This window comes from Papio anubis, chromosome 16, assembly GCF_008728515.1.
Source record: "Papio anubis isolate 15944 chromosome 16, Panubis1.0, whole genome shotgun sequence".
Classification (NCBI taxonomy): domain Eukaryota; kingdom Metazoa; phylum Chordata; class Mammalia; order Primates; family Cercopithecidae; genus Papio; species Papio anubis.
In genome coordinates, this window is record NC_044991.1 from 40,356,120 (window position 1) to 40,486,950 (window position 130,831).

The following is a 130,831-nucleotide window of genomic DNA, read 5'->3' on the forward strand; positions in this document are numbered from 1 at the left end:
CTGGGTCAGTGTGATTCAAAGTGAGCATTCTGAAAAGGAATATCCAAATGATAAGGCTGGGGCAGCTGGCCCAGCCTGTTTCTTGCAATGGTGGGAATCGTGAACCAGCCAACATTCTCTTTAGGTCAGGGTTTTAATAACAGGAGCCTTGGCTGCAAGGGACAGAAATCCAGTGTAAAATAAATTTAGCAGGCCGGGCGCCGTGGCTCAAGCCTGTAATCCCAGCACTTTGGGAGGCCGAGACGGGCTGGATCACAAGGTCGAGATCGAGACTATCCCTACAATACTGCTTAAACCCGCCCTACTAAAACATGCACTAGTTGGGCGAGGGGTGGGCGGCGCCTGTGGTCCCAGCTACTCAGGAGGCTGAGGCAGGAGGAATAGCTGGAACTCCGGGAGGCATGGAGCTTGCAGTGAGCTGAGATCTGGCACTGCACTCCAGCCCAAGGAGCCAGACCTGGCCCCCAAAAAAAAAAAAAAAAAAAAAAAAAAAAAAATAATCTAGTAGAAGTGAATGTAGCTGAAAAGCCTAGGGCGTTCCAGCTCTCAGGGTGGCACAGATCTGGTGCTTGGTGTGATGTCATCTCTCCTACTCCCTCCCATCTTTAGCCTAACTTCCCCCCAGTGACTTTTCTCCAGGTGGTACAAATGGAGCTGGATAGCCACCCACAGCCTGGACTCTGCCTCAAGTGCAGCTCACCAGCAGGGAGGTGGCTCTTCAGGCCAAGATTCAAGTAGATTTGGCCCTGGGACCCACCTCTGACCCACTACTGTGCCCTGGGAAATGTGCGGCTCTCTTACTCTAGGCCTAAGTCTCCCTCCCTCCCCTGAACTGGAGGGAGAGAGCCCAGGCTGGCCAAGCACCCCCTGGTCTGGGAGCAGTGGTGGGATTCTCCAGCAGAGGCAACCAGACGGCACAGAAGATAGGCTGGGATGCTGGGTGGCTGGTGCTGGGGCTAAGATAAGGCATGGCTAGGTCAAGGCCAGGTGGCCTGCTCTGTAATCCCAGCACCTTGGGGAGGCCGAGGCGTGGGCAGATCACAAGGTCGGGAGATTGAGACCATCCTGGCTACCACAGTGAAACCCCGCCTCTACTAAAATACAGGAATTAGCTGGCTAGGTGGCCTGTAGTCCCAGCTACTCAGAGGCTGGAGGCAGTGAGAATGGCATGAACCCGGGAGGTGGAGCTTGCAGTGAGCCGGTGATTGCACTCCACTGCACTCCAGCCTGGGTAACAAAGCGAGACTCTGGTCTCAAAAAAAAAAAAAAAAAAAAAAAAAAAGATAAGGCATGGCTGTAGCTGGGTGCAGTGGCTCACACCTTTTGCAATCCTAAGTGACCTCTGGGGAGGCCAAGGCATGGGAGGATCAGCTGAGGCCTGTGGAGTTTGAAACCAGGTCACCCTAGCCATGGTGAACCCCATCTCTACTAAAACTGGGCAAAAAAATTGGCTGGGTGTGGTGGTGGCATGTGCCTGTAGTCCCAGCTACTCAGGAGGCTGAGGCACGAGAATCGCTTGAACCCGGGAGGCAGAGGTTGCAGTGAGCTGAGATGGTGCCACTGCACTCCAGCCTGGCGACAGAGCAAGACTCCATCTCTAAAACAAAACAAAACAAAAAACCAGATCAGGCATGGCTGCTGTAACAAAGATTCCCAACACACCTACGGCTTAAAGAAGAGAGTGTTGTTTCTCATGTAGTTGTTCTGGGTTGGGAGGTCTCCATGCCATCATTTGAGGGCCCAGAGTTTTTCCTTGTGATTATCTGCCATGCCCTAAGATAATGCCATCATATGCGTGGTAGAAGCTGGGTTTCTGTGGGTCTCAGCTGATAGGAGAGTTGTCTTGAAGAAGCAAATCTTGAGTGTCGGGTGAAAGAACAAACAACGGATTGGGAAAACCTGCACTGAGGGTCTCACACAGGCTGGTGGGCAGAGACACCTGGGGGTGACTTGGCAGGGAGCTCAACAATTTGGGCTCTTCTTAAGGCCCTGGTCTCTCCTTTTTTAAATGTATTTTTAGTTCACCCAGAAGTCAATGCTGAGGCAAGGATTAAAGTTCAAGTGGATTGTTTAGGAAGCAATCCCAGAAAGTATCTGCAGGGGATTGGGGAGGTGTGACAGGAAGAAAAGTGCCCATGTGGGGAACAGAATCAAGGAAGTTACTGCTGTGGGTAACTGCGCTTAATCGCCCTGGGCCCTCTGGGAGGCAGTACAGCACACGTCTCCGAGTTATCCCACTGCAGATGCGTAGGACACTGTCCGCAACTTTCCATCCATCATTGGTTGAAGGCTGCTGACATTAGGGCCCTTCCAACTTGCCCTGTGCACTGGCCAAGCATGCTTCCTGTGCCAGGAAAATCTCCAGAGGTTAGCTGTAAGCAGCTTTCAGCAGATAGACCTAAAAGCTGGCAAAACCCAGCGATGAAATGAGGATTGTGTCTGGTACAGGTGTGGAAGGGTCACAGCCCCTACCTGAAGACACTGGCCTGGGTATGGCCCTTCCATTCCCATTCCATAAGGAGAATTTAGTCACATTAACTAGAGGGGTGGAGAAAAGCAGGCATCTCAGCCACAACACTTCTGTGCAGCAGAATGGGGATGGATTATGGTGGGCGACTGGATATTGGCAGTCAAAGCCAACTGACATCCACTCTAGCCTTTTTTGCTCCCAACTCTATTTACCTGTCCTGTTCTCAGCCAGTTGCTTGGAAATCCAGCCAAAGTGCCCAAAATCATGACTTAGGGTTCTCAGGCTGGCAGCCCTGGAGCCTTGGGTCTGAAGGTGCTGGGGATGGAGACCCATGGGCTATAACTTGTACCGAGTCCACCCAGCACTATCTGCTTTAGGTTGGTGTTAGGTCAGCACCGTGCGGATATACTGACGCTTGGGCTAGTCAGAAGTGCCTACTGGTCTTTCATTTTAGAGAAAGGGATCTGTTTTCAATCAATGTGATTTATTTTGTGAATGTCTTAAGTTGGGTCCTAGAAGCGGAGTCTGAGACGAGGATTCTGGGGTAAGTGATTTATTGAGGGAGGCTCTCAGGAGAAATCAAGAAGGAGGTGAGGGAAGTGAGGTACAGCAGAGGAAGGAACTCAGCACAGATACAGGGTCGGCTGACGTCCAGCCTCGGCCTGATTCCAGGCACCTCTGGAGTATGAATGGCACGACCGAAGTTGTCCCACCTTGAGGCAAGGGGGCCCGTCATCAGCTATGGGCTATCCCTGGTCAGGGAAGGCATAACCACTGGGCATTTCCAGCAACAGCAATTGTGGGCTGTTTAGTAGTCAGTGCTCTGAGCAGCTGCATGCTGGCTCTCTAAAGGTCTCCAAGCAGGGGAAGAGAGAAATCACAGGGACAGATTCTTAGGGGTGAAAAAGACTGAGGTCCACAGAATCTGGCTACATCCCTCTGGAACATTTGCATTTTGATAAAGGACTTGCTTTTGGAGCTAAGGAGTGAATCACTTATTGCAAATTATGTGGCATTTTCAGAAGAAATACAATAAATAAAAATGTACACAAAGGAAAGTCGTATCTGCAAATGAGTCCCTTATCTGCCAGGCCTCTACCTTTGTAATTAACCACTGTTATTAGCTCCTCCTGTAACTTTCCTGTTTCTTTAACCATATATAAGCAAACATGAATGTGTGTGTTCTTGCTGTCCACTGTTTCTTCTTCTTTTAGCATTTTAATTAGCAGATAGCATACTATACATACTGTTTGGCACCTTACATTTTTCTTTTTTCTTTTTTTTAAATTTTAAATTTTAATTGTTGTGGGTACATAGTAGGTATATATACATTTTTCTTTTAATAGTACATCTAGTAGTTCTTTCCAAAATAGTACAAAAAAGTGTTCTCATACAAAAAAATTAGCCAGGCATGGTGATGTGTACCTCTACTCCCAGCTACTCGGGAGGTTGAGGCAAGAGAATTGCTTGAACCTGGGAGGCAGAGTGCAGTGAGCCAAAATTGTGTGTCACTGCACTCCAGCCTGGGCGACAGAGTGGGACTCCATCTCAAAAAAAAAAAAAAAAGTGTTCCTATTCTTCTTTACAGCTATCTGGTATTGTATTATACGGATGTGCCATAATTTAGGCTATCAGTCTTCTATTGATAGGCAGTAACATTATTTCCAATGTTTTGCTACTATGGAGAAGGCTATAATGAGTAACTTTATATGTATGTCATTTCATATAGGAGCAAATATATCTGTGGGATAAATTCCCAGAAATGCAATGGTTAGAGCTAACAATTTCATACAATTAAGGGTCATTTGTAGTTCCTTCTTCTGTGAACTGCCTTCATGCCCCTTTTTCCACTGGGGTGTTGGTGTTTTTCTCTGCCTAACTTCTAGGAGTTTTTTCAAAACATATCAGGAAGTTTGGCCTATTATGATGTAAGCTGCCGGTTTTTATAATGTTGATGGATATGGCCCAATTACCCTACCTGGAGGTTGTACTGTTTGTGATGTGTGAGAGTACCCGTGACCTCACCACCCTGCCAGTGTTGTCTTGCCATGGTTTGGGATGTTTGCCAATCTGATATGGAAGAAATAGTTTTTTGGTGTAGTTTTATTTTATATTTTTGTTATATTTGAGAGAGAGTGAATGTTTTTTCATATGATTAATGGTCATTTGTACAGTCTACATGTGTGGGACTGGTTCCAGGACCCCTACAGATACCAAAATCCACAGATGCTCAAGTCCCTGATATAAAATGGTGTAGTATTGGCTGGTTACTATGGCTCACACCTGTAATTCCAGCCCTTTGGGAGGCCAAGGCGGGCAGATCACTTGAGCTCAGGAGTTCAAGACCAGCCTGGGCAACGTGGGAAAACCCTACCTCTACCAAAACGACAAAAAATTTTCCAGGCTGGTGGCACAGGCCTGTAGTCCCAGCTACTCAGGAGGCTGAGGTGGGAGGATCACTTGAGCCTGGGAGACAGAGGTTGCAGTGAGCCGAGATCGCTCCACTATACTCCAGCCTGGGTGACAGAGTAAGACCCCATCTCAAAAAAAAAAAAAAGGTGTAGTATTTGCATATAACCTACACACATCCTTCCATATATATGTGTGTGTATGTGTGTGTGTGTGTATCCATATATATATATGGATATATAACTTCTAGGAGTTTGGGGGATCTTTTCAAAATATATCAGGAAGTTTGGCCCATTATGATGTGAGTTGCTGGTTTTTATAATGTTGATAGATATGACCCAATTATATATATACACACACACACATATATATACACACACATACACATATATACACACACACATATACACACACACACACATATATACACACACACATACACACATATATGTGTGTGTTTTTAAAGATGAGGTCTCACTATGTGGCCCAGGCTTGTCTCAAACTCCTGAACTCAAGTGATCCTCTCACCCCAGCCTCCCAAAGTGCTAGGATTACAGGCATAAGCCACTACACCCAGCCCTTCCATGTACTTTAAATCATCTCTAGATTACTTATAATACCTAATACTATGTAAATGCTATATAAATAGTAGTTATGCTTTATTGTTTTTTATTTATATTATTTTTATTAGTTTTTTTTTCCTTTTTTTTTTTTATTTTTTGAGACAGGGTCTCGTTCTGTTGTCCAGGCTGGAGCGTAGTGCCACAATCTCAGCTCACTGCCGCCTTGACCTCCCAGGCTCAGGTGATCTTCCTACCTCAGCCTCCTGAGAAGTTGGGACTACAGGCATGTGCCATTACGCCCTGTTAATATTTTGTATAGACAGGGTCTCACTATGTTTCCCAGGCTGGTCTCAAGCAGTCCTCTGACCTCGGCTTCCCAAAGTGCTAGGGTTACAGGCATGAGCCACTGCTCCTGGCCCCAAATATTTTCAACCTGTGGTTGGTTGAATCCACAATGTAGAACTCTTGGATACACAGGGCTGACTTTATAGTCCCGTTTTCTGTGAACTGCCTGCCTGAATGCCCATTTTCCCACTGGGTTTCTGCCTAGCTTGATCTTTTTTCTCCTGCCTAATATCCAGAAGTTTTTTGTTTCTTTGGTTTTTTTGTTTTTGTTTTTGTTTTGAGACGGAGTCTCACTCTGTCGCCCAGGCTGGAGTGCAATGGCGTGGTCTTGGCTCACTGAAACCTCCGCCTCCCAGGTTCAAGCACTTCTCCTGCCTCAGCCTCCCAAGTAGTTGGGATTATAGGCACTCACCAGCACACCTGGCTAATTTTTGTATTTTTAGTAGAGACGGAGTTTCACCCTGTTAGCCAGGCTGGTCTCAAACTCCTGACCTCATGATCCGCCCTCCTTGGCCTCCCAAAGTACTGGGATTACAGGCGTGAGCCACCGCACCTGGCCTGATTTTGCTCATTCTGTTTTGTTGTTGTTGTTGTTTTTGTGACCAAGCAGAAGTTTTTGATTTTTATGTACTTTGAGTTGATCCATTTTTTCTTCCTTCCTTCCTTCCTTTCTTTTCTTTTCTTTTTTTTTTTCCAGTAGAGATGAGGTCTTGCTATGTTGCCCAGGTTGGTCTCGAACTCCTGAGCTGAAGCAGTCGATCTGCCTCGGCCTCCCAAAGTGCTGGGGTGACAGGTGTGAGCCACCGCACCCGGCCTATCTTTTTCTTTAATGGCTGGAGACTGAGTCGTAGCTAGAAAGGCTTTCCTACTCCAAGGCGACATCAGAATGCTACGGGGCTTTTTTCTAGGACTTGAATGGCTTCATTTTACCATGTATAAATCTTTGATCCGCTTGGACTATTTCCTGGTGTATAGTGGGAGGTATGGATCCAACTTTATCATTTTCCAGATGGCTGACAAGAGATATTTTTTAGCAGGGAGCTGGTCCAAAACACACCAGAGAACACTTTCTTCAGGAAAAGGTCACATGCCTCAGCAGAAGGTGTTGCGAATTATAGTAAGGAGCAGTTTTCTTTAATTAGCAGTTTGCTTTAATTCATTTGTTCAACAAATATTTTTCAAGTGCCCACTGTGTGCTAGGTACTTTTCTAGATACTGAGGCTAGAAAAAATAGACAAAAGTTTCTGCCTTCAAGGAACTCACGTTCTCTTGGTGGGGGGTGTGGGTAGACAATAGAGAAGCAAGTAAATACACATTATGTTAGACACTATAGAGAAAAATTAAATGAGGTGTTCTTGGTACTAGGGCTGTGCAACTAAATGGGCCCAAACTTATGGATTCTGTGGGTCAAAGATTTGGACAGGGCCTGGCATAGGGGCACAGGAGCAGCTTTCCCTGCCCCACCATGGCTGGGACCTCAGCTGAAAGACTCAAAGGCCGGGGCCTGGGCTTCATCTGAAGGCCCGTTCTCTCGTGCACCTGGTAGTTCATGCTGGTGGTTGGCTGGGGGCCTCAATTCCTCTCCACATGGACCTCTCCTTATGGTCTCCTCTCTGTGTGGGCTGGTTTGGGCTCCAAGGACATAGTAGGTTCCAAAGGAGAAGGTTCTAAGAGGAAGAGTCAGGTGGAGGCTGTGTCAGAGATCAAGAGCTGGCCTCAAAAGTCCTGCAGCATTGCTTCTGTCACAGTCTGCTTATTAGAAGCCAGTTATGAAAGGCTGGTCCATATTCATGGGGAGAGAAAGAAAACTCTCCTGGCCAGGTGTGGTGGCTCACGCCTGCAATCCCAGCACTTTGGGAGGCCGAGGCAGGTGGATGGCTTGAGGCCAGGATTCGAGACCAGCCTGGCCAACATGGTGAAACCCCATCTCTACTAAAAATACAAAACTTAGCTGGGTGTGGTGGCATATGCCTGTAATCGCAGCTACTCAGAAGGCTGAGGCATGAGAATTGCTTGAACTGGAAGGTGGAGGTTGCAGTGAGCTGAGATTGCACCACTGCACTCCAGCCTGGGCAACAGAGCGAGACCCTGTCTCAAGAAAAAAAGAAAAAAAGAAAACTGTCTTGATGGGAGGAGTGGTTCTAGAAGAGCTTGTGAGAACATAGGTAACTGTAGCCATTGTTAGAAAATTTAATTTACCACATAAGAGAAGGAGAGCTGGGATGAGGTGGAGGTGATGTTGATAGAGATTGGTGTCATTTTGTTTCAATTTTTTGATACAGGTCTTGGTCTGTTGCCCAGGCTGGAGTGCAGTGGTGCAAACATGGCTCACTGTAGCTTTGAACTTCTGGGCTCAGAGGATCCTCCTGCCCTAGCCTCCCGAGTGGCTAGAACTACAGCTATGCACCACATTGCCCAGTTAATTTGTATGTATTTTTGGAGAGATGGGGTCTTGATATATTGCCCAGACTGGTCTTGAATTCTTGGCCTCAGGCAATCCTCTTGCCACAGCCTCACAAAGTGCTGTGATTACAGTCATGGGCTGCCGCGCCCGGCTGATGTCATTTTTGTTGTTGTTAGAACAACTCGGGAAAATAAAATTCCTGTATATTGTTGGACAACATTGTTTCACACATACCTCAAATAGGCAAAAAATAAATAAATAAATAAATAAATAAACCGCAACTCTGTCGATGAAAAAGGAAAAAAAAGAAATCTTTTATCTTTGACCCTTTTAACCATCTCATACAAACCAACTACTTATAGTACAGCTAAGAACATACACAAAAACGTTACTGGAATGCTCGGAATAAGACTGTTTTTCTGTTGTCATTTTTGCTTTTCTTTTTTTTTTTTTTTTTTTTTTTTGAGACGGGGTCTCGCTCTGTCACCCAGGCTGGAGTGCAGTGGCCGGATCTCAGCTCACTACAAGCTCCGCCTCCCGGGTTTACGCCATTCTCCTGCCTCAGCCTCCCGAGTAGCTGGGACTACAGGCGCCCGCCACCTCGCCCGGCTAAGTTTTTGTATTTTTTAGTACAGACGGGGTTTCACCGTGTCAGCCAGGATGGTTTCGATCTCCTGACCTCGTGATCCGCCCGTCTCGGCCTCCCAAAGTGCTGGGATTACAGGTTTGAGCCACCGCGCCCGGCGTTTTTGCTTTTCTTACAAGGTTTTGTTTTTGTCCTTTGATGGTCACACCACAAGTGAAGTTAGAAGCAGGACAGAGAACGCTCTGAAGGCTGGTTTGGTCATCTGAGATCACTGAAAATGGTTGACCCTAACAATATGTACAAAAATATAAAATGTAAATTTAAAAATACAGACAAATTTCTTTTTTAGAGTATTTTTAAGGAAAAAAGTAGGGTCTTGGGAAGTTTTGGTTCTTTTTTCCTCCCCTGTTGCAAATTCTCATGGTTTGGGTTGGGTGGTGGAGAGCACATGTCATCTGCGGGTGGCACTGCCCACAGTGGACGGGTGGGCAGGCCTCAATACACAAAGGTGACCATATGTAGATTCTGAGACGGGAAGTGGAGGGTGAATAGCTTACCCTCCTAACGTTTCCTTTCTTGCTGTCTAGTCATCGTCATCGGTCTTCTGCTTTTTGGTATCGGCATCGTCATCCTCATCATCTTCACCTGCCCGCTTGCCCTAGCAGACTCAGCTTCCTCGTCTTCATCTCCATCCCCTTCCTCACCATCAATTTCTTCTTCCTCCTCCTTTTCCTCCCCACCTTCTTCCTTTTCTTCATCTACTTCATTGTCAGCCTCCCGGCTCCCTATTTTCCTCATTAGCATTCCCATTAGCAGGGGCCTCTCTTCCATTTTCCTCCTCTTCCCCAACTTCCTTCTTCTCCTTTAAGTTCTTGGTGGTGATTTCGGAGCTGGTGTCTATGGCTGTGTCTGACATGGTGGGGCACCCCGGTGATCCGATGTGGGGGCTTAAAAAGAAAGTGAGAGTTCAGGGACTCTGGCGATAAAGTGGCCGGAGTCCGCGGCTCCAAAGGTGGCTGCGGCAAGCAAGGAGCCAGACAAGGAACAATGTAAAAATGGCTTTTCAGAGCAGCCAGTGGGTGACGTCATTTTTTTATACGGGAGTCAGGGACATGTGACCAGAAAGGAGTGAAAGAGGAAGCCCTGTCGTTATGTGGGAAGCATTCCAGACCGAGGGAAGAGCAAAGGCAAAGGCCAGGCAGAAGTGGGAGTGTGCTTGACTTACCTGGAGAGTGTGAGGACTGGTGTAGCTTACGGGGAGTGGGAAGGGACGGGGAATGTGTGGATGAGATCAGAGCTGTTGCAGGGAACAGATTGCTGCTGTAGGCCATTTTGAAGACTTCAGCTTTTCCTCTGAACGGTCGAGTATTTTCAGCAGAGGAGTAACACGATCTCACTTATTTTTAACGGGCTTACTCTGGCTGCTGTGAAAACAGATTTGGGGGTAAGAGGCAAGTCTAGAAGTGGGGGATCAACTAGGAGGCCATTGCAAAGATAAAGGCAGAACACGATGAATGCTTGGACCAGGATGATAGTGGAGGAGGTGAGAAATGACCGGATGCTGGATGTGTCTGTTAAAATAGAGCTAACTGGATTTGCTCATGGATTGGGTGTGGGTTAATGGATAGACCGTACATCTTATTTGTCTGGGGAAGTTCAGGTTTATATAATGAATTATACAGTCACTCTAGTACTGAGAAAAAGAGAGGAGCCAAGAATGACTCCAGACCCTCCTGGTGGCTCACACCAGGAATCCCAGCACTTTGGGAGGCCAAGGCAGGAGGATTACTGGAGGCCAGGAATTTGAGACCAGCCTGGGCAATACAGCAAGACCCCATCTCTACAAAATAGTTTTAAAATTAGCCAGGCACCTGGCACTAACCTGTAGTCCCAGCTACTTGGGAGGCTGAGGCTGTAGGATCGCTTGAGCCCTGGAGTTCGAGTCTAGCCTGGGCAACATATGAGACCCTGTCTCCTGGAAAAAAATATAAAAGAAAAGAAATAGGCCGGGTGCGGTGGCTCAAGCCTGTAATCCCAGCACTTTGGGAGGCCGAGACGGGTGGATCATGAGGTCAGGAGATCGAAACCATCCTGGCTAACACGGTGAAACCCCATCTCTACTAAAAAATACAAAAAAAAACTAGCCGGGCGTGGTGGCGGGCACCTGTAGTCCCAGCTACTCAGGAGGCTGAGGCAGGAGAATGGCGTGGAGCCGGGAGGCAGAGCTTGCAGTGAGCTGAGATCCGGCCACTGCACTCCAGCCTGGGAGACAGAGTGAGACTCTGTCTCAAAAAAAAAAAGAAAAGAAATAAAAGTGTTGTAAGAATCGTTACAAATATCGCCTGTTGCCAGGTGGTTTGCTGGCACAGCTTGGAGAGCTGCTGAGGCCCACGGGCTGGCTTGTCCCTGCCGTGCAGCCCTAGATGGCTCTGCTTGGAAACATCGCCCCAAATGTGGTAGGCCACATTTGCATTTTGAGTTTTCTGTCCTCCCCTCACTGACAGCTGGCATTTGCCTTCTCGTCCCAGGCCTCTCCTCCTTTAATCCAGGGCTCACCAGGCTATGACTGCTTGATAACTGATTTATTGAGTATACCAGGATCATAGGTGAATGAGGGTCTGTCCTGTGACTGTCAGTCATGGTGTGGGCTACTTTGAAGGCTTTTTTTTCCTTCTTCATTTTCCCTGGATAATTGCTTACTTGAAGGCAACTTTTAGATAAGTTGAGTGGAACTATAAAAATTATTTTGTTGGCCAGGCACAGTGGCTCATGCCTGTAATCTCAGCACTTTGGGAGGCCGAGGCGGGTGGATCACGAGGTCAGGAGATCGAGACCATCCTGGCTAACACGGTGAAACCCTGTCCCTACTAAAAATACAAAAATTAGCTGGGCATGGTAGCGGGCTCCTGTAGTCCCAGCTACTCGGGAGGCTGAGGCAGGAGAATGGCGTGAATCTAGCAGGCGGAGGTTGCAGTGAGCCGAGATCACGCTACTGCACTCCAGCCTGGACGACAGAGCGAGACTCTGTCTCTTAAAAAATATATATATATAAAAAAATTATTTTGTTGTTGCATTAATTCAGTCATGCAGTTTTTGCTAGAGGCCCTATATAGTGTTAGCACCAGCTGGGGTTACAGAGATGGGCTGGTTAGTTCATTGGTACAACAAATACTATTTAATGGTTATGAGCCTATGGATGAAACAGACAGACTCCCTGTCTGTTTCAAGTTTACTTTCTAGAGTGAGAGGGTAAACAAGACAATAGGGACATCAGCAAAATATCAGGCATGCAGTGGTGCCGAGTGCCACAGAGAGACCATTAGGCAGAGAGGCAGCTGGAGGGTGCTGCAGTTGAAACAGGGCCATTCTGGGCAGCATGCAAACCTGGCGGTGGGCACGGGGCAGGGATCTGTCCCCAGCTTCAGAACCCACCAGTTGTGAATCAAGGCAGGTCCAGTGCTTCTCATCCCACTAGAAATAACTCCTGAATCCCTCTCCGTGGCCTGTGGCCGGGACAGTCTGGCCCCTGGCTGCCCCCTGGCCTCGTCGCTTATCTCTCCTCTCTGCTGTTTAGCTTCCGCCACAGTGGCCTGTTTCTTTCCCCGCTGCTCCCACAGCACAGCCCTGACTCAGGGGCCTTTGCATGTCCCCTTAGCGCTGCAGGGCCCACTCCTTCCTCTGTCCTGGTCTCTGCTCCACCGGTACACAGCCAGGCCTCCCAGCACCCCTCCCTTGTGTAGCCTCCTCCCACACGGGATCTCAGCCGGTACTTGCTTCAACTAACAGGATGTGGCAGGTGTGATGCCCTGACAATTCCAGGCCTAAGCCTTGACATAGCCTGGAAGCTTCTGCTTCTGAATTTCAGGAGCCCTGAGCTGTCATGTAAAGAAGTCTGGCTGCCTTGCTGGAAAGGTCACATGGAGAGACCATGTGAGAGGCCACATAGGCCTCATGGAGAGAGAAAGGTGTTGAGACCACCTGGAGAGGGAGCCCAGTTGACCAAACACTCCCACTGAGCCCAACACCCCAGCCATCCCTGCCAGGACACCAAACATGTGAGTGAGCCATCCTGGCCATTCCAGCCTGGCCAAGCACCAGTGGACTGTTGCTGCAGAGAAAATCTGCATAGAATAAAAGAACCCCCGAGCTGAGCCCAGTTAGTCCACAGAATCATGAGAGATAAGCAAATGATTGTTGTTTTGAATCACTTAGTCTTGAGGTGGCTTAGCATGCAGCAAGAGATGACCGGAACACCTTCCCTGGCCACCCAAACTCAAATTGCATTTTCTTTCCTCTGCTTTTCTTCTCCTCCTCCTCCTCCTCCTCCTCCTCCTTCTTCCTCTTCTTTTTTTTTGAGACAGGATCTGGCTCTGTTGCCTAGGCTGGAGTGCAATGGTACAATATTGGCTCACTGCAACCTCCACCTCCTAGGTTCAAACCGTTCTCCTGCCTTACTCTCCCAGATAGTTGGGACTACAGGCGTCCACCACCACACCCGGCTAATTTTTATAGTTTTAGTAGAGACAGGGTTTTGCCGTGTTGGCCAGGCTGGTCTCAAACTCCTGACCTCAGGTGATCCACCTGCCTTGGCCTCCCAAAGTGCTAGGATTACAGGTGTGAGCACCACACCTGGCCCCTGTGCTTTTCTTCACACTTAAAATCTCCTGACATTTGTACATGTATTTGTTTACTGTCCAGTTCTCCCACTGGTCTGTAATCTCGTTGAGGTGGGGAATTTTGTTGAATTTGCTCACTGCTTTCTTCCTGGAGCTCAAGACAGTGCCTAGATCAACACAGGCACTCAATAAATATTTGTAGAATGAATGTATAAATATCCATGGCAGGCGTGGTGGCTCACACCTATAATCTCAGCACTTTTGGAGGCCAAAGCGGGTGGATCATTTGAGCCCAGGAGTATGAGAACAGCCTGGGCAACATAGGGAGACCTTCTCTCTAAAATTAAAGAAAAAAAAAAAATAGGCCAGGCATGGTGGCTCACGCCTGTAATCCCAGCACTTTGGGAGACAGAGGCGGGCAGATCACAAGGTCATGAGTTCGAGACCATCCTGCCTAACATGGTGAAACCCCGTCTCTACTAAAAATACAAAAAAATTAGCCGGGCGTAGGGGCTGGCACCTGTAGTCCCAACTACTTGGGAGGCTGAGGCAGGAGAATGGTGTGAACCCGGGAGGCGGAGCTTGCAGTGAGCCGAGATTGCACCACTGCACTCCAGCCTTCCAGCCTGGGCAACAGAGCGAGACTCCATATCAAAAAAAAAAAAAAAAAGTTCGAGACCACCCTGGCCAACAAAGTGAAACCCCACTTCTACTAAAAATACAAAAGATTAGCTGGGCATGGTGGCGCACGCCTGTAATCCCAGCTGGTTTGGGGAGGCTGAGACAGGAGAATCGCTTGAACTGGGGAGGCAGAGGTTGCAGTGAGCTGAAATCAACCCATTGCACTCCAGCCTGGGTGACAGAGCGAGACTTCATCTCAAAAAAGAGAAAAAAAATTTTAAATAATAAATAAATATCCAGTCTTCTAAGATCCAAACAGTCCTGCTTTTAGAATGACCCCTTTTCTCTGAGAAAGCAAAACGGAACAAAACACCCAATCGCCAGCTCATAAGGGCACACGCTCTTCTGCGAGGTACATCCTGCAACTGGCCTCAGGCGTGAAAATCCACACATTTTTCTTGAACTGCACCATGGAAGATTGATTGGAAAACGAACTGATGAACATTTAAAAATAAACAACTTTAAACAAACTGAGTTCTATGTTTGGACAATCCCCTCTGTTCTGGGAGGAAGGGGTGAAGAGTGCCCAGGGTGGAGGGCCCTGCTCCAGCTGCCCCCGAGTCCCAGGGCCCCCTCCCTGCAGCCTTTGCCACCGACCAATTCCCCCTCGAGAGGCCTCCTGAGCTCTGGGAGTCCGGCCTTCTACGCAAAGGGGCAGATTTGTGTCGCCACCACCGTCCACACAGTTGCTATTTTGGTTCTCTCCCTTGTTCTGTCAGCCTGACATTTCCCCAGCCGATTCCAAGCCCAGTGTACCATTTTAGCTGACGTGGGTGAGCGTTTCGTGGGGACAGCAGATGGATGGAATGACAAATAGCAGGATGGTGGGGACAGCTGAGAAGTGCTTTTTCCTGTGTCGGATCTGTTGGCTGTGCACGTGCCCCGACGTAGTCTAGACACACTGTGGGGGCAGCGCGTGTGCCAGGGCCCAGCCGGCGCGCGGGCTCCCATTTCTTTCTTTGCTGCTAATCATGCCCATCCACACAGCCAATCAGCCAACTAGCCAGTTGTCTCGGTTTGAGCTCCACCAGAAGCAGACCCCAAGATAGTAGTTTCTTTGACCTAGGAAGCGTGAGACGGTAGAGGGGAAGTGAGACTGGAAGAGAAGGAGGAGTGGTTAAGAGCAGTCACTGCTGTGGACAGCCAGGGCTCAGTGCTGCTGGGTCCGGCCAGGTGACTGTGCAGAAACTGCCCCAGGGTTGTCCCGTGCTGGGCTAGTCATCCACTAACTGCTTAAGTGTTGCCCCAGGGTGTTAACTCCATGGAACTTTGGCCTGACCTGCACCCAGACAAAACCCACAGGCAGAAATTCTCAGGTTCTTAGTAAGAAGCCATCATCTGGAATAGCAAGTGCTGAAGGTATGGTCATTTGTAACACTGACCTGTGCGTCTGCCACATACCAGGCACTGAGTTAGACCAGCGGCAGAGGAAACATAAAATGGGAGGTTTAGGCCAGGCACCATGGCTCATGCATGTAATCCCAACACTTTGGAAGGCTGAGTTGAGTGGATCATTTGAGGTCAAAAGTTCGAGACCAGCCTGGGCAATATTGCAAGACCCCTGTCTCTACAAAAAATGTTAAAATCAGCCAGGCATAGTAGCACATGCCTACAGTCCCAGCTACATGGGAGGCTGAGGTGGGAGGATCACTAGCATTCAGGAGTTCGAGGCTGCAGTGAGCCATGTTGGCGCCATTGCACTCCAGCCTGGGCAACAGAGCAAGACACTGTCTCAAAAAAATAAAATAATAATAATAATGATTGCTGGGCGCGGTGGCTCAAGCCTGTAATCCCAGCACTTTGGGAGGCCGAGACAGGCGGATCATGAGGTCAGGAGATCGAGACCATCCTGGCGAACACGGTGAAACCCCGTCTCTACTAAAAAAGTACAAAAAATTAGCTGGGCGAGGTGGCGGGCGCCTGTAATCCCAGCTACTCGGGAGGCTGAGGCAGGAGAATGGCATAAACCCGGGAGGCGGAGCTTGCAGTGAGCTGAGATCCAGCCACTGCACTCCAGCCTGGGCGACAGAGCGAGACTCTGTCTCAAAAAAAAAAAATAATAATAATAATAATTATTATAATAAAAATGTTGGAGGCTTGCCCATTGTCTAGTAGGGAGATGGATATGAAAGCAGATATGGTGAATACCTTGGCAGAGGTCCGTGTCAAATGCAACAGGTGGCAGAACCACCACGGAGCATTCCTGGGAAGCTTCGCAGCGCAGGGAACATGAGCTGGGTCTTGCAAGCCAGACTTGAGTTCAGGGTTACGTAAGTGTGGTTCACAGTTCACAGTCTCTCCACACATATGGTGGCTGCCTTCCATGATGGGACAGCTGGGACTCCCTGTCAGTTAGAAGTTCTTGGAATTCCTAACCAGGGAGCTGTTTCTTGAGCATTCAGCAAAGGAACCTACCAAAGGAAGGGGCAGAGGTCTCTCCATCAATTGCATATCCTGGGGTGACACCTGAGCTGCCATGCAGGGAGTGAGGCCTGCCTGGTCATCCTGGTGACAAGCTGGAGGTCCTGGAGCTGGAAGGCAGTTGGAGAGGCCACCAGTCCTCTCATCTCTTGGCTGGCTCCTTGATTTTAGGGGCCCCCATGGATGGGGGACGGATGCCATAACATTGTCATTTGTTCCCCTGGTTAATGAGCTGGTGCCTATTAACCAGCTCATTAGCTGGTTCCTCACAGCTCACCTCTTCGTGCCTAGCCTCGGAATACCCTTACGACTTGCTCTATTTATTCAGCGTTTTACAGACTATAAGGCCTTATGACATGTGGCTCACAATTGGTTCTTACAGGGACCCTGCGAGGCAGGCAAGCGGTCATTAACTTCATTTTTCTTGAGAATCCCCAGGCCTCCAAATGTCAGCAGGTGAGTTCACGGTTACACAGCTAGGAAGTGGAAAGTCCCTGAGCCACACCAGGTCTTTGTCCCATGTCCTATACGTGTCTTGAGCTTCATGAAGGGGAAAGTTGTTAAACAGGCAATTTTCTCCCTCTTGTTTCTGGTCTAGCCTCAGTGTTTCCTAAATGACTTGAGAACATTTTATGTACCGCGCTGTGCTGCTCTAAATAACACCAGCGTACACCGTAAAAAGTTTACCCATTTTCCATATTTCTGATTATAGTTGGAAGAAAATCTCTGTAGATCATACAGCTTTTGCCACTGGCTTTTTGCTTGGGTATCTTCTTTTTATAAAAGAGAGAGCAGCCCTCAGATTCTGCTTTTGGAAAGTAGAAGTGAGTTAGAATTAACAGCCCCGGTTTGTTGTTGTTTTTGAAACAGAGTCTCGCTCTGTTGCCCAGGCTGGAATGCAGTGGCGTGATCTTGGCTCACTGCAGCCTCCACCTCCTGGGTTCAAGCAATTCTTGTGCCTCAGCCTCCCAAGTAGCTGGGATTACAGGCATGTACCACCATGTCCAACTAATTTTTGTATTTTTAGTGGAGACCATGTTGGCCAGGCTGGTCTCAAACTCCTGACGTCAAGTGATCCACCCACCTCAGCCTCCCAAATTGCTGGGATTACAGTTGAGCCACTGCACCTAGCTTTGTTTTTTTGTTTTTGAGACGGAATCTTGCTCCATTGCCCAAGGTGGAGTGTGGTGGCGTGATCTCGGCTCACTGCAACCTCCACCTCCTGGATTCAAATGATTCTCCTGCCTCAGCCTCCAGAGTAGCTGGGACTACAGGCGTGTGCCACCACACCTGGCTGATTTTTGTATTTCTAGTAGAGACAGGGTTTCACCATGTTGGCCAGGCTGGTCTCGAAATCTTCACCTCAGGTGATCCACCTGCCTCAGCCTTCCAAAGTGCTGGGATTACAGGTGTGAGCCACCGTGCCCAGCCATTTTTTTTGTTTTGTTTTGTTTTTGTTTTGTTTTGTTGGAGAGACAGTGTTTCCCCATGTTGCCCAGGTTGGTCTCAGCCTCCTGAGCTCAAGTGATTCACTTGCCTTGGGCTCCCAACGTGCTGGGATTATAGGTGTGAGCCATCATGCTTGGCCACTGCTTTGTGTTTATTGTATTTATTTTACAATAAATAAATGTATTTATTGCCTTCTATTTAGGGCAGGTGATAGTCACTTCCCATTGTAGTAGTTAACATGCTTCCTTTTGAAATTAATTTCTTTCTTTCTTTTTTTTTTGAGACAAAGTTTCACTTTTGTTACCCAGGCTGGAGTGCAATGCTGCTATCTCAGCCCATCGCAACCTCCACCTCCCGGGTTCAAGCAATTCTCCTGCCTCAGCCTTCCGAGTAGCTGAGATTACAGGCATGTGCCACCACTCCCGGCTAATTTTGTATTTTTAGTAGAGACGAGGTTTCTCCACGTTGGTCAGGCTGGTCTCAAGCTCCCGACCTCAGGTGATCTGCCCGCCTCGGCCTCCCAAAGTGCTGGGATTACAGGTGTGAGCCACTGCGCCCAGCCTGAAATTAATTTATTTAAATAAAAAGAGTGGAGCTGGGCACGGTGGCTCACGCCTGTAATCCCAGCACTTTCGGAGGCCGAGGCAGGTGGATCATGAGGTCAGGAGATCGAGACCATTCTGGCTAACATGGTGAAATCCCATCTCTATTAGAAATACAAAAAAATTAGCAGGGCTTGGTGGTGGGCACCTGTAGTCCCAGCTACTCAGAAGGCTGAGGCAGCAGAGTTGCTTGAAACTGGGAGGTGGAGGTTGCAGTGAGGCGAGATCGTGCCACTGCACTCCAGCCTGGCAACAGAGCGAGACCCCGTCTCAAAAAAAAAAAAAAAAAAAAATAGGTGAACCTGTTTAATAGTCTTAAGTGATCCTCGGATATGGAAAAAGCAGTTTTTTTTGTGGCACAGCAGTGACTGGAGTTTAGGAAATGAGAGTTTGCCCAACAGGGACTGAACTTTTTCATTATGATGATAACAATAAAACAGCTACTACTATGTTATGTGCCAGCTACTTCTAGTCCTTACGAAAACCCTATGAAGTAGTTACTATTTCACCCATTTAGAGATGAGGACACTGAGGCTCGAAAGCTTTAGGTAACTTGCCTGGCTCATGCCGTTAGCATGGTGGGTTGTAAAAATGGTCCCATTGTTCCCTTTCCTGTTACACAGCCCTTTGCCATGTGAGTTTTTGGCTCCTTTCTGCAAGAGGTGGAATTTATTTCTCCATCCTTTGACTCTTGCCTTGGCCATGTGACTTGCTTTGGCAAAGGAGACATTAGTAAGCATGGCCCAAGCTGAGGCTTGTGAAGTGCTGTGCGCTGGGGCTTGTTCTGGTGCTGTCCGGAACCCTTCTGCTACTGCTGTGTGGACGCAAGCCCAGGTTAGCCCTCTGGAGGATGAGAGTCACCAGGCCCAGGCATCTCCATGGCCCCAGCTGACACCAGGCCAACCCTCAGACATCTAAGTGATGACATCCTAAATCATCTAGCCCCAGCTGCGCCCACACAGACCAGAAATGCCCAGCTTGACCTCAGAATTGTGAGAAATAAGTTGTAAACCACTGAATTTAGGGGTGATTTTTATTTACTTGTTTTTGAGACAAGGTCTCACTCTGTCACCCAGACTGGAATGCGGTGGCACAAACACGACTCACTGCAACCTCTATCTCCCAAGCTCAAGCGATCCTCCCACCTCAGCCTCCCAAGTAGCTGGGACCACAGGCATGTACCACCACACCCAGCTAGTTTGTTTTGTTTTGTTTTTTTCTGTTTTTTTCTAGAAGCGAGTCTCGCCATGTTGCCCAGGCTGGGTGATTTATTGCACAGCAAAGCTAGCTGACAGTGTTAGTGAGGAGAAGAGCTGGGGTTGGATCTGGATTGTTCTCCCTCCAGCCTTTCCCATGTCAGCAAATTACACGCATGCCTCAAATCTACAACTTACCTTCCATTTATACGTCTTCCTCACTCTTCTCATTCAAACCCTCAGGCAAGGCTCCCAAAATACATCTCGAATCTTCCTTCCGAGCACCTCCTCTGCCATTTCTCTAGGCCAGCCTACCTCTTCTCTCATCTAGACTGAGAGTCAGCAGACTTACTCTATAGAAGTGCAGATGGTAAATACTTGAGGCTTTGAAGGCCATACAGCTTCTGTTACCTACTTAACCCTGCCGCTACAGAAGGAAAGCAGCCAGAGACAAAAGCAAATGGGTGATGCTTTGTTCCAGGAAACCTTGACTTACAGACACTGGAATTCGAATCTTTATAATTTTATAAAAATTATATATGCCATAAAAGATTCTACTCTTAATTTTTTTCAACCATTTAAAAATATAAAAACAACTCTTTGCTAACAGACTGTATAAAGACTGTATCAAGCAGCAGGCTGGATTTGGTGGATGAGCCAGTGTGCTGACTCCTATTATAATAGCTCTGTCTATAATAGTCCAGCCAGGCTCTGCTTCAGCGCTTGCCTCCTGCATTCTGCTCTCCAAACAATGATGATCTCCTTCTCCTTCTCCTTAAACTTCTCCTCCTCCTCTTCTTCCTCCTCCTCCTTCTTCTTCCTTCTTTCCAATAATTTTAATTAAATTAGGTCAGGTACAGTGGCTCCTGCCTGTAATCCCAGCACTTTGAGAGGCCGAGGCAGGTGGATCATCTGAGGTTAGGAATTCAAGACCAGCCTGGTAAAACCCCATCTCTACTAAAAATACAAAAATTAGCCAGGCATGGTGGCGTTGGCGTGCACCTGTAATCCCAGCTACTCGGGAGGCTGAGGCAGGAGAATCACTTGAACCTGGGAGGCAGATGTTGCAGTGGGCCGAGGTGGCGCCATTGGATTCCAGCCTGCGAGACAAGAACAAAACTCCATCTCAAAATAAATAAAATGAAATAGATAAGATAAAATAAAATAAAAATAGAGGTGGAGGTCTCACTATGTTGTCCAGGCTGGCCTCAAACTCCTGGGCTCAAGTGATCTCCTGCCTTGGCCTCCCAAAGTGCTGGGATTACCGGTGAGAGCCACTGCACTCAGCCCTGATCTTCTTGAAAGGCAATGGAATGGCTTTATTCCCCTGCTTATCCCTGCCTTTCCATCTTAGGGTAAAAGCTAAACTCCTTACCGTGGCATATTGAGTTTGACATCACCTGGCTCCCCCGCCCACTTCTGCAGCCTGCAATTCCTTTCCTTTCCCCCACTGCCTTCTGGCCACCCCTGCGTTCTTATAGCTCCTGTAACATGCTGTTCTTTCCTACCTTGGGGACTTCGAACATGCTGATCCTTCTGCTGGAATATTCTTCCTGTGGCTCTCTGCAGTGCTGGCCACGTTTCCTTTCCTCCTTCAAGTATCATGTTATGTGTCGTCCCTCAGAAGAGCCCTGTCTGACCACACAATCCAAAGTTGCAATTCCCCTCCTGGTTCAGTGATCCTCTGTTTCTTCATGGCACCTGTCAATCTGTAATTTTGATACTGACTTTCTCACTTATTGTTTGCCCCTTCTCTAGACTGTCAACTCTATGTGTTTTGCAAAAGACTAGCACAAGACAGACATGGATATTCAATAATAGACATTTGTCGGGTAAAGGAATGAATTGCCACCTATAATGGTCAATCTTAGGTGTCAGTGTAACTGGATTAATGAGACCCAGAATGCTGGTGAAGCATTATTTTGAGGTGTCTGTGAGGTGTTTAAGGGAGAAACTGGCATTTGAATCAGTGGACTGAGTAAGGAAGATCCACCCTCACTCAATGTCAGGGGGCACCATTCATCGGCTGAGGGCCAGGATAACAAAAAGGCGGAGGAAAGGAGGATTTGCTCTGTTTTCTGGAGCTGGAACAACCTTCTTCTCCTGCCCTTGGACATCAGAACTCCAGCTTCTCCAGCCTTTGGACTCTGGGACACCAGTGGCCTCCTGGATTCTCAGGCTTTCAGCCCGAGACTGAGTGCTATCAGTTTCTCTGGTTCTGAGGCTTTTGAACTTGGACTGAGCCATGCTACCAGCTTCCCTGGTTCTCCAGCCTGCAGACAGCAGACCGTAGGACTTCTCAGCCTCCATAATTGTGGGAGCCCATTTCCCTAATAAATCCCCTGTCCATACCTATAGCTACAAGCCCTGTTGGTTTTGGCTCTCTGACTTATACACCATCTGACTACAATCCCGTGACTTTCTTCAGCATCACATCCTTATCTGTACTGCCTCATTAATCTTATTTTGCAAGTCTTGTTTCACTACATGACTCCCCTAGTTCTAAACAAAGCTTTCATTTCTTTTTTTTTTTTCCTTTATACACTCAAAACTTTCAAATCACTGAGCTCACAAGTGAACCCATAGCCTCTTATCAAAGGGGTGACCAGCACTAACCACATTTCTCTGGTGAGCCATTCTGATACCCAGCTTTTTCTGCTGCTCTAGGAAATGGCAGTTTCCTCTGTTGTTTGTCTCTTTACTCATCTCTTAAAACACTATCACGGGCCAGGCATGGTGGCTGATGCCTGTAATCCCAGCACTTTGGGAGGCCGAGGTGGATGGATCACCTGAGGTCAGGAGTTCGAGACCAGCCAGCCAACATGATGAAACCCTGTCTCTACTAAAAATACAAAAAATTAGCCGGGTGCAGTGGTGATGGCCTGTAATACCAGCTACTTGGGAGGCTGAGGCAAGAGAATCGCTCGAACCCAGGAAGCAGGGGTTGTAGTGAGCCAAGATTGTGCCACTGCACTCCACCTCAGCGACAGAATGAGACTCTGTCTCAAAATAAATAAATAAATAAATAAATAAATAAAAAGATGTTTTGGGTTCAGTTTTGAGAGGTTTTGTTTTTTCATTTTACTTAAGAAATAGATACAAAATAAGTAGTTTTTTTTTTTATTTTTTTTTATTTTTATTTTTTAAGATGGACTCTGGCTCTGCCATTCAGGCTGGAGTGCAGTGGCGCAATCTCTGCTCCCTGCAACCTCTGCCCCCTGCAACCTCCGCCTCCCGGGTTCCAGTGATTCTCCTGCCTCAGCCTTCCGAGTAGCTGTGACTACAGGTGTGTGCCACCACTCCTGGCTAATTTTTTGTATTTTTAGTAGAGATGGGGTTTCACCATGTTTGTTACATATACATCGGAAATGGTGAAGTAACAGAAAAAGGTAGAATATGAACAAGAATCAAAGTGGGTGGTAAAAACAAAGGCGTCGCAAGAGTTCAGTGAAAGGTAGAGTCGGTTTCAAGGAGGAAGGAGCTGATCTTTGCCCAGTGCCTATTCCACGTTCAGCATTTGTCACACATTTCCTATGTTAATCTTTCCAGCAACAGTGAGGTTAGTACTCTTCCCCAAATTACTAGTGAGGAAAAAGGCATGGAGGGCTGAAGTGACTGTTAGCATTGCACAGCAGGATTTGAACCCACACCTGCCCAATTCTGAGGCTCCTGCTTCCTGTCCTATACCATTTTGTTTCCTGTGGCGCAGGTAAGACTTGAGCAGATCATCAGTGGGATTGCGGTTCAGGTCCAAGCTCTTAGGCAAGATATGGCTGAACAAAGGGAGGAAGGGAAGTTATTTTATGCAAAGGTATCAGCACACACAACAGCTTAGTAATGGGTGAGACTGGTGCTGTGGGACAGTCTAGACTTGCCTGAATGAATGCTTCTAATCACAGTTGACCTTAGCTTGCTGTTGTTTAGAATTTGTTTTCTTTTCTTAACTTTTTTTTTTTTTCTTTTTTTGAGACAGGTTCTCACTCTGTCCTCCAGGCTGGAGTGAAGTGGTGTGATCTTGGCTCACTGTAGCCTCCACCTCCCGGGCACAAGTGATCCTCCCACCTCAGTCTCCTGAGTAGCTGGGCCTGACTACAGATGTGCACCACCATGCCTGGCTCATTTTTGTATTTTTTGTAGAGACAGGATTTTGCCATGTTGCCCAGGCTGGTCTTGAACTCCTGGGCTCAAGCAATCTGCCGGCCTCAGCCTCCCAAAATGTTGAGATTACAGGCACAAGCCACCGCACATGACTTCTTTTTTTCAACTTTTAATATACCATTAATTTAGTGACACTATTACTTAAAGACACATTAGGTTACATTTCAGCAACATCGCTTTTTTACACTGTTACCTTTAATGGACATTTTTGTTCATTACAAAATTGTAACATGTTACCTAACCTGTTAGATAACATCTGTTATCTAACAGATCTTTAAAACCATATCTATGTCTCTGATGATTAATATCTAACATTTTCATACACTTTTCAATCCTTTTAGAAGTCCTCACAGCAGAACGGCTGAGGCTGATTGGGACGCGTTAACTGGGGCTCTGGTGAGTGGACCGAACAGAGTTCCCTGCAGCACCTATGTGACCTGCACCAACGTGCGCATTGCTATCTCTCCTGCTGGAGAGTCAGTGCTGCCTGTGGGAAGCCCGCCCTGGTTGGAGCTGCAGTTTCCTGCCAGTTTGGTAAATAGCCTCATTTCTAATTTATCTCACTCCACTTTTCTGAACCAGTGACCCAGATGCATTTGGTAGCAAGGGGCCTCGCTGGGCTGCGTAGCCAGGCTTCCATATTATTGTAGTAGAAAAAGTGAGAGGTACAAGCTGCCTGAAAATAGAGATATAATGGAAGAACGCTCATGTAGTTGATTTTATTCAAAACAGACCTGTGCTGGTGACTTAAAATGCCCAAATTACCCTGAGATAGATGTAGGTCCGCCCATTTTTGGCTTCTGCCCCATAATTGCAGTGTACTCCTCTCACCGCTAGATGGCAGTCGCGTTTTAAAGCAGATTTTATTCACGCATTAATGCTGTTCCAAAAAAAAAAAAAATGGTTTTCATCCCATCAGATGGGGGGCTGACAACTCTTGTGTTAGTGAATACGCGAGAAATCAGGAAATTTCAGACACCACTGGTGGGACTGTAAGTCGATGTCACTGTTTTGGAGAGGAGTTTGGTGGTAATGTTCAAACTTTGACCCAGCAGAGACACGTCCAGGTCTGATCATTTGATAGCAGAATGGTTAACATTTTGTTCCCAACATATGTTAGGCACTTTTCTGAGTGCTTATCTCATTGAATCCTCGCAATTTCAAGAAGCAGGTACTATTATTTTCCCCCAAATTACAGATGAGGAAATCAAACACAAAAAGGTCAAGTCACAGGCCGGGTGCGGTGGCTCAAGCCTGTAATCCCGGCACTTTGGGAGGCAGAGGCGGGTGGATCACGATGTCAGGAGACCGAGACCATCCCGGCTAACACGGTGAAACCCCGTCTCTACTAAAAATACAAAAAAAATTTAGCCGGGCGTGGTGGCAGATGCCTGTAGTCCCAGCTACTCAGGAGGCTGAGGCACAAGAATGGCGTGAACCCTGGAGGCCGAGCTCAAAAAAAAAAAAAAAAAAGTCAAGTAACTAGTCCATGGTCACAGAGCTAGTGAGTGGCAGAGTCACAATCCACACTGCACTTTCTACTATATTGCATGTGTCTTGTGTGTACCAGAAAACGCATGCAAAGGTGTTCACTGCTGCATCGTCTGGAGTAGCAAAACACTGTTAACCGAACAGTTCATTAGCATAACAATAAAACAGGAGGGAGAAGTGCAGAACAGTTAAAAGTAGTTATGGAAGATCTAGAATTGGTGAACCTGGAGAGATCTCAAAAACAAAGTTGAGACAAAGCAAGTAAATCTAAAAACACAGAAAGCAAAACTATATTATACATGGAAACCAGTACACACAGTAAAACTACAAAAAAAAACCTACATCAAATTTATGACAGCATTTATCTCAGGGGAGAGGGAAATGGGATAAGAAAATAAGGCAACAGCTTTTATCTGTAATGCTTTTTTTTTTTTTTTTGGAAACTGAGTCTTGCTCTGTCACCCAGGCTGGAGTGGAGTGGCACAGTCTTGGCTCACTGCAACCTCTGCCTCCCGGGTTCAAGCGATTCTCGTGCCTCAGCCTCCTGAATGGCTGGAATTACAGGTGCCCGCCACCATGCCCGGCTAATTTTTATATTTTTAGTAGAGATGGGATTTCACCATCTTGGCCAGGCTGGTCTCGAACTCCTGACCTCAGGAGATCCACCCGCCTCAGTTCCCCAAAGTGCTGGGATTACAGACATGAGACACCGTGCCGGCCTGGTCTATTTTGTTGTTGTTGTTGTTTGTTTGTTTGTTTTAGAGACAAGGTTTCACCCAGAATGGAGTGCAATGGTGTGATCAAAGCTCTCTGCAGCCTTGGACACCTGGGCTCAAGTGATCCTCTTGTCTCAGGCTCCCAAGTAGCTAGGACTATCAGCATGCACCCCCATGCCCGACGACTTTTTTTTTTTTTCCCCCAAGACGGAGTCTCGCTCTGTCGCCCAGGCTGGAGTGCAGTGGAGTGATCTCGACTCACTGCAAGCTCAGCCTCCCGGGTTCATGCCATTCTTCTGCCTCAGCCTCCAGAGTAGCTGGGACTACAGGCGCCCACCACCATGCCCGGCTAATTTTTTGTATTTTTAGTAGAGACGGAGTTTCACCGTGTTAGCCAGGACGGTCTTGATCTCCTGACCTCATCATCTGCCTGCCTCGGCCTCCCTAAGTACTGGGATTACACTACTTTTTAATTTTTAGAGATGGGAGTCTATGTTGCCCAAGCTGGTCTCCAGCTCCTGGCCTCAAGCGATCCTCTAGCCTTGGCCTCCCAAAGCATTGGGTTCAAGGTGTGAACCACTGTGCCTGGCCTGTAACAATCTACTTATTTTATATCTATTTCTTAAATAAAATGGAAAAAAATCCTCAAATCTGAACCCAAAATATTATTTATTTATTTATTTGAGACAGGGTCTCATTCTGTTGCTGAGGCTGGAGTGCAGTGGTGCAATCGTGGCTCACTACAACCTTTGCCTCCCAGGCTCAAGCGATCCTGCCTCAGCCTCCCAAGTAGCTGGGACCACAGGTGCATGCCACCAAACCTGGCTAATTTTTTGTATTTTTGGTAGAGACGGGGTTTTGCCATGTTGCCCAGGCTGATCTCAAACTCCTGAGCTCAAATGATCCACCTGCCTCAGCCTCCCAAAGTGCTGGGATTAGTCATGAGCCACTGTGCCTGGCCATCTTTTTATGATTGGATCTTCACAAATGCATTACTCAACCTGACAATTGTTATTGTCAAGGCAACGTACAAGCCTTTTGCTCATTCAGGGGTCTCTCCCCAGAGATTCTCTCTAGTTCCCTTCAATAGTATAAATAACTGAAGTGGATCAGTAGGTTAGACTTCCAGCAGAAGCACATATCTGCTGAAATTTTAGGCCTCTGCTGCTGCAAGGGAGGGAGGCAGGAAGGAAGGAAAAGTCAGTTCTACCTTTTACTTAGCATTGAGTGATTTAACACATAGCTCCAAACAACTTATTGTTTCTTTAAACATGGAACTTTCAACTATTCTCTATTTTGTTTCTCAAACGTTTTTTTCTCCAGTGATTCCCTTCCTTCACTTTTTTGTTGAGGGATGGGCAGGAACACAGCGCAGGTTATAATCAAATATTTAATTGCTCAGGTGGAAAGCCTCAGTGATTAAAACAAATTACCCTTCTCCAATTCCTTTTAAAGCCAGTAGGCAAATTGGTTACCTAGAAACACACTGACTTACGATTAACCCCCTTCCTATATTTACGAAGGTCAACACATGTGAAACCGTAGGTTTCCTAGAATTATGATAGGTTTACAGAGGCTAATGTTCTCAGATTATCAGGCTCCGAGGAAGAAGCCAGGTGTAAGGGGGAAAAAGGCCATATGTGTGTGTGTGTGTGTGTGTGTATATACACATACATACACATATATATATATATATATATATATATATTTTTTTTTTTTTTTTTGAAAAAACAAAATTGGCTTTTGTGTCAGCATGGAACTTCCGTCAGTTGCTGACTGCATTGGTAAGAATGGGTAGAACTCTGGAGGAAAAGGAAATGCAGTTAGCTTTGAAGCCAATAGTTTTTCTCAAAACGAAACACTGGAAGGCAACGTTTTGTACTTCTGAGAAAGTCTCCTCAGAAAAGCAATATACACACACCTCCTTTAAAAAAATTTAAATTATCTCTCCTTACTTTGAATGCTCAGTTTCATTTCACTGGAGTTTCATATGCAGTATATCACTTAGGCAAAAGAGATCGCAACCAACAATTCCTAACACACGTGTTAATTTTTTTTTTTTTTTTGAGACGGAGTCTCGCTCTGCTGCCCAGGCTGGAGTGCAGTGGTGCGGCCTTAGCTCACTGCAACCTCTACCTCTTGGATTCAAACGATTCTCCCGTCTTAGTTCCCCAGGTAGACGGGACTATAGGTGTGCACCACCAGGCCCAGCTAATGTTTTTTTAGTAGAGAAGCAGGGTTTTACCATGTTGGCCAGGCTGGTCTTGCACTCCTGACCTCAAGTGATTCACCCGCCTCGGCCTCCCAAAGTGCTGAGATTACAGGCATAAGCCACTGCGCCTGGCCTCATACATGTTAATTCTTGAAAAACCACGACTCATTTAGAAACTCAAATTTGACTTTCTCATCCTATGCTTTCATAGTAATAATTTTTTTCCATTGACGTTAGCATCTCAGGAGATGTGACCCCCGAAGAGTATCACAATTGTCAGGAGAAACTGGGGAGGCCTTGAGCTCAAGAAAACCTGCCCAGGGATTTACCTTCTCTGTTCGTATACCAAGCACATCCTCCTGGTCACACACTCTTCTGAGGGGCTCCCTCATAGAACTTTTCAGGCCACTATTATCTTGGGAGACTCGTGGTACAAAGTGACAGGTCTGAGGCAAATTTCTATTTACACAACACAACACCTGTATTAAAATGAAATTTTGCAGCTGGTCAGTGACTCGCGCCTGTAATCCCAGCACTTTGGGAGGCCGAGGCAGGCGGATCACCTGGGTCAGGAGTTCAAGACTAGCCTGGTCAACATGACAAAACCGTCTTTACTAAAAATACAAAAATTAGGAGGGCATGGTGGTGCACACCTGTAATCCCAGCTACTTGGGAAGCTGAGGCAGGAGAATTGATTGAGCCTGGGAGGTGGAAGCTGCAGTGAGCCCAAAAAAATCCAGCCTGGCAGACAGAAACAGAAAAAAAAAAAAAAAAAAAAAAAAGAAAAAGAAAAGAAATGAAAAGAAAAGAAAAGAAAAAGAAATTTTGCTAGGTCTAGCCTCCTAAATTCTAGGTTGAGGTTTATTAGAGCAGAGTGGCAAACTCTGCTAGTACAACTTTTAATTACCTCACTTCATTTTTGACTAGAAATTACAGGCTACAGAAATATGTATCTGCAGCTTGAGAAAAAACCACATGAATGCAGAAGTGTATAGAGATAATACAAAGGTCCCCGGTCCCCCTTGATCCTCCTGTCTCCTACCCGAATCTTGCTTTCCTTGCCAGGTGACCATGGCTGAGGGCTTAGTGAGGACGCTTTCTTTTATGCACTTACATAGAACTCTCACCAAGTTATTGGGCTGGTGGTAAACCTCTGAATTATAAAGAGTACAAACGATTTCCAGGTTTATAAAATTATCCTATAAACACAAAGTAAACAAAACCAAAGCTTCATTACTCATATCTTGTATTTTATTTCTTACGAAAATGGCTACCCAAAGAAGTCATTGTAGCAGGCTACTATTTTAAGGCAGCAACTGTAACTTAAATGCTAACAGACTCACTCCATAAGACAGAAAACCCTTCCCCAGGGCTGTAATGGGCATTTAAGTTTCCCAAACCCAGTGACAACTAATAATTTTTATTACCTACTGAATAGAAACAAATGGATTTTAATAGTTCCCCTCCCCTATAGCTGAAAAACTCCACAAACAATAATTGACTCTATCTACATGATCCCTTGACTCACGCCAGAAATAGCTACTAAAACACTTACAATTGTGATGTTCAAACTGACCTCTGGCTACTTCTGGGGGTTATTTGGTGTTATGCAACAGCATATTGCCAGCGACATAGTGAATATACTCTGTCTTTATAGTTGGCAATGTTTAGTTGAGGCTAATCACGTATTTATTTTTTTAAAAGGTTAAATGTAAGCTTTTCCCAACTGAAATATATAGAAAACCCCAATGTATGAAACAAGTTTTAGGCATTGGTGTTGGCAGCGGTAGTGGGCTGATGTGTCCTCCCTGCACACAGCTGGGGGTGTGTAGCCCCTTCCCCTCTAGGTGAACCCTGGGGAAATCTTGGCACCCTCAGCCTCACTGCCTTCCAATCTCAGCTCAAAGACTGGGCATCCTGCCTGGGATTCCCCCCCAAAAAAAGGTCCCTCAAGGGAGTCCAAGAGTCACCAGCGTGACTGCCCATCCTGCGTGTCCTGCTTTCAGGTAAATAAGAGGCTAGTAGCAGAGCTGGGATTTCGCATGCCGAAGCCTAGCTCTCTACATCTAGACTTTGGGGCTTTTCAGTCTTTCTGGTAACAACACATTTCAACACATTAATACTTCTACTTGTGTTCATGTAGCACTCAGATCCAGTGGCACCTCATTTTTACACTGGAATAAACAGCAATATATGTTCCCAAACTGTGAGAAGGTGCTGAATGTTCCCAAATAGCGTCCTGTTCCCTATTCTGGTTTCTGAATATTCTGGTTCTTTTTCTTTTCCGTATATTCTTCTAGTCGAAGAAGCCACTTGGCCCAGTACTGGGAACAGAGCTCTGCATCCATGAAATGTGGGTGGGCAGGTGATCCGTCTTTGTAGGCCACCACAATTAAGCCACACTGAACCTAGGAAGAAACACAGGGCAATTCTGGTTTCACTACAGTAGTCCAGAGTTTAGGTTCATTTCCTTCTTACTCCAGGGCAAACTCAGTATAAAACAATCTACAGGATATCTCCTAACTCACTTTCTAAAGTGGGTTGATCAAAGGCTGCACCAGGACACAAGAACAAAAAGATGACAGATAAAACATTAAAGACTGGACTGTGATCATTACAGAGCCACTAAAAAAAAAAAAAAAAAAAAAAAAAAAAAGCCCAAGAGGGTGGAAAAGTGCTGTTTTTTTCCTTCTTTGAGACAAGATCCCACTCCCATCATCCAGGGTGGAGTGCAGTGGCACAATCTTGGCTCACCACACTCTCGGAGCTGAGGCAGGCATCATTTAAGGCTGATTTTTCTTGTTTTTAGTAGTGATAGGGTTTTGTCACGTTGCCCAGGCTGGTCTTGAACTCCTGGGCTCAAGCAATCTGCCCACCTCGGCCTCCTTCAAAGTGCTGGGATTACAGGCATGAGTCACCACACCCAGCCAAAAAGTGCTGTTTATTTATTTAGAGACAGTCTTGCTCTGTTGCCCAGGGTAGAGTGCAGTGGCACAACCTTGGCTCACCGCAACCTCTGCCTCCTGGGTTCAAGCAATTCTCCTGCCTCAGCTTCCCAAGTAGCTGGGACTAGAGACACACACCATCACGCCCAGCTAATTTTTGTATTTTTAGTAGAGATAAGGTGTCGCCATGTCAGCCAGGCTGGTGTTGAACTCCTGACCTCAGGTGATCTGCCCACCTCGGCCTCTCAAAGTGCCGGGATTATAGGCTTGAGCCACCACACCCGGCCTATTTATTTATTTTTGAGACAGGGTTTTACTCTGTTGGCCAGGCTGGAGTGCAGTGGTATCTCAGTTCACTGGAACCTCTACTTCCTGGGCTTAAGCAATCCTCCCACCTCAGCCTCCCAAGTAGCTGGCACCATAGGTGCGCGCCATCACGTCCAGCTAATTTTTGTATTCTTTTGTAGATATGGGGTTTCACTATGTTGCCCAGGCTGGACTTGAACTCCTGAGCTCAAGCAATCTGCCTGCCTCGGCCTCCCAAAGTGTGTGAGCCACTGTGCCCAGCCAAAAAGTGTTTTTTTAAGTGGGAGAGGAACAAGGAAGAGATTAAGTGGTAGGATAAAAAGAGATTAGAAAAAAAAAGAGTGAAAACCTCAAGGAGTTCTATTTTTTAACTTTTTTTTTTTTTTTTTTTTTTACAGTTTTTCTCCTCCTACCCCTCTGACCAAGAAGTTTTTTTTTTTTGAGACGGATTTGAGATAGAGTCTCATTCTCTTGCTAAGGCTGGAGTGCAGTGGCGCAATCTTGGCTCACTGCAACCTCACCTCCCGGGTTCAAGCAATTCTCCTGCCTCAGCTACCAGAGTAGCTGGGATTACAGGCATGAGCCATCATGCCCAGCTAGTTTTTGTATTTTTGGTAGAGACGGGGGTTTCACCATATTGGCCAGGCTGGTCTCGAACTCCTGACCTTAAGTGATCCCCCTGCCTTGGCCTCCCAAACTGCTGGGATTACAGAGCCACCGTGCCCGGCCTGGAGTTACGGTTTTAAGTAAGCACTGAGCAAAGCTTTAAGTAGAGGCTCGGTGTCCTGACCTGAAAACTGTAATTGGTGTCATGGTTCATGGCACCCATGTATGCCACAACTTGCAGTGGGTTGTCAAATGTACTTTGAATAAAAGGCTTTGGTTTCTCTGATGTCTTCCAATCAATCACACACAGCTTGCCCCTAAAGAGAAACCACAGGAAGACTTTGTAAGTAATAGATCACACTGAAAATCTCTACTAGGTTAACCCTCCTCTTACGTATAGTTTGTTGTCACCCAATGACCATGGCTCCTATTCACCATTTTTTTCCTTTTTTAAAAAAGAGATGGGGTTTCATATGTTGCCCAGGCTAGACTCATACTCCTGGGCTCAAGTGATCCTCCCACCTCAGCCTCCCAAGTAGCTGGGACTATAAGCGCACCCCACCTCTTTTTCTTTTCTTTTTTTTTTTTTTGCATCAAATAACCAGTGGATTCCTCCCTCCATCCCCTATCCTGGTGGGGTTTATACTTGCCAATAACTGGTGACTCTCAAAGGACTCTATCGGTTCAATCTGTCTTTCATGACTTCAATTTCAAAATCAGCAGTTTATAGGGAGATTTTGTACAAAGCATATACATTACTTACATGTCACTATAGCTCTAGACAGAGTTACACCTCATGCAAACTCAGTCTAGAGCAGCACTGGCTAAAATAAATAAAATGTGAGTCGTGTGTCATTTTAAACTTTCTAGTAGCCACGTCGGAAAAAAAAAAAATATGCAGCTGAAATTTTAATATTTTACTTACCCAACATATCCAAAATATCATTTCAACATGTAATCAACAAATGATTAATGGGATATTTTACATTCTTTTGTGTACAGAGTCATTGAAATCTAGTTTGTATACTGTCACAGCACACCTTAGTTTGGCCTGACCACATTCAAATGCTCAACAGCTATAGGGTTAGTGGCTACTCTACTGGACAGTGCAGGCTTACAGATAATTTTATTGTCTTTATAATGGTTTTGTAATATTGCCAAGTTTGACAATCTATGTAATTGAGGAAAGGGCCCCAGTAATTCTAGAAGGCTGACATTCCTGGTTCTTTTTTTTTTTTTTAGATGGAGTCTCACTCTGTCGCCCAGGCTGGAGTGCAGTGGCATAATCTCGGCTTACTGCAACCTCTGCCTCCTAGGTTCAAGCGATTCTTCTGTCTCAGCCTTCTGAGTAGCTGGCATTACATGTGTGTGCTACCTCGCCCAGCTAATTTTTGTATTTTTAGTAGAGATGGGGTTTCGTCATGTTGTCCGGGCTGGTTTCAACTCCTGACCTCAAGTGATCCACCCACCTTGGCCTCCCAAACTGCTGGGATTACAGGTGTGAGCCACCATGCTATATTTCTGCCACAGACCACTGTTTGTAGCAATGTACTGTAACTGTAGAACTTAATAAATGAAAAAACAAAACAAAACAAAACACCCTAATAGCATTCTGAAAACTATAAAATATTGATCAAAGAAACTGAAAATGATACAAATAAATGGTAAGATATCCTCTGTTTATGGACTGGAAGAATTAATATTGTTAAAATGTCCATACTATCCAAAGCAATCTATAGGTTCAATGCAATCTTTATCAAAACTGCAATGGCAGGCCAGGTGTGGTAGCTCACACCTGTAATCCCCAACACTTTGGGCGGCCGAAGCAGGCGGATTGCTTGAGCTCAGGAGCCTGAGACCAGCCTGGGCAACATGGTGAAACCCTGTCTCTACGAAAAATACCAAAAAATCAGCCAGGTGTTGTGGCTGGAGCCTGCTGTCCTGGCTACTCAGGAGGCTGAGCCTGCGAGGTGGAGTTTGCAGTGAGCCGAGATTGCACCACTGTACAACAGCCTGGGTAACAAAGCCAGACCCTGTCTCAAAAAATAAAATAAAATAAAAATAAACAAACAAATAAATAAATAAATTCTGCCAAGCATGGTGGTTTACACCTGTAATTCCAGCACTTTGGGAGGCCAAGGTGGGCAGATCAGCCGAGGTCAGGAGTTCTAGACCAGTCTGGCCAACATGGTGAAACCCCATCTCTACTAAAAATACAAAAATTAGCCAGGCGTGGTGGTGTACACCTGTAATCCCAGCTATTCGGGAGGCTGAGGCAGGAGAACTGCTTGAACCTGGGAGGTGGAGGTTGCAGTGAGCACCATTGCACTGCAGCCTGGGCAACAAGGGTGAAACTCCATCTCAAAAAGAAAAAAAAAAAAAATTCCAACATCATTTTTCACAGAAATAGAAAAAAAAAATTCCTAAAATTCACATGGAACCACAGAAGACTCTGAAGAGCCAAAGCAATCTTGAGTAAAAAGAACAAAGTCAGAGGCATCACATTCCCTGATTTCAAAGTACAGTCACATGTAGCTTAATGACGGGGATATGTCCTGAGAAATGCGTGGTTAGGCGATTTTGTCATTGTGCAAACACAGTATATTACACAAACCTACGGAGGATTGCCTACTACACACCCAGACCTTTGCTCCTCGGCTACAAACCTGTACAGCATGTTACCGTACTGAATACTGCTGGCAAATGTAACACAATGGTAAGCATTAGTGCATCTAAACACATCTAAACATAGAAAAGGTACAGCAAAAATATGGTATAAAAGATAAAAAATGGTATACTTGTATAGGGCACCTACCATGAATGCAGCCTGTAGGACTAGAAGTTGCTCTGGGTGATTGAGTGAGTGCGTGGTGACTGCATGTGAGGGCCTAGGTGGGACATTACTGTATACCACCGTAGACTTTATAAACACTGTACACTTACGCTACACTAAATTTATAAAAAACATTTTTCTTTCTTCAATTATACATTAACTTTAGCTTACTGTAACTTTTTTACTGTATAAACTTCTTTAATTAATTTTTTGAAATGGTGTTTTGCTCTTGTTGCCCAGGCTGGAGTGCGACGGTGTGATTTTGGCTCACTGCAACCTCCGCCTCCCAGGTTTAAGCGATTCTCCTGCCTCAGCTTCCCAAACAGCTGGGATTACAGGCATGCACCACCACGCCTGGCTAATTTTGTATTTTTAGCAGAGATGGGGTTTCGCCATGTTGGCCAGGCTGGTTTCAAACCCCTGACCTCAGGTGATCCACCCACCTCGGCCTCCCAAAGTGCTGGGATTACAGGCATGAGCCACCACGCCCGGTCACTTATTTAATATTGACGCTTGTAATAATACTTATCTTAAAACAAACACATCGTACAACTACACAGAAATATTTTCCTTTTCTTTTTTTTTTTGAGACAAAGTCTTGCTCTGTCACCCAGGCTAGAGTGCAGGGGCGCAACCTTGGCTCACTGCAACCCCCACTTCTTGGGTTCAAGCAATCTTCCTACCTCAGCCTCCTGACTAGCTGGGATTACAGGCATGTGCCACCACGCCTGGGTAATTTTTTGCATTTTTAGCAAAGATGGAGTTTCACCATGTTGCCTCAGCTGTTCTCGAACTCCTGACCTCAAGTGGTCCACCTGTCTTGGTTTCCCAAAGTGCTGTGGGTGAGAGCCACCATGCCCCAGCCTCTTTCTTTATATCTTTATTCTACATGCTTTTTCTATTATTAAAATTATTTTTTACTTTTTAAACCTTTGTTAAAAACTAAGACACAAACATACACGTTAGCCTAGGCCTATACAGGGTCAGAATCATAGTAAATACATAAGCCAGTAATAGTTGTTTATTACCATTATCAAATATATACTGTAGTGTACATAATGGTATGTGCTGTTTTGATATGACTGAATAGTCGGTTTGTTTACACCAGCATAACCATGAACACGAGTAGTATGCTGCACTAGAACATAACATCAGTAGATGATAGCAGTTTTTCAGCTCCATTATAATCTTATGGGACCACTGTTTACATGCAGTCTGTTGTTGACTGAGATATTGTTATATGGAACATGGCTGTATAAGGTAAAGCTGTTGTAATCAAACAACAGCATGATAATGGCATAAAAACAGACACCTTAAACCAATGGAACAGGACAGATAGCCCAGAAATAAAACCATGAACTTAGAGTCAATCGATTTTCAATAAAGGTACCAAGAACAAACGATGGGGAATGCCTTGCCAATTGTGTTAGGAAAACTGGGTATCGACTTGCATAAGAATGAAATTGTACCCTATCTCATACCACATACAAAAATCAACTTAAAATTTAAGACCTGAAACTGTAAAACTGCTAGAAAAAAACAGGAGAAAAGCTCCCCGACACTGATCTGAGCCATGATTTCTCGGACAGAAGCCCAAAAGCACAGGTAACAAAAGCAAAACCAGACAAATGCATCCAATTAAAAAACTTCTGCATAACATAGGAAACAATTAACAGAGTGAAGATACAACTCACTGGGATGGGAGAAAATATTTGCAAACCACATATCTGATAAGGGGATAACATCCAAAATACATAAGGAACTCAAACAACTAAACACTAACAAAACAAGTAACTTGATTTAAAAATGGGCAAAGGAGCTCAATGAGTATTTCTTAAAAGAAGACATGAATGGCCAACAGATACATGAAAAAAAGCTCAAACTCTCTAATCATTAGTGAAAGGTAAATCAAAATTACACTGAGCTATTATTATCTCATGCCTGTTAGAATGGCTATTATCAAAAAGACAAAAGGGAAGTGCTGGTGAGGACTGCAGAAAAGAGAACCCTGGTAAACCGTTGGTGGGCATGTAAATTAGTATAGCCATTTGAGAAAACATCATGGAGGTTCCTCAGAAAACTAAAACATCTAAAAACTAAAACCAGAACGACTATATGATCCAGGAATCCTACTTTTGGGTATGTAGTCAAAGGAATTAAAATCAGTATGTTGAAGAGACACCTGCAATCCCAGGTTCACTGCAGCATTATTCACAACCGCCAAGATGTGGAAACAACCTAAGCGTCCATCTATGGATAAATGGATCAAGAAAATGTGGAGATGTGTATATATATATACACACACATTCAAATATATGTATCTCTCTCCACATTTTCTTTACACACACACGCACTAGAATACTACACAGCCTTTAAAAAGAAGGAAATTCTGTCATTTGTGACATGGGTGAACATGGTGAACATTTTGCTGAGTGAAATAAGCCAGGCACAAAAAAACAAATACTGCATGATTTCATTTATATGTGGAATCTAAAAAAGTCGAACTCGGAAATAGAGAGTAGAATGGTGATTAAAACAGGATAGGGATGGGGAGTGGGGAAGGGGAAAGGGAAGATGCTGATCCACGGGTATGAGGTTTCAGTTAGGTTAGAAGAATAAATTTTAGTGATCTGTTGCACAGCATGGTGACCATAGTTAATAACATATTGTATATTTAAAAGTTGCTAAAAGAGTAGATTTTAAAGGTTCTCACCACCAAAAAATGATAAACAGGTGAAGTGATGGATATGATAATTAGCTTATTTAATCTTTCCATTAGGTATACATATATCAAAATATATTGTAGCCCACAAATATATACAATTATTATTTGTCAAAAACATTTTTTAACATCATAGTATAAACCCAAATTAAAAGCGCAGTTAACAGTTCACAAATAGCTCTTAAATGAAAAGATGCTCAGTCTCAATTATGTAAAATGCAAATTAAAAACACAATGTTATCAAAATTACTAACACTGTATTGTTAAATGTATTCACTCACATTCTTGGTAATTTAAAATGCATACCCTTGACCCAGCAACTTTCCTAAAGAAAGTATAGGATAGCAATGGCTTGATATCCTGGGTACAAGTGAAGTGACAAGTGCCTGGGAGATTTAAGAAGTAGTCATGTCCAGGTCTACTTCAGACCAACTAAATGTATTGTAACTGCATGTATCACACGTCTAAAACAAACAGGCCAGGTGTGGGGGCTCACACCTGTAATCCCAGCACTTTGGGAGGCTGAGGTGGGTGGATCACCTGAGGTCAGGAGTTCGAGACCAGTCTGGCCAACGTGGTGAAACCCTGTCTCCACTAAAAATAAAAAATTAGCTGGGCATGGTGGCGCATGCCTGTAATCCCAGCTACTTAGGAGTACAAGGCAGGAGGATCGCTTGAACCCAGGAGGTGAAAGTTGCAGTGGCCCGCACCATTACACTCCAGCATGGGCAACAAGGGCGAAACTCCATCTCAAGAAAAAAAACAAACAAAACAAACAAATGAATCTGTGCATCTGCCTAGAACAGTTCTGTAATATACAGAGAGGCACATTCGCTGCAGCACTGTTGGTAATTATGGAAGACTCGAAATAACCGGAATGCTCCCAATAGGGAAATGGATAAGGCTCATTCATACAAAAGTATATAAAACACGAGTTAAGAGAGAAGTAGGGCCAGGTGTGGTGGCTCAAGTCTGTAATCCCAGCCCTTTGGGAGGCTGAGATGGGTGAATCACCTGAGGTCAGGAGTTCAAAACCAGCCTGGCCAACATGGCAAAACCCCACCTCTATTAAAAAGGCAAAAAAAATTAGCCGGGCACCTGAAATCCCAGCTACTCAGGAGGCCGAGGCAGGAGAACTGCTGGAACCCAGGAAGCAGAGGTTATAGTGAGTCCAGATTGTGCCACTGCACTCCAGCCTCGGCGAGCAAGACTCTGACTGACACACACACACACACACACACACACAGAGTAGTAGATTGGGCAAGGTGGTTCACGCCTGTAATCCCAGCACTTTGGGAGGCTGAGGTGGGAGGATCACACTTCCTTCCCAGTTCAAGATTAGTCTGGGCAACTCAGCAAGACTTATTTCCATAAAAAATTAAAAAAAGAAAAAGGAAGTAGATCAAAATAATAATGCCAACATCTACTGAATATATAGTATGCATTAAGCACTGTTCAGGGAATATCTCATTTTATCTTTATAACAACCCTATGAGGTAGGTACTACCATTTGTCTTATCTTAAAGATGAAAAAATTCATACAGAGAGCGACTAAGTAACTAATCTAAGGTTGAGATGAAAAGCCAAGCCAGAATCCAAACTCAAGCAGCTGGCTCCTGAGCCCAATATCTTACTAGCTTTGTGATACTGTGTATCTAGAGATGTCTGTATATTGTGACTCTCACAGTTCTGCAAGAAATCATACATAAGGGCTGCCTATGCATGGGTATTATACATAGCATTGTGTGCTAAGAGTATAGAAGGCACATATTCTTAGGTTCTCCTGATGCTATGTCATGGATCATTGGTCATTAAAAAAAGAAAAAAAACAAAAAAGAGCGTAGGAGGTAAACCAGAAGAAGATAGTGCCAAATTTAAAATGGCAATCACCTTTGGCCATGGGTGCTTCAACAGAATTTGGGGTTAATCTGTAATGCTACATTTCTTTAAAATAAAGATCTCCCAGGGATAGGAAAAAAAAAAGTTGTAAGCAAATGCAACAGTGTTAACTGTTAATTGTGGGTGGTGGAAAATTATTATATGAGAAAAGAATGTTACAGATCTATAAGAAAAGATCTCTAAGATTTTTAAAAAATAATTTTTTAAGTGGAAAAAGCAGGGTATAGCATGTTGTGTTAAAAAATGAGTGTGGAGACAAATGATTGTACATATGGTTATAAAATATCTCAGGAACACAGGAACTTTTTAAACAGAGGTTTAATACAGAGTGGGTGTAGGGAGTTACTCTTGATAGCATATTACTCATTAAAAATTCAGCAGGGCTGGGTACAGTGGCTCACATCTATAATCCCAGCACTTTGGGAGGCCAAGGCAGGCAGATCACCTGAGGTCAGGAGCTCAAGACCAGCCTGGTCAACATGGTAAAACCCCATCTCTATGAAAAACACAAAAAAGAGCTGGGTATGATAGCAGGTGCCTATAATCCCATCTACTAGGGAGGCTGAGGCAGGAGAATCACTTGAACCCAGGAAGCAGAGGTTGTAGTGAGCCAAGATCTCGCCACTGTACTCCAGCGTGGGCGACAACAGCAAAACTCCTTCTCAAAAACAAAAAAAACCGGGCAGGCGTGGTGGCTCACGTTTGTAATCCCAACACTTTGAGAGGCTGAGGCGGCAGATCAGTTGAGCCCAGGAGTTCAAGACCAGCCTGAGCAAAATGGTGAGACCCCATATCTACAAAAAATAGAAAAAGTAGCTCGGTGTGGGGGTGCATCCCTGTAGTCCCAGCTACTTGGGAAGCTGAGGTGGAAGGACAGCCTCAGCCTGGGGAGTTAGAGGCTGCAGTGAGCCCTGAATGCATCACTGCACTCCAGCACGGGTGACAGAGACCCTGTCTCAAAAAAATAAAATAAAATAAAATAAAAAATTCTTAGCTGGGCGCGGTGAATCACACCTGTAAATCCCAGCACTTTGGAAGACGGAGACAGGCGGCTTGCTTGAGTTCAGGAATTCTAGACCAGCCTGAGCAACATGGCAAAACCCCATCTCTACAAAACATACAAAAAAATTAGCTGGGCGTGGTTGTTCACACCTGTGGTCCCAACTACTCAGGAGGCTAAGGTGGGAGGATCGCTTGGGCCTGGCAGATGGATGTTGCAGTGAGCCGAGATCACACCACTGCACTCCCACCTGGACAGCTGAGCAAAATCCTGTCTTAAAAAAAAAAAAAAAAATTCTAGGCTGGGTGAAGAGGCTCAAACTTGTAATCCCAGCACTTTGGGAGGCAGAGGCGGGTGGATCACTCAAGGCCCAGAGTTCGAGACCAGCCTGGCCAACATGTCGAAACCCCATCTCTACTAAAAACACAAAAAATTAGCCAGGCGTGGTCGTGGGTGCTTGTAGTCCCAGCCACCTGGGGAGGCTGACACAGGGGAACTGCTTGAACCCAGGAGGCGGAGGTTGCAGTGAACTGAGATTGCACCACTACACTCCAGCCTGGGTGACAGAGCAAGACTCTGTCTCAAAAACAAAACAAAACAAAAAACAACAACAAAAAACCTTAGTTTCAAAAATGTTCATATTACCAATATTGAAGCTGACTTAAAAAGCAAAAAACAAACAGTGCTATGGACATATTTTATCATTTCTATGATAAGCATTGGGTGTCAGGAACTTCTTGTAGGCCTTGGGAGGAGGTGACTGTATGGCTTCCTTAGTTTATCTAAAGGGCAGCCAAAAATAGTCAATTAAATCTCTTGGTACACAGGGCTCTTCTCAGATATGACGCAGTTGTGCTATAGGTGGTCTAGGCCAGGCGCAGTGGCTCACGCCTATAATCCCAGCACTTTGGGAGGCTGAGGTGGGTGGATCATCTGAGGTCAAGAGTTCAAGACCAGCCTGGCCAACATGATGAAAACCCATCTCTACTAATAACACAAAAATTAGCCAGGTGTGGTGGCATGCACCTGTAATCCCAGCTACTCAGAAGGCTGAGGTAGGAAAATCGCTTGAACCCAGGAGGCAGAGGTTGCAGTGAGCCGAGATTGTGCCATTGCACTCCAGCCTGGGCAACAAGAGTGAAACTCTGTCTCAAAAATAAATAAATAAATAAAAAATAAAAACATTAGGTGGTCTAAACAGTTTTCAGACTATCAAGGGTGTCCACTCTTTTGGCTTCCCGGCCCACATTGGAAGAATTGTCTTGGGCCACACAATAGCTGATGAACTGTAAATAAATAACCAAAAAAAAAAAAAAAAAAAATCTCATGATGTTTTAAGAAAGTTTACGGATTTGTGTTGGGCTGTGGATTGGACAAGTTTTTAAACTTAAATTTTAACTAGAGCTTCAAGGTTTACATGAACAGATTTTTCTATCTTGTTCTTAGTGCTCCCTTGCCTTATTTGGAGTAGGGGTACCTGCAGGTTGTAGCCACCTTGGTGTCAGAGGTGTTCGAACTAGAGTACCTCCATCTTGAGTGAGGGCTAGGAAAATGAGGCTGGGACTTGCTGGGCTGCATTCCCAGAAAGTCAGGCATTCCTAGCCTCTAGATGCTTAAGATTAAGGGAACAAATTAATAATGTTTACTAAACAGACCCAGGCTTGGGAGTATCCAGATACCCTGGTATCTGGAGAACAAAGGCATTCCTAATTTTGCTTTAAAGATAATATTGATTCTTGCAAAATATAGTAATTAAGAAAATTAATCCTTTATCATAAACCCTTGCAGTAGAGCACATCTCCCCAAGATCTTTTTTTATGTTATATGTATGAGCATTGTACTTAGGGTGGAAGTGTTCCTCCTCTTACTTTCAGGAATGCCCTGCTCTGTCTATGGAGTAGTTATACTTTCACTACTTTACTTTATTAATAAACCTGCTTTTACTTTGCACTGCAGACTCATCCTGAATGCTTTTTCTTCTTTCTTTTTTTTTTTTTTTTTGAGACAGAGTCTTGCCTGTTGCCCAGGCTGGAGTGCAGTGGTGCCATCTCGGTTCACTGCAACCTCTGCCTCCCGGGTTAAAGTGATTCTCCTACCTTAGCCTCCCGAGTAGCTGGGACTACAGGCACACACCACTGCGACTGGCTAAGTTTTATATTTTTAGTGGAGATGGGGTTTTGCCATGTTGGCCAGGTTGGTCTCAAACTCCTGACCTCAGGTGATCCGCCCACCTCGGCCTCCCAAAGTGCTGGGATTACAGGCATGAGCCACTATGCCTGGCCTCACCCTAAATTCTTTCTTGCCCAAGATCTAAGAACCCTCTCGGGGTCTGGATCAGGACCCCTTTCCTTTAACACTTGGACTCTGAAGTACCTGAGTAAAACAGTAAGACAGCTAAGACAGCTACGATATAAAAACCACGGGGACCGGGCATGGTGGCTCATGCCTGTAATCCTAGCACTTTGGGAGGCCGAGGCAGGCGGATCACCTGAGGTCAGGAGTTCGAGACCAACCTGCCCAACATGGAGAAACTCCATCTCTACTAAAAATACAAAATTAGCCATGTGTGGTGGCACATGCCTGTAATCCCAGCTACTTGGGAGGCTGAGGCAAGATAATAGCTTGAACCCAGGGGGCAGAGGTTGCAGTGAGCTAAGATCACACCATTGCACTCCAGCCTGGGAAACAAGAGCAAAACTCCGTCTCAAAACAAACAAACAAACAAAAACAACAAAACTACAAGAAGATTTAGTAAGTTCAGAGCTCTGATCCATGTCAAGCACTGCCTGGAAGCCAGGAAGAGAGTTGATTTTCAGAACCAACAGATCATGGTGCGATCTTTAGGAAAACAGGAAAGAAAACGCAGGAATGAAATCGCATCTTATGGCAGGTACCTTGGTTTGGGGGAGGGGAAGGACAGGCTGGCAAATAGGTCATGTTAGGGATACTGAAAAATCTTGGCCGGGCACAGTGGCTCACTCCTGTAATCCCAGCACTTTGGAAAACCAAGGTGGGTGGATCACTTGAGGTTGGGAGTTCGAGACCAGCCTGGCTAACACGGTGAAACCTCGTCTCTACTAAAAATACAAAAATCAGCCAGGTGTGGTGGTGCATGCCTGTAGTCCCAGCTACTCAGGAGGCTGAGGCAGGAGAACCGCTTGAACCTGGGAGGCAGAGGTTGCAGTGAGCCGAGATTGCGCCACTGCACTCCAGCCTGGGTGACAGAGTGATACTCCATCTCAAACAAAACAAACAAAGAGTGTACCTTTCTCCAACAAATAGTTTGATTTTGGAGTACTGGATGACAAAGGTTACATGGCTCTTCTCCTTGTACCTGTTCTCAAACCTGCCCCACCCAATTCTTTTACCTAGCACAAAGGTTTGGACATTGAACAGACAGAGGCTACAGTACCTACAGGCACACCTTTTGACAGGCACCATCTGCCCTACCCTGTATTAATTCACCTCCACGCTGTATTGAAACAATCTCATACTTACTGATACTCAGCCACACAGTCCAGCAGACCTATATAGTTTAAGGTTTCATGTTGAACAGCACTTTCAAGAGCTCGCACTCCACTGACATCTTTCAGAATATGCTGGACACTTTCGATGTAACCAGACTTGAGGAGATTTTCATCTCTCTCTTTTAAGGTTTCCTGGGGTGAAAGTATGCTTTCCAAGGCTTCATGGAACCGTTTCCCTTGTAAAAAGATGTCTGAAAAGAAAATCAGGGGAAAGGGGAGGGAGAAAACACAAACAAAGCTAACACTAAAAAACTAGTACTCTAAAAGGCTCTGAAACATAAAATTAAAAATTACATTTTTTTCTTTTTGTATTTTTTTAGATGGAGTCTCCCTCTGTCACCCAGGCTGGAGTGCAGTGGAACGATGTTGGCTCACTGCAACCTCCACCTCCTGGGGTCAAGGGATTCTCCTGCCTAAGCCTCCTGAGTAACTGGGATTACAGGCACCCACCACCATGCCTGGCTAATTTTTGTATTTTTAGTAGAGACGGAGTTTCATTATGTTGGTGAGGCTGGTCTCGACCTCCTGACCTCATGATCCGCTCGCCCTGGCCTCCCAAAGTGCTGGGATTACAGGCATGAGCCACTGCACCCGGCCAAAAATTACATTAGTTATTTTTAACTGACAACCCCTAAGACCAAATTTCAGCCTCTTGTGAAACCTAAGAATACACTTTGAAACCAACGGGATTATTAATAGGATTGTTAGGCAATAAAACGAATTAAAATTAAGTTCTTCTAGGAGAATTGGGCCAAAGTCAAAACTGAAGATCTGGAGGCTACAGGACCACACCCAGTTTATGGTACTATGTGTTTAAGTATCCAATTTAATAAGTTAACTGGCTGTGACAAAATAAAAAAAAATTAGAAATCTAGGAACGGTGCTTCTGTTTATAGTTCTTTTTAGACCAAAACTTAATTATGAACTTAGGTGGCGGAATCCTTTTACTAACAGGATTAGTGACAAATAAGGAATAGAAAATAAGGCATGCACAAATGAAAAGTAATGAATTCGATATTACAGAATCTGGAGGGGGACGAAGAGGAAAATACATGACATTCTTCTCCTGTACTTTTTTTTAGTGCTGGAACAGCCTGAAAAATTCAGCTGTGTCCTGAATTTTTTTCCCCTCATATATTTTTTCTAATATTTAATATTTAACATGTAATATTTTTCTAATTAGCTTTAGATTATTAGAATTCTGATTTATGGCTTGTAGGAGGATACATTTTCCCTCTTCCTAACATTTTATAACATGTGAATACTAGAGAAATTTCATTAGGACACATTATTTTTCCCATATGTTCATTTTCTGAGGTCAAAAGCCTTACTTTTCGTCCCCAGGTTTCTCTAAAAGAACTATAGTGTCCGGATTTGTTGGCGTATCCAGGATCTAACTTGATTTTTGAACTCTCTCCTCATTTTCAGTGCTCCTTGGCCTCCAAGTGCTTGCATAGTAAGCCCCTTCCTTACACACATTTTTAAAAAGGGAACATGGCCGGGCATGGTGGTTCACACCTATAATCCCAGCACTTTGGGGCAGGTGGATTGCCTGAGGTCGGGAGTTCAAGACCAGCCTGGCCAACATGGTAAAACCCAGACTCACTGAAAATGTACAAAATTAGCCCAGGTGTGGTGGCTACATGCCTGTAATCCCAGCTACTCTGGGAGGCTGAGGCAGCAGAGAACTGCTTGAACCCAGGTGGCGAGGGCGAGCCAAGACTGCCACTGCACTCCAGGACTGCAACAGAGCAAAGACTCCTCATCTCAAAAAAAAAAAAAGCCAGGCTGTGGCTCAAGCCTGTAATCCCAGCACTTTAGAGGCCGCAGGACGGGCTGGATCACAAGGTCAGGAGATCGAGACCATCCTGGCTAACACATGGTGAAACCCCGCCTCTACTCTAAAATACAAACCTTAGGGGCCGGGCGAGGTGGCGGGCGTCTGTAGTCCCAGCTACTCGGGAGGCTGAGGCAGGAGAATGGCGCGGAACCCGGGAGGCGGAGCTTGCAGTGAGCTGAGATCCCCGCACTCCAGCCTGGCGGACAGAGCGAGACCCTACCAAAAAAGGAAATCAATAAAAAGAGATTCAACAAATGCAAGAAATATTATATATTTACTTGTTTCTTAGTAAGAGGAGAGAAATAAAGAGGGGGGACTGTTATGATAAGCAATGGCCTTGGAGCTTTCAAAACATTATTTAATTTTCAAACCCAACAACCCAGCAAGATAAGGATTGTAAGTTACCCGCTTTTTAATGAATGAGGCCCTGTCCCACTAGGCAGTGCTGTTAATTTGTCCCAAAGCAAAAAGCTGGACAGGCAGCCTGGCACCAGAATCTGTGTTCTTTCCAATCTACCACACAGTACAGCAAAGAGGGCAATCTTGGAAATCACCAATTAGATACACAGAGAAACAGAGCAGGAAATACACGTGCTTGGAACATGCTTGCAGACAGACCCACAGAAAAGGAGGAAAACAACTTTATATTTTGTTAAGTTCCTTTTTTTTTTTTTTGAGACGGTCTCACTTGTCACCCAGGCTGGAGTGTACTGACTCCATCATAGCTCACTGTAACCTCGAACACCTGGCCTTAAGCAATTCTCCTGGCACAGGCACGTGCCACCACGCCTGGCTAATTAAAAAAAAATTTTCTTTTGTAGAGAAGCAATCTCTCTCTGTTGCCTAGTCTGGTCTGGAACACCTGGCCTCAAACAATCCTCCCACCTTGGTCTCCCAAAGTGCTGGGATTACAGGCATGAGTCACCGCACTCGGCCTTCAACTATTTTTTACAAAGATGGAAAAGTCAATTCTTTTTTTTTTTTTTTCCCAGGCTGGAGTGCAGTGGTATGATCTCCGCTCACTGCAATCTCCACCTCCCAGGTTCAAGCGATTCTCCTGCCTCAGCCTCCCAAGTACCTGGGATTACAAGTGATCACCACTGCGCCCAGCTACTTTTTTTGTAGTTTTAGTAGAGATGGGGTTTTGCCATGTTGACCAGGCTGGTTTCAAACTCCTGACCTCAAGTGATCTGCCCACCTGAGCCTCCCAAAGTGTTAGGATTACAGGCGTGAGCCACCACGCCCGGCTGGAAATGTCAATTCTATCATTAGCAAAAAATGGAATCCCTTCTGAAAAATTATTTGGAGAGTTAAATGAAATTCAACTTAGGAATTAAGTTATTCTACTCCAAATTTACTTGGTTCAGTTGGAATTATTAACATGTGAAAGACCTACAAGAAATTTATGACTGATGGAATTAAGGCCTAGGAAAAAGAAGTGTAGCATTCATCTACACACTAGGTTAATGAAGCAGGAGACAAACATGTTAAAAACAGGAAGGAAAAAACTTAGCAAATGCCATGCCAATAGACCGTACATTTCTCGCTGCAAACTTACCCCTGGCTAGGTTCTTCACATACACATGATCACAAACATGAAAACCTAGATCACAGGATCCTTCAGACACTAAGGCTCAGAACATTCAACATGATTCAATTTATAAAAATAAAAAATGATTCAAGAATATTTACTGCATGTAGCATCAAGTCGGCTTATTCACTCAAAGTAGTAAAAGTGAAATGCTTTCCTCATATATGAAGTGCACTAAAAAAACCTCCATGCATCTCCAGTATTCTCATGATGGAACTGGCAGGATGGCTAATACTTCAGGATTAAATCAGCACAGCCAAAAAAAAAAAAAAAAGAATTAAAATCTAAACCCCAGCCCTTTGTGTGTATTTATACACAAAATACAAAACAGAGTAAGTCAGACTTTCTCATCCCTGCCAGTCTTCAAAAGGTGAACTGACGCTTGGGAAACTGCTCAAGTATTTGGAAGAATGCCAGACACATATTTCTATGCTCTCACCTTTCAGAAGACTGGGTAGAAATTAATTTATTGATCCAATATTTTTCATTAAAAAAATCTTTATAATTTTTAAAATGTAATTCTTCTTGGGTGCCACCTTCTTGGGTTTGGGATCCAATATCCTCCAGACCCACTAATCAACTTAGTGAGCCCTTTTTCTTTTATTTACCATGACACTAATTGTCCCCTTATTTATTTCAGAACCCGTTGCTTACTAATACTTATTTTCTTAAAAAGAGTGATTCCGCCTGGGCGCAGTGGGTCACACCTGTAATCCCAATACTTTGGGAGGCCGAGGTGGGAGCACCGTTTGAAGACAGGAGTTGGAGACCAGCCTGGGCAACATAGGGAGACCCTCGTCTCTACAAAAAATAAAAAAATTAGCCAGGCATGGTGGTGCACGCCTGTGCACTCAGCAGGCTGAGATGGGAGAATCACTTGGGTCCGGTAGGTCAAGTCCAGGCCGGGTCAGTGAGGGGAAGCGATTCTGCTCATTTTTTTTTTTTTTTTTTGAGACGGAGTCTCGCTCTGTTGCCCAGGCTGGAGTGCAGTGGCCAGATCTCAGCTCACTGCAAGCTCCGCCTCCCGGGTTTACGCCATTCTCTTGCCTCAGCCTCCCGAGTAGCTAGGACTACAGGCGCCCGCCACCTCGCCTGGCTAGTTTTTTGTATTTTTTAGTAGAGACGGGGTTTCACCGTGTTAGCCAGGATGGTCTCAATCTCCTGACCTCGTGATCCGCCCGTCTCGGCCTCCCAAAGTGCTGGGATTACAGGCTTGAGCCACCTCGCCCGGCCGATTCTGCTCATTTCTTAAGGTTGCTACTGAGTTAACTGAGAAACACAGCTGAGTGCTAATCTAGATCAACAAAGCTGACTCTATGAAAAAATACAACCAGTCTTCTCTCTGCCTGGGCTATTGGGGCTCATTCACATTCCAAACAGAAATTCCTCTCTGATGCACTTCCTTACTTCGTGCCAAGAGCTACAGGCCCTAGGGTCCCACGTGTTCCAGCAGGTTTCTTCTGCCTTTTAATAATACATTTCTTATCAGTAATTTCAGCTGTGACATTCCTGGTTTAAGGAAAATAACTTCTCATGAGGAAACTATCAATTCTAAATTTTAGTGGTACAAATACAAAACTATAGGATGCCATTAAAAGATTTTTATGTTGCTTGTTTGGAAAGCAGACAATAGTTTGGTGGTTGCTACTAATTAACTATCTTAGGAAGGCAGTTAGCTCTTGCATATATAATCCTTGCCCCACACAGCTGAGGAATGTTATAAGGAGCTAAGGCCTTGACCATTTCTGCTATATCCAGTACCACTTGTATATACTTAGTATTTTTCTTTAGAACGTGTGACATGTTTAATGTGTTACACAGTTTTAAGAGTCTGGATTAGGGAAAAGACGACTTAAATAGAAGCCCAGGCTTCTATTAAGCCAAAGGTCAGTACACTATTCTTAAAATAAAAATAAAAGAATTTGTGTACCACTAAGAGTACATGTACTGCACTTTGGGAAGCTTGGGTAAAGGAATGATTGATGTAAAACTTTCCTTTAACAAAAGACCCCTATATAATTTACGGGACCAGCTAATTCACTGATGCCAATGGTGTTTTTTAATGGAATATTAAGTTTAAGGAACCTATTCTCCTCACTTGTCCAAGTTAGTAAATTAGAAGTTGAAGTTTAAAGTGTATTTATTCTCAGATCCTTATGAAGAACCTCTGATTATCTCAGCTTACCAAGGTCTAAATATAGGTCATGTGTTCTGGTCTGCTCCAGGGTCTTTAAATTTACGAGTCAGTTGACGCTAATAAGTAGGGCAATGGGTATTTACTAGATTCTAAACAGCATATCCAGCAAACAACTAGAATTCTGTTACCAGGTGACTTTTTTTCCATAATAAGGAAAACAAGCAATTCTAATATTGTTGGTAGCTCATAAAACAAGTGAATTTTATGTATTATTTAGTCAAATTATTTGATCTATTTTAGTTTCATCTATAAAATGTAGGTAACAGTATCTATACTTCACAGGACTATCATGAGGATCAAGTGAGTTAATACACATAAAGTGCTATTTAATGTTAATTACTATCTGAAGGGAGTTCCTTGCTATTAAGTCAAAAAAACAAAACAAAACCTCATTCTTTTGACACCGTTGCTCTCTATTCTAGAAAACATAGCAAACATACAGAACCAGAATTGAGATAATTACTTGAATTATATTCTTTAAAGCCATCTTCTCCAAGTTCCAGAATCATCCGCTGTTTCCACCTCTCCAACCAGAAAACCTGTTGTTTTGTCATGGTCTGCTGAAGCACTCGGGTCACACTTGGTATCACATTCCTTTGCAAGGGGATTTTCAAAGGAACTGAAGGATCACTTGCATTTGGTTTATCACTTCTCTCTGGATTGAAGATAGGAAACCAGTTTTGTGGCACTCGTCGGTCCTCACCTTGCTTTGGCGGCTTATGCTTGCTCACAGGTCCACAGAGTAAAGTATCTTCCTCCACCGATCCTGGGGTGTGGGCGACGCCTCTGGATGACAAGACAGACTGAACTAAATTAGAGTATTTTTCTTGGTCCACTTCTTCATATGGGTTCACTTTTTTCTTCCGGCCACAAGAGTAAGAGGAAGTAGAGAAAGCCACAAGGGCAGCTGATTCCACAGAAAATCCCTTTGAACTCCTGAGCTGCCTGCAAATGGTCTGAAATAACTTCATCTTCATTCAGATTTGTTTTCACTTTTCTCTAGTCTATTTGCAACGGTCGAGGCCCTTTATGTTTGTATTCCTATTAGAGAGAACACAACCATCAAAGTGAAAGCTGCATCAGAATAACATTGCACATCAAAATTGTGAACTTTTTCGACATGATTGGACAGAGCTCTTTCTTAAGAAAATCGACAGAGCGAGACCCTGCCTCCAAAAAAAAATTTATAAATAAATTAAGACTCTCAATACCCGAAGGACTGGCACATATTAAATGCGAATTAGCAGACAGCTTGGGGCAAGACGTCCCCCGTCTCTAATATGCAGGAATGGGACGCCCAGGCAGGGAGGCGTGTGCGAGACACGGAAAATCACAAAGATGGAGCCCGTCCCATGGCGGCCACACAGTCCTAGGTGACAGACAATAGACACCAGGCTCTCTGCTAAGTATTCTGTATGGATACTTCTCATTTGGTCCTCACACCCTCTACCGTGGGTCTAGAATGAACCCGTTGCACAGACGTGGAAATCGGGTTGGAGGGTCCAGTCGCTCGCCAGTCAGAGCTGGTGGCGGCGCTGAGGTCCCATTATTGTGACCGCAAAAAGGCGCCTCCCTCTCCGCCGTGGGCACGGACCCCTGGCAGGGCCAGGACGGCGGTGGCCCTTGGGGCAGGAGTCTGGATTAGAGAAAAGAGGACTTAAATAGAAGCCCAGCCTACGGCCAGTGTCGGTACCTTGGGAGCCACCACACTTCGCTTAACTCTCAAGGCGCGAACAACCTCTCGCGACCCGTACTTTCATCCGTCCCGCGCTTTGGTTTCGAATTAGGTAGGCACAGCCTAAGGCAAAGTAGGTCCAGAATGCCTCGCGGCGCTCACGCCCCACTCGCGGCTCTCTTCGGCCTCCGCCGACGCGCCACCAGCAAGAGGCAGCGAGTACTTCCTCCCAGCTGAAGGGCCGGCGTCTCCGAAACGCGGGAGCCTCTAAATCGCGCCCTTCTGCTCTCACGAGATCTGGTGACGTCAGCGCTCGCCGCCATCTTGGACTCGGGCTGAGTAATAAATTCCCCCGGCACCGAAACACGGTCTTTCTCTAGACGCATCTTGCTGGGAGAGTGTCCGTGGCTTTGCGTCCGCGTCGCGGCCCTGCGGTCGGCGGCCTCCTCGTGGAGCGTAGCAAGGGTAGGCTCCGCGTGGCGTCTTTGCCCGGCTCCAAGATGGACGGCAGCGGGGAGTGGGGGAGCACGTGGCGCCCTGCTCGCCTGCTCCCGGGGCAGCTGGGATGGTGGCGGAGTCCGGAGGCCTCCTGCTGCCGTCGGGCAGGGAGGCCGGCGGAGGCGGGGCCGTGGCCGCCCCCGAGAGGCGCCCAGGCGGCGGCGGCCCAGCCTCTTCTTTCCTCGCACAGTCAGGCGGCCCTTGCTCGAGTCCCGCGTCGCCATGGCCGCGGTTCCCGAGTTGCTGCAGCAGCAGGAGGAGGACCGCAGCAAGGTGAGGTCCTCCCCACCTCAGGCTCCTGGGCGGGTGGCCCTGCGAGCTCCTGGGTCGCTATATTCTTTGCCTTGCGCGTCCGTAGGCCCTGGCTGCTCGTGGCCATCCCTAGCGCGGGAAGCACCCGTGAGGCCCGGGCAGCCCCTGTTCCTCGTCTTCTCTGAAGGCTGCCCTGGGGAATCCCTGTGGGTCCCCCGGATTCTCTCAGGATAGAACCGGAGACGCGGGACCTTAGCCCCGGCTCAGGCGCCCGTGCCGAGTGGACTTGGAGAGAGGATCTCTGGAGACCCCGGAATGTTCATTTTAAAACTTCCCTCGGCTTTGTGGTGACCTGTAGGTGAACGTGAAATTGACTTAACATGAGACAGACCAGTTTGGTTTGTTGCCCCCAAAATGCTCCCCCCTTTTCTCCCCCCGCCTTTTTTTTTGGTGGGGGGAGCCCAAACAACTTGGGAAATTCCATCAGGTGTCCGAACATGCTTCCTACAACTTCAGAAACGCAAAATGCGTTGTTGTGGGGAGTTGTGTAATTTTTAGTAGGTGCTCAAATACTTGCTGAACTTGGTGTCTATTTTTAAGTCTTGTCCATTAATGTAAACTGTCCCTAGGTCACGTGTATCTTGAGGTCTAAAAGATTATTAATGCAATAAATTGAGATTGCAATAGCCAATTAAAGATTCAGAGATGAGCCTCCACTGTTTCATTGGTTCTTTAAATTTGCCTCGTTAGCTTTGCGATGCATGGTTTGTGAGCAACCTTTCGTGCAGTATCGTCGGCGTAAGTTTTTCTGACCGATGAAAAATAACCTCTAAAAATACAAGGCTCTCTAAAGTGTAACTTGGAGCCGTCTTAACTTACACATCTCTTGAGAAATTAAAGGCACCTCCATAGAGAAACGTGTTCATCTAGTAAGTAGATACCGTAGTTTCAAAGCGGCTGGATTGTTCCAAGAAGGGTATCATTGTTGAGTTAATTATTGAAATAGAGCTTTGTATACAGGAGGTTGTTTAAGAGTGTTTTCTTTGAAAGTTCTTTTTTACTAAAACAAGGTAGAAACTTGAGACCACGATTCTTTGTAAAACATTATAAAGGTACTTTTCTCCATAAAGGGTAGATACTGGATGGGGGTTTTGGTAGCATTTTGCTTTTTTTCTTTCTTTCTGGTACATTATTTTAGCTGTCTTGATTCGGAGTCAGCTAGGTAAAAGGACTCAATTGCTTCACCCCACTCTGATAGTACAGTATATTGCACCTGGTTTTTTAAATGACTTTTCCATCACCCTGATCCTCCATCAAAATTGGAGAATAGTTATGAAGTCCATTTCCTGCCTGTTTTAGAGGCTCCAGAAACTGTTGGTATCTGTAGTGAAGAGGGTTATATGGCATTATTTTCCTTTTTACATTACAGGAATAAAGAGACAATAAAACTAAATAATTACCCTGACGCGTGGCTTTATTTTTGTTTTCTGATCTCTGCTGATGCTGATACCCTGCAGTGGTCTGGCCTAGATGGTATTACGGTGTTATTAACTGAAAGGGAGTTTGGGGCAAGTATGAAATAATGGGAAACCAAGTCCTAGGCAACTTCTTGCCATAATACAATTTCAGTAGTCAACTGAAATGTTTTGTGTGTTACTTAAAATGTTTAAAAATGCCCCCCTGATAATTTACTTTGGTTTGGAATTCCCCTGAGGATGGAGTTAAGACCAACTAAGGTAGGGGGACATACTTGATTCTTCAGGATTTTGAATTCTAGCCCAATACCCATTTTGATTAATTCAGCAAAACTGAAAGGGAATATTGTGTCAAGTGGCGTCTGGTAGCCAGACACTGGCATTTTGTTACATTCTTTAGCTGAGGGTGTTTGGTTTGCCTTCCTCAGAAATAGTTCAGGGGAAGAGATGCATGGTTGATTTGGTTCCTAACTGGACCTCTACTAATGAGAAAGATTGCTTTTTGATTTTTTTTCCCCCCTTTTGAGACGGAGTCTCCCTCAGGCGCAGTGGCGTGATCTCAGCTCACTGCAACCTCTGCCTTCTGGGTTCAAGCGATTCTCCTGCCTCAGCCTCTCAAGTAGCTGGGATTACAGTCCGCGCACCACCATGCCTGGCTAATTTTTGTATTTTTGTGGAGACCGGGTTTCACCGTGTTGACCAGGCTGGTATTTGAACTCAACCTTCCCAGCCTAGTGCTATATTTGACTAGGGGGTTCTCCTTCCTTGACAGTAAAAACTTGGCCTTAACTTACTTACTGCTTTGTTACAGGGACTTTGGTGAATATCTGTCCTCTTAGCTAGTCAAGAGTGTTTGTAGACTAAGTACTGCTGCTCTGGTTTCATGTTTAACTGGTATGGAAACTGCTCTAGGGGTATTTTTGTTCTCCATTAGCTAGGATGGAGTGCAGTTCGTTAGTATAGGAACAATCCTGAACTTTGACCAATACCATAGCAAGTCCAAACTTACCAAATTTTGTGGACTGAAGCTTTATGCTACCCTTGCAACTATTTTCTAAGTTGAGGAAGTATGACATATCAAGCTGCCCACGCCTTAGTTCTAGTTCAGTAACTTGTACTCGGTGTCTTAAGATCCCCATTTGTGAATACTCTAAAAGGTCGTTATCTTTTCACATTATTTCGGCCATAGGTAGAAATGGCCAAAAGGCTTTTTTCGAGACAGGGTCTGGCTGTCACCCAGGCGGGAGTGCAGTGGCACGATCATAGCTCCCTGCAGCCTCGACCTGGGGAGCTCAGGTGATCGCCCCCACCTCAGCCTCCTGAGTAGCTGGGGCTACAGGCATGCACCACCATGCCTGCCTAGGTTTTGTTTTTTTTTGTTTTTTTTTTTTTTTTTTTTGCTAGAGATGGGGTTTCACCATCCAGTTCAACATGCTGGGATTACAGGCATGAGCCATTGTGCCTGGCCAAGGCTTTAAGTTTGTAGAATTGTTTCTGAGCTGTAAACTCGCAATCGTTGAGACCTAGTGATCATCTAAACTAGAGGATTAGTTTAAAATTCAGTTTCTCAGTCTGGGGAGCAGTGTTGACATTTTGGCCTGATCACTTTTGTTGAGGAGTGCCCTCTGTTGTAGGATGTTAAGCAACGTTCTTGGCCACTGCTAGGACTCCTCCCCTCCCATGGTGATAGTAAGAAGTCAAAATTGCCTGCTTGAGAATCACTGGTTTAAACGGACTTCCTTCTAAAATGATGTGATATGAGTGGGGTCAAGTTGTGTTACAGAAGCTGGTCTTTGTGTGCTTGTTGCGAATTTTTCAGGTTTTCTATTAATCTTGCCTAAGGAAGTAACATGCCATGTAAAAATTAGCATTGTTGGATATCTTTGTGAGAATTAAGCTTTTCCACTAATATTGAGGAACCGTATCAAAAGGTGGTGAAAGATGGTTTTCTTCAGCAGGTTCTGGGTACTTGAGGGTTACAAAGGGAGGGCTTCATGTTTGTGAGTGCCAGCTTTGGACACTGGAAACCTACCTGAGTTTCTTGTGCTACAGAGGGGAACTTGGTTTAAAATCCTGCTGTTTTCAACATTTTGCTGTCTTTATTATCAGGGTCTTGTTGCTTGAGCAAATTAGGTGAGAACGGTTCTATAGGTTAGTACCCTGAATGTCTCAAATAGCCCGTGGTCAAACAAGTGTGTAGTGAAGTTAAATAGTATTTAAAGAAACAGACTAATTTTAATGACCCAACAGTGAGAAAACTATTTCAGAGCTTTGTAAGTTCTGTCTTGTCTTACTGAAATTGTAAAGGAAGATGGCCATAGGATAGCTCTCATCTCACATAAATGTGGTAAATTTGATTTTTTAAAGTATAAATTAAGTTTCTCTGCATGATCTAACTTTCCAAAAAGTGGCTTCTTCACCCTTAATACGTATTTTCTGATTGGCCATTGAGGTACTCTGACAAGGTCTAAAAGAGATTCACACCTTCGCATGCTGCCTAAAGGCAAACCATAGTCCCTAAGGAGGAGTGTGTAAATTGCAGTTTGAGGGGCAGCCAAGACTTCAGTTTAGAAATGGAGGTCCTTGGCTTGACTCTATCCCCTTTTTACATTTTGGCATAACTTTTTTAGGAACTCCTATATGGTCTGGAGAGAAAAGTATAATTTTCTGCCTGAAAAGCTCAGTTTTTGAAGGGCACACTGCTCAGCATTCTAGTCATGGTAAATGGTGAGGAATACAAATCCAGATGGCTCCCCTCACAGGGTTTTCACTTTTTCTTTCAAGAGCACCGCATAGCCAGGACATTGTGCTGTTAGATACTTGGTAGCTGGCGGGTGATACAATGTTGGACTTCTTCCCCCAGCCTTCCTATAGCTTTCATGAATTTTATTTTGAATTCTTGTTTTTATTTTGAATTCTTGTTTTTATTTTGTTTAGAATTTTTTTTTTCAAGACAGTCTTGCCGTGTTGTCCAAGCCGGTCTCGAACTCCTGGGCTCAGGCCAGCCTCCCGCACTCAGTCTCCTGAATGGGCCCCTGGCTTGAGTATTGGAATATTTACATGTGAATGCTTTGGGAAATTTGCTGTACCTCAAACTCAGAGTGAAAGAAATGTCCAACCAAAAAGCAGGCAGCCTGCTCTCCATGCTGCCATTTATGTCGCAAACTGAGATGACCAAGTTTAAGTTCAAACTAGCAGCTCTACCACTGTTGCTGAAACATCTTTCTTGGTAAAGGTGAATTCTGAAACCTATTTCCTATTCATCTTGGTTTGATCATGAAGTGAGACCCATGGAAGGCAGTGAACGTCCTTCAACACCCTCATCCACATGAGTAATACGAACCATCTTAACCTTTGTCGAAGAGGGCTTGTTCCAGCCTTGGCGACAGAGTGAGAGCCTGCTACAAAAAAAAGGGGGCTTGCTGACTTGATATGCCAGTGAACTTTTGGGAGGGAGCCTTGATGGGATTCTGTAGTAGGGAAGGCCTTTAGCTCTGAATAAAGGAAATTGACATTTCTGTTTTTTACTTTTTGAGACAGGGTCTCAGGATCTCAGCCTGCTCCCAGGCTGGAGTTCAGTGGTCTGATCATAGTTCACTGCAGACTCAAAATCCTGAGCTCGAGTGATCTTCCCACCTCAACCTCCCAGAGTGTTGGGAGTACAGGCATAGGCCACCGAGCCTAGCTGATTTTTTTTTTTTTTTTTTTTAAGGCCTTGTCTGAAACTCCTGGCCGCAGGCGATCCTCCTGCCTCAGCCTCCCAAAGTGCTGGGATTGCAGACAAGAACCTCTCTGCCTGGCTGGGTTTCTGTTATTCATTTGTTGGACCTGCTTTCTTGGTAGCAGTGGTGTATTGATTCCCACTAGGATTTCTCTGCCAGGAGATCCTACAGATCATCTAGTTCAACCCTTTTGCTTTGTGAATTCATTTGAAAGTATTATAATTTCGGTACATAATAATTAATGGATTTCTTGACATGCATTAGATATTTAAGGCAGTAATTTAACTCTGGTTCCACGTTGATTCCATTAGTGCATGGGCTTGCAGCCTTGTGAAATGATGATTCAGTTTATCCATTCGCTGAGTGCGCTGCACTGACCTCCTTCCAAGCCTCAGTTCCTGTTCTAGGAACTTGAGGCTATGTAGCCTGCAAATGCCCTGCAGTCTGCAGTGTTCTACTGTGAACTGCTTGTGTGTTGGCAGGCTACCGGTAAGAATGGTTGGTGTCAGCAGGGATGGGGCCCTCTGGGACCCATCTCACAAAGATGAGTGGTGAAAATCTGATCACTTGCTGCAGCCTTTCAGTTTTTTATTAAGCTGATGCCTGAGTAGCTTTAATAGCTATTAGCTATGTTAGTAGACAGATCTTCTGTTAGAAGTCCTTAGTTCTGTTTTCCTTGGGGACTAAGAAATTATATTGCAGGCGTGAATTACAAGAAGGTGAGAACTAATGGCTAGGGAATGAGAGCCAATACCTGTAAAAGCAGAGTTGGGCCAGGTGCGGTGGCTCATGCCTGTGATCCCAGCACTTTGGGAGGCTGAGGCGGGCAGATCATGAGGTCAGGAGTTAGAGATTAGCCTGACCAACATGGTGGAACCCCTTCTCTACTAAAAATACAAAAATTAGCCGGGTGTGGTGGCGTGCACCTGTAATCCCAGCTACTCAGGAGGCTAAAGCCAGGAGTATCTAGGATAATTGAACCCGGGAGGCGGAGGTTGCGGTGAGCTGAGCTTGTGCCACTGCCCTCCAGCCTGGGCGACAGTGAGGCTCCGTCTCAAAAAAAAAAAAAAAAAAAGGCAGAGTTGATGTATTGCTTATAGTTAGTTGAACCAGTTGTTTTTCACACACCAGTGCCATAATCTGCAGCTGAGATTGAACACAGTTAAGTAGGTATTACTTATCTTCAGGATGGAAGAGAACAGTAACAATTCAGAGCACCAATGGGAACATTGTTTCCTGAGAGTTCAAACAGTAACAAAGTAACATGTTTCCTAAATATGTATCATGTGAATCTTTAACGTTTGTGGACAGTAATACAAACCTAGAGTGTGACAGAACATCTTAGAATTTTATGTCCTTACTTATGAATATTGGACTAGGCAAGGTGTGGATACCTTTCCAGCTGAAAATCTGATCAAGGAGGCAGACTTCTTGGCTCCATGCTAAGAATCGTGGGTGATTTGTCATATTGGCCCTCTTTCTGGCAAAATCTTAGTTTTCTTAGGCAGTGGAATGAGGCATAACAAAACAAAATCCCTGGAGGCTAGAAACAGTTTGAAAGAAGACACTGTAGCATGTGCTGCTTAAGTACATATCTCCTGCTTTTGGAATGGAAACTAGGAAGTTATTTAAATAGATACATCTGTTTTTTATCCTATCTGTAGTAATTAATGTGGGATATTCAAATAGGAAAATACGGGCTAGCACTGCATATTGTATACATGTCTTACATTGTATGCAAATAACTATTAGATTTAGATGACTAATTAGATTTAAATGACGGTTCAGCTAGCTCCAATCTTAACAGATCAGAGATTGTGGAGTTTAACTTCTTTGGACTGTGTCTTTTTCATTTTGGCGCTGTGTCTGCAGTCACCATAACCACTTAGAAAAATCTGTATTTTTTTCTGTTCTCGTGTGCTCTGAGTTTTAGAATCTTCCCTTTTGTGGTGTTCAGTCATCCAGGTGCCCTTTGCCCTCTGTGAGCCATTAAACCTTTTGAAGAGGCAGCTTTGCTGGGATCATTGTCTTGTGCCACAGTGAGTCCTAAGTGAAATTTGGGCCAAAAGTGAGTTTATGAAGATTGGTGGGCAGGAGCTCAAGAGCTGCAGGGTTGTCCTGTAGCCCGTGTCTGATGTGCCCCAGCTGGGAAGCTGATGAATAGGTGAGGAAATGCACAGGGATTCCGTAACTGCTTTTCTCCTTTTAGAGAAGTGCTTTGGCTCTCGTACCAAAAGCATTGCGATTTCTTAAAACAGTTGAAAATGTGCTTTCCAAATGAAGCTGTGCTTGTTTACCTCTTGTTTACCATGAAGGCTGATTATAATCTGTATTGTAAGGATTGACCTGGAAGGGGGAAGTACATCATGAACTGAAACTTTACCTAAAACTTTGAATACATGAGCCAGTAGTTTCAAGAGAAATCTACAAAAGTCAGGTTTTTTAAAATTTTTAAAAAGTTCTGAAATAGAGATGAGGTCTCAATATATTGCTCAGGCTGGGTTGTTGAGATTTTTTGTTTTGTTTTGTTTTGTTTTGTTTTGGAGACTCACTCTGTTGCCCAGGCTGAAGTGCAGTGGTGCGATCTCGGCTCACTGCAACCTCCGCCTCCCGGGTTCAAGCAGTTCTCCTGCCTCAGCCTCCTGAGTAGCTGGAATTACAGGCACGTGCTACCATGCCAGACTAATTTTTTTTTTTTAAGACGGAGTTTCACTCTCATCGCCCAGGCCGGAGTGCAGTGGCGTGATCTCGGCTCACTGCAACCTCTGCCTCCTGGGTTCAAGCGATTCTCCTACCTCAGATGTTACAATGCTTACAGTGGCAGTTTACAACAGTTGACAAAGCAGGCTTCAGAACCAAGTCCCACCTTGGGCATGCCAGACCTTTACCATGCAAAGTTGGCCCTGTTGGCCAACACTGAGTCTCTGTCTTAGGCCACACCTGAGTAGCTGGGATTGCAGGTGTGCGCCATCACGCCCAGCTAATTGTTGTATTTTTGGTAGAGACGGAGTTTCACCATGTTGGCCAATATGTTCTCGATCTCCTAACCTTGTGATCCACCTGCCTCTGTCTCCCAAAGTGCTGGGATTACAGGCGTGAGCCACCGTGCCTGGCCAATTTTTGTGTTTTTAGTAGAGACGGGGTTTCACCATGTTGGTCAGGCTGGTCTCGATGTCCTGACCTCAGGTGACCTGCCTACCTTGGCCTCCCAAAGTGCTGGGATTATAGGCGTGAGCCACCACACCCAGCCAGAAGTCAGTTTTAAAACTTAAATTATTTGAGAGTAGGTATATTTTCAGTTTGATTCTTACAAGTGACCTAAGGAATCTGGAAAAGAGGTAAAACTTTGCATGGTAAAGGTCTGGCATGCCCAAGGTGGGACTTGGTTCTGAAGCCTGCTTTGTCAACTGTTGTAAACTGCCACTGTAAGCATTGTAACATCTGTGGCCTAAGGCAGAGACTCAGTGTTGGCTAGCAGGGCTAAGGAGTACTCTGAGCCCTTCAAGCTAAGGGAGATGGAGGCAGAGGCAAGTGAGAGGGGAAGAGTGGAGCCTGGTCATTATTTAGCAAGTTCTGTAGCACTGTGGAGTGGGTTTGTTGACTAAGCAGAAGAAGGAATGCTGAACTTTTAGTTACACTTGATGCTTCCTGAGTGAGGGTACAAATGCTGACTTAGAAGCTCTAGTCATTTCATTACTTTCTACCCATGTTTGTCTCATCTGGAGGGTTATATGCTGTAGTATGAGAAAGTTTGTTTAACTTGTGCCTGAGGGACATTGAGTTGGTGATGGCCTGGATGCTGAGAGATTTTGCCAGTATTCTCTTTTAGACAGTTCTTTTAGGTCCAAATACAGAATTGCAGTATTTGCTTATTTGGTGGTTAGGACTATCATGTCAAGTGATTGGATTTTACCTTGAATTCCTTCCTAGGGTGAAATGTCTGGGCAAAAAATGGCTGCTAGTGAAGCTCGGATGTTTGATATGCTGTGGTTGCAGTCACTCATAGCTAGTAGTTTTCTTCTTTTTGTCCTCATCACATTCTGAAACAAAAAATGTTTCTATACTAACCAGGAAGGAAGACAGGTATAGTCGGGGGTGTTACCTCTACATGGGAAAAGGAACGAAAACAGAAGATAATTATTCAGAGGAATGAAAAGCAGCTAAAGCAGCTGGTAGCATCCATTATAGCTTTAACTGTGGTGCTTGAATGAGCTGCATTTACTTGATTACATCCCCCTTGGGTCCTCCTATTTGAGTTCCAAGGTTATCCCATATGGAGTTCACAGGCTCAGTGAGTTTGCTGGGCTTGTGAGCAAAAATGGAACTGTCACCATATTCATTTGAGCGGTGCTAGAAGTCAGGGTTTGTGACTTCTTTAGGAAATGGAATCTTAGGAAGTGTGGCAGTTTTAGTGCTCTGGGAAACGCACCTTAGACCTGTCCTGTGAGATGCCCTATGTCTCCTCCAGAGACCATGGCTACTTCTTACGCCTGGCTCTGTGAATTCCTGTTCTTGGGCCTGCCTGACCTTGACAGATAAGCCTAAGATCAGTAGAGTCGTTGGTATTCCTCTGCACATCTCAGTTAATGGTTTGAGGTATTGTTTTTAAAGGCTGTATTTGCCCAGTGTTAACTCAGCAGAAGGAAGGAAACTCTTATCAGAAAATATGCCAGAGCTGGAGTCACAGTTATGATCAAATGAAGTCTCTGACCTTGAAGCTTTATCTTTGTTTGCAGAGATCTCACAATTGGACATGTGAAAATTAAGCCAGACAAGCAGGTTTCATAGGAATTATTGATAATTCATTTGGAAGAAAAAGTACTTAGGTTGAGATGTGAGGACTCAAAAGTATCTGTTTTGATGTTACTAATAGTTGCTGTTAAAAATCAACTTCTGGTGACTACTTGAGCTTAATTTCTGGGAGGAAAGCCATTGTGATATCTCCCTCTGGCTTTCAGAATTAGAAATATACAGTGCTTAAGGAAAAGGGAAGTACTTGAAACTTTTAAGTAATCCATGTGCTTTTAGTGAATGTATTTAGTCTTTTTGTAGCTGATTGACTAGATTTTCAAGTTTTAGAGGTTAAGTACATAGTTTTTAGTCTTGAACTTTTTAGTTTCAAGAAAGGGACCCAAAGGGAAATTTGGAGTGAAATACCTCATCTTCTTAATTCTAATCTTCAGTTGGCATTCCCTGCTTTGGGTAATCCAGTGTTACGACAACTTTAGCACTTTTTACAGTAAAAGGAATGGGGCAATGAGAGGCTTACTCTGAGTTCCTCGTGCCTTGTGTGTCAGGCTTTCAGATTGGCCACCACCTTGTCTGCTTTAATTTACCTTTATTTAAGTTACTTTTCCCTAATAGCCCAGTTCCTATCAGTGCTGCCACTGTTCTCTCTCTCTCTCTCTCTCTCTCTCTCTCTCTCTTTTTTTGACTGGCAGAAATGGGTACGTAGTTTTTTCCTCTGAATTTGCAGCTCACAAAATTAGTTGAGTATTCAGAGTGGTGCTCACACTTGTTGCTCATGTGTAACCACAGTGGGATTGTACTAATTAAGTAAGGCCTTGGTTGGTGTTTCTAATTCACCCCTCCTGTCTAGATTCCTTGGCTATTTGAAACAGTCCCAGGTTTACTCTGAACTCTCCACCCAGGATCCTATTCCTCATGGCTGTTCTCTGTGCCATCTCCCTAGGTTTTCCTGTCAGATGTTTGTGTGGCCTGGTTAATGCCTCTTGAATGTTCATTGTACTTTGGCATTTATGTAAGAATTCAAGATTTTGTTCTGTTTTAGTACTGTACAGGCCTTAGTGTACAGTCAGGTATTTGGCCAAATGTGTTTCTCATGTAGGCATAAAAATATGTAATGTACATGACATTATTGTAGCAGTTGTTTTGTTTACATTACAGGAATACTTTGGATATACCAATGCATTTGAAGAAGGGGTTTCCCCTTAGTTTCGAATAAACTTAGAAATGTCTCAATTGACATTTCTAAATGATCTACGTATAAACTGCTTTTTAGTAACTACTCATTTTTGGAGTAATTTTTTAGGGCCAAATGGGTTTGAAACTAATATGCAAAAAATGTATTTCAGCTGAGATCTGTATCTGTGGACCTGAATGTTGATCCCTCGCTTCAGATTGACATACCTGATGCACTCAGTGAGAGAGATAAAGTCAAATTTACAGTGCACACAAAGGTAAGTAACAAACAGTGGTAATACATACAGTGCTAGATTGCAGCCTTGTTATTCACAGTGGATGTGAGAAGAGATTCCCTGAGCTTGAAACAGTTGCTATTCATAGGGTAGCACTATTAAGTGAGAACTTCCCTAATCTCACAGTAAGCATCAGGTGAGTGCCATTTTGGCAGCAGCATTCTGCTCTGGCAGAGCCTTGGGCTGTGGGTTCTTTTTTTTTTTTTGACAGTCTCACTGTGTTGCCCAGGCTAGAATGAAGTGGCGCCATCTTGGCTACTGTAACCCCCAACTCCCGGGTTCAAGCAATTCTCGTGCCTCAGCCACCAGAGTAGCTGGGATTACAGGCCTGAGCCACCACACCCAGCTAATTTTTATATTTTTAGTAGAGATGGAGTTTCACTGTGTCAGCCAAGCTGGTCTCAAACTACTGACCTCAGGTAATGACGTGCCTCAGCTTCCCAAAGTGCTAGGATTGAAGGCTTGAGCCAGAGCCACCACACCCCGGGGCCCCACCTTCGTTTTTAATTTGCATCCAAGGGAAGTTTCTCTCTGTAGCTTGCTGTTTTTTCAGCATTTACTAAATTGGGAAGGACCTTTCCCATGTGGTTTTTTCTTAACGCTTGGGCGGCTTGAATAGCACACTTCAGTTATTCCAGAGGCAGTGTAAAAAGACTGGTGACGTAATTCTCTGCCTGAGCTTACCAGATCAAAGGAGGTAAAATCAGCATTCACTGGAGTGAAAAGGAAGGAAGCCAGGGACAATTTTTAGAACCATAGTAAGTAACAGCTAAGAGGTTTTTTTAAAATTTATTTTGCTTTTTTGTTATAAGTTGGGGGTGGGGGGTAAATTCAGACTTACAAAAGTAGAATTTGGGGCTGGGTTGGGTGGCTCACACCTGTAATCCTAGCACTTCGGGAGGCCAAGACAGGCAGATCTGTTGAGCCTGGGCAACATGGCAAAAACCTCTCTCTTCCAAAAATATAAAAATTAGCTGGATGTGGTAGCGCACACCTGTAGTTCCAGCTACTCAGGAGGCTGAGGTGGTGGGAGGATGGCTTGAAAGCCTGGAAGGCAGAGGTTGCAGTGAGCCAAGAAGCCAAGATCATTCCACTGCACTCCAGCCTGGGTGACAGCCAGACCCTGTTCCAAAAATGTATATATACAAAAAAAAAGTACACAGAAACAAAAAAATAGAATTAGGGTTGTGGCTTACTTCTTGGAACTGAACTTCTACCAGTAGATTATCTGATTGGATATTCATTACAAGCTTCAGAAAGGTAGAGTTTGGGGAGAAATCCTTAGCGTTCAGGTTGAAGCTTAGCTGGGACTTTCATGATCGGAGATCATGTGTTAACTGCTTGGTTCTTTACTGGATCATACTATGATGTATTATGCAGAATTTTCCTGCCATGTAGCCCAGGAAACGCAAATCACTTATCTAAAAGTCGTGGTTACCAGTTAATTTCTTTCTTTCTTTACAGACCACATTGCCCACGTTTCAGAGCCCAGAGTTTTCTGTCACAAGGCAACATGAAGACTTTGTGTGGCTACATGACACTCTTATTGAAACAACAGACTATGCTGGGCTTATTGTGAGTCTTTTAGAAAATCAAATAAGCTAGTTCTTTCTGCCTTGCTATGCATTTAGTTTAAAAGAGACTTATATCCACTTTTTGTAATGGATTGTGAAAAGTTAGATTTCATCTACCTATGGGGGTATTTGCTAACTGTCAAGTGGAAAATATGTGAAGGAAATAGTGTTAGAGCTTTGAGGCGGTGCATCCAGGCTTACATTATTTACATTGTAAAGGGGTGTGAACAGTGTAATGACTTTAGTCTTACCTACCTTTTTCTCTGGTATGTTTTTTTCCAGGGTCAGTAGAATTGATTTCTAGGAAACATTAGTATTGGTAATAGTTTGTGATAAAATTTCTCAAAAGTTGCTGAAGGAGGCCATACCTGTAATCCTAGCACTTTGGGAGGCTGAGGTGGGTGGGTCACCTGAGCTCAGGATTTTAAGACGTGCCTGGGCAACATAATGAGACTCTGTCTCTACTAAAAGTACAAAAAATTTGCTGTGTGTGGTGGCACATACTTGTCCCAGCCACTGGAGAGGCTGAGGCATGAGAATCGCTTGAACTTGGGAGGCAGAGGTTGCAGTGAGCCGAGGCCATGCCACATCACTCCAGCCTGTATGACAGAGCGAGACTCTTGTCTCCTAGAAACAAAAAAAGTGCTCAAAGAGGCAGTTTTCAGCCCTTGATTGTTAATTCTTGGCTGCAGGAACAGACTTAAACTGATTTTAAAGGAGATTTCCATGCATTTTGTCCTGCCAGGCAGACTGAAGAATCTGTCCAAATGATGATTTCTTAATAAACAAAATTAGTACCGAAGCTTATATTTAGGTATGTTCTGTTCATTCAGAATTAGAGTCCTTGATTATCCTTTGGGATTAGGAAAAAAATTCTTTTGGAATACTGGAGACTGTATAATCTTGATGGCTAATCGTTGGTGTTTGGCATTCGTTGTACTAGTTTTAGGCCAACATTGAAGCAGTATAGACACTGTTGTGCTCTGAACAATTGTCTGTAATGGATAAACTGAACAAATGATTGCCATCAAAGTGAATACGCAACTCTCAGGAAGACACCTCATTTTAAGTGGCCAGAAGAAATAAGGAAGGTTAAGAAAAAACAGGAGTTGACTTTTAAATAGCCCCACAGGAGTGGAGTGGTTGTCTCCTGTGGACCAGCAAGAGTAGAATGAGGCACCAACTAGAAAACATCGCTGCTGGGACAAGAGGCTCATGAGTTCCTGCCTCTGCTGCAGATTCCACCTGCTCCTACGAAGCCCGACTTTGATGGTCCTCGAGAGAAGATGCAGAAACTGGGAGAAGGTGAAGGGTCTATGACCAAAGAGGAATTTGCCAAGATGAAACAAGAACTGGAAGCGTAAGTGGATTTTCCTGGTGGGCTCTGTCTTTTGAGAAGTAGAAAAGTGGTGCTGTATACAAAAATAAGTAGAAGAACCTGACTTAATTTTGTTTTAAGTGCAGCTGTTAATTAGGTCACTAGCGTCATTTTCTAAAACTAGTAATACATCTTGCATAGTGTGAGGCATGGTCTTTGTACTTCACACATTGATTCATTGGAGGCCATTGACACTAATACCTGATAGACTAGTTGTTTTTTCCCATATGTAGAGCATACTTATTAGGGATGCTGGTCTGGCACAGTGAGGAAATAAACTTTTGTGCCTTTATAAATTGCTCATAATGTACAAAACTTTTCTTTCAGAAGGTTGATTACTAGACGTTTAGAAGAAACTAGATGGTAATGAATGCTGTTACATTAAAAAAAAAAAAAAATTTTTTTTTTTTTTTTTTTTTTTTTGGCGACAGGTTCTTGCTCTCTTGCCCAGGCTGGAGTGCAATGGTGCTCTCTCACTGCAACCTCCACCTCACAGGCTTCAGTGATCCTCCCACATCAGTCCCCTGAGTAACTGGGACCATGGTTACTGGGACTACTGGCACATGCCACCACACTCAGCTAACTTTTAAAATTTTTTTAGAGATGGGGTTTCGTCATGTTGCCCAGGCTGGTCTCGAACTCCTGAGCTCAAGTGATCGGCTTGCCTTTGCCTCGCATAGTGCTGAGATTATAGTGAGCTGTCCCCGGGCCAGACCAAATAATGAGTGCTGTTTACAGAGCAGCATTCTCAGTAACCATCACATTGATTTGAAAGAGGAAGTCCAGGTCTATAGGCAGCAAGTATATTTTAATCTGGTTGTCATTTATTTTTTCAAACAAAAATAGATTTTTGGAAAGTTTCTTGTGAATCCGTCCTTGACTTCTTCATCTTAGCTGAAAAGTACTCATTCTTCCGCTCTTCCACCATCAGCTCCGAGTCCCCCAAGCCCCTATGTCATCTAGGGCAGCCCTCAAACCTCCAGGCACTGAAAGCATTTAGCAGACACTTGAGTGGCTTTGGGACCAGCTCTGGGGAATGAGGCACTGAACACAACAGACCCAAGTTTCTACCATTAGGAATTTTAAGGTGACCCTTAATGTCTAGGTTGAGATAAAGCTGCTTTGTAATTTTTGTTAACTTTTAGCTTCATTAGACTCATGCCGTGTACTCAGGCTGCAGAGTTATAGGGTTTTCATTGCTTTAAAGAAACAAATGTTCTGTGGCTGCTAGCTAACAGTAATTGCATGTAGATTTGGGAGCTCATGGACTTGATCCATCAAATCCAATGACAACATTGCTTTCCTCCATAGGCCTATTCCACAGATTCAAAAATGGCAATTGCCTTATCTAACTAGACACCAGGTTATACTGAAACACTGTTTGGTCCAGTTGCAGTGTTTTATGTGGTGGCATGAGCAGAGCCATAGAATTAACCAGGAGTGGTGGTATTGGTCAGGTAGTTGAGCTGTGTCAACTGAATGCTGTGTGCGCATCTCTTTTCAGTGAGTATCTCGCTGTTTTTAAGAAGACTGTCTCCTCCCATGAAGTCTTTCTTCAGCGGCTTTCTTCTCACGCTGTTCTCAGTAAAGATCGCAACTTTCATGTTTTCCTGGAATATGATCAGGATGTAAGACATTTTTATTCCATTTTGATAATCCACTTCAAATGTTTATACTTTCAAAATGTTCTTGATAGTTTCTAAAAAATTGACTGCTTTAGAGTTTTGAATTTCTTACACAATGGAAACCTTTTTAGATGCTGCTTTTCCTTCATTGTGTAAGTCATTTTTTGTAAAACTCTGCTTAAAGAAAATTTTGACTTCTTTCCCCTTCCAAAACCTAGATTTCTTTTTAAGAAATTAACAGTCCCAAACATCCCTTAATTTCTTAACAATCCCGAAGTTAACTAAGTTCATTTTAAGGGAATTACAATTTGTGTAATTTGTTTTCTTCCCAGCTACCCTTGTTACTGAATTATGACTTTTATGCTATTTTTCTTTTTAACATGTTTTAGTTTTTGCTACTTAATATGTATAGAAGAGAACAGTAATTTTCCCAAGGATTTCAAAGCCAGTAAGACTTGGCTTTTAGTCAGTCTTTCAAAATCTCTTAAGCCTTTTAGAATGAGATGACCTACCTATGTTTAGGTTTAGCCATTAGGTGTTTTTAAAGCTTGGAGGTTAAGGCAGAATTAAAGATACTTTGTGCATTTGCCTGTAGTAATAAAGAGGATTACTTAAAATGTTATTCAGAACTTCTTTAAGAGAACCTAGAAAAATACATACCATATAAACTGTTCTTTGGAATTTTCTTCTTTTAGCTAAGTGTGAGGCGGAAAAATACTAAAGAGATGTTTGGTGGCTTCTTCAAAAGTGTGGTGAAAAGTGCTGATGAAGTCCTTTTTACCGGAGTTAAGGTTAGTGACCTTTGGCTGTTGGAGAAAATTTTTGACTTCATTGGGAGTAGATGACCTTTTATTTCTTTGAAGGAGATACTTGTGAAGCAGATGGTTAACTTTTTTTTTTTTTTTTTTGGGACGGAGTCTCGCTCTGTCGCCCAGGCTGGAGTGCAGTGGCCGAATCTCAGCTCACTGCAAGCTCCACCTCCCGGGTTTACACCATTCTCCTGCCTCAGCCTCCTGAGTAGCTGGGACCACAGGCGCCCGCCACCTCGCCCGGCTAATTTTTTGTATTTTTTAGTAGAGACGGGGTTTCACCATGTTAGCCAGGATGGTCTCGATCTCCTGACCTCGTGATTCGCCCGTCTCGGCCTCCCAAAGTGCTGGGATTACAGGCTTGAGCCACCGCGCCTGGCCAGATGGTTAACTTTTTAAGAAATGTAAGTTTTCTTCAGATTTTGGTAATTTTCATCTACTTACTCAATTTTCACTTATTTCCCAAAGCACCTTGTTCTCTCCAAGAAGCAACTTGAACCTTTCCACACTTGGCTTCATTTTCTCCTTTTCTGTAAGGAGGGAGATTACTCAGTTAATTTCTAAAATAATATACAAGATCAGTATTTTATACAAGATCAGTATTTTATCCCATTCTCAGAACTACACTGTCCAGTTTGGTCACCAACTACAGGTGATGGAGAAGCACTTGACATGTAACCTAGCTAGTACAACTAAGGAACCAAACTTTAGATTTTATTTACATACTGTATTTCAAGGCGTTAGCACAAAGATAAGAATACAAAAATTTCCAAACATTTCCATTACCCTTATAGGTATGATTTACTTTCTTCTCGGCCTTCTCATTCCTTTGTAACTGAGTAACCCTTACAGTTACTATCTGGTATCTGCCTCTGCCATTCCAGGGAGCCCAGAATACAGGTGCTCAGTAGAGAGGGCATCATCAGAAATTAGGAAACTTGGACTTAGTCCAGTTTAAGGTGTATGGGACAGTCCTGTATCCATGCATTATGGGATATTTGGCATTGGCATCCTTGGCCAGTGCCTGCCAGATACCTGCATTTCCTCCCAGTCTGAAACTAATCGAGAAAAAAAACCCTCATTCACACACAGATAGGTATGCAAGGCTAAGTGGCCATGTTCCACCTGGTAGAACCATTGTACTAGTGTAAAATATCTGGGTCTTAGGATGCCAGTTTTACTGGGGATTGTTAAGTGATTCTTCTGTAGACATTTTCTGCCAGCCCTTGGTTTTTGCCAGCCTTGGTTAAGAAATAGTATGGTAAATTTGTAATTCCCTGATCTGTAGAGGTTAAACTTTACTCGTGTTTATTTGCCATGTTCTAAGCAATATATTTTTATATTGATAAATATAAAAGGCTACAGGGATAGTATATTTTCACATTCATAAAATGTCTGGTTCTTTTTTTCTTCTAGGAGGTAGATGACTTCTTTGAGCAAGAGAAGAACTTCCTTATTAACTATTACAATAGGATTAAAGATTCTTGTGTGAAAGCTGACAAAATGACCAGATCTCATAAAAGTAAATATCATTTACCACTAGTCACGTACAGCTTTGCTGATGAGCCTGGCTGTGTTTGGATAAAAAGACTTGTCCTTGTTTTTGCAGATGTTGCCGATGACTATATCCACACTGCAGCCTGCTTACATAGCCTGGCTTTAGAAGAGCCCACAGTCATCAAAAAGTAAGTTTTTTTGGAAAAGCATTTCCCCAAACCCAATTGACGAGTGCTAAGTGGTAAAATTAAAAGCATAAATGAGTAGTGACTATATGGTCCTGCTGTGGAGTTAAAAGCTCAGTAAGACAAGTGTCCAGCACTCATCTTATATGTTCTCTGGACATAAGACACTTACAAGACAATTGTAGGGGACTTGGGCTCTTCTATATGTGAACAAATACAGTAAATGTTGTCAAAGCAATAGTTTCTGTCACACTTAAAAAGCCTGTTTTCTTTAGTTTTGGCGTTTGTGAGAGTTTATCTTGAATCTTCCCCTGGCAATTGGTGCTTGCCATTTTGCCTGGTAATGCCCTAGACCTTCTTTTTTTTTGGCCTGTGATACAGCCCCAGGAGATCCGGAGAACATGTGCCTCTGCCCTGGACTTTGAAGAGATTTGGTTATGGTGGTCATGAGAATAATTTAATGACCCCAGTCTGACACACAGCTGTTTTGATGTACAGTTTTCTGAAATTATCTTCATTCATTGAATTAAAAACCCTTCCATTTTCACTCTGCACTTACATATGTATTTCAGTTTCTCCATCCTGAGCGTTTCTGGTGTAAGACAATATTTTACTTAACATCCAGGCTTGGCAGAACAGGTGATATTACTTCTGACTTGAAATTAAAAGGCTAATGGCAGAACCATGATGAATTAAATAGCATATTTACTGCTTTGCGATGCCCATAGCAGAGCTCATTAGAACGTGACCTTGGTTAACACAGCATTGGCATTTAATAAGAATATTTGGGCACATGGCAGGATGACCAAAGGGTCACCAAGAGGCTGAGTGTGGTGTTGTACATGTGTGTAGTTTTGTGACCATCTTCTCTACTATTTGGGGTCAGCTGAAGTGAGAGCACTTTCAAATTAACGCTAAAGCGCCACAGGCTCGGACTGCTGAGTTGACCCATTCCTGTCTTGCACGCTGGTAAGATCATGTTTATAGATGATTTAAGACCTTACACCAAAATTACATGTACATTTTCAGGTACCTGTTGAAGGTTGCTGAGCTATTTGAAAAGCTTAGGGTAAGGATTTTTGTGTTGGTCTTCATAACATATATTTTATAATCTGTAGCTTTCTGCCTTGATGGTGACCTTTCCTTTTCTATATAGAAAGTAGAGGGTCGAGTGTCATCAGATGAAGATTTGAAGCTAACAGAGCTCCTCCGATACTACATGCTCAACATCGAAGCTGCTAAGGTAGGAAGAGAGTTGCTCAGCTTCTCAGAGCAATGCAGGACCAGAAGTCTGTTTAAAAAGTTTCTTTACACAAAGGGGCAGAATGAGAGTTTATCAGACTTGTTTTTATGAATGACATGCCTCTCTGGCCTTGTATCCATAAAGCTTGTGTATCTGACAGCACTGTGGGGGTTGTGTGCAGTAGACAGGTAATAGTTTGGGGGATGATAGGTCATTGATATGGGACATAACGTGCAGAAAGGGCTGTTGCTGGGGCAGAGAAGATTTGGGAGTTTTTATTGAATTGCAAGTATCCCTGCAGCCTTTGAGCCATAAGGCTTTATATACATATATGGGCAAATTGGTAAGCAGAATAACCTTTGGGAATGAAACATGCATTGTCTGCATTGCCATGAACAAATATGTTTTAATTTTATGTGAAATGTATTAAATCAGGGAAAATAAAATTAGATAGGATTCTATGCCCTCTGAGGCTGAAATGTCATCAGAAAGTAAGAGTAAAAATTTATTTTTCCCCCATCATGTAGTTTTATTTTAGTTAATTTGCCCTTTGGCATGTTTTCTGAATCTTGGAGTTTTTAAAAACATACTTTTTTAGTAGCTTATTTTCTTCTTTCATGGAATTTGATCTCACTTAAGATTATTTGAGTATATACAAAAATAGGCCTAGTAGTTTCACCCATCAGTTATTTCACCTAGTTTTAAATGTATAATCTGTACATCCTAATTGCAGATTTCAGATACTGAAGTAACTTCTACTTTGTTGTAAGATTGCAAAGAACCTTTATGTCTGACTAAGTGGATCTCCAAGGTAGATTACCAGAAGCAGGATTTGCAGGGCAGGGTTAACTTAATTGCCCAGTTTTATTTTAGCAGCTCTCAACTTCACTTACCCAGCAGTGACTGTATATGTGTTCTGATGCACAATATTTAATTTTTGAAGTTAACTTTGTTTACTGAATTAACTGAAAAAAAATAGTTCTTCTGTTTTCACTCTTGAGTAATCACTTGAATCATATAAGGGATTCTTAAAAAAAGCTCTCAACAAAGCTATCAGCGTTGCTTATCGCTGCCGAAGCTGGAGATTTAAAAATACTCTGGGAGAGGGAAGGTGTAGAGGTAGATTATTGCCACTTAACATCTCAGGTGGTACATTGGCACTTGGGCTATTTTTTAGACTGGTTTAGATATTTAGTATGTATACCTGTTAATTTTTTTCCCAGGATCTCTTATACAGACGCACCAAAGCGCTCATTGACTATGAAAACTCAAACAAAGCTCTGGATAAAGCCCGGTTAAAGAGCAAAGATGTCAAGTTGGCTGAGGCACACCAGCAGGAGTGCTGCCAGAAATTTGAACAACTTTCCGAATCTGCAAAAGAAGGTTGAGCAGGGACATTCTTCTTTCTGTACTCCTAGTTTGAAAATAATTTCAAACTTAGAAAAGTTGCACAAATAGTGCAAAAAACACCTATCCTTCACCCAGTGTCAGCACTTCACCCTATCTGCCTTATCACTTGCACATGCACAGTCACCCTCATGGCTTTGTGTACTTACAAACGTTACATACCTGATTTTTCTGTACCAATGGAGATTAAGTTGCATACATCATGCTCCTTTTAGCCCTAAAAACATTGTTGTTTATGTCCTAAGACTGAAGACATTCTCTTGTATGGTTACAGTACGGTTATTTGCTGTGATAAATTTAACTTTGGGACTACAATCTGCTGTCTATTCATGTTTGTCTTGATGTCCTCTACAAGATCCAGTCTAGGATTGCATCTGGTTATCTTAGCTATTAGTCTCCTTTACTCTGGAATAGTTCTTAGTTTTTAATGATATCAGTCTTTTTAGAGAATCTCTTTACAATTCCTGTATTTCTGACTTTTGGTTGGTGTCCTCATGTTTTAGATCTGGTTATGGGTTCCTGGCAGAATAGAAGTAATATGCCCTTCTTGGGGTGTCACTTCTGATTGAACATTGTGTTTCTCCTTCATTTGTGGTGGTAATTTTGGTTACTCAGTTAGATAGTATCCAAATCCAATTTCTCCACTGTGTAGTTACTGTTTTAACCCCCATCAATCTGTGGTGAGGCAATTTAAGACCACGCAAATATCTTGGTCTTCATCAAACTTCTTCCGTAGATTTAGCATGTATTAATGATTCTTACCTAAAGCAGCTGTTACTCTGATGGTTGGAGAAAGACGATTTCCCTCATCTCCAGCTCTAACTTTCCTACCCAAGTTGGCACTTGTCATTCTACTACAAAAAGCCTTCCCTTTTGTCAGAGATTTCCTTTATCTTCTTTATTAGAGTCATGAATTCCCAGTTTTTAAAATGGTTTGGGATTCATTATTACCAAGTTATTTTTGATGCTTGTCCAGACTTTGCCAATAGGATCACCTTTAAGCTGGCATGTGGTTGTAATACCCTAACCCCTCTTTTAGAGCAATAGGCTATGCTAATCTTACTCTCTACTCCAGCCTTGAAACTGGCCATTTCTTCAGGGAGCCAGGGTTCTTTTTCTTTGAGAACAGTTACCAGCATCTGAGTATGCTCATTGTTTTGGGGTATCTCTGCTTCTGTGCCCTTCAGTGGACTGAGCTAGGAAATGTATGTGTGCGCGCACATGCATGCTGTTGCACACACATGCAGGTTGCAGGGATCACAAGTCTGGTCCATGTCCACGTCCACTGGGTTCTTTCTTGCCTTATCCATTTCAGTCCTCAGAGCAGAGGACTTTTACCATTTCCATTGAACATGAGTGTAATATGTAGTCCTTGCCTTGCCTAAGAGGATTTAGTGGATCTTCTCTGGGTTCTCAGGAGCCATGGAACATGCCAGAGCACATGTTGGAATGGATTACCCAGAATGTGAGTAGTTGTAGTCGGGCACTATTGGACTCAGCCCCCACCCCCTGAACTCATGTTTCCATGAAAAATTCGTATCTTAACTTAGCTTTCTCCTAACTTGGTTTCCCAGTGGTTGGGTAATCTAGACGTAGGGAAATGATCTGTTCATCAACATGCCTGAAGCTACCTGGGGGAAACCTAAACTTGATAGAGTTCTAATCATTTGTCTTTTTGTCTATTCAGGGTTATAATACAATACCTTAACTGTAAGCCACAGAGCTTCCTGGCAAATGTCACGTAGATAGGCTCTGAGGCTGTCCTGGTTTCTTCCAAAGTAACCTTTGTGCTACCCTTTTCCTGAAACAATTACAGTTTTTTTTTTTTTTTTTTTAAACTAAAATTTTCAAGGAAACATACACACTTCAGAACTACTGAGTTGAAATCTTATAGGCAAGTTCCATGGCTCTGGCAATTTTAGAGGAGATTAAAGAAAAAACACAAAACTTTAAAAAATGATGCCAATTCAGGTCTACCTTTACTGCCTAAAGTTTTCGCCCACATCGATTATATCCTATATTCAAAATGCAAAATAGGTACATAGAATGCTGAGATTGGTGGGTCTTAACCTGTGTTTGCCTCTGGTATAAGTGCTTTCTGAGACTTGTAGCTGAGCTGACTAGAGTTGAGTCAGTGGGTAAGGGCTGGTTTCACAGCAGGTGAGTAGTTAGCGTATGGAGCCCTGGTACTATCTGTAGGTCCAGAGGAAGGCAGGGAGCTTATTTTCACCCAGGATATCCAAGGGACTGATAAACATCACCTTGTAGTGCAAGCACTATAGACTTAACATATCACTATGAAATTTGTGACTTTTTAACTCGGATGTGGCTGCCTATATTGTAGTTCTTTCGCACAACACTAGAGACAGGAGGAGGGTGAGTCTGCTCTGAACACTTGAGCACCAGCAGAAGGTTGAGTGATGGTCAAAGTTTTACTCAAGCAAAACTGCAAGACAGAACTTAATGTCAAAATTTAATGAAGGTAGTAGGGCGAGACACGCATATTCTTTGTTTGTTCCAATTTCCAATAGGTCATTAATGCTGAATTCTGATGGCAATAGGAGTAAATGAAAAGGAAGCATGCCCTAAAGATCATCAAGTAAACCTGTCTTGAATACGAGTAGCAGTTTTTACTGTTTCGGATTTTAAAATGTTTTAAGTTTTATTTTTAATCGACATGTCATTGTATTGCATTTATGGAATACATTGTGATCCTTTGATACAGGTATATAGTGTGAAATTATTAGATCAAGCTAATTGACATCTCATTTTTTCAGTGGTAATACATTTGAAATTTACTGTTTCAACATACATTATTGACTCTAGTCACCCTGTTGTGCAATATATCTCAAAATTTATTCCTTGAGTTTATTAGCTGCAGCCTTCTACCCATTCTCTTGCTCCCACCTTCCCCAGAACCCCACCCTCATCCTCTGATAACCTATTCTCTACTTCGAGGGGGTTCAACTTAAGATTTTACCGATAAGTGAGATCATGTAATGTGTTTGTCTTTCTGTGCCTGGCTTATTGTATTTGGCATAATGTCCTCTAAGATCCATCCATGTTGTCCCATATGACAGAATTTTGTTCTTTTTAAAGGCCAAATAGTATTATGTGTCTCTACTACATTGTCTTCATCTGCTGATGGACACTTCTCAATTGATTTTGTATTTTGGCTATTGTAAATAATGCTGCAGTGAACATGGAAGTACAGATACCCCACTGAGATACTTATTTCAATTCCTTTTGTTACATTCCCAGAAATGGGTTTGCTGGATCATATGGTAATTCTATTTTTAGTTTTTTTGAGGAACCTCTACACCATTTTCCATGGTAGCTGTACTAATTTACATCCCCAGCAACAGTGTAGAAGAGTTCCCCTTTCTCTGCATTGTTGCCAACACTGATCTTTCATCTATTTGAGAAAATCCATTCTAGCAGGTGTGAGGTAATCTCATTGTGGTTTTAATTTGCATTTCCCTAATGGTTAGTGATGCTGAACATTGTTTGCACAAACCTGGTGTGTCTTTTGAGAAGGTTTTCACAAGCCATTGGTGAAGTATGTGGCTCACCAGCACCCATACTCCAGCCCTGTTCCCAGTCACTGGTACCTAGACGGTGAGAGTGAGGCTGCTCATCACATGTTCTCCAAGTCGCCAGCTGCTGCTCTCCAATTCACCATGCTTGGTGATGTGGTGATGTTTTCCACTTAAAGACAGTGATAGCTGTATCACCACCGTTAATAGAAGATGTCTAGTGTGTCCTGGTCACAGAGACAATACAAATGTGAGAAAATAATGCTGGTGCATGAAAGCTTTGGAGACCATTTGTAAGAATGCCATTTGGTAGTTAAAGTGAACATGAAAATTGTGTAGTTTTTGTTGGGTTTCATAAGCATTTTTTCTTCCTGTAGAACTGATAAATTTCAAACGGAAGAGAGTGGCAGCATTTAGAAAGAATCTAATTGAAATGTCTGAACTGGAAATAAAACATGCCAGGGTAAGTGTTTTCTACAAATGAAGCCAACATCTTTTATGGTTTTTTCCCAAGTTATTTCCCAGTTTACTAACCCATTGTCATCAGGCAATTGGGGTGGCCTTGTGGTATTAATCCTCTGTAGTACTTAGTTGATGGGAGCCACTCATTGTTTATTTGTAGTCTTGTTTATAATGTCACCCATGACTAATTTTTAGCAACTTTTTTTTTTCTATTAATAGAGATGGCATTTCACCATTTTGGCCAGGCTGGACTTCTGACCTCAGGCGATCCACCTGCCTTGGCCTCCCAAAATGCTGGGATTACTGGTGTGAGCTACGGCTACCAGCCCTAATTTCTAGCACAATTTATTCAATCTTTCCAAGGCCCTCGCCTTCATAGAACAACGCACTGATAGTGTCTAAGAAGTTATAGTAAATAGGATCACATTTAAGGAGCAAGCAGGTGAGGGCAGAGGTGCTGGGCGAACATCAGCTCTTTCACTGGTAGCCTTACCCACTGAGGGAGAGGAGCTCTCCTACATGAAATTGGGATGAGTAGTACGTTGCAGTTCACCTGGGATTTCATGAAGAGAAGGGCCAGCTTGCTCTGGCTGACTTGAAATCTCCTGTGAAAAGCTATGTTGGTGGACTTGAGTCATTACAAGCATATGGCAAGTTTTAATAATTCATTGGTCTGCCTTGACTTTTTTCCCCACAGAACAATGTCTCCCTTTTGCAGAGCTGTATTGACTTGTTCAAGAATAACTGATATGCCTTCACTCAGAAGAAAAGAAGTGAATGTGAAAGAAAGCCAAGCATCACTTGCACTTAAATCATTACCACGGAAAATTTATTAGCTTCAAGTTTAAAATTATGTGAATAAATATTTTGATTTCTACAAATCTTAACATTTAACCATGTTGGTTTAAAAACATTATTGCTTGCTACTTGGACAAACTAATTTTTCCTTGTGCATTTAATACCTCTGGGCAGAATCTAAATACTGGGTTCTCCTGTAGTTCGTCTTTAGTTACTGAGAAAGGGTGTAGGAGACATTTGCCTTCTGAAAACAAGTAGAAGCAATCGCCGGGCCTATGTCCCTACAAACCCATGATTGTCAGGGAGGTGCCAGTTGCAGCAGGTGATTCAGCTGCTGGAGGCAGGTACTTCCATTCCTTGCTGAAGGTGGGGTTTGTGTTTTTGTTTTGCCCCGTCACTCCACTGGTAGTCGTCTGGTATTGACTACAGCAAGAAACATAACAGCAAGAAAATCTCATTTATCTTTATATACTCTTTGCACCTCCTTTTTTTAGTTGAGATACAAATATTTGAGGGGAGAGAAATATCTACGGGTATATATGGAAACATAATGTGGTCTACTTTGTAAGATGGCCAGATCTACATTAGGAAGAGTATGAGCTCCCTCCCTAGTGGCCATTGGGGGGTGAGGGGGGTATGGTGTATGTCTTTGGGCATTTGTTTTTTTATAAAGCATATAATAAAATAATCGTGCTACTAACATACAGCTTGTTTTTGTGGAAACCAAAGCCAGGGTGTATCCCGGGAATGCAGGTGGTGCTAGGCTTTGGCTGTGGTTTCAGGGTCTGCCCAGAGTCCTGGGGTCGGGGCAGGGGGTGGGGTGGTGTCAGGGGAAATTTGTCCTAGTCTTAACATTTTTAAATACTCCAGGCCTTTTTTAGATGGTCTCTAAATCTGGGTTTGTCTGTCTGCTCCTGACCTGATGGAGGTTTGCATTTTGACCAGGGGCTTTACGGTAGGGCAGTCGTCCCCAACCTTAGGTCCATGGCTTGTTAGGAAGAGGTGAGCTAGCATTGCTGCCTGAGCTTTGCCTCCTGTCAGATTAGCAGCAGCATTAGATTCTCAGAGGAGTGCGAACCAGTATCGTGAACTGGGCATGCAACAGATCTAGGTTATACGCTCATTAGGAGAATCAAATGCCTGATCTGATGTGGAATGGTTTCATCTGGAAGCCATTCCTTTTTTCCATACCCCACCTTGTCCATGGAAAAATTGTCTTCCACGAAACCAATCCCTGGTGCCAATGCCATGTCTTTAGGAGGTGTGTGTCTATTCTTTTGTTGATGACTGAGCACTTAGGGTGGTAATCTGCTTTACTTCTCTAAAGTAATTCATGGAAAGATCATTTGAGACTAAAAACATTTTACCCACCACTTTTAGCATCTGTTACAACCAACTGATATGAGGGTTGAAGAACTGATTTCAGTACATACAGGGAGCATGTTTCTTAACATTTAACTGGTCTTCATGTCTTGCCTCCCCAATTATTTACAGGTGGCCACAGTGCCTTCTACCTTCACAGTACATACTTAGGAAACGGTGCACAAAATGAGTGAATTTAAACTTGGCGGTTCTAATGTAACTTCAGTCTGGGCTCCTAACCACGTCTGTCCTTCCTACCCATCTGCCCCATAATGTCCACAGCAGCCACCCACACACACCTAGCATCCTGTCAGTGTAGAGCTAGCACTCCTGCTGTCAGGTTCCTGGGTGGCAGTGCTTGAGCACCAGTGTGATCAGCCCTGGTTGGAGGAGCTCTGGCTGTGGGCCTTGGGGTCTTGGTACATATTCTTGAGACTAAACCTTGTAACATGGACAGCTGAGACATGAGTCTGAGTCCTGGGTCTGCTGCTCACCAAGTGATCTGCCTCTCTCGAGTAATCTGAGTTGGAGTCAGCACTTAAGTGGCCCCTCGAATTAGTTTTATGCCAGCAATCTCTAATAACAGCCTTAATCGATGGCATGATTGTAGATGTTTTTACCTGCTGTATTTGTTTCAAAGCTTTTAATTAAATTGCATCTGACAGTCACTTAGGAAATTTGAGGCACTCTGGGTCAGGGATGTAGTCACCTTTACCCTTCTGTCAGTCACCTGGTGAGTTGCTACCTTTACATGTATGTGAGGGTGCATGCATAGTGGTCTGGGGTGGGGGGATGGGTTTAGGTGCTGACCGCAACCTATGGTCTGCAGAGCCCACCATGGTGGGTCAAAGGGAAGGCTGGTACTGAGACCTGGAAAGGCAGGCAGGCACTTGTCAGCAGGAGGAACAGCATCATATGGGAATCCACAGCTATCTTGCTGGAGCGCAGGGGAGCATAGGTCCCACATTGAGAAATGGGAATTTGGGTCACTTCAGGGTGATGTGTGGAGAGGCTTTTGCTGTGTGCTTGTATGGTTTGTTTTGAGAACTAGTGATCCTCCAGGAAAACCCCTGTGGGTGCACAATTCTTATGGAACCCTTGAGGGTTTCTAGAAATGATGGGAATGGGAAGTGGTTTCAGATGGGCTGCCTTAGGACATCCAGGCCAGAAACGCTGTGACTTGCCCAAGTCACAAGTGAGAAAGTTGCCTTGTGGCACACGCAAAACTGCACAGTTCACATGTCATGATTTCATTAAAAGCTAGGATCCAGCCTGAGAAACATCGCAACCCTGTCTACAAAAAATGTTAACCTAGAGTGGTGGCATACACCTGGAGGGTTAAGGTGGGAGGAGGACTGCCTGTGCCCAGGAGGTCAAGGCTGTAGTAAGTTATGATAGCACCACTGTACTCCAGACCAGACAGCACCTCCGCCCTCCCCCACTCTGAAAAACAAAACTAGGAGATTGTCACCAGGAAGGGAAGCACACCCCTCCCTGGTCTGTGAAGCCGTTAAGGTTGAGGTCATGTCAGACCACTGGGGTCGTTTTTGGTGACAGAGCACAAGCATTTGGCGTTTGCCACCCAACACATTCACTTGTGCCATCTCAGGGTTTTGGGGTCTGTTTTTCTGAACATTGCCTTTTGCACCTTTTACTGCTGTGAGGTTTCTTGGTGGTAATTCCCAGGCTCGGCTCTGTGAAGGGCGATTTCCATTTGGAAGGAAACCTTGCACTGTCCGCTTTCTGCCTGTAGGCGGCAGGGGCGACCCAGCACAGCCACCTGCCCACCCACAGCTGAGCAAGAGCCTGGTGTCCCTGTAGAGCTGCTCAGATTATCAGCTTATAGCTAAGGTAGCAGGAAGAGAAATGTCAGGCTACCTGAGAGTTACGTAGTTCTGGATGGCATCTTCCCAGACCAGCAGTCCCCCTCCAGGATTCCTGTGGGCTTCAGGTTTCTGGTTACCCAAGACAACTTCCATTGCTGAGGCCATTCTGTTTCAGGAACTCCCCATCTGAGCCTGGTGTCAAAACAGTTGTGAGGTTGATGGGGGTTCACAGCCGGGCCATGTGTTGTACCTGGAGGAAGTTGTTGGGGGGTGGTGGACAACATTTGGGCAGTGACCTTTAGACACAGCTGGGTCTGCAAGGTCCAGGGGACCCCCTTCCCCATCCACTCCTTGCACATACACAAGGTGCCCCTTGCCTGGGTGAGCTGCTCAGTGATTTCTTATTGGAGGTTTGGTTTGTCACCATTCAAAACCATTGATATTTTTTGGTTTTAATCTTTATTTCTAACTTTAATACATGTAGGGAATTAATGAAGTCCCCACATCTTATAAAACTTAAATAACAGTAAAATACCACATCTCATAAATAAGTTATTAAATATGTTTATAGATTTTTTTTCCTGTCCCTATAGGAATTGTTTACAAAAATCTATTCAGGATGCCAGCATTGGGATTGGATTCTGGAGGTTTTCTGCCGTTGGTTCTCTTTCTCCTTGGAGTAGTCTCCATGGAGATCCATGGAGGAGTTTTCCTGAGGCCCCAAAACAGCTCCTTTGCATCTTTGTCCTTCCACTGCTTGCTTCCCAGGAGGAAGAGGTGAGGGCCCCCTGCAGACAAGCATGGAGGCCCTGACCCTCCCAGTCTCTTCCCTCCCTTCAGCAACCACCCTACCCAACCAAAGTCTTCATTAGCTAGAAGGCATGAATGGTTTAGGTAGATGTTTCGGAGGATTTTAATTTTTAATTGAGCCCTTCTTTTTTTTGGTTGGTTGGTTGTTTCTGAGACAGGGTCTCACTGTTGACCAGGCTGGAGTGCAGTGGTGCGATCATGGCTCATGACAGCCTCCAGCTCCTGGGCTGAAGCTGTCCTCCCACCTCAGCCTCCCAAGTAGCTGGGATTACAGTCATACGCTACCATGCCTGAGTAATTTTTTAAAAAAAATCTTTGTAGAGATGGGTCTTGTTATATTACCCTGGCTGGTCTTGAACTCCTGGCCTCAAACAGTCCTCCCACAACGGGATTACAGGCATGAGCCACTGCCCAACTGGGCTTGCCTTATTTTTTAATACATGCTTTACAAAACTCCTTAAAGCTTCTTAAGTTGTTGGACCTGTAATATTGAGGTCAGGAAAATAAGAGCCTGTAATCCTAGTCCACAGCCACTTCTGGTAGTTGCCTTCCAGCTCTTATCCACATTCATTAATTCATTTGGTGTGCCCTCAGCTAAAGGAACAAAGGCCTATTTGGGGGGATTTTTAGCAAAGGGTAAGGATTTGGGGGTTTGGGGTATAGTTTCCACTGAAACTTGCTGCAAGGATAATGTAGCAGGAGACTGGCCAGCTGCTTAGGTTTCAGGAACTGTTTATGACCGGCCTTACTTTTTAACTGTTACATTGCAGATCCTTTCCGGTTGTTCTGGTGGGGTTTGGAGAGGGAATGGAGGTCATGTGTTTGTTGTTTACCCCATCCTCTCTACATTGCAAAAAGACAGGGAGGGGATGACCCATGCTCTGGACGGTCAACCTAAGACAGGGCAAAGTCAAGGAACAGTTAATAAGAACGGTGCTGTGCGGGTGTTAGGCTGTGTATCAGTTACCCCTAAATCAGGCTGGATACCCATAGCAATTCTTGACATAGCTTCCCATTGCTCTGCCCTGCTGAAGTTAGGAGGTTTCTGCGAAGCAGTTGCGCACTTCGCTTGAGGGTGGAAACCTGTAGCTAGAGCCAACCTTCAAGATTCCAGCTGGATCCAGCTGCAGCTCCCAGGGTCTCTCAGCTCCTTGGATTTGTTGATTGTATCATGATCTCATGATTCAGTCCTGTGGGGAGGCAGGTGGCCGGACATTTATCTGGGGGCAGAAAAAGTGTCCGGAATAGGAGAAAGAATACACAAAAAAGACCCTAAGGGGAGGAGAGGAAAGGAGCCAGAGAAAGCCTGCAGACAGCAATGTAGGAAGCCCCATTCCTGCCTTCCTGTGAAGCTGATCTTGGCCTGCTCAGCGAATGCCTGAGAAGACAGGAAATCCTGAGCCTGCAGCCTCGAGAAAAACATTGGAAACGCCTGCTGCGAATCCCAACAGGGCTCGCACTATGTGTTTTTCTAAAGTCTGGTTCGTGTCTGCAGTGCTTTTGACCCCTTTTGCACTGTCTGTTAAAGCACTTGTCGTCATAGGAGGGGGCCGGGGAGTGAAACTGACCAGATGTGACCCGCCTCAGAATTGGGGGCCAGAGGTGAGGCTGGTGTGAGGGGAGGGGCTACTTGCAAGGGTCCTTGTTGAAGGGAAGAGGGAAGTGGGGTCCGGAAGCTGGGACTGCCATGCCAACTCCACCACCAAGTACTGGGCTGGAGTCTGATTTCAGTTTAGTTTAGGGCTAGGTACAACCTAAGGAGACTCCCAGACTCTGCCTTCACCCCCTATATTTTATTCACTTGCAGCAGCCAAAGGAATCTTCTTAGCACATGAGTCAGATTGTGACCCTGCTCTGCAAATACCCTTCATGACTCCGTTTGACTCAAAGCCCCAGTCCTTCCAACAACTACAAAGCCCTACATGATTTGATGTCCGCAACTCCAACATTATATTTTCCAACAGTATTTCCAATCCCGTATACTCTTCTGTAATGTGATCTTGCAGCTTTCCCAGCAGAAGGAATCGAATCCTCCTCCTCTTGAACCTGGGTTGGCTGGAATGGCACGTGTGTAACCCACAGAATGGGACAGAAGTGACGCTGGCGGGTAACCTCCAGGTACAGAGCAGAGGAAGCCTTGCTCTTGGGCCACTCTCTTGGAACGTGGTTGCCATTGGTGAGGACCCATGCCAGATACAGAGGTCCCACGTCCCAGTGAAGCCCCATCTTCATGTCCTCCCAGCCCAGGAAGCAGACCGATGAGTGAAGACCTCTCCAGAGCAGCAGTGTCCATAAGGACTTCCTGTGTGATGGGAATGTTTGGTATCTGTGCTGTCCAGCCTAGTGGTCGTTAGCCACATGTTAGCTGGGATTTAGATAAAACGTGGCACACTGCCAAATTTGAATTCCAGAGAGCAAATAATATAGCGCAATATATACTATGCAATATTTGGTACATAGTTATTCTAAAAAAATTATTTGTTGATTATTTAAAACTCAGATTTCACTGGGTGTCCTGTATTTTTATCTGACAAGTATGGCAATTCTCTCTTTTTTAAAAATTATTTTAATTTTTCAGTTTTTTTACAGAGATGGGGTCTACCTGTGTTGCCCAGGCTGGTCTCGAACTCTTGAGCTCAAGGGATCCTCTCACCTCAGCCTCCCAAAGTGCTGGGATTGCAGGCGTGAGCCACTGCACCCAACCAAGTCTGGCACTTCTCTATTAAGCACCTGGAATGTGGCTGGTGCAATTGAGGAAGGAACGTTTTTATTTTGCTTAATTTTAATTAATTTCTGTTTAAATAGTCACGTGAGCCTAGGGGCTACTGTATTAGAAGTCGTCCCTGCAAGACATTCACGTCTTCCCAGCTGAAGCCCCAGATGTCGTGTAGCAGAGACAAGTCATTCCCTCTAAGGCGTGTCCAGACTCTAGCCCCTAGAAGCCCAAGCACAATCAAATGGTGGTGGTTTTATTGTGGTGGTTTCCTGCATTCAATGTGGGGTGGTTTGTCATCTGCAAGTGTAGCTGAGCTCCCCTAACCTCTGTGAACTTCCCTCCTGTGCCATCCCTCTCCTTCATCCTCGTCCTGCCACACCTGTTCCAGGACACCCCAGGCTCTCCTGCACAGGCCCTCTGTTCCAATTATCCCTGTGCTTAGGATGTTCCCACCCAACCCTCCCCGCCCCACCAAAGATTCTGATGTCAGTAGTACAGAGTACAGCCCAAATATTGGAGGTTTAACGTCTTTACCTGGTGGTCCTGATGTACAGCTGGGGTTGAGAACCACTTGTTTAGCCCAGTCACAGCTGCATCCTGTGAGCTGGGGCTGTTTTACAGATGAGGAGAAGGGGACTCCAGGAGACAGCCAGGCCCCAGAGCCAAAGGGTGAGAAACGGTGCATCCCAGGAAAATGTTGGGTCCTCCCCCTACTGTGCAAGGACAGGTTTGACCTGAAAGTGGAAGCCTGGGCTAAGGCCCCTGAACTTTGGAGGGGCCCTCAATCCCCCAGGAGGTAGCCGGCGACCTCCTCCGGCCTTCCTCCCCCACGGCTGGGCCTCTTTCCTTAGCTAATCAGGCTGATGAAAGGCTCTGCTGCCCGCCCACTCCCTCTCTGTAATTTGCTCGTCCTTCTCTCTAATTCTATTGCCTCCTCAGCAGTTTCCCAAGGATCAGGGGCTCCGTTTCCACTGGGAGCCCCCCTCCCCTCCGGCTTAATGAAAGGGGCTGCTTTGTGGCCACTGACTGGCTAAGGGTGGGGGTCATTCACAAAGCCCTGGGGGATGGGAAGATGTGTTGGCAAATGTTTTAGAGCAGGGGCCAACAACCCCTGTTGTCCGCCAAGTGCCATCCTCAGTCCCCTTTTAGCCACTTCTTGAGAAAGGCCCTTACGAGAAGGAGCCGGCGGGAGGTGGTGAGGCCGACTGCTGGGTGTGGAATGTCCGGCTCCGGGTGGTAGCCTCCTTGTATTATTGCCTTGTGTTGCGGTTTAACTTCTCTTGCTCATTTTCCTCAGGGTCTTATTTCCCCGGCCGGATTGCGGCTCCTTTAGGCTAAGGACTCTGTGATGTATTTGAATCACCCAGGCCTCCCAGGGTTCCGCCTCTGTCTCACTCCCTGGCACCAGTGACCATGGCCTAGCTCCTGAAGCCCATCCCTTTCCACATTTGTAAAATGGGAGGGGGGTTACTCTGAGCACAAAAGGAGAGTCCAGTTAGTGAAGGGGCTGCCACCCCTGCCTGCCCCGAGACGTGTTTGGAATACCGGTCCTATCTCAGAGGACGGTCCTAGTTGCCACGAGGAGGAGGGGCTGTGAGCGCTGAGGGAGGCCATGCACAGCCTCGGTCAGTGCTTAATGAACATGACCTTGGTGTTCTCTGCCCATCTCCCGGCCTGCAGCTATGCACACAGTAGGCTTTCAGTCTATGCTGTCTGTGCCTTTGAATGCAGAGACATTGGTCTGGAGACTAATTCTAGGGGTTTCATTTCTGTAAAAGAGCTCGTGTCTTAGGGCTTCCATGGTGTAGCCAGGCTGGTTTAGCAGCTCTCCTGCGGCAGTGCAGAGCCTGCTCTCCTGGCTGTGGCTGGGACTGGCCCTTTGCTCAAGTGCCTCTGGGGGCAAAGCCCTTAGCCAGGTGGGCTTGGAAAATTCAATACCCAGCCTGAAGATGGAGGATCCTCCCCTTCTCATTGGTCTCCTCTGCTGAAATGCCTCTCTAGAGTCATCCTTTGCTCTCCATCCCCTTCCCTGGGATGAGCAATGCTGTTCGCAGTTTTCCCCCAGGGCCCTGGACCCCCAAAGTCACCTGCAGTTCTTTCCTGCACACCCAGTGGCGTCCTACCTCAGGACCTGCCTGCCTCTCTGCTCAAGGGCACCCCTCATGATAGGGGCACACTCCACCAAGCTGGGAATGCCCAGAGTTAGCACACGCTCCTACTGGAGCTTCCTGGGGCCACCTTCCCACAAAATGCTTCTGCTTGAATCTTCCTTTCGGGTCAGCTCTTGGGGGAAGCTGGTCTAAGGCAACATTACCAAACAGTCACATGTGAATTCCACAGACTCTCGCTCTGTGGTTTTCATCCCAAGTTGCAGAGGATTTCCCCTGAGCGCCCAGGAGGACGGGAGGGCTTCTGACCAGGGCAGGAGGTGCCGTGGGAGACAGCTGGGTGAGGCCAGCCAGAGGCTGCGGGGGACCCTCCCCCTCACCGCCTCTTCCTCAGCCTTCCTGACACTCTGAGAGTTGAGGGGACCCCTGGCCAAGGTCTAACAACCCCTGATGTTTTCTTTCCTTTGGTAGCTTTACATGAAATGATGAAAGTCTATTTAATGAGGTGCTGGGATTGTCAGAGGCTTCTCACTGTGGAGAATGCTTTTTGTCTCACTGTTACGGGCCGTTCAGGTCTCAATGCAAGTTAGGAGAAGAAAAGGCTCAGACCAGGGGTCCCTGATGCCTGGCCCAGCTCTTGGTGGTGGGAGGAGGTGCCTCTGTCCAGTGACCTGAGGGAGCATCAGGCAAGATGTGCCACAAGATACCTGTGTCCCTACACCTGCACTAGTCTCTCCGCCTCAGTTATCTCACCTGATAAATAGGGCTGGAGAGTGGGGTCTGTAGACCCCACTGGTGGGTTGCAGGAAAGAAGGACCAAGTAGGTAAGGGTGGAAGTCCCTTTACACTCTAGAGGGTTATTCAAGTGCAGTGACCACTGTCATTCAGGGATTGAGGGCCCAGAGCCAGGCGGGCAGCTAGGAGGTGCCCAGAATATGTCTTCTTAGTGGGAGTGCCATGGCCAGCTGGATGGAAGCCCCTAGAGCAAAAGATGAACTTGTTTATTCCACAAATATCTGAACGCCTACCAGGTGCTAGGCACTAATAGCGGTAGACAAAATAGAGAATATCCTTGCTCCCATGGCACTCATATTCCATGGTGTGTGTGTTGGGAGAAGAGAGACAATAAACAAATAAACAAGTAAATACATAAAGAAGTGAGGTGGTAAGTGCTATGGCAAGATATATACAAGGGAGAGTGATGGGAGAGAGGCTGTTATTTTATATGGACTGCCCAGGGGAGACCTCCCTGAGCAGAGACCTGAAGGCAGTGAGAGAGAAAAGGCCCATGGATTTTGCAGGGAGAGGGGTTTCAGGCAGAGGAAATAGCAAGGGCAAAGGTCATAAGTTAGGGGCATGTTCAGTGTGCTTGTCAGTTAGCTGTTGTTTGCTACATAACAAACTACCCCCGAACTGTTTATTTTTAATGGCTGTGCTCAGCTGGGCAGTTCTGCTGGTAGCTGGGCTCGCTCAGTTGTCAGAGGTCAACTTCCAGGTCTGCTGGGGCCAGCTGGCTGGCTCAGAATGGGGTCAACTGAGATAGCTTGTCTCAGTTCTGTGGGTTCTCATCCTCCAGTGAGCTAGCCCAGGCTGTTCTCATGGCCCCTGGGTGGGGTTCCAAGAGAGTGAGTAGAAGCTGCAAGGCCCTTGAGGTCAGCTTGGAACAAGCATACCATCCCTTCTCCTGCATTTCACTAACCAAAACAACTTACAAGGGCAGCCTAGAGTCAGGGGAAGGGAAAATAAACTCTATGTTTTGATGGGAGGAGTTGCAAAGATTACAGCCACTTTTGCCATTTACTATAATCCCCCATTTTGGGGGATGAGAAACCAGGGCTGAGAGAGGCAAAGGCACAAGCCACTTGCCCAAGACCACACACTGCTGAGATTCAAATCCATGCCTATGGGTTTACCTTCATGATTTGTGATTTGTGCCTTTTCCAGAATCGACTGTCTTTTGTTTATCCATTAAGTTTCTTAAGTTGATTTTTTAATTTCCCAAAAATTACATGTTAAGGTAGAAAATACAGAAAAGCAAATAAAGTCACTGCAATGGCAAGACCCAGAGGTGATGTGCCAAAGCAACCTTCCAGGCTTGTTTCCCACACACACATGTGACTCCATACCCCAGCTACACGCACGCGCGTGCGCACACACACACACACACACTCAAATACTTTCTCAGGTGGTGTCTTTATCTCATGAGAAAACAAAGAAAGAGTGGCCACAGCTTGGCACCATGTCTCACACCTGTAGTCACAGCACTTTGGGAGGCTGAGGCAGGAGGATAGTTTGAGGCCAGGAGTTCAAGCTCAGCCCAGGCAGCATGGAGAGACTCCATCTGAGAAAAAAAAAAAGAACGGCGGCCACAGGGAGATTTCATCTCTAGGAGGGTCAGAGAATTTGGAGATATTTACGTATTTAAAATCATGCAGCCAGCCTGGGCGATATAGGGAGATCCTGTCTCTACAAAAAAAACTAAAAAATTAGCTGGGCATGTGTGCCTGTGGTCCCAGCTACTTGGGAGGCTGAGGTGGGAGGATCATGTGAGCCCAGGAGATCAAGGCTGCAGTGAGCTGTGATTGCACCATTGCATTCCAGCCTGGGTGACAGAGCAAGACCCGCCTCAAATAAAAGAAAATAACAAATAATCAGAACAGGCTTGTGGAATAGTGACTAAAAGCCAGCAGCATTTTGGGATCCAGGTTTAGATGAGTCTTTAACACCAGGTGACTTTTTGGATGGCGGGTGATGAGGATCGGGCGGGGGTGGCCCAGGCGTGGGGAGGTGTCCGCGGCGGGTGTTCCTGGCTGGGCAGGCAGCCGGCAGGGCCGGGTTCTGGAATCCACAACATGAAGACTGGGCAGATGAGGAGGCACCAGGGATACCCCGAGGGCAGGGGAGTGGGGTTTGGGGTGGTTGGTGGGGAACGTGAGAGCAGCCAGCCAGCCTTTCAGGATCACCAAGGAGGAAAGGAAGAGGCAGAGCCGGGTGTGTGGGGTAGGAGAAACAGATTTAACTGGCTTCTGAAGAACCTTCTGGTCATCAGAGCAGCCGTTGTGGGAGGTCAGGAGGGCAGGTGGGCTGGAGTGGATGGTGCTGGTTTCCGCCTGCCCAGCTTCCTGCCCTTGGTAGAGCCTCGGTTTTCCTGTGGGGTGCCTCCCCACTTTCCAGTCTTGCCCTTTCTGGTGGGCTGCCCCCACCCTGCATGCAGCTGTGGCCAGAGCACTGAGGTCTAGCCTCGGGGAGCCTCATCTCCCTCCCTCCAGCCACAGAGACTGGCTAACACACTGGCACCCAACCCCTGGCAGGCCAAGGACAGGGAGCCCCGGGACTGTGGCTGGGCTGGTAGTTTGGGGATGTACTCCCATTCTGTTGGAGCTGCAGGGCGAGCTGGGGTTAGTGGGGACTGCAGAGGGCCACAGAAGGGAAGGCAGGACTGAGATGATGGGAGGGATTCCTGATGGCATGACTCAAGCACCTGCGTCCCAGCCGCATCCACTATACACCAGGCACCACGCTGGTGGGGGCATTCAAGGGTCAGTGGTCATTTGCATTCCAGTGTGCCCAGTGCCAGGGGAGCAGGAAGCCCAGGGGCTGCGGAGCCCAGGGAACAGGCAGGGGCACCTCCCTGGGCTGGAGGCGAGGGGTCAGAGAAGCCTTCTGGCGGGAAGTGATTTGAGCTCCCACGGCCCAGGGGGTCATCTGGACAATTAGAGAGGCCTTTTCCAGCCAAGGGACAGAGCAGCTGTGGCTGCTTCACTCTGCCCTGGACCCTCCTCCCTCGCTGCCCCTCACTCCCTGTGCTGCCAAAGAGTGCTGTGCCCTCTCCGAGACTTCACTTCCTCTTCTGTTAGGTGGCTCTAATGAGCCCTCTGCCTAAAATCACTAGGGAAGGTGGTGAAAATGCACATTTCTGAGCTTCAACCTGCAGTGTCTGGAGGGGTAGGTGTGGACTCAGGAACGTGCCTCTTACCCAGCACCCAGGGGCCTCTGCTGAGAGCCCCACACCCACACTTTGAGAAGCTCACTGAAGAATGCCAGCAGGCCCTTTGGACTGGGGGATCCACCGAGCGTGCTGTTGAAGTGCGACAGGTGTTTGGCCAGGGCCTTCCAGCTGTGGCATCGTCAAGAGGCTACGGGTGGCCTCACTGGGACACACCTTTGGCAAACACAAGCAACTGAGCCCGTGGCTTGGCTCCTCATCCTGACAGCCTGAGTCCAAGCCCTCAAGGTGCTGCAGCGTCTGCCGAGATGTGGTAAGGACCTCTGTAGAGGCAGTCTCGCTAAGGGCCCCTGGGGGGCGGGGCTCGGGGCTGAGGCTTCTTCACAGTCATCCCAGGAGACCCTATCTAGGCCATGCTCCCTCTCGGCCTCAGCCACCTGGCCTTCCTGCCACTCCGCACCTTTGTCAATATTTATTTCTTCTCTGGCCTCGAACAGCCTGGTATTTGTTTAAAGGGCAGGAGCAGACGTGGCTGTTCTTGCCTCCTTGCCTTGCCCCCTGCTTCCTGACACCTCCCCAGGGCTGCCTCTTCCCTGCAGTTGGGCTCACCAGGCAGGCCCACCTCTGTCCCTGGCCTGCCACTGGGGCCCAAGGCCTCACAAGAGCTTTCTTACTTCACCATTGACTCCAATTTCCCTCGAGACACCTTGACCTGGGCCTCTGGCCCAACGTACATCATATGTGGCCTGCAGGCCTAGAACTGAGATGCTCAGATCATTAGCAATGTTGCAAAAATACTCCTGGCTTCTGATCCAATAGAACAAGCCACAAAGAGGTTGTGGCCAATGGTCATGTGGTTTGAAACAGATGTGCACATCATTTTCTGAGAAATCAGATCCTATCCTGGACTGAGGCTAGGGCGTGGGCCCGGGAGACCTGCACTGGGAATACGGAGCTGCTGATACTCCTGATAAATGTGTGACTGGCCCTCAGACAGGTCACTGGACATTTTTTCTGCCAAACAGATTCAGATGTGATTTGTCATTTTTGCCTCCTCCCAGCCTCGGGGGCATGCTTTGGACAGAGGAGGCTTCAGCCCTTACCTCCCCACTCCTACATGTCAAAATATTTTTAGATCTGTTGCCTCAGTTTTGAGTACTGCTCACATCAACACAATGTGGGGACTGTTCATTTCCTAATAAAGATACTGCTGAAAAACTGGACATTTGATGCTTAAAAAAAAAAAACCTTTATATTTTGAGCTACTTTTAGAAAACTAGTAGTAAAAGTAGTAGAAAATTTGCAAGCCTGGTACAGGGAACTTCTCTATATCCCTCCAGCAGTTTACCCCAATCTTGCAAAACCGTAGCACAATTTGCAAAGCCATAGCACAGTAATCAGAACCAAGAGATTAACCTCAGTACAAGAGCCTTAATCATAGTTGTTTTTTTCTCTCTAGTGCTCTGGAGTCTACAACAGTTCCTTGGTCATTCCTTGTCTTTCAGGACCTACATACTCTTGAAGAGTATTGATCAGTTACTTTGCAGAAGTCTGTTCGTTCAGGCCTGTCTGAACTTGGGCTCAGGTCGTGCATCCCACGCAAGGGTGCCAGAGGCCCAGGGCTGCATCCTGCTCAGTGCACGTGTCACGGGGGCATGGCGTTGACGGCTTATGTCTGTGATGATGGCCCTGATCACCTGGTCAAGTGGTCTCTCATGGGCTTTTCCTCAGTAATGTTTTTCTGTCCCCAAACCCCACCCTTGTCAACAAAGCTCCTGGAACAGATACCTTAAGGCTTTGCAAACCCCTTTTTTCCTCAAACCTTCCACCTATTCTATTATCTACTAGCAGCTCTTGTCTGCAACAGTCGCCACTGTGGTGTTAGGCTAATGCTGGTTTCTCCTTTGCTCCTTCCTTCCACATGGATTGACCGGATTTTCATTGCAAGGAAGAGCTGTCACTTCTCTATTGATTTATTTAAGCAAATATTTATATCAGTGTGGACTCGTGGACATTTATTTAACTCTATGGGTTTTTGTCCTAAACTATCATTATTTTTCTTATTGTTTAAATTGTTCCAACCTTGACCATTTGGAGCTCCTTCAGGGCTCCTGTGTTCTTTCAACAGACCACCATCTTCTTCTAGTTCCACACGATGTTCCGGGATTTGATGCTGGTTTTGCTCAGTTAATTGTTACATATTCTCTTGGGGTTCTGCATGGATTGTGAGCTATGAGAACCACAGATCACATCTTCTGCTTGATATCAACTACGGGCCAGATTATGCTCAAAACATATTTCTGAGTCGTTGGCAGAGCCAGTTCTTTGGAACTTGGAGATTGGCAGTTGTGATTGTTGTGTTGGGAGAAGTTAAAACCAGGCAGAGCCCAGTAGGCTCCAACTCTGCTGTCTTTTACGGCTTGTGTTCATTCTACCTTAAAGTTTCCATGTGACCACCTAGAGTTCAAAAGCCCCAGAACACCCAACTCAGACTAACTCGTGGCTCCCTTTGCCCCGCACACAGAATAGTGCCACAGTTTCACGCTGATAACCTTGACATTTGTCCGAAAGCTGCACCTGATCTTACCAACAACACTGTGAGAAAGTTAGAAAGTTTCTTAATTTGGGTTCCCCCAGAAGCTGACTCTGTTGCATGGATTCTTGTGCAAGTATTTTATATGGACAGTGATCCCAAGGGGGTGTAGGGAAGTGAAAGAGGGAGAGGAAGGTGACTGATTTGGGGTGTATTGTCAAGCACCTCATTGCTATGGGTAGCTGGAGCTCAATCTCATGGGGGATCTCTGGGAGACAGTGTAGAACTCATACCTAAGAATGATCCTGCCCCTCAAGAGTTGAGGTGTTAGGCTGTTTTGGGGGGTTGCTCGTGGGAGTGTGAATTATCTAACACTTCTAAGCACACAGGGGAAGTTGTACACAGGGATGACCAGGGCCTGCAGGATAAAGGTGCAGCCCCAACAGCACCCACTGCAGGCAGAGCCCCATTTTGCAGATGAATAAGCTGAGGTTCAGGGAAGCTAAGTAATGTCTAGAAATGGGGCAGCGACCTGGTACTTGAACCTGTGAATGTGGGTAAGGATTGGGTTAGATGGGTCTAAGTCTCCACCCAACTCTGAAACGTTCTCTGTTTGCACCCACTTCTCATGGCATGTTCCTTCTCTGCTACCTGCTTGCCTGCCACGAGGCAGATCGGCCATTACAACCCGCCACCCATGGTTTCTGGAAATGGCCTCCCAGACTTGGCAGGATGAATATTTGCACAAAGGCACGCCTGAGCAAAATGAGTGATGGTTTGGCCTGATGTCTTGGTAGTTGCAAGTTCATTGCTTGAGTTGGACAGGATAAGCCCCGTGTTGTTTTAGGAGGTTTGAGTTACATCGACCCCACCAATAAGCAGTGTTAAAAGATTAAGTGAATTGACGGAAGGAACTCCTGGCTTCTTCTTTGCTTAGACTGTTGGGCTGACAGATAATCTACTTATCTCCTCCGACAGCACCAGAAGATAGACATTCCCAGCACTGAGATATATGCTGTGCTGTGTCCCAGTTTCTCACTGTTTCTCCTTTCCCTCCCTGACCTCCCAGATCTAGTTCTTGGCCCTAATTCTGACTCATCCCCTTTCCCCATCATGTAGCCTCAGCCTGTCCTCCTAGTGAACTTTTGGACCTGGGCCATGGGTGTTTGTCTTTGGACTCTCATGAATCTTTGGAGGGAATTCTAGGCTAGGAGACCTAGTCGCAGGTCCAGCCCTGCCAATAAATACATATGCATGTGGCCTGGGTGCAGCCTCAGCCTCAATGTCCCACAGGAGGAACTGGAATGTTTAAAGAGGAAATTATCCCTGCCTGGTCCACCTCCTAGGACTTCTGGGAAGTTCAAACCAGATGAGGCTGCAGGAGGATTATCACAACCCAGGGCTTGGCTGACTTCCTGGACTTGAGGCTGGCTTCAAAAGACATATATATGGATAATACACATATAAAAAGAAGCTCCGTCTTGCTGGTATTCAGGAACATGTGAGTTACAACAAGATACCAATGGTGGTGGGGATCTAGCCTTTTGGGGGGCAAGTTGTTGCTCTCGATTACAATAAATGACGTCTAAATCCTGTGCCCCAGAGAATCACTTCTTTAGATTTATGGCAGAGAGATGCTGACATGAGAATTAGAAGGTAGGCATGCATTAAGCTGTCCACAAAAGCAGCTCTTCTCAATAATCTGGGAATCTGGGGGCAAGGTCTATTGTTTTGTTTTGGTTTGGTTTGTTATGTTTTTCTTGAGATGGAGTCTCACTCTGTCACCCAGGCTAGAGTGCAGTGGCGAGGCCTCAGCTCACTGCGACCTCTGCCTCTGGGTTCAAGCGATTCTCGTGCCTCAGCCTCCCAAGTAGCTGGAACTACAGGTGTATGCCACCACGCCTGGCTAATTTTTGTATTTTTTGTAGAGACGGGGTTTCACCATGTTGGCCATGCTGGTCTTGAACTCCTAACCTCAAGTGATCACCCGCCTCGGCCTCCCAAAGTGCTGGGATTATAGGCATGAGCCACTGTGCTTGGCCTGTGGTCTAGTTTTTATTTCTGATCTGTCATAAACACGTACATTTTTATTTTTGTAGTAAAAATGAATTACTAGAGAAGTGAAAATTTAAAAAACAAAGACTTAGAAAATATAAGCCTCCAATTTTTATTGGGAGAGTTAATAGAACATTACCCTGCCAAATTGCTATAAACGTTTCTCAATACCTATCCCAAATTTCTGCTCTTGTCTTGTGGTAGACGGCTAATAAACTGCACCTGTGGGCCAGCACGGGGCTTCGGACCACAGACTGAGTAGCGCTGTACAGCCCCATCGCCTGCAAAAATCCTGGAAACACGGAAACATCTATCACACGCAGAATGGCTATAAAATGTGTCATCCTTACCATAAACTCCACGTAATAGTAAAATATAAAGATGGGAGATTTGTAAGTCCTGACATGGGAAGGTGGCTGACATATATTATTGAGTGAAAAAGAAAAAAAAGCAAACTGCAATATGACATACAGTTTTCTCATGTGTTCAAGGAAAAAAAAAAATCCACACTAAACCAGCACGATGTATTTCTTGTGAACACATAAACATCTAGGAAAATGTATACAACAAGGACTGGAAATTTATGCCTCTGGTATTGGAAATGGCAAGTAAAGGGGGAATCTTTTGTAATGGTTTAATTTTTGTGATATTATTCAAATATTATTTGTGTAACTAAAAAAAAAAAACATCTTAGCAAGATTGATCTAAGGCAGGCAAAAGCCTCTCCCCACCCCTTGAGTTGCACTAGGAACCAATTTTCTCAGCATTCATCTACCTCTTAACAGAGGGACACCGCCACCCGCTTGCTAAACAGGTGACATATGGACTTAGATGAACAACGCGTATCAAGGGCAAAGTCACGTGAAAAGAGCTGCCCTGGCCAGGCCTGAGAGGCAGGGGAAGCATCGCTGATGCTTGGTTGCATCTGAATCTCTTGTGAGGTGGCCAGAGGCAGAAGCAAAAATTTGGATTTCAGAATCTAACATAGGGTAACATTCTAGCACCCGCCTTCTGAGCTGAGAGGGTAGACTGAGCCCAGGTATTAGGCTCAGCTCTCTCCGGAATCTTGGCTAAACTGACAGTAAGATGAGGCAAGCTCCCACAAAGATAGAGAATGGAGCTAGGAGGCAGATGGAGGAGTCGTCATTGACTTCACAGACAAGAGACTACTGCATCCTCAGTCAGCGGTGGGGGGCGGGGGTGGGGGCGGGCGGGGGAGTGAAAAGTGATATGGCTTATACCGCAGAACCCCCAGAAGACCCTCTTCCTTTTTCCTCTCTGTGTTGTTTGACCCTAGAGTTCTGACATTTTGTGATGATTTATCTTTATATGGATCTTGCAATGTGGGAAATAATTTCCTTTCATTCTGGTGGTTTTTTGTATTAGTTCCTTGATAATCTCCTTCCCCACTGTTTTCTCTGTTCTTTCTTGGAACTCTTCTTAGTTGGATGTCTGTATTGTATTAGTCAGAGTTTTCCAGAGAAAAAGAACCAACATGACATTCATGCTGTCTTGCTCTCTCAGAGAGAGAGATTGAGATTTCTTTTTTGTTGTTGTTGTTTTTTTTTCAAGACGGAGTCTTGCCCTGTTGCCAGGGCTAGAGCACAGTGGCATGATCTCGGCTCACTGCAACCTCTGCCTCCCAGGTTCAAGCAATTCTCCTGCCTCAGCCTCCCAAGTAGCTGGGATTAAAGGCATGTGCCACCACACCCGGCTAATTATTGTATTTTTAGTAGAGATGGGGTTTCGCAATGTTGGCCAGGCTGATCTTGAACTCCTGACCTCAGGCAATCCACCCACCTCAGCCTCCCAAAGTGCTGAGATTACAGGCATGAGCCAGCGTACCCGGCTGAGATTTTTTATGGAATTCACTTTTGTGGTTATGGAGGCTGAGGAATCCCGTGATCTGCCATCTGCAAGCTGAGATCCAGGAAAGCTGGTGGTGGAGATCAGTGGAAGTCAGAAGGCCTGAGAATCAGGAGGCTGGCGGTGTCCTAGCTTAAGTACAAAAGCGTGAGAACCAGGGGCGCCGATGTCCAAGAGCGGGAGAAGATGGATGTTTCAGCTCAAACAGAGCAAATTTGTTCTTTTTTGCTGTTTTGTTTTATTCAGGTTCTCAGTGAATTGGAGGACGGTCACGAAAGAAGTCATTTGCTTTACTCACGTCACCAATTCCAGTGTGGATCTCCTCTGGAAACAGCCTCACAGACACGCCCAGGAATGTTTAACCATGGGCATCCCTCTGCCCAGTCAAGCTGACATAAAATTAGCTTTCACAATTTCAGACCACCTGAATGAATGCCATCTCTTCCTTGTGGTTTATTTCCTACTTTCCATCTTATCATTCTTTTATTGCTGTTCTACTTTTGGAAAATGTCACTGACTCTATCTTTTAATGCATCTGTTTGTTTTCAATTAAACTTTCTATTTTGAGATAAATATACTAGATTCACGTGTAACTTACAAAATAATCCAGAGGTCCTGTGTATCCTTGGCTGCTATGGTAACATCTTGCAAAGCTATAGTACAATATTACAACCAGGATGTGGACATTGACATAACACATCAGATACACACACTTCTGTCCCCACCAGGATCTTTCATGTTGCTCTCTTATAGCCACACCCACTTGCCTCCTGCAGCCACTCCCTCCTTAACCCGTTTCTCTAACTGTCCCATTTCAAGAGTGGAATCATAGAATATATAACCTTTTGTAATTGGCTTTCTTTCACTTAGCATAATTTTCTGCCAATCCTACCAGGTTATTATTTGTATCAATAGTTTATTCCTTTATTTATTTATTTATTTTTGAGACAGTGTCTCACTCTGTCACCCAGGCTAGAGCGCAGTGGTGCGATCACGCAGCCTCACTGCAGCCTCAACCTCCCAGGCTCAAGCGACCCTCCCGCCTCAGCCTCTGGAGTAGCTGGAACTGTAGGCTGTACTACCATGCCCAGCTAATTTTTTGTTTTTTTCAATAGAGACAGGGTCTCACTATGTTGCCCAGGCTGGTCTCGAACTCCTGGGTTCAGTGATCCTCCTGCTTCAGCCTCCCAAAGTGCTGGGATTACAGGTGTGAACCACTGTGCCTGGCCAGTTTATTCCTTTTTAGTGCTGAGTAGTAGTCCATGATATAGAAGTACTATCTTTTTTAGAACCATTTTCCCATTAAAGGAATTAGGTTTCTTTCTAGTTTGGGCTGTTGAGAATAAGGCTGCTATAATCATTCATGTATAAGTTCATATCTGAACTTAAGTTTTTATTCTCTGGGATAATTACCCAAGAGTGAAATTGTTGGGTCATACGGGAGTTGCATGTTTAGATTTTTTTTTTTAAGAAACTGTCAAATTGTTTTCCAGGGTGGCTATTTCATTTTACATTCCCACCTGCAATGTATGAGGCATTCGTTTTTTCCACATCCTCACCAGCATTTGATGTTGTCCCTATTCTATTTTGTATTTTAGCCATTCTGATAGATGTGTATAATATCACATAGTGGTTTCAATTTGCATCTCCCTGATGGCTGGCAGTGTTGAGCTTCTTTTCATAGATTTGTTATCTGTTCATCCTCTTCAGAGAAATATCTCTTCATATTTTTTGCCCATTTTATTCTAACTGGATTGCTTATTTTCATACCGTTGAGTTTTAGGGATTCCTTATGTTTTCTAAATACTTGTCCTTTGTTGAATAAGTGATTCACAAATATTATCTCCTAGTTTATCGCTTGGCCTTTCACCCTCTCAACAGTGTCTTTCACAGAGCAAAATAATAATAATAGTAACAATAGTTTTCTGAGACAGGGTCTCACTCTACCACCTAGGCTGGAGTGCAGTGGTGTGATCACAGCTCACTGCAGCCTCAGACTCCTGGGCTCAAGCGATCCACCCACCTCAGCTTTCCATGTAGTTGGGACTACAGGCACATGCCAGCATGCCTGGCTAATTTGAAATTTTTTTGTAGAGATGGGATTTTGCCATGTTGCCCAGGCTGGTCTTGAACTCCTAGCCTCAAGTGATCCTCCTGCTTTGGCCTCCCAAAGTGCCAGGATACAGGTATAAGCCACTGCACCTAGCCCAGAGCAAAAAGTTTTAATTTTGATAAAGTTCAATATACAGTTTTTTTCCTTTTACAGATAATGCTTTTGCTATCAAGTGTAAGCCCTAAACTCTAGAGTTGTTCTTTATTTCTAAAAGTATTATAGTTTTACATTTTTCATTTAAGTCTGCAATCCATTTTGAGTTAATTTTTGTAGAAGGTGTGGGGTTTAGGTGGGTCATTTTTTGCCTCTGGCTATCCAGTTGTCCCAGTATCACTTGTTGAAAAGGCCAATTTTTCTTCATGTAATTGTTTTTGTGCCTTTGTCAAAAATCAGTCGTGCATATTTTTGTGCATCTAATTCTGGATTCTCTACTCTGTTCCATTGATCTATGTGTCTCTTCCTCCACCAGCACAACACAGTCTTGATTACTGTAGCTGTACTGTAAGTCTTGAAATTGCGTAGGCTGATTACTCCCATTTTATTTCTCTTTCTCAAAATTGTATTAGCTATTCTAGTTCTTTCGCCTTTCTGGATACATTTTAAAATAATGTTGTCTATATCTACAAAAAAGATCTGCTGGGATTTTGATGGGTATTTCTTTAAACCTATGCAATTTTTATGGAGAATTGACATCTTTTCTGTGATGAGTCTTCCAATTCATGAACATGTGATGACCCTCCATTTATTTAGATCTCTGATTTCTTTCGCTGGCATTTTGTAGTTTCAGCATACAGATCCTGTGCAAGTTTTTTTTTTTTTAATTTCTACTTTTGAGACAGGGTCTTACTCTGTTGTCTAGGCCGGAGTGCAGTGGCGTGAACACAGCTCACGGATCCACCGTGCCAGCCAGAAAGTATTGATAGATGTACCTCTGAGTATTTTACTTTCTTTTTGTGCAATCTGTGTTGTCAAATTTACATGCGTAGAGCTGTTTGTAATATTTTCTTTCTTTCTTTCTTTTTTTTTTTTTTGGAGATGGAGTCTCGCTCTGTCACCCAGGCTGGAGTGCAGTGGCCGGATCTCAGCTCACTGCAAGCTCCACCTCCCGGGTTTACGCCATTCTCCTGCCTCAGCCTCCCGAGTAGCTGGGACTACAGGCGCCCGCCACCTTGCCCGGCTAATTTTTTGTATTTTTTGTAGAGACGGGGTTTCACCGTGTTAGCCAGGATGGTCTCGATCTCCTGACGTCGTGATCCGCCCGTCTCGGCCTCCCAAAGTGCTGGGATTACAGGCTTGAGCCATCGTGCCCGGCCTGTTTGTAATATTTTCTTGTTATTCTTTCGATGTCTGCAATGTCTACTGATAGCCTCTGTTTTATTCCTGATATTGGTAGTTTGTGTTTTCCTTTTTTCTCTCTCAGTCTTGGTAAAGTTTTGAGAATTTTGTTGATTTTCTCCAAGAATCAGCTCCTTGTTTTATTGGCTTTATTATTTTTTTGTTTTTGTTTCCATTGAGTTCTGCTTTTATTATTTTCTTTTATTGGCTTTGGGTTTATTTTGCTCTTCTTTTTTTAAGTTCTTGGGGTGGGAGCTTACATTGTTCCTTTGAGACTTTTGATCTTTTTTTTTTTTTTTGAGACGGAGTCTCGCTCTGTCTCCCAGGCTGGAGTGCAGTGGCACCATCTTGGCTCACTGCAAACTCCGCCTCCCGGGTTCACGCCATTCTCCTGCCTCAGCCTCCCGAGTAGCTGGGACTACAGGCGCCCGCCACCACGCCTGGCTAATTTTTTGTATTTTTAGTACAGACAGGGTTTCACTGTGTTAGCCAGGATGGTCTCGATCTCCTGACCTCGTGATCCGCCTGCCTCGTCCTCCCAAAGTGCTGGGATTATAGGCATGAGCCACCGTACCCGGCCTGATCTTTTTTTAAGAACGCTTTTTTTCTGAACAGTTTAAACAAAATTGGAGGGAAAGTACAGCTACCATATACCTCCTTCCTCCGAGGAGAAAGGTGTGTGTGTGGAGTCTGTGTGAGACTTCCGCAACACACAGTCTCCTGCGTCAGCAATACCCCGCACCAGGGTGGTAGATGGTGATAACTGTTGAACCTACACTGACATATCATTATCACCCAAAGTCCAGGTTTACATTAGGGCTCACTATTGGTATTATACCTTCTTTGGGCTTTGACAAATGTATAATGACATGCATTCATCATTATAGTATCACACAGAATAGCTTCACTGCCCTAAAAATCCTCTATCCTCTGCCTGTTTACCCCTCCCTACCCTTTCCACACCCTGGAGACCATTGAACTTTCTAGTGTCTCCATAGTTTGGCCTTTTCCTGAATGCCATGTAGTTAGAATCATATAGTATGTAGCCTTTTTGGGTTGGCTTATTTCACTAAGTAATAAGCATTGAAGATTCCCCTGTGTATTTTCATAGCTTGACAGGACATTCCTTTTTAGTCCTGAATAATATTCCATTCTCTGGATGTCCCAGTTTATTTACCCATTCACCTACTGAAGAATATCTTGGTTGCTTCCAACTTTTGGCAATTACAAATAAAGCTGCTATAAACGTCAATATGCAGGTATTTGCACGGACAGATTTTCAGCTCCTTTGGGTAAATTCTAAGGAGTATGATTGATGAAAATGGTATGGTAGGAGAATGGTTAGCTTTGTAAGAAACCACATGAGGGGGTTGTTCTCCAGTCTTTACTGTAAGAAACCAGTAGAACTCCTGAAGGTAAAACTCACAAAAGTATGGCATGTGGCTGGGAGCGGTGGCTCCTGCCTGTAATCCCGGTACTTTGGGAGGCCAAGGTGAGTGGATCACTTGAGGTCAGGAGTTTGAAACCAGCCTGATCAACATGGTGAAACCCCATCTCTACTAAAAATACAAAAATTGGCTGAGCGCGGTGGCACATGCCTGTTATCCCTGCTACTAAGGAGGTTGAGGTGAGAGGATCATTTGAACCCGGGAGGTGGAGGTTGCAGTGAGCCGAGATTGTACCACTGTACTCCAGCCTGGGTAACAAGGGGAGACCCCGTCTCAAAACAAACAAAAAAACGAACAAAAAACCAAAAGTGTGGGCATGCCCTTCAAGACTGGCTCCATTCCTGGAGTTTTAAACTCTTGAACTTATCCACACTGAGCCTCCAGCAATTTGTAAATTGCAGTTCAGGTTTTCCTGTCCCTGTACTTGTTCCTGGGGAGGTCTCTGCACCTGTGACTCTGCAGTGATAAGTTGTGATTCTCTGTATGATCTGTCTGTCTCTCCAGTTTCAGAGGCAGTGGTTTGCCCTGTGACCTCAATTCTGTGACAGATCTAAGAAGTTTTTTTTTTTTTTTTTTTTTAATTTTTATTTTTTAGATAGTCTCACTCTGTCACCCAGGCTAGAGTGCAGTGGCTCAGTCTCGGCTTATTGCAGCTTTGACCCCCTCCGAATCAAACAATCTTCCCACTTCAGCCTCCTGAGTAGCTGGGACTACAGGCACATGTCACGACATCCAGCTTATTTTTGTTTTTTATTTTTGTAGAGACGGAGTCTCCCTATGTTTCCCAGGCTGGTCTCGAACTCCTGGGCTCAAGCAATCTTCCCACCTCAGCCTCCCAAAGTGCTGGGATTACAGGCATGAACCACTGCAACCGGCCAAGAGTTGTTGATTTTTAGTTTGTTCAGTTTTTTTTTAACTTATTAAGATGGAGTCATGACTTCCAAGTTCCTCATATGTCAGACTAAAAACTGGAAGGAAGTTGCTTTTCCTGTTTTTAAAGTTTTGGTTCCTGTATTGGTTATCTGCTGGCACAATGACGCTGCCTAATAAACAACTACAAAATCTTAGTGACATATAAAAGTAACATCTGCTTTTAGTCACAAGTCTACCAGCTGGTTGGTCGGTTGATTGGTTCTGCTGATTTATATTGGGCTCTGTTGACTTTGCCTGGGGTCATTCACTTGTAGAAAGGCAGCTGGTGGTTAGTTGGGGCTGGCAGAGCTTTTAGGACTCAGCTGGTATCACTTGGCTCTGCTTCATGTGGTCTCTTATCCTCCATCAGGCAGGCCAGATTGGGCTGTTCTCAGGATGGCTGGGCAGGGTTTTGCAACACGGCAGAAACCCCAGGCCTCCTGAGACCCAGGATCAGAACTGTATAATGTCACTTCTACCTCATTTTGTTGGACAAAGCATGTCACAAGATCATCTCAGTGGTGGTGAAATTATTATTATTATTTTGAGACAGAGTCTTACTTTGTCACCCAGGCTGGAGTGCAGTGGCGTGATCTTAGCTGCTCACTACAACCTCTGCCTCCCATGTTCAAGGGATTCTCATGCCTCAGCCTCACCAAGTAGCTGAGATTACAGGTGCATGCTACCACGCCCGCTAAATTTTGTATTTTTTTTTTTTTTTTTTTTTTTTAGTAGAGATGGAGTTTTGCCATGTTGGCCAGGCTGGTCTCGAACTCCTGACCTCAAGTGATCTGCCCGCTTCGACCTCCCAAAGTGCTGGGACTACAGGGATGAGCCACCCTGCCCGGCCATGGTGAAATTATTAATTCAACCTCCTGGTAGAAGAAACTGGGGCTATCTCAGCAATACCTCCCAGTTTCTGTCCTTGATTTTTAGAGGCTTTGTTCAAATATCCACTAATCTTTTGTTATTTTTTGTTTGATTTTTAAAATCCATATGCATATTGTACTGGGGTAAAAATATAAATTTAAAAGTATTTATACCTTGTATTTGGAATTTATATACAATATTTCCTGCAATGTTATTTCATTTTATTTCCTGTAATACAATGAAAACATGGAAAATTCTAAGTGTCCCAATAATGAGAGAACCATTCAGTAAATTACGTTATTTATTAAATGGAATATTATGCAGCCATTGAGAATAATATCCTTGAAGTTTTAAATGCTCAAGATCTCTCTCTCTTTTCTTTTCTTTTTTTTTTTTTTGAGATAGAGTCTCACTCTGTTGCCCAGGCTGGAGTGCAATAGCATGATCTCGGCTCACTGCAACCTCTGCCTCCTGGTTGAAGTGATTCTCCTGCCTCAGCCTCCCAAGTAGCTGGGATTACAGGTGCCCGCGACCACATCCAGCCAATTTTTTATATTTTTATAGAGATGCGGTTTCACCGTGTTGGCCAGGCTGGTCTTGAACTCCTGACCTCAAGTGACCTGCCAGCCTTGGCCTCCCAGTGTGCTGGGATCACAGGCGTGAGACACTGCACCTGGTCCAATGCTCAAGATCTCTTGTCAAGGGAGAGATACAGGGTACAAAACTCCATGCATAGTGAAATCCACCTGATGAAGCCCCCAAATCTCGGTGGCTTACCCAGCACAGTGTCCTTCCTACCAAGAATCCCACTGGTCTGGTGCTCAACAACTGGGCTTGGTGCTCAGGGGTCTGTTATTCTAGGACTGCAGTGAAGGAGCCGTGGCTGGCTGGGGCAAGCTCTTTCCATGGCAGATGGCAGGAGCATAAGAGAAGGAGGGGAACATGCAAGACTTCCTAAGGTCCAGCCTTGGGACAGGCAGCCTGACACTTCTACCAGCCGATTGGTCAAAACAAGTCACATGGTCAAGCCCAAGGGCAATGTGGGCAGGGAAGTCTTTTCCATGCCCTGGGTTGGGGTCGGGGAAGGCAGGAGGAGAAAATACTTATTGGACAGTAAGACGATCTACCACGCTTCCTCACAAACTCCTTCAGCTCCCTGGCCCCTCTCCCTTTGTAGAGCCCAATCCTGAATGAACACAAATATTTCCCTTCTCTACCTACATATCTGAGCAGCAGAATATTGCTGGAGAAAAGTTTGCAACTTAGCTAATCGGCTAATTTCTCTATAAATGAATTATCTCAAGCATCCACTGGATACTAAACACGGCCTGCCTAACTTCTTTTCCCTCCATGGGTGTATGTATATTTGTGTTAGTTTGTTTATGATGGTAAGAAAACATGCAACATAAATTTTACCTCAGCCAGTTCTAAGTGTACAATTCAGTAGTGTTAACTACATTCACATTGCTGTTCAACCAAGCTCCAGAATTTTTTCATCTTTCCAAGCTGAAACTCTATTCCCATTAAAAATCTCCCCATTGCCCACTCCTCCACAAAGCCCCTGCTAATCACCATTCTACTTTCTGTTTCTATGGATTTTATTACTCTAGAGATGCCACATACATGGAACCATACAGTATTTGTCTTTTTGTGGCTGGTTAATATCATTTAGCATAATGTCCTCAAAGTTCATTCATGATATAGCATGTGTCAGAATGTCTTTCCTTTTTTACTTTTTTTTTTTCTTTTTGAGATGAGGTCTCATCTGCCACCTAGGCTGGAGTGCGGTGGCACAATCTCGGCTCACTGCAACCTCCACCTCCCAGGTTCAAGGGATTCTCCTGTCTCAGCCTCCTGAGTAGCTGGGATTAAAGGCATGCACCACCACGCCTGGCTAATTTTTGTATTTTTCGTAGAGACAGGAGTTTACCATGTTGGCCAGGCTGGTCTTGAACTCCTGACCTCAGGTGATCCGCCTGCCTCAGACTCGCAAAGTGCTGGAATAACAGGTGTGAGCCGCTGTGCCCAGCTGTCCTTCCTTTTTAAGGCTGAATAATATTCCATTGTATATTCTATATTTTGTTTATCTATTTGTCCATCGACAGACAATTGAGTTGTTTCCAGCTCTTGGCTATTGTGAATAGTGCTGCTGTGAACCAGGGTGTATGAATATCTCTTAAAGTTCTGATTTCAATTCTTTTGAGTATAAACCCAGAAGTGAACTTGGTGGATCATATGGTAATTCTATTTTAATTTTTTGAGGAACCACAATACTGTTTTCCACAGTTTACACTCCCACTAACAGTGTGACTAGCTTTTTATATTTCTCCAAGAAGCCTACTTTGCCATTGCCACCAATGACTTTCTCATACTTTCTCTTCCTCTAAACTCCCCTCCTCTCTTCTACTCTTATAGTCAGTTTCACCTGCAGATCTGCCTTATTTTACTGAGAAGACCATAAAATCCAAAAAGAAGCCATCAAATCCAAACGCACTCACTCTCCCGATTTCAGACCATATTCATTGTCACCATCTTCTCCTTATTTTCTGTTACAACAAACGAAATGCGTCTGCTCCGCATCAGGGCAAATCCCTTTGCCTGTGCTCTGATGCCACCTCTCTTGCCAACTCAAGACTTCATTACTTCATTCATTTTTCTAATTTCCTTCCCCGTCATCTAAATTTCCTTCCAATTTCTATCCCCCACCTACTGGATCTTTTTTTTTTTAGCATTTAAGTAGGCTGAGTGTTATCCACCTTTAACAGAGATTTTCCCTTAAGAGTTCACATCACCTCTGTGATATTCTTGCCAAGAATGTTTAACCTGAATCCAATCATGATGAAACAATCAGGACAATCCAGAATATGGGACATGCTACGTGACAACCAACCCAAACTCTCCAGTGTCAGTGGCATGAAAGACAGAAAAATACAGGGGACTGTTTCTGATTAAAGGAGACTACAGAGACGTGGCAACCAAATGGAATGCCTGACTCTTGATCAGATCGTGGACCAGAAAAAAAGCTACAAAGGACATTTTTAAACAGTTGGGGAAATGTGAATATGGTCTGTTTATTAGATAACTTTGATACTAAATTTCTTTGAGTGGGATATATCATGAGGTCATGTGGGAGAATGAGCTCGTTCTTAGGAAAAGCATGCTGATATACAGGGGGCTCTGCAACTTTATTTCCAGTGATTTACCCCAAAATGAATACATGTGGGTGTGTGCATAGGAATTAAATGTGGCAAAGGGGGGTTTACAAATGATTAATTAAAGTGAAGGGTACAGAAGTATTCATTGTTCTGTCCTTTTAACTTTTCTGCAGGTTTTTCATTTTTCAAAATAAAAAGTTGAGCAGAAAAAGAACCTTTCTTTTTCTTCTTCTTTTTTTTTTTTTTTTTTTTTTTTAAGACGGAGTCTCGTTCTATCACCCAGGCTGGAGTGCAGTGGTGAGATGTCGGCTGACTGCAAGCTGCGCCTCCTGGGTTCAAGCAATTTTGTGTTTTTAGTAGAGACAGGGTTTCACCATGTTGACCAGGGTGGTCTCAAACTCCTGACCTCAGGTGATCTGCTTGCCTCGGCCTTCCAAACTGTTAGGATTGCAGGTGTGAGCCACTGTGCCTGGCTAAGAACTTTTCTTTGACCTATATCTGCCTATAGCTACATCCAATTTATCTGCTGGTCTTCTCAGCTAAACTTCTGAAGTCATTGACACTCAATGCTCGGACTGACCGCCTCACCTCACATCCACCAGTGGTTTCTGCTCCCACCGCTGCCTTGAAACTGCTCTTATCAGGGCCCAGACAAACTCCATGCTGGCAATTCCAATGGTGGTGTTCCACATAGGTGACTGCTTCCTCATTCTTGAAACAGTCTTGTCTCTTAGCCTCTGGGATAGCTTATCTCTTGGATTTCCTTCTATCTCACTGATCTCTTTCACTCTTCTTTGCTTGTTCCCTTTTCTCCACCCAGCCTGTAGATTCTGGGCACCTCAGAGCTCAGACTCTTCCTTCTTTAAATTCTCATTTGCTGATGTCATCAATTTGTATCAATTTTTAAAAAAACCGAGTTTGTTCCAGTAATACCCAAATATGTACCTCTAGGTTGGATCTTTCCCACACTTGACTACTTGACAACTCTCTTCTTGACACCACTCCTTGGCTATTTCACAGACATCTCAAGTTTAACTGTTAGTCATTTTTTCATTAACTGAGCCTATATTGATGCAGCACCTGCTGTGTACTAAGCAACTGTTCTAAACACTGGGGATATAGGGAGGAAAAACAATACGACTGTACCATGAGAGCACATTCTAGTTGGAAGAGAAGGATGATAAGCAAATAAGTAAGAATTCTTTTGTGGTTAGTGCTATGAAGAGAATAAAATAGGAAATATGTTGGATACATTGGATGGACAGTCTATTTTGGATGATCAGAGAAGACCTCTGAGCCTGATGCAGGTGAACCCCAAAATTGGGGCTTAGCCTGGGAGGGTTATTGGCTTTGCTCAAGAAAGAATTGAAGAGTGAGCTGACACTGAAAGAAAGCAAGTTTATTAGAGCAATAGTGTATAGCAAAATGGTGGCTCCGTAGACAGGGCAGGGCTATCCCATAGACAGAGGAGCCCAGAGGAGCCCAGAGGAGCCATGTACAGCAAAGTGGCTGCTCCACAGAGCAGTCCTGAGCAACAGCGGCAGTGTGAGGCAGCAGTAGCAATGTGGAGAAGGAGTCAGAGCAGGAGCTGCTGCTTGGATTGCTGGAGTTATATTTATACCCACTCTTAATGATATGCAAATTAAGGGGTGAGTCATTCAGAATTTTCTAGAAAAAGGGTGGAGAGTTCCTGGAACCATATAAGGTAACTTCTGGGTCACTGCCATGGTACATTGCTATGGTATTTGTAAACTGTCATGGGACCGGTGGGAGTCTATTTAGTAATGAAAAATGAGGGTAGCCAGAGGTCACTTTGGTGGCCATGTACTGGTTTCAGCTGGATTCTTTACTGCATCCTGTTTGTGTGTGTGTGTGTATGTGTGTGTGTGTGTGTGTGTATGTGTGTGTGTGTGTGTGTGTGTGTGTGTGTGTTTGCATATGATGGAGTCTTTCTCTGTCACCCAGGCTGGAGTGCAGTGGCATGATCTTGGCTCACTGCAACCTCCGCCTCCCGGGTTCAAGCAATTCTCCAGCCTCAGCCTCCTGAGTAGCTGGGATTACAGGCATGCGCCACTGCACCTGGCTAACTTCTGAATTTTTAATAGAGACGGGGTTTCACCATGTTGGCCGGGCTGGTCTTGAACTCCTGACCTCAAGTGATCCACCCACCTTGGCTTCCCAAAGTGCTGGAATCACAGGCTACCACGCCTGACCTTGCATCCTGGTTTTGATCACCAGGGTCCTTACAGGTGCTCAGAAAGTGAGTCCTGCTGATCTACCTCAAAGAGACCAAAATGAGACCAAGGTGAGAAGACAGGGCCAGAATAAGGAGGTTTAGAGAGGAGGGCTCTAGGCTGAGGGGAAGGCTAGTTTTGACACCCTGAGGGAGGAATTGCTTGGCTCCAGAACTGAGATGAGTCCAAATCTAGTTTTTAATGTGTCCCCAGGACAAGAGCTTTGATCTCTTCTTTCTCTGGTTTATATCTTTGAATTTCCGGCCACGTAAGACCTGCTCACCCACTCTGTCTGAAAAACCTTTGGTTGACCTTGAATTTCTATTCTGGAATCTTCTTCAAATTAGCAGCAGCTTTTTCTCTGAGCTAGAAAGCTCTTTGATTCTTTTATTGGCAACAAGTCAGGAATTTTAGAACAAGACGCAGGCATTCGTCAGAGTTTTACAGTCCTTCTTTTCCACATGCAAAGTGCAAATAATAATCCTGACGTCTGCTTGAAGGGGAAAGGTTTCCATTGTCCAGGGGGTCTTGGGTCCCACCCCCAGCCCATCCTCTACCCTCCACAGCTGCCTTTGTTTTTCTGGAGGCTGGAGGAGACTGGGGAGACAGAGGTCTTGGGACTGACAGCTGACACTCGCTTAAGCGTAAGCGTCCCTCCAAGCAAAGTAGAAAGGGCGACCTGACCCTGTTCTGTAACCTTCTCTGTAGAAAGTGCAGTGATGCTGACAAAGATGATGATAAAATCTCCTGCACCTCCCTCAGGGCTGACTCCCACTAGGCCTTGCTAATGAGGCACGATCCATCTTCTCCTAAATAGGGGGAAACCACTCCTTAAATAAATTAGAATCACTCTTAGAACCTAGGGTTTTTTGTTTGTTTGTTTTTGAATGGGCAATATATCCATATCTTCCTAAAATTTAAAAATAAAGATAAAAAAATTTCTTTTTTTTTTTGAGACGGAGTCTCACTGTGTCTCCCAGGCTGGAGTGCAGTGGCGTGATCTCGGCTCACTGCAAGCTCCGCCTCCCGGGTTCACGCCATTCTCCCGCCTCAGCCTCCCAAGTAGCTGAGACTACAGGCGCCCGCCACCACGGCCAGCTAGTTTTTTTTTTTTTGTATTTTTAGTAGAGACAGGGTTTCACCATGTTAGCCAGGATAGTCTCGATCTCCTGACCTCGTGATCCACCCGCCTCGGCCTCCCAAAGTGCTGGGATTACAGGCTTGAGCCACCGCGCCCGGCCAAAAAAATTTCTAAAACCGTCTTCCCAAGGCCCTACTCACAACTTCTTGGTTTTCATTCACCTCTATCCCCTGCCCTTCAAATGTATAACCACTATTATCAGTTTCTCGTGTATTCCGATGTGCGGCCCACTTGGAACTGAAGACTGCCATACATTCCGTCTTTGGGGCAGCTTCCACTTCCAGGAGAGGAACCAAGAATAAACCTACCACAAATCTTCCATTCAGGGGAATTTCATGGCCGTGAAGTAGACACAGAGACTATCTGCACCTGCATAAATAAACCTCATCACAAACTTCTAAAATATCCTGTTTCTTCTCCTAAAAACCCATTTGTAAACCTATTTGTTCTTCTCATGGTAGCCCTCCTATTCCCCTTCTAAGGCATATAAGCCCCCAGTTCAGTTCTAATCACTCCATCATTGAGCACTTTCATGTGTCTATGCATGTGTCTGGTAATTAAACTCTTTTTTCTTGCTAATCTGTCTTTTCTCAGTTTAATTTGCAGTCCCCCAGGTATTGAAACTGAGAGTAAAGTTTGTATTCCCCAACACCTGCGAAGACTTTATGGGGGAGGGTGTATATAAACAAATATATTATTTTACATCCTACCCCATACACCTTTTTTAAAATTTTGAGACAATATATTGCTCTGTCGCCCATGCTGGAACGCCGTGGCATAATGACAGCTCACTGCAGCCTCAACATCCTGGGCTCAAGCGACCTTCACACCTCAGCCTCCTTAGTAGCTGGGACTGCAGGCACTCACCACCACACTTGACTTTTTTTTGTATTTTTTGTAGAGATGGGATTTCGCCGTGCTGGCCAGGCTAGTCTCAAACTCCTGAGCTCGAGCAATCCTCCTGCCTTGGCATCCCAAAGTGCTGGGAGGTGTAAGTCTCCCACACCCGGCTTCCATACATATACCTTTAAAAAAAAAAAAACCAACAAATGATTTTGTACTGTAGGCTGGGCACGGTGGCTCACACCTGTAATCCCAGCACTTTGGGAGGCCAAGGCGGGAGGATCACTTGAGGTCAGGAGTTTGAGACCAGCCTGGCCAACATGGCAAAACCCTGTCTCTACTAAAAATACAAAAATTAGCCAGGTGTGGTGGCGCATGCCTGTAGTCCAAGCTGCTTGGGAGGCTGAGGCATGAGAATCACTTAAACCTGGGAGGCAGAGATTGCAGTGAGCCAAGATTATGTCGCTGTACTCCAGCCTGGGTGACAGAGCAAGACTCTGTCTCAAAAAAAAGAAAAAGAAAAAGGAAAAACATTTTGTACTATATAACTGTTATGCATCTTGCTTTTTTTTCACTTGGTAATATAACTTGGAAGACTTTCGATGTCTGTATATAGAGATAATCCTGTTTTTTTGTGCCTGAATAGTATCCATTGCATGCATGTGGCTATACATTTTCAAATAAATATTAAATTATGAATAAAGTACAATAAATATTCAATCCCCTCCAAAATTCCTGTTGAAATGAAATGCACCAGTATTAAGAGGTATGTCCCTTGGCAGAGCTCTGCACATCTGTAATCCCAGCTACTTGGGAGGCTGAGACATGAGACTTGCTTGAAACTGGGAGGCAGAGGTCAAGGTGGGCCGAGACTGTGCCGCTGCACTTTAACTTGGGTGACAGAACAAGACTCTGTCTCAAAAACAAAACAAAACAAAACAAAACAAAACAGCCACGCAAGGTGGCTCACACCTGTAATTTCAGCACTTCAGGAGGCCAAGGTGGGTGGATCACCTGAGGTGAGGAATTAAGACCAGTCTGGCCAACATAGTGAAACCCTGTCTCTATTAAAAATACAAAAATTAGCTGGGTATTGTGGTGGGTGCCTGTAATCCCAGCTACTTGAGAGGCTGAGGCAGGAGAACCACTTGAATCTGGGAGGCAGAGGTTGCAGTGAGCCGAGATCACGCCATTGCACTCCAGCCTGGGCAACAAGAGTGAAACCCCACCTCAAAAAAAGAAAAAAATTAGTATTTATCTAATGGCCTTGTTGAGGGGTATTTGGATGTTTTGATCAAACAGCATCGCAATGAGGCAACAAATAACTATACATGGTTTCATCCATGTACAAGTTTATCTGTAGAATAAATACCTCCTATTGTATTTGTACCTCCAGTGTGTATTTGTAGTTCTGATAGTTTTTGCCAAACTGGCTCCCATGGAAGTCGAACCAAAGTACATTCCCACCAGCAATGCAGGCAGGCGGGAAAGACGGATTCAGTGGGGGCAAACCAGCGGCATCCCTAGGAATTTGGGGTGGGGAATTCACCTGGCTTATTTAGCTTTCCTCGGTGTAAACATACAATAAACTTCTTATGGAAAAGGGGCATGGGGACTTTTAGCGCACCTTGCGCAGGGGCAGTGGTGAAAATAGCAATATCTATCCCTGTGTAGGAATGAAGATGTGAAAGACAGTGTCAGGAGATTCAGGCCACCAGGTGGATTTTCCCAGGGGTTCTCCTAGCAGCCTCCTGTTGGAGCTCACTCTGCTTCCCCAAGCTCCCTGACAAAGCTGCTGAAGACTCCCTCTCTGCTCCCTCAGCCCAAGTCACCAACCCCTCAACCCACCTTCAGAACTGGCCTCTCAGGACTGACTTCTCCACTCGAGCCCCATCCTACAGCCCTCTCCAGGCGTTAATCTTACTGGCTGGCCCCCTTGGCTCTTTTGACTGTCTGCTGTCTGTGGCCGCCAAGTTTCTTACTTCTTCGACCCCCAGAGGACTTCATTCTGACCTCTGCCTGTGCATCTCTGCTCATTCTTCCTTTTCTATTCTTCAAGTTCGACAGCTCTTCACGGTTTTCACCTTGGTCCATCTCTCTTCCCATTCTGTGTGTTCTTCCTATTTTACGGTTTTATTATTTTTACCACAAAGTCTCTTATTTTTTTCTTTCTTTTTCTTTTCTCTATTTTTATTTTATTCTTGTCCTTTTTTCTTTTTTGCTATTTTTTATATTTTTATTTTTGATTCATTTTATTTATTTATTTATTTAGTTAGTTAGTTAGTTTTGAGATGGAGTCTTGTCCGGTCACTCAGGCTGGAGTGTAATGGTGCAATCTTGGCTCACTGCAACCTCTGCCTCCTGGGTTCAAGCGATTCTCCTTCCTCAGCCTCCTGAGTAGCTGGGATTACAGGTGCCTGCCACCAAGCCCGGCTAATTTTTTTTTTTTGTATTTTTAGTAGAGACAAGGTTTCACCATGTTGGCCTGGCTGGTCTCGAACTCCTGACCTCAGGTGATCCACCTGCCTCAGCCTCCCAAAGTGCTGTTCTGGAGTTACAGGCATAAGCCACTGTACCGGCCAATTCATTTTAATAAATTTTATTGAGCTATAATTTACATACAATAAAATTCATTCATACATTTTAAGCATTCAGTCGGATGACTTGACAAATGCATACACCTAAACAAGATATAACACCTGTCCATCACCCCAGAAAGTGTTTTAGTCCCCCACTTGCAGTCCCTTCAGTCCCAGTTCATCGTTCATCTGCTTTGTGTAACTATAAATTCGTTCTGTTTGTTTAAAAATTTTATATAAATGGAATCATATGGTAGGCACTCTTGCATCCAGCTTTTATTTTACACAGTGATTTTAAGACTCATCCATGTTGTTGCATCTATTAGTAATTTCAATCTTTTTATTACTATCCCTTTCTATGAAGAGACCAAATTTTGTTTACCCATTTCCTAGTTGATGGATTACTTGAATCGTTTCCAATTTTTAGCAATTATGAATAAAGCTGTTATGCACATTTGGATACAAGCCTTTTAAAAAGACAACCTATTATTCCAGTGTAGACTTCCACCAGCTTTTGAGCAATCAAATGAAACAGCACTATGGTGGCTACTAGCTACTTATGCCTATTCACATTTGTGTACAGGTCATTTTATGGGCCTATGTTTTTATTGCACTTCAGTAAATATATAACAGTAGAATTGCTGGGTCATATGGTGGGTGTTTGTTTAGATTTAAAATAAACTCCAGTAGTTCTCCCAAGCAGTTGTACTATTTTATTTTATTTGTATTTTTATTTTTTGAGACAGGGTCTTACTCTATCACCCAGGCTGGAGAGCAGTAGTGTGATCATGGCTCACTGCAACCTCGACCTCCCTGGCTCAGGTGATTCTCCCACCTCAGCCTCCTGGGGTGGTTGATATTACAGATGTGAGCCACCACACCCAGCTATTTTTTTGTATTTTTAGTAGAGATGGGGTTTTGCCATGTTGCCCAGGCTGGTCTCAAACTCCCGGGCTCAAGCAATCTGCCTGCCTTGGCCTCCCAAAGTGCTGGGATTACAGACGTGAGCCACTGCATCCAACCTGTACTATTTTAAGTTCTTGCCAGTGAGCTAGGAGAGTTTCAGCTGCCCTACATTCTAACCAACACTGGTATTACACATCTTTTTAATTTCAGCCATGCTTGTGGTGTGAGGTACATCTTACTGTGGTTTCATTCTGCATCTCCCTGAAGACTACTGAGGGTGAACATCTCTTCCTGTGGGTGCTGGCAATTTGCATGTCCTTTGTGAAGGGTCTTTGTGAAGTGTCTGTTCATGTCTTTTGCTCAGTTTTCACTGTTTGCCTTCCTATTAGTGAGTTGTACGGATTCTTTATGTATTTGGAATGCAAATCCTTTTTCAGATACAGATGCTGTGAACATTTTCTCCCAGTCTGTAATTTTAGCCCCGCTCACTCCTTTGGGGTCTCCTTTAACTAATTCTTTAAAAAAATTTTTTAAATAATTTTTATTGATATGGAACTTTTCATGAATTTGCATGTCATCCTTGCAGGGGCCATGCTAATCTTCTCTGTATTGTTCCAATTTTATTTATTTATTTAGAGACAGAGTGTCACTCTGTTACCCAGGCTGGAGTACAGTGGCGTGATCTCGGCTCATTGAAACCTGTGCCTTCTGGGTTCCTGCTTCAGCCTCCCGAGTAGCTGGAATTACAGGCAAGCACCGCCACGCCACGCCTGGCTAGTTTTCGTAGTTTTAGTAGAAACAGAGTTTCACCATGTTGGCCAGACTGGTCTCAAACTCCTGGCCTCAAGTGATCCACCCACTTCAGCCTCCCAAAGTGCTGGGATTACAGACGTGAGCCACAGTGCCCCGCCTTCATTCCAATTGTATATATGTGCTGCCAAAGAGAGCACTTTAACTCCTTTCAATCCTTTGCTTTCCTGCTTTGCACATCAGCTTGCCCAGCTCTTGTATCCAGTCTTGGGTAAAACCTTTCTCAGTACTCAATTTTTTTAAAAAGAGAGAGGGTGGATGCTCCTTGGAAAGGAGAGACGATCTTTCAGTCCTTCTCTCATGGTTCTTTCTCTTCCTCCCCATCTGCCCTCCCCTCCCCAGCCCTGCACATCATCTCTTCTTTTCATTTGCTTTATTCCTCCTTTACTTCCTCTCCCCTTCTAAATCTCATCTATCTTGGGCAATCAAATTAACTTTTTAAGGTAAAATCAGGTCCCCCTCCCCATAGAGGCTTTTGTGCAAAGTGTTCTAACAAAAACATCTCCAGCTTCAATATTGCCAGAACAAATTCTCAGGGGTAGGCACCTAGAACCTAAATCCTGCCTTACCAGGAACCCCAAATTGCAGTGTTATGGAAATGAAAAGAGACCCCAGACAGGTCAAATTGAGGAGATGGTATTTCTTCTCCTGTAACGCTCTCACCTGTGTGAGCTCCTTCTCCAGGTGTGTACCTCTTGTCAGATGAGATGATGAGCGTCCATGGCAATGCTAATTACTCTCACCTGCAACAGAGCCACTCACCTGGGTAGCTTTTAATTTCCCCCACTCTCTCCCAGAGCTTGGCTCTACCCATTAGACAGTTAGACTCTGGAGGTTTTCAGAGTGTGGTCCCCAGAGCAGCCGCATCTGCACCACCTGGAAACTTGCTAGAAATGCAGTTTCTAATTAGGTCCCACACTTGCACATGCATCCGAACCCGAGGCAGGGGCTGCTAGAACAGTCAGAACAAAGATTGCCGGGGCTGGCCACGGAATTCAGTGGGTCTGAAGTGGGGCCTGAAAATGTACATTTCTAACAGGTTCCCAGGTGACAATGTTGCTGTGGCTCCTGGGGGCCCTCTGAGAAACACCACATTAAAGATTCTAATTCAGCTAGTGTGGGTCAGGCAGTCCGGGCATCCCATGTTCCAACGCTCCCCTCTGTTGTGCAGCCGAAGTTGGGAGCTCCTGGTCCATGGTCTGTGTTGCTGCATGGCTAGAGCCGCACATCTGCAGAAGACAAGAAGGATCCTCCTAAAGGGCTTCTTCCTTCAGCTAAGTTTTCATCACAAGCAAACTCCGCGTGTCTAGTGTACTTGGGGCTTGTAATTTTCCTCCAAGGACCTGTAGGACCCTCTCCAAGTTTGAGCAGGTCTGGCATCGCAGGGTGCTGGGGCCTGCTGGCAGCTCACATGCTTGGCCTCAGGTGCTCTGGGAGCTGTGAGAGTTCGACCCAGAAAGGTGGATCCCTTGAGAGCTCTGGGCAGGGCCATAGCCCCCTTGGTTGGAAAGGGATACGTCCCTTTTGGTGCTGGAGAGCACTAAGCATTGAAGCTGTTGCCAAGGGCCTCTGGAATGTGACTGTTTCTGAGGCTGTTACAAAATTATATTAAATTCCCAAATGACTGTATTCATTGTAACATATGCAAGCTTTTTATGTATCAGCCATGCTTATATCAGGTCACCTAAGAGTTTTGATTGTTTTTACTCTTTTATTGATGCATAATTTGCATATAGTAAAATGCATAAATCTTCAGTGGATGCTCAGTGAATTTTTACCTATGTACACACCCGTGTAACCACCACCCAGATCAGGATAGAGAACATTTCCATCATCCTAGTAAGTTCCTTCAGGTCCTTTCTCACTCAATCCCCATCTCCCACTGCCCTAAACAAGTAGACACTATTCTGACCTCTCTCAACATATGTAGATAAGTCTTGCCTTTTTTTTTTTAAGGGTCTTTCTCTTCTGTCACTTGGGCTGGAGTGCAGTTGTGTGATCATAGCTCACTGCAGCCTTGAACTCCTGGGCTTAAGAGGTCCCCCCACCCCAGCCTCTCGAGGAACTGGGACTACAGGTGTACACCACCACACCCAGCTAATTAAAATTTTTTTTTTTTTTTGTAGAGATGGGATCAGCCTAAGTTGCCCAGGCTGGTCTTAAATTCCTAGACTTAAGGGATTCTCTGGCCTCAGCCTCTCAAGGTTCTAGGATTACAGGTGTGAGCCACTGTGCCTGGCTTGTCTGATTTCTTGCAATCAATATTGTGTTTTTGAGATTCACTTGTATTTATTGTAAGAGCAACTCATTCATTTTTCTTGCCGTGCTGTACACCGAAATGTATTTATCTATTCTTCTATTGTTGGGCATTTGGGTTGTATTTAGTTTTTGGCTGTTACCAATTTAGTGACAATGAGCATTTTTGTACATGTTTTTTGGTGTGCGTAAGCACTCATTTCTTTCAGGGTATATACCCAGGAGTGGAACTGCTTGGTCACATGGTGAGTGCATGTTTAATTTTAGAAGAAACTGCCAAATGGTTCTCCAAAGTGCTTATACTGGTTTATACTTCCACCAGCAGCATGTAAGAGTTCACTTCCTCCACATCCTCACCAATGCTTGATATTTTCAGAGATTCAATTTTAGTCATTCTAGTGAGTGTATAGTCACGGCATATTGTGGGTCTAATTTGCATTTCCATGTAACCATTGAGGTTGAGCATCTTTTTTTTTTTTTTTTTTGAGACGGAGTCTTGCTCTGTTGCCCAGGCTGGAGTGCGCTGGCACAATCTCGGCTCACTGCATCCTTCATCTCCTGGATTCAAGTGATTCTCCTGCCTCAGCCTCCCAAGTAGCTGGGATTACAGGCGTGTGCCACCATGTCTGGCTAATTTTTTGTGTTTTTAGTAGAGACAGGGTTTCACCATGTTGGCCAGGCTGGTCTTGCACTCCTGACCTCAAGTGATCCACCACCTTGACCTCCCAAAGTTCTGGAATTACAGGCATGAGCCACCGCGCCCGGCTGATGTTGAGCATCTTTTTATAAACTTACTGGCCATTTGGATATCCTTTTGTGTGAATGCCTTTTAAATTCATTTGTGCATATTTTTTTCCTGTTGGATACCAGACACTTTTAATAAAGGTAAAAGGGTTATGAAATAACACCTTACTCATGCCAGCAGTTAAGAGGAAACTGAAGTGGGTTTGTGAAGAAAGTGATGAGGGAGAAAAGGACTCTACATCTCAGATCTCTGAAGCTTATTGGTCTCTGTCTCCCCAGAACCTAGCATACAGCTCAGCACAAGACAGGAACCCAACAAAAGTTCATCAAATAAGGGGACTGTCCTTGTTTTGGGGGGCTGTTGTGGACTTTGCAATGCATGATCCTCTTTACTATTTCATCTTTCTGAAGCTACACAAGACCCTGGGACCCCTCCAATTCTGGACAGGTGGCCCATAAGTAGCCTCAGGCCATGGCTCACTAAGACAGCCCAGATTCAGTCTTGCTGATTAGCCTACTTGAATCCCATGGAAAACCTCTCCTGTCACTGGAGTACTCCACAAGCCCTGGGGATTGCACTATTATTTACATCCCAATTTCTTTAAATTCAAGATTTGTATCCAATAGCGTTGTCTCCCTGAACCTGGATCCCCAGGTTCTCAGAAGAGTCAGGGACCACAAGTTGCCCTCACCAGCCCAGATCTCTGCTGAGCACTTGTTCTACCTGGGATGAGTTCCTGGAGATAAACCTTGTGTGCATTGCGTTATTCTGTGCGCACAACTCAGTTAAGTGGCCTCCAGCGCTACTCATCATCCCGCCACCTGGCTACCAAGAGGCCCAATCAGTATCTGTGGACCGAGTGGATAAAGAATAATTTAGGGTCCAATCCATTTTCTAATCCAGTAAGCCATCTTTCATTTCTACCATCTTGGGCAAAAGGAAAAAAAAAAACAAAAAACGGGAATGTCTTTCTTTCTTTCTTTCTTTTTTTTTTTTTTTTTGAGACAGAGTCTCACTCTGTCGCCCAGGGTGGAGTGCAGTGGGATGATCTCAGCCCACTGCAACCTCTGCGTCCCGGGTTCAAGCAATTCTTCTGCCTCAGCATCTTGAGTAGCTGAGATCACAGATGTACACCACCATGCCTGGCTACTTTTTGTAGTTTTAGTAGAGACAGGGTTTCACCATGTTGGCCAGGCTGGTCTCAAACTCCTGGCCTCCAGCGATCTGTCCTCAGCCTCCCAAAGTTCTGGGATTACAGGCATGAGTCACCATGCCTAGCCAGGAACATCTTTTTATGCTTTACCAGAAACTCAAACATCTTGATGTTTTCTTGTTCTTGATGATTTTGTTAAAGTCCAGACATTCCTTGATCATTGAAGACTTCTGTGTCAGCTAAGTTGTTTGAAGCAGTAAATCCCAGCTCTACATTACCTTCATAACATGTGTGCAACTGAAAAAGAATGTTAAAGAAGACAATAAAATGCTCAATGGTAGAGTTCTGAAATAATCAGAATTAATCAATCAATCATGTATTTATTCAAATGACTAACACTTACTATTATGTATCTCCATGGAGCCATGCATGGCGTGAGGGATGTGACACTGGAGATTTAAGTCTTGTGGTGGATGGGCTTTTGTCTTGAACTCCTGACCTCAAGTGATCTGCCCGCCTCAGCCTCCAAAAGTGCTAGGATTACAGGCGTGAGCCACTGCGCCAGGTCTTGGATGGGCTTTTGTAACCAAGTATGTCTTCCTGGTGCCTTATCCATGATTGTTTCTTGGTATGGGATTTTCTCCCACTCTTGTGAATCCCCTGGTATTCCACCCACAGCTGCTGAAACCCAGTCCCTGGCTGGTTCCAGTGTCTGATTGTGCTAGGTTGTAATTCCATGTGCTGCCAGGAGGTGTCTCTCTCTAACACCTGATGCTGCCGCGGCTGAAATGTTGGTTTCTGTATGACAAATGAGAACAGTGTTAAAGTCAATTTTGTGTTTGAAGTTTTATCTTAAAAATAAGTTAACTGTGAATAAAAAGTTATCTTGGCCAGTGAAGGGTATGTAAACTTTTTTGTTTATTTTTCATTTTTTGTATCTTCATGAACACATGTAAAAGTTTTTGGAATGGCATCGTCCAATAGAACTTTTTGCCATGTTAGAAACGTTTTACAATCTGCTCTGTCCAATAATTGTAGCCACTAGCCACATGGAGCTAGTCAGCAGTTGAAATGTGGCAAGTGAGACTGAGAAACTGAATTTCAGATTTTACTTAATTTTAATTAATTAATTGATAAAATTTTAGAGACAGAGCTTAACTTGGTTGCCCAGGCTGGAGTGCAGTGGCGTGCCATAGCTCACTGCAGCCTCAAATTCCAGTCAAGCTAGGACTACAGGCAAGCATCACCATGTCCAGCTAATTTTAAAATTATTTTTCCTAGGGATGGATCTCACTGTGTTGCCCAGGCTGGTCTTGAACACATAGCCTCAGGCAATTCTCTGCTTTGATTTCCCAAAGTGCTGGGATAACAGGCATGAGCCATCATGCCCAGCCTTATTAAATTTAAACAGCTACATGTGGTCACTCTATGGAGCAGCATAGCTTTATAATAATTTTTTAAAATTAATTAGTTTTAACAATTGACACATTGTCATTGTACATATGTATGGGGTGCAGTTTGATGTTTTAACACATATGTTGTATAATGGTCAAATCAGGGTAGTTAGCATATCAATCACCTTATGCATTTATCATTTCCTTGTGGTGAGAACATTCAAAAGCCTCTCTTCTAGCTATTTTGTAATATACAGTATCTTACTGTTAACCATAGCCACCCTACTGTGTAACAGAACCCCAGAATTTATGCCTCCCATCTAATTGTAATTTGTACCTGCCAACTGACCTCTCCCCATCGTCCACTCTCCCCTGCCCTTCCCGGGCTCTGGTAACCACTGTTCGACTCTCTGATTCTTCTTCTATGAGATCAATTTTTTTTTTTTTTTTTTTTTTAGATTTCATATATGAGTGAGATCATGCGGTATTTGTCTCTCTGCGTCTGGCTTATTTCACTTAATATGATGTCCTCCAAGTTCATCCATGTTGTTGAAAATGACAGGATTTCATTTTTTTATGGCTGGTAGAATCATTTTTGTTTCTATTATTTCAGCAAAGGAGAATCAGGAGAGAAAATGCCAGAACAGAGTACAGCCAGTCGGTCTCCTTACCAGTGTCAGGGCAGATTAGTGTAAGACTGCAGAGTCCTAGAGATTTGTGGGTCAATTCTGGCCTTGCCACTTCATAGCTGCTGTGATGTTAGGTAAGTGAGTTCATCGCTCTGAGCCTCAGTTTCTCCATCTGTAGATTGGGGATTGTAATGCCAACCTCAGAAGACTACTGTGAGGACTGAGTGAAGTACTGTGTGCGGCACTCAGGGTATGGGAGCATCGACTTACATAGTGAGGGCTCAGTGAAAGTCCCTCTGCCTCTGCTGGTGGTGATGGTGGCACTGACAGCGGATTGATTATTCACCAAACTGGTCTTCCTGCTCGCTGTCTCTACAGGGGCTAAATCAGGGGGAGGACACAGTCCAAGGTCAAGAGCATCAAGGAAAGAATTAGTCAGCTCACAGCCTAGGAGTCAGGCTGTTGTGTCAACTGCATTAACCCAGAGATCAGAAGCAAAGGGGCTTACAGAAAAATTCCAAGAACAGAACAAAGGGATTTTTTTAAAAACTCTTCACTGACATTCCCCAAATATTAACATTTTGCCACATTTGCCTTACTGTTTTCTCTGTCTCTGTGTACAAATATATATATTTTTGTGAATCATAGGAGAGTAAATTGCAGATACGATGTCCTCTATCTCCCAAAGCTTCAGTGTATAATTCCTGAAAAGTAAAGGACATTCTGCTACACAGCCACAGTGCAATGACTAAGTCAGGAAATGAACACTGATTCAATACAATTAGCTAATCTACAGACCATATTCAGATTTAGATGTCACCAACTGTCCCAGTAATGTCCTTTATAGCAACACAATATACCAGACCACGTGCTGCAGTTAGTTGCCCTGTCTCTAATCTCCTCCAATCGGCGATAGTTCCTTGGACTTTCTTTGTCTTTCATGACATTGACATTTTTGAAGAGTCCACACAGTTTTCTTGCAGAATGTCCCTCAGTTTGGGTCTGCCTGATGTTTCCTCATGATAAGACTCACGTTGTGTATTTTTGGGCAAGAATACTGGGGAAATGATGGCGTGCTCTCAGTGCATCAGATCAGTGGGGACAGGAGATCCATTTCTTAGTTTGGGAGAATAAATTCTGATGAAAAATATTCCCAGTGAGAAGGAAAATCGAGAGGATCTAAGGAGGCTGGTGTGGTTTGTACAAGCAACTGTGATTCGCTCCCATTTTCAAAGGACAGACGCAAAGGGTGGAAGGCAGAGAACTAGAGAACGGAGAGAAGAGTGGCTGAAAAGCTGGCCCCAGAAAAGAGCTGAGGCCCTGAAAAATGCTGAAGGCAACCAAACACGCTTCTAAATTGCTTGCTTAAAAAACACTCATTTGTTTTCCTGACAATAAAAAATAGAATGTGCTCATTGTGGAAAATACAAACGGTATAAAGAAGGAAACAGTAACTCCCTAAATCCTACACACCCAGCTGTAGTCACGACTAATATTTTGGGTATTTTCCTTCCCCGCCTCCAGGAAAGGGTTTTAAAGCTGCGCTTGCAGCGTGAAACAAAGTGAGAAAGAGTTGAGCTTCTCGGCGTGGGGAAGGTGATGTCATGGCAGCGGGGGCGGCGGGAAAGGGCTGCCTGTGCTTCCCCTTCACTCTTCACTGTTCACGCGGCTGTGGGCTGGGCAGGAGGGAGCCAAGTCTAGGGTGCACTGGGGAGCCTAGAACCACTACTATGCTCTGCAAAACTCTGAGGCGCTTCCAAAGTTTGGAGCTGGGCACGTATTTTACTGATGTCTAAAAATCGTAAGCGGTTGTGGGAGGGGAGGAGAAGGGTGTTGGGGTGACGGGGTGTCGGCGATGGAGACTCAGCTGTGTGCGCCCCTCATTCAGACGAGGGAGACCTGCCAGGGTGGGGCTGAGCAGGGAGCTTCAGGGGAAGAATCCGTCCTGAGGGTGGAGAGCTACAGAGTAAGGGGGCCAGGCTGTCGGCATTAGAGGGGTGTCCGTCTGCGTTTGATTGCAGCCCAGCCCCCAGGCTCCAGAGTCTGGGAACCGCGAAGGAGCCGCCCTTATCAGGCAGTAGGGCGAGGTGCCCCAGGAGACGGTCTCCGTGCTGAGGGCGTTCCTCGGCCTGGGTCGTGGCGCCTACTAGCAGGGGGTTCCGGGATTCCCAGGGCAGGTCTGTCTGATGTGTGGTGTCCAACGGGCTTGAGGCCTGCGGCCCTGAAGGCCGGGTAGGGCCGGGAGGCTGAGAGGCAGCCATGTTTAAAGGGAGCCAGAGCAGGGAGGGAAACGGAGCTCTTTCCCGGCCGTCCCGGGGCTGTTCCTGCCGATGGACAAGGCAGATGTGTACAATGATTATAGTCTTTTTGTTTGTTTTAAGAGACAACCTTGCTGTGTTGCCCAGGCTGGAGTGAGTGCAGTAGCGTGTTCATAGCTCACTGCAGCCTCGAATCCCTGGGCTCAGGGGATCCTCCCACTTCAGCTTCCCAAGTAGCTGGGACTACAGGTGTGTGCCACCACGCCCTGCTCTTTTTTTTTTAGACGGAGTTTTGCTCTTGTTGCGCAGGCTGGCGTGTAATGGCACGATCTCAGCTCACTGCAACCTCTGCCTCCCGGGTTCAAGCAATTCTCCTGCCTCGGCCTCCCGAGTGGCTGGGATTACAGACATGCGCCACCGCCCGGCTCATTCTGTATTTTTAGTAAAGACAGGGTTTCTCCGTGTTGGTCAGGCTGGTCTCCACCTCCCGACCTTAGGTGATCCACCTGTTTCGACCTCCCAAAGTGCTGGGATTACAGGTGTTAGGGGCTGCGCCCAGACGCCCTGCTAATTTTTAGATTATTTATTTATTTTGAGACAGGATCTCACTCTGTCACCCAGGCTGGAGTGCAGTGGCACCATTATAGCTCACTGCAGCCTCAACCTCCAGGGCTCCAGGGATTCTCCTGCTTCAGCCTCCCAAGCAGCTGGGACTATAGGCGTGGGCCAGCCCATCAGACTAATTTTTTTTCCCCCAAGTCCTCACATCTCAGATGATCATCCAGCTAATTTTAAAAAGTTTTGTAGAGATGGGGGTCTTGCTATGTTGACCAGGCTGGTCTTGAACTCCTGGGCTCAAGCAGCTCTCCTACCTCAGCCTCCCAAAGTGTTAGGATTACAGGTGGGAGCCATCACACCACCCAGCCCGATTATAACATGTTAACTTTGGGCCAGGCACCGTGCTAAGTCTAAGTCTGTATATGTTCAAAGTAACCTTTGCAAATGGTCTATCCAGGTAGGTATTTATCATCCCTGTTTTACAGAGGACTCAATGGTAAATGATATGGCAGATGTGGTCAGTGCCCCAATGTCCCCTGGGCACTGGGAGGTGACCTCAGACCATTCCATGTGTGCTTGTGGCTCCCTGTATCTCTCTACAGGGCATGCTGTATGGCCCTTGGAGTGTTGGGAGTTAATGCTTCAAGAGGGATTCTTAGCTGGCAGGCGAGGGATGGGAGTTGTATGAAAACCCCAGGGTGCTTGCTCCTTGATGAGACAATTTTATTTTTAATTGTGGTTAAAAAAAAAACACACACATAGCATAAAATTTACCATCTGAACTGTTTACAAGTGTATAGTACAGTGGTATTAACTGTTTGCACCTTGTTGTGTAATAGAATTTTTCATCTTGCAAAACTGAAACTCTGTACTCATTAAACAACTCCCCATTCCCTCTCTCCGCAGGCCCTGGCAACCACATTCTACTTTCTGTCTGTGAAATTGACACTTTAGGTACCTTGTATGCAGTATGTGTCCTTCTGTGACTGGCTTATTTCACTGAGCATAATGTCCTCAAGATGCATCCATGTTGTAACGTGTGTCTGAATTTCCCCATTTAAAAAAAAAAATTGAGGTGGAGTCTCTCTCTGTTGCCCAGTATGGAGTGCAGTGGCACCATCTTGGCTCACTGCAACCTCAGCCTCCCAGGTTCAAGTGATTCTCCTGCCCTAGCATCCCAAACAGCTGGGATTATAGGCGTCTGCCACCACACCTGGCTACTTTTTTTTTTTTTTGTATTTTTAGTAGAGATGGGGTTTCACCATGTTAGCCAGGCTGATCTCGAACTCTTGACCTTAGCTGATGCACCTGCCTCAGCCTCCCTAAGTGTTGGGATTATAGGCATGAGCCACTGCGCCCAATTTCCTTCTTTTTAAGTCTGAAAAATATTCCATTGTATGTATATACTACATTTTCTTTAATCATCTGTTGATGGATATATTTTTTAATTTTTAATTTTTGTGGGTACATAGTAGGTGTGTATATTTATGGGGTACATGAGATATTTTGATGCTAGCATACAATGCATAATGATCACATCAGGGTAAATGGGGTATCCATCACCTGAAGCATTTATTTATTTTTTTTTTTTTTTGAGATGGAGTCTCGCTCTGTCACCTGGGCTGGAGTGCTGTGGCACGATCTCAGCTCACTGCAACCTCCACCTCCCAGGTTCAAGCGATTATCCTGCTTCAGCCCCCCAAGTAGCTGGGATTACAGTCATGCACCACCACGCCTGGCTACTTTTTTTTCTTTTTCTTTTATTTTTATTTTTTGTATTTTTAGTAGAGATGGGGTTTTACTATGTTGACCAGGCTGGTCTTGAACACCTGACTTCATGATCCACCCACCTCAGCCTCCCAAAGTGCTGGGATTACAGGCGTGAGCAGAACAGAGCTGCAACAAACATGGAAGTGCAGATATCTTTCATTATACTGATTTCCTTTTTGGGGGGTATATTTTTAGCAGTGGAATTGCTGGATCATATGGTAGTTCTATTTTTAGTTTTTTGAGGAACCTCCAAACTGTTCTCCCTAGTGGCTGTACTAATTTATATTCCCACCAACAGTGTACAAATGTTCCCTTTTCTCCACACCCTTACAGCATTTGTTGTTGCCTGTATTTTGGATAAAAGCCATTTTAACTTGGGTGAGATGACATCTCATTGTAGTTTTGATTTGCATCTCTCTGATGATCAGTAATGTTGAGAACCTTTTCATATGCCTGTTTGACATCTGAATGTTTTCTTTCAAGAAATGCCTATTCAGATCTTTTGCCCATTTTTGGTTGGATTATTAGGTTTTTTTCTATAGACTGGTTTGAGTTCCTTATATGTTCTGGCTATGAATTCCTTGTCAGATGAATAGTTTCCAGATATTTTCTCCCATTCTGTGGGTTGTTTCTTTGCTTTGTTGATTGTTTCCTTTGCTTTGCAGAAGCTTTTTAACTTAATATGATTTGTCCATGTTTGCTTTAGTTGTCTGTGCTTGTGGGGTGTTACTCAAGAAATCTTTGCCCAGTCCAATGTCCTGGAGAGTTTTTTCCCAATGTTTTCTTTTAATAGTGTCATAGTTTCAGGTCTTAGATTTAAGTCTTTAATATGTTTTGATTTGATTGTTGTATATGGCAAGAGATAGGGGTCTAGTTTCATTCTGCATATGGATATCCAGTTTTCCCAGCACCATTTATTGAAGAGACTATCCTTTCCTCAATGTATGTTCTTGGTACCTTTGTGAAAAATGAGTTCACTGTAGATGTATGGTTTTGTCCTGGATTCTCCATTGTTCTCCATTGGTCTGTGTGTCAGTTTTTATGCCAGTGCTGTGCTGTTTTAGTTACTATAGCTCTGTAATATAACTGGAAGTCAGGTTATGTAATTCTTCCAGTTTTGTTCTTTTTGCTCAGGATATCTTTGGCTACTCTGGGTCTTTGTGGCTCCATATAAATTTTAGGATTTTTTTTTTCTATTTCTGTGAAGAATGGCATTGGTATTTTGATAGGGATTGTATTGAATCTGTAGATTGCTTGGGATAGTATGAACATTTTAACAATATTGGTTATTTCAATTCATGAACATGTAATATCTTTTCATTTTTTGGTGTCTTCAATTTCTTTCATTAAGATTTTATAGTTTTCATTGTAGAGATCTTTCACTCCTTAGGTTAAGTTATTTCCTAGGTATTTTATTTCATTGGTAACTATTATAAATGGAATTACTTTCTGGATTTCTTTTACAGATTGTTTGCTGTTGGCATGTAGAAATGCTACTGATTTTTGTATGTTGATTTTGTATCCTACAACTTTGCTGAATTTATCAATTCTAATAGTTTTTGTTGATTGATATTTTTTGTTTGTTTGTTTCTTGTTTTTTGTATGAGACGAAGTTTTGCTCTTGTTGCCCAGGCTGGAGTGCAATGGTACCATCTCGGCTCACTGCAACCTCTGCCTCCCAGGCTCAAGCAATTGTCTTGCCTCAGCCTCTCGAGCAGGTGGGATTACAGGCACCCGCCACCATGCCCAGCCAATTCTTTGTATTTTTAGTAGAGACTGGGTTTCACCATGTTGGCCAGGCTGGTCTTCAACTCCTGACCTCAGGTGGGCCACCCGCCTTGGCCTCTCAAAGTGCTGGGATTACAGGCGTGAGCTACCACGCCTGGTTGATATTTATTTGTTTTAACATTTAATTATTATTATTTTTAAAATAGAGATGGGGTCTTAGTGTATTGCCCCAGCTGGTCTCCAATTCCTGAGCTAGAGTGATCCTCTGGCCTTGGCCTCTCAAAGTGCTGGGATTACAGGTGTGAGCCACCACACCTGATCTGTTGATGAATATTTAGTTTGCTTCCACCTTGTGACTATTGTGAATAATGCTGCAGTGAACATACGTATGGGAATATCTCTTCAAAATCCTATTTTTAATTCTTTTAGATATATACCTAGAAATGGGATTGCTGGATCATACAGTAGTTTTAGTTTCAATTGATCCCCTACCTGTGTTTCCTGGAATCACCACCCAAATAAACTATATGCACCAAGCCTTGGTCTCAGTATGTGCTTCTGGCAGGAACCTAAGGTTAAGCCTGTCACTTGCTTCAGGTTACTCAGTCAATAAATGGCTCTTCTGAATATCTATTGCTATAAAATGAACTGCCCCCAATCCAGTGGCTTAAAACAACACTTTGCAGTTACTTCTGCGAATTGACTGGGCTTAGCTGGGCAGCTTTCACTTGGGGTCTGCCATGGCTGCAGTCAGGTGTTGGCTGGGGCTGGAGGGTCTGAAGGCTTATCTGGGCTGGAGGCCCACAATGGCTCACTTGCACACTGGCCATTGATGGCAGGAAGCTCAACTGAGGCAGTCAGCCAGAGCTTCTGAAAGGGGTCTCTTCATGTGGTGAGGGCTTCCTCCCAACATGGTGACTGAGTTCTGAGCGAAAAGTCTCAAGAACAAACATTCCAAGAGACAGGAACAGGAAACTCTTAAGGGCCTTGCCTTTAAATGGCAGTGTGACTTCTGCCATATGCATTTTAGAGCAGGGTGAAGAAATGGACCCCCTGGTGAGGGTGGGGCAAGGCCTTGCTGCAGAAGAACATGTGGGAAGGGAGAGATTTTTGTGGCCATCTTTGGAAAACACAGTTGGCCATGGTAACAGGGCCAGTATTCAGACCCAGGCAGTCTGACTTGAGAAGCTGATTGCAACCTCTATGCTGCCTCCATTTAAGAACACATTCTGAGAATTCTTGACCTTTCTAAGGGGCTGGAGAGCCAGCAATAATGGCAAACCTAAGAAATGCTATTTTTGTTTATTATGACCTCTTTTTAATGTCCAGACTGATGTGGCCTGGTGAATTACAGGTCTCAAGCAGATTCCAAAATGTAGAGACAGTAACCTTGATGTTGACTTTTGGAAAATTATAGAGCAGAGCATGACATAACTCATTTGTGAACTGCAGGGGAAAAAATGCAGTGATGGTGAGGTGGGAGAGTTTGGTGGGGATGAGCTCTGCCCAGCTGTGGTGGGTGACATAATGGCTCCCTAGAGATATCAAGTCCTAGCCCTTGGAGCCTATAAATGTTACCCTGTAAGAAAAATGGGTTTTTGCAGAAGCGAATAAGAATCTTGAGATGAGAGATGATCCTGGACTGTCCAGTGGGCCCTAAATGCCATCACAAGTGTCTGTATAAGACAGAGGTAGACTTGACTCACACTCAGAGAAGAAAGCCATGTGAAGACAGAGCAGAGAAGGATTTGAAGACTCTGGATGTGAGAATTAAAGTGATGTGGCCATAAGCCAAGGAATGCTGTATCTCCCACGAGCTGGAAAAGGCAAGGAACAGTTTCTCTCCTAAAGCTTCCAGAGGGAGCACAGCCCCGCTGATGGATTGATTTCAGTTTGGTGGCACTGGTTTCAGACTTCTGGTCTCTAGGACTGTGAGATAATAAATTTCTGTTGTTTTAAGACCAAAAGTTCATGATAATTATAGCAACCACAGGAAACGAATACACAAACCAACTTTCTTTTTAGACAGTACTGGAGAATGGGGTAAATAAATTTGTGTCCAGCCAGCATTTTATGTTACTGTTTTGGGTTTTTTTTTTGTGTGAGACAGGGTCTTGCTATGTTGCTTATGCTGATCTCGAACACCCGGGCCCCAGTGATCCTCCAATCTCAGCCTCCTGAGTAGCTGGGACTACAGGCGTAGGCCACCACCCCTGGCCAGCATTTTAATAAAGGATTGACAGACTCACTGGTAATGATGGTGTTTTTTGGCGGGATTTATGGCAGGTTGCACAACTATCTGCAAAGTGTTTGCCATCAAGGAGTCTGTTGCCCTGGTGGTCATAGAGTCTATAGAGGAGTACCTAAGGGCTCTGTGGTGAGCTCTGCCCTGGCCAATCAATGTTCAGTCCACTTTCTGGATGAAGATGGCAAGAAAGTGAAGCATCAGATGTGCAGGTGACACACGTTGGAGGGAACAGTGAAAGTGACAGCCAAATGGAGATGAAAGTGATTTTGATAAGTTGGAACTTTGGAGTAAAGCCAAGATGAATTGATATCAGAGAAAGTTAGGTTTTAAAGAGAAATCTGGTGCCCAAGCATAGAACCAGTTGAGGACGTCTGGGCAGTATGTG

At 44.7% G+C, this 130,831-nt stretch overlaps 2 protein-coding genes, 1 non-coding gene and 2 pseudogenes across 8 annotated transcripts; 2 read left to right on the top strand and 3 right to left on the bottom strand.

Moving 5' to 3' along the window:
• Nucleotides 1–8,896: 8,896 nt before the first annotated feature.
• LOC108580670 lies at nt 8,897–9,787 on the bottom strand (annotated as a pseudogene).
• A 19,761-nt stretch (nt 9,788–29,548) lies between these two features.
• On the bottom strand, nt 29,549–51,607 carry MGME1 (mitochondrial genome maintenance exonuclease 1). Of its 2 annotated transcripts, XM_009216591.4 has the most exons (6): nt 51,479–51,607; nt 50,249–50,826; nt 47,556–47,600; nt 44,129–44,348; nt 32,361–32,493; nt 29,549–30,727 (listed from the first exon to the last, which is right to left on the bottom strand). In XM_009216591.4, exons 2-6 carry the CDS (start codon nt 50,760–50,762, stop codon nt 30,566–30,568), a joined length of 1,074 nt encoding a protein of 357 aa, XP_009214855.2. In that variant the 5' UTR covers nt 50,763–50,826; nt 51,479–51,607; the 3' UTR covers nt 29,549–30,565. The 2 variants fall into 2 exon arrangements, with proteins under 2 accessions (XP_009214855.2, XP_003905153.2); XM_003905104.5 differs by lacking the exon at nt 47,556–47,600.
• A 171-nt stretch (nt 51,608–51,778) lies between these two features.
• SNX5 (sorting nexin 5) lies at nt 51,779–78,839 on the top strand. Of its 5 annotated transcripts, XM_009216586.4 has the most exons (14): nt 51,779–51,925; nt 52,149–52,231; nt 63,503–63,607; nt 65,090–65,200; nt 66,438–66,559; nt 68,082–68,205; nt 68,898–68,993; nt 70,428–70,533; nt 70,621–70,696; nt 71,723–71,762; nt 71,850–71,936; nt 73,160–73,319; nt 77,257–77,342; nt 78,039–78,839. In XM_009216586.4, exons 2-14 carry the CDS (start codon nt 52,181–52,183, stop codon nt 78,087–78,089), a joined length of 1,215 nt encoding a protein of 404 aa, XP_009214850.1. In that variant the 5' UTR covers nt 51,779–51,925; nt 52,149–52,180; the 3' UTR covers nt 78,090–78,839. The 5 variants fall into 5 exon arrangements, with proteins under 5 accessions (XP_009214850.1, XP_009214852.1, XP_021776949.1 ...); XM_009216588.4 differs by lacking the exon at nt 65,090–65,200 and having other exon boundaries at nt 51,809–51,925; XM_021921257.2 differs by lacking the exon at nt 52,149–52,231 and having other exon boundaries at nt 51,874–51,925; nt 66,332–66,559.
• LOC116270889 lies at nt 57,738–57,974 on the top strand. Its single transcript, XR_004179194.1, has one exon. It is a non-coding gene; the product is annotated as a small nucleolar RNA SNORD17 (small nucleolar RNA).
• Nucleotides 78,840–115,440: 36,601 nt separating the features above from the next.
• On the bottom strand, nt 115,441–115,540 carry LOC116270950 (annotated as a pseudogene).
• Between the last annotated feature and the right edge of the window lie 15,291 nt (nt 115,541–130,831).

What these genes read in the sequence shown, in the direction of transcription:
- MGME1 (XM_009216591.4), bottom strand. Translation starts at nt 50,762, where the DNA reads ATGAAGATGAAGTTATTTCAGACCATTTGCAGGCAGCTCAGGAGTTCA. An exon ending in GACTGTGTGGCTGAGTATCA is followed by an intron (nt 32,494 to 44,128) that starts GTAAGTATGAGA and finishes GTTTCTCTTTAG; the next exon opens with GGGCAAGCTGTGTGTGATTG. An exon ending in ACACCAATTACAGTTTTCAG is followed by an intron (nt 30,728 to 32,360) that starts GTCAGGACACCG and finishes GTTTCTTCCTAG; the next exon opens with GTTCAGTGTGGCTTAATTGT.
- SNX5 (XM_009216586.4), top strand. Translation starts at nt 52,181, where the DNA reads ATGGCCGCGGTTCCCGAGTTGCTGCAGCAGCAGGAGGAGGACCGCAGC. An exon ending in CAGACTATGCTGGGCTTATT is followed by an intron (nt 65,201 to 66,437) that starts GTGAGTCTTTTA and finishes CCTCTGCTGCAG; the next exon opens with ATTCCACCTGCTCCTACGAA. An exon ending in ATGAAACAAGAACTGGAAGC is followed by an intron (nt 66,560 to 68,081) that starts GTAAGTGGATTT and finishes ATCTCTTTTCAG; the next exon opens with TGAGTATCTCGCTGTTTTTA.